The 132,581-nt window shown below is 40.1% G+C and overlaps 3 protein-coding genes and 1 long non-coding RNA gene across 8 annotated transcripts; 1 reads left to right on the forward strand and 3 right to left on the reverse strand.

The window, feature by feature from the left end:
• Positions 1 to 7,935: 7,935 nt before the first annotated feature.
• On the reverse strand, positions 7,936 to 29,309 carry LOC308395147 (multidrug and toxin extrusion protein 1-like). Of its 2 annotated transcripts, none has more exons than XM_080879845.1 (27): positions 28,964 to 29,309; positions 27,348 to 27,449; positions 27,164 to 27,232; positions 26,899 to 27,047; positions 26,520 to 26,562; positions 25,940 to 25,984; positions 25,753 to 25,850; positions 25,106 to 25,203; positions 24,821 to 25,002; positions 23,898 to 24,006; positions 23,641 to 23,716; positions 21,887 to 21,956; positions 14,930 to 15,031; positions 14,772 to 14,840; positions 14,401 to 14,549; positions 13,321 to 13,363; positions 12,384 to 12,428; positions 12,186 to 12,283; positions 11,817 to 11,914; positions 11,357 to 11,538; positions 11,174 to 11,282; positions 10,569 to 10,644; positions 10,110 to 10,179; positions 9,884 to 10,016; positions 9,308 to 9,402; positions 9,167 to 9,230; positions 7,936 to 9,094 (listed from the first exon to the last, which is right to left on the reverse strand). In XM_080879845.1, the coding sequence occupies exons 1-27, from the start codon at positions 29,132 to 29,134 to the stop codon at positions 8,850 to 8,852; spliced, it is 2,790 nt and encodes a 929-aa protein (XP_080735971.1). In that variant the 5' UTR covers positions 29,135 to 29,309; the 3' UTR covers positions 7,936 to 8,849. The 2 variants fall into 2 exon arrangements, with proteins under 2 accessions (XP_080735971.1, XP_080735972.1); XM_080879846.1 differs by lacking the exon at positions 28,964 to 29,309 and adding an exon at positions 28,192 to 28,953.
• A 4,046-nt stretch (positions 29,310 to 33,355) lies between these two features.
• On the reverse strand, positions 33,356 to 91,875 carry frmpd1a (FERM and PDZ domain containing 1a). Of its 4 annotated transcripts, XM_080879503.1 has the most exons (16): positions 91,567 to 91,874; positions 78,411 to 78,524; positions 60,000 to 60,122; positions 59,532 to 59,695; positions 54,378 to 54,480; positions 54,193 to 54,238; positions 50,881 to 50,985; positions 46,232 to 46,327; positions 45,660 to 45,785; positions 45,453 to 45,572; positions 44,807 to 44,943; positions 42,345 to 42,564; positions 42,058 to 42,240; positions 41,149 to 41,293; positions 39,796 to 41,067; positions 33,356 to 38,571 (listed from the first exon to the last, which is right to left on the reverse strand). In XM_080879503.1, the coding sequence occupies exons 3-16, from the start codon at positions 60,116 to 60,118 to the stop codon at positions 35,147 to 35,149; spliced, it is 6,261 nt and encodes a 2,086-aa protein (XP_080735629.1). In that variant the 5' UTR covers positions 60,119 to 60,122; positions 78,411 to 78,524; positions 91,567 to 91,874; the 3' UTR covers positions 33,356 to 35,146. The 4 variants fall into 4 exon arrangements, with proteins under 4 accessions (XP_080735629.1, XP_080735630.1, XP_080735631.1 ...); XM_080879504.1 differs by lacking the exon at positions 46,232 to 46,327 and having other exon boundaries at positions 91,567 to 91,875; XM_080879505.1 differs by lacking the exons at positions 45,660 to 45,785; positions 46,232 to 46,327; positions 50,881 to 50,985; ... (4 more) ...; positions 78,411 to 78,524; positions 91,567 to 91,874 and having other exon boundaries at positions 45,541 to 45,570.
• LOC308395262 (uncharacterized protein) lies at positions 66,541 to 68,356 on the forward strand. Its single transcript, XM_080880054.1, has 2 exons — positions 66,541 to 66,903; positions 67,790 to 68,356. The coding sequence occupies exons 1-2, from the start codon at positions 66,644 to 66,646 to the stop codon at positions 68,058 to 68,060; spliced, it is 531 nt and encodes a 176-aa protein (XP_080736180.1). The 5' UTR covers positions 66,541 to 66,643; the 3' UTR covers positions 68,061 to 68,356.
• On the reverse strand, positions 68,400 to 69,972 carry LOC308395263. Its single transcript, XR_013971358.1, has 2 exons — positions 69,503 to 69,972; positions 68,400 to 68,664 (listed from the first exon to the last, which is right to left on the reverse strand). It is a non-coding gene; the product is annotated as an uncharacterized lncRNA (long non-coding RNA).
• Positions 91,876 to 132,581: the final 40,706 nt, after the last annotated feature.

The raw sequence follows: 132,581 nt of genomic DNA on the forward strand, positions 1-132,581 counted from the left end.
AGTGAGGAAAAGATAACCAGAGAGCAAGGGAAGGATCTGCTGCAGGAAAGAGGGAGCTTTTATAGTTAAACTCACTGGGCTTAGCTGTACCTCAAGCAGCAAGCTTCTTTAATCAGCTCCTGCAGAACGAAGCACAGCACAAAAAACAAAACAGAGACACCCATCACCTGGGGTCATCAAAATATGCAGCGCTCAGATACCAGAATACATCTTTATTAAGTTTCACTGTGAAAAAATGACTCAAAATTTCATAAAAAAAGTCTGTTCCACTTGACAGAGTATTGCAGATATTCAAATATGATGCAGTGAAATGAAAACAAAGCTGAAAAATGGCTCTTCTTTTAAATGTCATGTAAATAAAAGCGCTGGATACTGACAACAATATAAATCTCTAAACAATATTTCCCACAAATATTTGAAGACTTTTATGCAACAGACCTCAAATGGCTTGAAAATGCAAATGATTAGAGGTAATTTGTCTGGCCCTGAATACGTAACAGTCTGCTCGTTGCATCACAAAACAGTTACTTTTTAACAGAGAAAAGAAACACTGTCATCCCAGACTTGAACTGAAGATGAGAAATAAATAAACAGCTGAAAACGACTGAACCAAGATGGGGCTGAGTGGGACAGAAGTCATTACCACAGGTAGCTCAGTGATGAGCTCTGTGCTTGTCTCTGAGATGAGACTGATGACTTACAGTGAGCTCTGAGTGACTTCAAAGAGACGACTTTTTGACGTTTGCTTCAATAAGATTCTTATTTATGTATTTATTTTACAGTGGAGCTGTTTAATCATACATAAATACACACATTCACACTTAAAGCTGCCCAGTATGACCAGAAGACAGTGATTCATAAATTATCAAGTGACTGCTTCAATGCTTTGCAGACTCTTTATTGTTACATTATTATGAATCAGGACAATACTTTTACACAGCAACTTCCTCAGAGGGTTTCAGTTACCTGGACATTTAAATTCAGTAGAATCACCAGCATAAAAATATAAAACCAAAATTTTTACATTTGATTCTGGAGAAGTGGAGACGAACAGGTGAGCATCAGGGAGCAGGGTCAGGTCATTGATGGGAAACTGAGTCAGTCTGAGGGTAAGTGTTACCATGGTAACAACCCCTTGTTGTGAGAATGTCACACACTAGAGGAGCAGTTTATTAGGAACACCTGTACACCCGTTTGATTGTGATTGTACAAAGACATGCAGATATGGTCTTATTTACCATAAATGATTGTCAAACGTAATTAGACAGACAGGGCAAAATTTAATTAAATCCTTAATCTTCTTTGGTACTTCTGATTTAGCTTTTAGGCAGACAAATCAGTTTCTATGCTTAATGCTACAACAAAAATACCCCACAGTTCACAAAAAAATCCTACTAGAGACATGATTTTATCAATTTCAGAATCCTCCCATATGGAACAGATATATAGATATACAGATATATACAGTGGTCGCCCCATGATCGGAAGGTCGGCGGTTCGAATCCACTTAACGGCTACCCTGAGGTACCCCTGAGCAAGGTACCGTCCCTACACACTGCTCCCCGGGCGCCTGCTTAGTGGGCTGCCCACTGCTTCACTGAGTGAATGGGTCAAATGCAGAGAAAAAACAAGTAATTTCCCCATGGGGATCAATAAAGTATCCATTATTATTATTATTATTATTATTATCATTATATAAATCTTATAAAGTTTGTATCTGTCTTGTGTGAAACTTGTATGAAAAGCATATAAGAGTGAAAACAGATATAAGATCCCTTGAAAAATTATATAATGAAACTTGTATGTTTTGGATACTTCCTAAAACAATGTATGAAAGTAATGAGAAAGTGGCCACTTTCATGAGTAATCACATATAAGTTTCTTGTTCTTGAGTCACAGCATTCATGACATTTTCAGAAAATGTTACCTCTGACCTTGAGATCAAAGTCACTGAAATTCAAACTCATCCAAGAATTTTAGTAGCTGCACCGAAGCTATCAATTTGAAAAACTTTAAACCAACCTGAGCCGCTGAGTTGTGGCATCATGTGACATCACAGTCATATTTTTATTCTGAAAATACAGACTGTAAAGAATGTTACCTTTGCATCAACAAATCTGTAAAGTCTTCAGTAACCCAACCTGAGCTGCTGAAATATGGCATCTTAAATATCACATTCCTTCCACCAAAACAGACCAAGTGCCCAATCTGGAACCAGTTGCACCTTACAATAACCACCAATGAGTCACAAATGTAGCCTGGGATTCTGTCCTTGATTTCTTTGCATTTTACCATAATTTTTTTTACTGTTATAGTCTGTTCTCAAACTGAAATGTGACCTGGATCTCATCAGACACCATGGTCCTGCACCAACACTGGAAAAAGCTCAAGAGAAAAAAGTTTTATAATGTATAAAGATGCACAGCGCCTTCTTTTTGCTTCAAGAGCAGGTCTAGTCCCAGTGAACAGAGTGTGCCTGAAGACATCTGCTTTCTCATACTTCTGTTTTGTATCTCCTTGTTTTCACTGTCTTTATACAGGATTGTTGATAAAATGTACATTAAGTTCTATGAGTCACAAAGATCAACTGTCATCAAACTGATTATCATTATCAAACAGTGGCCTCATTTTACACACATTTTCATTAAAGGCCTTAATAAAGCTGTCCTTTGTTTACTACATATTCCGCCTTTTTCATCTTATTGAATTCATCTCTGTGGCCGGACAGTGTAAGACGGGGCACAGACTGCACACAGCTGTTCCTCTGTTGAATCAACAGTGTAAGTAACTCTCCCACAAAAGAAGGTGCATTTTTATTACTTAGATAAACTTTGTGCTCCAACTCATGACTCTATTTAAGGGTGATTTTTGCTGTGAGGATTATTCATGTTAATTTAAAAAAAAAAAATCATTATTACAAGTAGCTGATGAGCCACAGCTTCCTTGGGGATTTTACAAATCAATGGCCTGTAATTCTTTAACACAGTGAAATTTAGGGAGTTTTTTTTAACAGGCTGTATTTAATTGATCTGGTATGCAACCTGATGAAAGTCATTGATTGATAGCAGAAGTTAGGTGAAGATGGAAGACTCACAATGAGAAATTTGGGAGTAATACTGGCCTTAAGGCAGGAAGTAGTATAGGAGATATGTAATGGAAAACTCGATAAAGCTCAGATACCAGATTAGCTGAGAATCTTGGACCGGTTGTCAGGATCCAGGTTTGCTGTGTGACCTAATAAAAGTGATCTTAACAGCAAAAAACCCCAAATTATGTATATATATAATTTTTTTTCAATCAGCAGAAGACACAGTAAGAAACCCAGACTAGATTAAGGTTATTTAAGATTAAGGTTAATTATTGAAGGTGTTAACAGGAAGCTTGGACTGTGCATATTATTGATAATCGAGTCAGAGAAGATGAATGTTCTGAGTTGCTTGAATGTATTGCCGCTTCATGTGAAGCTAGTTCAGCATTTTATCATTTTTATTCATAATTGTTGATTTAATTGGAGGGATTGAAACTGGAACAAATCTGGATTTTAAAGCTATGTTTTCTGAGAGCTAATATACTCAGCTCACAAGAAAAGTATTTATACTCTAAATTTACACATTTTTCTTTTGCACATGAAATTTTTTTTAGTTTTTGTTTTTTTGCCCAGTTGACCGTTAAAATGAAAGTTAAAAACTGATGCCTCAGTGCTAGAGTGGTTCATGTGCTTTCTTTTTTGGTTTTTTTTTAGCACACAGAGCTTAGATATTAAAATGTATCTGTATTAAGTTACATTGTGACAGCATGACTCCAAGCACCATATGTACATATGTTTATCCTTATCAGGGTTCCTGCTGGGAGGGCTGGATCCTAGCTCAGCTACCATATGGCGAGAGGCAGGGTTCACCCTGGACAGGTTGCCAATCTGATGTAGGGCTAACACACCGACAGGAAACCATTCACTGCTTAATCATCAATTGACCTAACCCCACTAACAGCATGTCTTTAGACTGTGGGAGGAAACTGGGCAGAACCTGCACCAACATGGGGAGAACATGTGAACTCCACACAGAAAACCTGTGGCCAGAGGGTGGAGCCAAACTCAGGACCTTCTTGTGAGGCAACAGTGCTAACCACCATTCCACCATGTGGCCCAAAAGATGACAACAGAGAATAAAAACTATTTGTACTGAAAGTGCTGAATACTGACAAAAAAATGTGCAGGTTTAAACAATATTTCCAATAAACGTTATGTTATGTTATGTAACAGGTGTCAAATGACTCAAAAAAGGAAATCTGGCCCTGAACACAGTCTGCTGGCGGTATCACAAAGAAGTTACTTTTTAACTGTGATCATGCAGAGAAAAGAAACAATGTCATCCTGGACTTGAACTGACACTCATAAATCACTAAACAGCTGAAAACATCTGAACCACGAGAGGGCTGAGTGGGACATCAGTCATTTCTACAAAATTCTCCCTGTTTGCAGAGGAGCTGTTTCATTACATATAAATACACACAGTCACACTTAACAGCTGCTGAGAATAAGCAGAAGTTTGTGATTGTTGGATCATCAAGGGAAAGAGGACCCACTTTCCACTGGGGACAAAGAGGGAACCTCGGTCCACTCCTGACCATGATGGAGTATTCTTCATCTCTGTTACTTCACCACTAGTTTTCTTTTTCTTTTTTTTTTGCCTGTCCCATTTGGTTCTTTAGCCGTCAGAATTGTTGTCTGAAGACCAACAAGGATACCCAATGGATTTATTTTGCCAAATGGATCAACGTGGCATTGCCGTATTGGTCCATTTGATCGACCTTTGTTTTTATTATTTAAACTTTATTATTTAAGCGCGCTTGTATTCAAATGGTTTCCACATGTAATGGTCTGCAAGAGGATGTAGAGAGCCATAGCCCCGTCCCCCAGGGCATGAAGGAGGCATGGAGGAGATCCAGGCCCCAGACATCCAGAGGCCCCAGAGTGCGAGAGCCCAAGGAGGACCACCGGAGGGGCATCCGTGCCACCTTCATGGGAAGGGCTGAGGATCCCCAGACAAGGCGTCACCCAGTAGCCACCGAGCAGAAGCTAGAGGGGGCTGCACCGGCATGCCCGCCGGCTCTGCCGGCAGCCAGCTGTGCCAGAGTGAACCAAGCCGCAGGCCCAGAGGCCAGAGGCCTGAGGGCCCCCCGCACCACTAGTTTTCTTGATCATGTCTATGGTCCAGCTTCATCAGATGCAGCGTGATACAGAGTATAAATCACACTATTCACGGATTTTGCTCCCAGTTCTTTCTCCTAGATTTCTCCCCTTTTGTGAATGAAAATAAAAAACACTTACAGTAAAAACTGCATTGTGCATTCAAACTCTGTCTCTTCTTCCGGACGGATGTGACCATGTTATCTTCTAATACAGTGGCTTGCAAAAGTATTCGCCCCCCTTGAACTTTCCCACATTTTGTCACATTACAGCCACAAACATGAATCAATTTTATTGGAATTCCACGTGAAAGACCAACACAAAGTGGTGCACACGTGAGAAGTGGAACGAAAATCATACATGATTCCAAACATTTTTTACAAATAAATAACTGAAAAGCGGGGTGTGCGTAATTATTTGCCCTAAAGGACTATTTAGCACCTCCTGGATGTCAGCTCACGAGGTTTGTGTGTTTTATTTTCTGTAATCAAGGATTTTTGATTGATTAACACTACTTACAAGAGCGCATTTTGATGTGTTTTGTTTTATTGTTTTGTCCGTGAGCAGTTCTCACGGGTTGCCAAGACCAGAATAAACCCTGTTCTATAACTACATCGTGCGTACGTCAATCCTTGAGGGTGCTACACTGTCCATAGGACAACTATTAGTCGTGCACTGCACAAAGTTGGCCTTTATGGAAGAGTGGCAAGAAGAAAGCCATTGGTAACAGAAAACCATAAGAAGTCCCGTTTGCAGTTTGCCACAAGCCAGGTGGGGGACACAGCAAACATGTGGAAGAAGGTGCTCTGGTCAGATGAGACCAAAATGGAACTTTTTGGCCAAAATGCAAAACGCCATGTGTGGCGGAAAACTAACACTGCACATCACTCTGAACACACCATCCCCACTGTCAAATATGGTGGTGGCAGCATCATGCTCTGGGGGTGCTTCTCTTCAGCAGGGACAGGAAGCTGGTCAGAGTTGATGGGAAGATGGATGGAGCCAAATACAGGGCAATCTTGGAAGAAAACCTCTTGGAGTCTGCAAAAGACTTGAGACTAGGGCGGGGTTCACCTTCCAGCAGGACAACGACCCTAAACATAAAGCCAGGGCAACAATGGAATGGTTTAAAACAAAACATATCCATGTGTTAGAATGGCCCAGTCAAAGTCCAGATCTAAATCCAATCCAGAATCTGTGGCAAGATCTGAAAACTGCTGTTCACAAACACTGCCCATCTAATCTGACTGAGCTGGAGCTGTTTTGCAAAGAAGAATGGGCAAAGATTTCAGTCTGTAGATGTGCAAAGCTGGTAGAGAGATACCCTAAAACAGCGGTCCCCAACCCCCGGGCCTCAGACCGGTACCGGTCCGTGAGTCGTTTGGTACCGGGCCGCGAGAGTTGAGGCTCAGGTGTGAAATGTATAGTTTTCAGGGTTTTTATCAGTTTTCAGCGTTATTTTGTTATCGTTTTTATCGTTTACTCGGTTTTCCTGGGTCTTTTCACGTGTGTTATGAATACATTTTCTTTTTTTCGGTACCGGTACTAGTTTTATTTTGTTGTATTTGTTGTACACCTTAAAGGCCGGTCCATGAAAATATTGTCGGGCATAAACCGGTCCGTGACGCAAAAAAGGTTGGAGACCGCTGCCCTAAAAGACTGGCAGCTGTAATTGCAGCAAAAGGTGGTTCTACAAAGTATTGACTCAGGGGGCTGAATAATTACGCAACTTCACGGTTTGTTGAAGACTGGCCAGTCAGTTGGCTTATCTGAACAGTCACCAGGAGGAACAATGCCACCATTTCTGTGATCTAACATCAAAGAGACCTGCTTTGGTGATAATTTATTTGAATTTCAGGAGTGAAACCACACCTCGATACACACCCTTCCAGCTCTATATATTCTCCCCCACTTCATTCACATCTTATTAGCAAATGGAGATCTACCCTTTTGCCCTTTGATTCCTTCCTCAAACCGCAACCGGCATTTCACAAAATTCAAAGTGTTTTTCAAGTGATGTCAACTCATTATAATGTTTGACAAAAATGCATAATTTTTTTCTTAAGTCAGGAATGCAGTTCCTCTTGGTGCCACTTGAGGCTGGCTGTGTCAGTCCTCAGAGAGACCCATGAACAGCTTAAGGCACTAAAAAGCATTTTCACAGCTTCTGGCATCACTGGATAGTTTCCACTCTGATAACAACTGCATGAACTTTTGAAACCCCATTCTCAGGGATACTCAAGTTAGAGGTATGGCTGCTTTGATTTGTCTGGACGCAGGTAGTTTGATCCGATTGATAACTACAAGGCCTAAAGTCCACTATTTTGAGTCAGTCTTTCAACGCCTCTCTCTGTTTCTCGCAAGAAAAGTTGACCCACACAACAAAGTAAAGCTATTTTTCAGCTACGAGCCGACAGGGACCCCGCCGTAGTAGTCAGAGCTCCCTTTACTACAGTTCGGAGCCGTGGACCTTCAGTAATAGTAATAAATCACACAGCAATAGTACATTCATGTAGTTGTAAAAAGCATGATAATATATTAAGTAATCCAAAGTATTCAGAATACGTTACTGTCATTGAGTAACGTAACGGAATACGTTACAGAATACATTTTGGGGCATGCATTCTGTAATGGAATACATTTTAAAAGTAACCTTCCCAACACTGTATATACAACAATAACCCCAAGGTTCATGCACGAACCCTCAACTAAAAAACAAACAAAACTGTCACTGGAGTTCTGTTTTGGTCAAGTAACTTCGACCTTTTATTGACAAAACGAGTACAGTTAAACAATATTTCTATAAATCATTACTGGAAGACGTCCCACTTTTCATACCACAGTCATAGTTTTATTCTGAAAATACAGACTGTAAAGAATGTTACTTTAGTATTAAAACATCAGTATCTTCCTTCCACCAAAACAGACCAAGTGCCCAATCTGGAACCAGTTCCACCCTACAATAAAAGTTTTTTGTTCTGTTATATTCTGTTCTCAAACTGAAATGTGGCCTGGATCTCACTGTCCTGCACCAACACTGGACAAAGGTCAGCAGAAAAAAGTTATATAGTGTGTAAAGATGCACAGTGCTTTCTTTTTGCCTACAAGAGCAGGCCTAGTCCCAGTGAAGAGAGCGTGCTTTTGTGTTTCCTTGTCTTAACCCTGCCTAAGATGTACATGAAGGAAAGAGGTGGACTGCTCCAACAGTTGCAAGCAAGGATACACAGGTTTATCAGTATGCAAACAATATCTTTAAAGTTGCTACATACTGCTACAGTGTGAATGGTATTACAGCAAAATATAAAATGAAATGAGAGGACTGGACGCTTCATAAAATGTGCATTAAATTATTTGCAGGTTCTGTATGTTACAAATTGACTGTAAAAATATCATCAAACTGATTATCATTATCAAACAGTGGCCTCATTTTACACACATTTTCATTAAAGGCCTTAATAAAGTTGTCCTTTGTTTACTACATATTCCGCCCTTTTCATCTTATTGAATTCATCTCTGTGGCCGGACACTGTAAGACGGGGCACAGACTGCACACAGCTGTTCCTCTGTTGAATCAACAGTGTAAGTAACCCTCCCACAAAAGAAGGTGCATTTGTATTACTTAGATAAACTTTGTGCTTTTTGTCCAACTGTCAACTTTGCATCATTTCAGCAGTGGAGTGAGGACGGTGTTGGTAATGACTCCAGCAGCGAGGATGAGGATCATGATGAGTATCGCCAGGCCGCGCCGTAACACCAGCTGTGACACTGACAGAACATCTCCCACTGTAGTGGTGTTGGTGGTTTGACTCTCTTCTGGTATTTGCATCTCCATCAATACGTGGTCCACCTCGGCGCTCTCACCACTGGATGCAATAGTACTGATTGGGGTCTGGATGAGATTAGAGTCTAGGGTTTGGAAAGAGAAGTATGAATAAGACACTGTAATAATGGGATGTTTCAGCCAGTTTGCCCACTCACCTCTATTTTCCATCTTGATCGTGTCTTTTTCTTCTTTGACGCGGACTCCCGCTCGCACTTCAGCCTGATCAGACACAACAGTCAATGACATGCTTTGATAAGTGAAAGTGTGATAAACTGTCAATAGATGCAGGTGTGCACCTCTTCAGCAGCCTTCTTCCAATTGAGTTTGCACAAAAATGTGATGAAAAAGATCGACTGCACGAACACGCAAACCGTAAGGCCTGCCCAAAATCCTACAGCAGAAAAAACAGAAGAAGAAGAGTTTTAATGGGTTGCCTGCTTGTCAGGCCGGAGGTACATTTAATTTCTGACTGCTGCACACATTTGTTCCCAATACAGCATAACCTGAAAGACTTAACATGCGGTGATTGTCGCTTTCGCATAGCGTCAGCAGTATATGCATCATTTTAATGAAAGACAATTTAAGGTAAGATTAGATAAAGAATACTGTCTAAAATGTTTCATTTAAAAGGTTAAAGATTTAATTTTTCCTATTAGTACTTTTTTTTCTTTACATCTAATGTATTTATTTTTCTATGTAATTGTAATTCTGAGCATTTTGTATTTCATGATTTTGTGTAAAACTGTAAATAATCACCGAAAGATGACAACAACAGCAAATAATATTTTCTCTTATCTTGAATATGTCACATTAATTTACTGTGAAGGAAAATAAAAGAACTTGGAATGACTTCACTGCTCTGCCACCCTCACCTACAACTCCCATTTCGGCTGCAAACATCAGGGACACGCCAGTGGGTAAGCCAATAAAGTAGTACCCGATCAGGTTACACAGAGCACCAACCGACTGCTTTCCTACACCTCTGACAACTCCTCCAGTCACGCCCTGTAAACACAAACACAGATTTCTCTGAATCACATTTTATATTTTTCAGTATTAGCCTAAAATGTTGATCACTGCTGTAAAATCATTTCTTACCGCAATTGCATCACCAAGATGCAAGAAACCAAACACCAACATGATGTCAGAAACCCTCTGCAAAATATCACTAAAAAAATATGTGCAGTTAAAATACAGTCAAACACCATGAAGCATACACAAACTTGAAAAACGACCTTCAATGCAATGAGCTCCATGTAACATGAAATTATTTGATTATTGTGTTCGTTTTTATCTAATCAACAATGTAAACCAGTCTTGTTTCAGTTAATGAAATGGACACTGGGACAAAGGGATGAATAACAAGCGTAACTGTTTTTTTTTAATTTGGCACCCGTATGTGTCTGTGAGTCAGCATGAAAGTTAAAGCCTTACTTAACATTCAACAGTTCAAGCAGCCACATAAAACAACCTGATGTGACCTATACAAGAATACCAAAATAAGTAACGGAGAAACTCGTCCTAGAGTAGAGGTTAAAGGTCAGAAATTATACTTACAGCTCTGAAGTAAAAATGTATCCAATTACATTTTTACAGGCACAGAAAATAGCGCTGACAAAGCACGCTATTATGACTGCAACGAGAAAAAGAAACCAGAATAAAATGCATTACACTCTTTTAAAATCATTCAATTTTAATATTGAAGGAAAAAGCGATGACAAGAACACAGAAAGCACTTTAAATACAGCAGCCAGGTTTATTAGATTACATTTTTATTGATTTACTCTGATGGGTCAAGAGGACACAGGCAGCCAGTGGATTTAAACCCATGACCGTTTTGCTGTGAAGTACCTTCCTGCATGGTTTATAGCTCGGTACAGCTTCCTTCCACAGTCCAAAGACATCCATGCTAGGTTAGCTAATGATGGGATAAGCTCCCATCAACAATATGGTATTGGATAAGCTGTTAAGGAGGTGGCAGGACGGATGGATTTATATTTTATTACATTTATGCTTCATATGCTTATTTAACAATATTTTATTCAAAATTTTCTATTCATGAGGCTCAATATGAAATGAAACTAGAGCTGCTACTGCTCAGTTATCAGTATTTTTAGTGCTTTCCATTTATGTAACACAGACAATAATACGTCGGTTCTTACATGCACAGATGATGGGGACTTTGCTTGACAGCTTGGCCTGCTCGATGTTTCCTGCACCAAGTGCATTCCCAACCCGTACGCTGGCAGCACTAGCAAACCCTAGTGGAATCTATGGAAAAAGTCCATGTGTAATTCCAAAATGTAACGCCAAGTCAACATGCAAGCAAAACTGAGTGGAGTTACCATGTATGCTAGAATGGACAGCTCGTAGGTTATTGACTGAGCTCCCAACTCGGCCTCACTGATCACACCGGCCAGGAATCCTCCCACTTCAAACATCCACCACTCCAGACAGAGCATGAGCATGCTGGGGACAGCCAGCTGGACAAAGGGTCCCCACTCCTGGAGACAGTCAAGGGACCAACCTGTGGGTCAGAGTGACTCTATATGTCATCTTTCAAACTATTGGTTTAAATTATAATTTTATGATAGGCCTAGGATCAACAATTACCAATGAAGGATTTACATATATTTGACCTTACCATGAAATGTTATTTAAATCCCACACGTTTTAACTATTACAGAGATGTCTTAAAGTTTATTGAAACCCTCCTGTTAAAGAATAGTAACTGTCACGAATGACACAGCAAAATAAAAACATTTCAGCAAGTTCAAGATTCCCTGTAGAAGTAAAATGACTGACCTGCCCATGTAGCCTTATGCAGACCTCTCAAGTACATGTAAATGAATAAGACTGCTGCCAGCAAATACTGAGAGATGGCATTGGCTGCTGCTGATCCACTTAAAGACAAAAACACCGTAAAAAATAAACATTTAATGCCACATATTTAAAGTGACAATCAAATGAAACGCTATCAACAGAGCTACCCAAACTAAAATTAGAAGGTAATGTAAGTTTTATTTGACTTTTTAGTCATTTAATCTATCGTGCAATCTGTGTTAAATTCACTGAATCATTAAATAAAGAATTTAAAACACATTAGTTTTCTTTGACTGAATTTAGAGTTACATTCAACCAATGATGTCACAGGAATGATGGAGGAAAACTTACGCAACACCCAAATCCAGCTGATGGATGAGGACGTAGTTGAATATTGCGTTAAAGACATTTCCAATTGCTCCAGTTATAACTTGAGGACATATAATTCCCTGTACACCAAAGCACAAAATACACATAACATTCATGTTAATGTTTTAAATGCACAGCCAACTATTAAGGTAATGTTGGGCCATATGCACGTTCAAGCACCTGATTTTGAAGATACCTCCCCTGCAGCTGGTACATGAAAGCAGCCTGAAGAAAGCAAACATTAAATGATAAGAGACTCATTGACAGAAGTGAAGAACAAATTTGAGCACATGATCGGATCTTAGGTTAATCAGCACGCTAACACTTTTTACTGAAGATAATAAACAGCCAAAGCTGAGAAACATGTCAAATGACAATAAGTTACAGTTACTACAGATTCATTGCATTTATATGCCTCCACTGAATGTCATTAACCCTTGTCTACTCTGTCCCAGAGTTTGTGGGATTGCTTTCTGATTTTCTGCAATATAAGTGCCTTAATGTGACTGTTGTGAATTGGAGCTGCTAAAAAAATGAACTGAGCTAAGAATTTGGACAGTTAGCTAAGGTCCTTTGAATCTAGGCAAGGCTTGTATGTTGTCCCTGTGCCTGTGGGTACTCTTTGGGAATTCCAGCTTCCTCCCACAGTCCAGAGACATGCATATTAGGTTAACTGGTGATTTTTAAATTGGCTGGAGATATAAATGTGTTCGTGAATGGTTCGTGTCTCTTCATTAGCCCTGCTATACACTGTGCAGGTTGTACCCTGCCTCTAGACCTGTGACAGCTGGGATAGGTTCCAGTGCCCCTGCAACCCTGATTTGAACAAGTGGAAGAAAATTTACGGATGGCTTGAACTGAATCCTCTGGGAATAATGAGTGTTTGATGTTAATACATTGTAATAACAACCTAAAACGTTAAGCTGCTTCTGGAGAAAAAGTCGTCATCAACCAAGATCAGCAGGCGTCAAACATGAAAGACCGCACAAACCTAACCATGTGTAAATCTATTAAACTGTTAAGAACTTTGCATCTGGAACAGAGATCTAACAGATCTTTTAGCTGTGCTGAAATTGGTTATTTAACACCTTTCAAAACTCTGTCAAATCAAACTCACCGGCAGAGCAGGCATGAAGATCTTCACATAGAGCTGGGAAAGGCTTCATGTGGAAATGAAAAGACAAAGTAAGCCTGCAACACTGTTGATGGTGACTGCACATAAATTATGGGCACATTGTATTTTTCTTGTTCTTTTACTTCATTCTGCACATTACTGTTTCCTACTTTGGTAAACAACAGTGACTTCATTGTGTTATGCTGTAAAATAAACCCTGTGTGACCAATGATGATGCTTCATTTTTGAACTTATCAGATCCAACTAATCCCAAATAGTTTAGACAAACTGAAAATGCATCTCAGGTCTCGTGATGTCAATTACGTTTTTTGCAACTTTACCCAAAAGTCGAGACATGTCACTGGCATGTTAACATAGCATGTAGTCTGAGACGCTGCTGGGCTGTAAACCAGTACACAAATCTAACCAGTTATTCCTCACAGGTTAGTAATGATGAACCCTAAACTCACTTGCATAGAAAGCTGAGTGACTTTAACAGCTGACATGCAAATTGCTGTTTTCCTGAGTTTAATTTTAAAGCCCTGCAAGTACAAAGTTAAATATTTCCATAATCTGTGTGAAGAGGTCATAATTTGTTCTCCTGAATGAAAAATTCATGCCTTTGCATTACTGAATTCACATATTTGTGTTATGTTTAGAAAAAAGTCAGTGAACAGTAAACAGTAAGAACCAGCACACTGACAGTTCAGATTAAAAACTGAACAACGGTGGTGAAGAAAGTGGAGGATTTAGCAGTTAAACAGACATTTCTAGTCTATGATACTTCAACAAATGAACAAAACTGGTTTAAAAATATTTTTACACAGCTGGTACCACAGTTCTTTTTCTTTTTGGCTTTAGCTAAAATCTTTGTTCAGGAAAACGTCTGAATTTTCCAGTGCTCAGTTAACTGTTCACTGCCACTGCAGGTATAATGTGCTTTTAGATTACTGCATTGTTTTGCACAAACTAACAGTGCTTGGCATTTTGCATAATTTGTGTTTCTTTAAGAGTGAGACAGACACATGCTCAGCAGTGTCACAACATCCACGCGTCTGTTATTGCTGGTTAATAACAGCTCACCTGGCGACCTCTGGACTCTGTTTGACAGCAAGTAGGAGAGGCTCAGTGTTGATGAGGATGGCCCAACAAGGGAAACAGGCCAGCAGCAGAATCAGAACTCCCCTCTGGAGAATCACACCCACACGCTTCAAGTTACCGCTCCCATACGTCTGCGTGAAACAGGTAGACAGACGCTCGGGTGAGAAAAGTTGGAAAACACAGAATCCCACCAAAGAACAAGGGTATGACTGATCATAGAAAAATAACTCCACACAAAAGCTCAGTGTTGAGATGTTTAAAAGGGCATTCCAGGAGAACCTGGGAACCCAGCTGTGCTGCTTGTGTTTGTCTTGGTTACACAAATAAAGTGAAAGCTCTGGTGAGGACCCTACCTGAGATATGAGGGTATCACAAGTTAATGACAAACCGGTGCCAATGGAAATACCAGTGACGTTAACTACCTGCAAACGAAACACAACATGCATAAAGTGGGGTAAAAAATGATGCATATTTACAGTTCAACAACAAAGGCACTGAAATGTCTGCTCACCGCAATTGATAATGCTACAGCTGCAAGTTCAGTTTTCCCCAGGTGACCACAGAACACCGTGCTGACAAAACCGATCATGAAAATCATGAACTGGGAAATGACCTGAAGTACAGAAGAGGAGATACTGACTCTGTGTTGTATTTAGAAATACATTTAAAGGAAAAATAAATAAGTAATGAATATGGTTAAAACATTTAGTAACTTAAGGATGTTAAACATTTAAGAAATATTGAAGCAAATGTATGTTGTTGAGCTTTAAGCAAAATCTGGACTAATTTGACATATAATCCAAATAAGCCATAAAAACACAATTAATGCATCTAAAATTAAATAAACATGATGCCAAACTGATAGGTTTGTAGCTTGAACCTATTCGCTGGAACGTTGAAGACAATATAATTACACAGCAAAGCAAGACACAAGGCACCAAAGTTCTCTGGTTTACTCATGCATGAGGGAGACCTGCCTAGAGCCAAGTGTCGTCCCACCACTTGACCTCCATCAGACTCTCAGCCAGGCTCCCCATAGCACTCCTTTTATTGTGGTTACATGAATATGCATAGGGTCATTAACATATAGCATCTTACATAGGTATACATGTGAACAAAGAATACTGTGTGTGTGTGTGTGTGTGGTACTGCTGATCAAAGGGTCATATACATGAAAGCACAAAGGCAAACATCCTTGACACGGGAAGAGGGTAGCTGATAGGTTTGCAGCTTGAACCCATCCGCTGGAACGTTGAAGGCAATATAATTACACTGCAAAGCAAGACACAAGTAGGCAAGCTTCTTCATGTTTCTCGTGCACGGGAGAGAACCGGACAGGCACCGTTCCTTCGCTTGACCCCAGTTGCTCTCGTCCGTTCTCCCGTACCACTGTTCTTTTATTGAGGTTACATGAATATGCATAAGTTCATTAACATATGACGTCTACATACACACAAAGAGTACCTTGCCTGTGTGTGTGTGTGTGTGTGTGTGTGTGTGTGTGTGTGTGTGTGTGTGTGTGTGTGACTACGTTAATCCTACCATAAAATAATAAGACACGGTATGACCTCTCATGCTCCCAAAGTGCTGTCTAATACACACAAAGTTTGCAGACTATCAAGGATCAAAACCTCTACCAATCTACAACTAATTACAAAACTCTAAGCATATATAAGTAAATATTTCTAAGCATAAATGACAATCAACAATACAAATCTAACAGTAGCCCCCCCCCTCACCCTAGATGGTTCACCCTAGATAACACGGTGAGGAACTCCTGCAGCTCATCTAAACAAAAAGCACTTAGACTAGAACAGACGTAGCTACGTTAATCCTACCATAAAACAATAAGAGAAGGTACGACCTCTCTCGTGCTCCCAGGATGTGGGTGTGCATTCTAGTGTGGAATACATACCAAGCCTCTGCAGCCTGTTAAAGATCACACAACCTATCACTACACAATTAATTATACACCTCTAAGCATACATGGTTAAATATTTCTAAGCATAAATGACAACCAACAATACAAAACCTAACACAAACCTGTCTAAGCAACTAAACAGATATAAACAGCTCGGTCCTACAGTCCCGGGTTTGTTTAGTTTAAACAAACGGGACGAGATATAACACAGTCTTAATAACGAGTCCCAAGTTTACTGACACATGGCACAACGTCTGTAGTAAATCAGCTCTTCCTGTCAGTAACATCACACAGAGAGCGACAAACAGGGATGCCAAATAATGTCCGAATAAAAACACCACTACAGTTAAATATAGCTATTCAGTTGTGTCCACACAGTCTTACCACTGGTCCCGCTAGTTTGAAAAGTTGCACAAGCTCATTGCGGTAAACTGTCGGAATGAATCCAGGGACACATTTCTGGCAACAGCCGCGGGAGCTCTGTGCCACTTCACCTTCCTTTAAATCCCCCCTCGCTGCCTCTGTGCATTTTCCTGCTGTTTTTACCGAAGCGTCCATAATTGAACAGATCCAGGTGTTCTCTGCAAACAGCCGGACTGCTTTCTGTCACTGCTTCGCTCTCAGCAGCTACTGTATCTAGTAGAGGCTGATGTTTTGATAACGGGATCACGATGAGGAGGGGCCAGACACGCGCTGTAAGTTGAGGAGTGTCCTCGTGCATGTGTATACTGCTGCTGGGAAGTTTGGGAGTGTTTACACTTGTAAATAGCGCGTGCCACAGCACGGCGACAGACCCGCTAAGTGTGTGTTTAACACTCTCTGTCTAATCTATGGGGAAGGAAGAGAAACCAAACAAACAATTTTTATTTTAGTTCAGTAATTGGAAAAAAGATAAAAAAAATCTAGGTGGACAATAATTTCATAACAGTAGAAGTATGGGTGCAAAAAAACAGAACAGTCTTCCTCACACTGACTTGCATAAAGTTCGGTCCTCAAACTAATATACATTAACATACTTTCATCAGAAAAAATTTTGAAAATTAATAGTTTTTGCAGGTCAGACTGTCTGCAGAGTCTGTTTGCGATGCTGGATTGTTTTGCATCTGGGCAACTTTGGTTCAGGTGGTTGAGCAGGTTGTCTTGCAGGATCCTTGGGTACTGACCCCCGAGTGTGTGTGTGTGTGTGTGTGTGTGTGTGTCTGACAGGCAGAAACAGATGGTGACCAAGAGGACAAGAGAAAGAAGGTAATCTGACCCTGGACCTCAGGGGGATTCAGACCCATGCGCTTTTCTAGGAGAAATAAATGTAGGATATAATACAGATATGCTTTTAATAGCAATAACTGTTGTTTAGTTACATTTCAGTGATTCTTTTCAGAGTCTGTATGTTACAGTATTTGATATCCCATCTTTGTACTTTAGGATGCATAAAGAAACCATATAGTTTTATTTCTTGAAAATTTGAAGTCATCAGGCTGCTGACCACATGATGATAACTTTTCTACCATTTCAGATCTGTGACAATGTTGGGTCACAGAATAACGCTTCAGACACACAAGCCTGGAGAAACTACTAAAAACCTCTGTGTAATGGTTTTTGTTGCCATTCACAGAGCATCTGTGAATATTTCACCATTTCTTCTGTAGGTGCAGGATGGCGCCATTATCTGTCCAACGCTATCAAAAATGGTATATCCAGTATTTTCCTGGGTGTGTGTGTGTGAAATTGTAAGAAAGTCCTTAGGTATAGATAAAAGCAATATATGAACGTGTGTGTTTGGGTCAGCTGAGTAGGAAGGTGCTACACATAGCAGCATGGCTGCTTTGTTTGACAGGCGCACAGACACAGATAGCTGTAGGTGGCCTGGTTTCTCCCTCTGACCTATCCTCACTCCTGTGTTTGTGTTGTTGGTGCCTTTTAAACAATTTTATCAGAATGGCGTGATAAATAATAATAATACAGTGTGTTGTTCGCCTGCCCAAGAGGCTGTGCATTATTTGTATATTACTTAGCACTTAGGAGGTATCTGTGGCTATAAGATGGTAATATCACAACATTCCTCTTTTATATACAATCTATGTTTTTAACTCTTGAAAATGACTCTGAACAAGGTTATGCAAGTGGTGCAGGACTTCCATAAATATTAACATAGAGAGAAAAGACTGGAAATATTGATAAATGATAACTAAATAATGGGTAAATAAACAAAAAAACTAACAGTATACTATATGTAGATTAATTGTAAAATATTGGTCAAATTAAAGGTTTTTTTTTTAAATTTATGTACAGATTTTTAATGTATTTATTTCGGCGTGAGTCATTTCGATCTTCTACGTCTCATGTTCACTACACCTGAATACGTCTTAGTCTAGGAATACAATTACAGGGTGTTTTATAATGTTGATAAAGATTATCTACCAGTAAGAGGTTTAGTTTAAGAAATTAATCTGGTTTAACTAGACTTATCATGGGAAAGTCACCTAAATTAGAGTGGCCCGCAGTAAGAGCTTTCCTTCATGATTAAAAAAGTACCTGCTGGACTGACACAGCATTTCCACAAGGATAGTCTTTACAGCTGGTGGTTAAAGTGAGCACCTTCAGTTAATGGAGCCGTTTCATCATGTAGCTGGTGCTACAGAAGTACAAAGTAAGCAAGGGGCAGCTAACTTCAAATGTAGTGTCTGAAACTGCTCAGCAAATTTCACCAAACACAAACTGTTACACATAAACCGCAGTTTGGCACACACTGTGTCTGCGAGCCACAGCTGTTCCAGCGGTCTACAGTCGCCGTAGTAAAGAACTGGCAATGAGTTATTCACGTCACTGTGGAGGAATTAAAATCAGCTTGCAAAAAAAAAAAAAAATGCAGTCAGTCACACTTAATTCATGATTTAGCAAAGGGGGAAAGTCGCTTTTTGACATAGGACCATGTATATTTGGAAAGTTGTTTTTCACCTTAATAAATAAGATCTTCTAAAAACTGTAGTTTGTACTTACTTGGATGAGCTTTGTCAATATTAAAATTTGTTTGATAATCCTAAACCTTTTACATATGCAAAAATTAAAAGAAAAAGATCTCAGGAAGGGGGAAATTTTTCACTGCATGGTATATGTTTAAATGACATTTCCAACAAATGGTCATAGTTATGAAACAGAGCTCAAAATGCAAATCATACATAATGTGTCTGGGCCTGACTACGTGACAGTCTGTGCAACAAGTTACTTTTTAACAGTGATTATGCAGAAAGGGAACACGGTCATTCATGACAGATGATCTGGAAACTGGCGAAAATGACTGAACCAAGAGGGGGGTTGAGTGGGACAGAAGTCATTTCCACGGGTGGCTGAGCTCATTGCTACTGATCAACAGGATCAGGTTTCTTTATTGTGAATTGATGAGACCTCTGTTTGTCCCAGAGATGAGACTGATGACCTACAGTCATTTCTAAATGGGTTTTATGGAGCTGCTGTTAATGTGGAATTTCCCTACATAAGCCAACTTTTTGAAGCTTGCTTCATGAAAAGCCTCTTTTTGTTCAGGAGTTATTTATTCATACACGCTCACACTTAAAAGCCACCCAGTATGGCTACAAGTTTGTGATTGTTTAATGCTTCACTATTAAACAGTAAACTCTTTATTTTCAGATTTCCAACAGAAGGAACTCAAAAAACATCAAAACAACAGAGGAAATAGAAAAGAATGGCAGATGACTCAAAAATGTATTTGTTCAGCAAAGTCTCAACACTGACTAAACAGACCTTCATCTATTCGTTTAAAGCCTAAACCGATCATGAAAATAAAGATCTCTCTGATACATCTATTTAAAAAAAAAAAAAGTCCATAGTATGGTCTTTTGAAGCAAAAGGAAGATATAAGAAGACATTGTGCAGTGAAATGTTTGTTCTCGTGAAAAATGCTGGCATAAAATGTTACTGGTGGACGTTTAAGTTCCTTGTTTCCACCCAGAAAATACACATTTTCCATTTGCTTACAATTAATAGTTAACTCACTCACTCACTCACTCAGCAGATTTCCTCATAGACTGCATACTAAAATTGGATGCTGGATGCCCCTTGTTGGATAGTAAACAAGTTACTCAGAGCTTCACATTTTAGCCTTTGCAATCTTCGTGTTTTGAAAACTGACAGAAGGACTGAGTGGTGACTCACTAAGAAACCAAGTGAGACTGTATACTCATACAGTGAAGTGCATAACTGCCTTTTTCCTTTGCGATGCTAATGGGACCATAATTTCCTAAGTGAACATGATGTTGTATTTAATAAGATGTAACACCTGTGACAGAGCCACAGGTGAGAAAATGTTTACTGGGGCAAGCAGAACAAGCAGAAGAATTGCTTGCTGCTGTCTGTTATAGAGAATGCACATGTAAGACACTTTAGGTATCACATTTCAGACCTGAAAGCATCATCCATCTTTTGTATACAGTCTTTGGGTTTTGATACCTGATACAAGAAATTCTAAATGTGAATTTGGCCTGACGTTAGCATCCGCTCTTTTGGTGTGCAGTAAAGAAAATATGAGAGGGCTGCAGACCAGGAAATCAAAGAGTTTCTGGAAGCTGCACAGAGCTGAAGACTGGAGTAGATTCTCAGTATGGTCAAGCTGATGAGCAGCCCTATGACACTCAAAAATCCATCATTTTAACAGCTTCATTAGAAAGTGACTGATGATTATTCCAGCAAGAAGGATGATGATCATGATTATTAATGCCAAACCACGCCATACAGCCAACTGTGGTACAGACAGAACATCTCCCACTGTGGTGGTGGTGAAGGCTCTACTGCCTGAACTGGCTACAGTTGGGTCTGTGTTTCCTCCCTCAGCACTCAAACACGCAGACTCAGCTCCACTGACCTGGGCCTGACTCTGATGTGAATCTAGAGGTTTGGGGCAGTTAGAAAGAGAGAGTATTTGAGATTAACCCAAAACGTTCATGCGAGCCTCAAAGCAAGACTGTTTCTTATTACCAGTTCTTACCTGAGTGTTCCAGCTCAGCTGTTGCATTTTCCTTTGTGATGTGAACCCCTGCTCTCACAAGAGCCTGATCACAGACATCAAAGACACTGATTGTACATTTTAGCTTCAAATAAGAAAGCTTTAAACTTAAAGCAACTGATGTAGCTACTCACATCTTCTGAAGCCTTTTTCCAATCAAGTTTGCACAAAAAAGTGACGTAAAATATCATCTGAAGTAAGAGGCAAATGACAAGTCCTGTCCAAAGTCCTGTCACCGATCAAAAAAAAAAAAGTTCCTGAAAGCTTCTAAACAAATCCTCTGAGACAGTAACACACACACACACACACACAGTTTGGTTTTACCTACAATCCCCATGTTTGCTGCGAACATCAGGGACACACCAATGGGGAAGCCAATGAAGTAGAATGCAACAAAATTACACAAAGCACCAATCAGCTGTTTCCCCACACCTCTAAGAACACCTGCAGCCACGCCCTGCAAGTATCAAACACTGGTCATGCGGATGTCTCACGTGCTTTGTGAATGGTTATTCTGCATGATTTCTCACCGCAATGGCATCACAGATGTGCATGAATCCAAATATAAGCATGACATCAGCAACCCTCTGAATGATGTCTCTATAAAGATATAGAAATAAGACCTTTAAAAGGGTTTTTAGAAACATACTTTAAATTGATATTCATGCTTTCAATGTAACATCTATCTCTAGTCAGCAAACCAATAAAAGGAACAAGTTCAACTGCAGCAGTCAAACTGCATTTGAACCTGACATTGTTATTCCTCACTGCGGAGTTTATTGAGCGTGCTTCAGCTGCTTGACTTAATTATTTAGTAAGACCATAACATTAAACATAATAAAAAAAGTGGCAATATAGTTTATTATTAAGTGTTAGTTTTCCTTCCTTGATTCCTTGAAATTGTCCAATCTTCGTCTAAGGTCCAGTTATTCATGGTTGAGCCCAGGTACTTAATGATAAAGGCAATTTGAAAAAACCAAAAATAGACAGTCTCGAGTGTTTATTGAATATACCGAGTAACCACTCACACTGCTCATAAAAGCAACTGATCTCTTTCATTTAGTAAATTGTTGAATCTCCCTTTGGAGCAAGAATCTCAAAACTAGTTACAGACATTTACTTGAACCACTTGTATGATTTCCACAATTGCAAGGATGGCTACTGTGTCAAGTCTCCCAGTTTATAAATAATTGTTATAATTAAACAGCCATTTTCGGGGAATGCCACAGGATTGGCTTCAGTTGGGTTAAAATCAGCACTGACTTGGATTTTCAAAAACCCCTATATGCTTTCAGTCATCATCTTGCCATCATCTTTACAATATTCAGCTCATGCTTCACCCCTGTCACATTCTCCTATAAATCTGCTTTTAATTAAGTTGGAATTGTTTAAAAGGCCTCTGGCCCCCGAGAGAACAAGCCTCGAAGCATAATAGCACCTCCACCGTGCTTCACACATTAGGAAGATTTAGTGTTTTGTGCCACCACACTTTTTGCTGGGCTCTTGGGATAATTTTGGTTGGCCGGCCACTCCTGGAAAGGTTCACCAATGTGCCATGTTTTTGCCATTTATGTATAAGGGCTCTCACTGTGGTTCTCTGGAGTCCCACAGCTTCAGAAATGGCTTCATAGCCTATTTCAGACTGAGAGATCTCAGTTGCTTTGTTTCTCATTTGTTCCTGAATTTCCTTAGATATCTGCCACTTTGTCAGGCAGGTCGTATTTAAGTGATCTCTTGATTGAGAGTAGGTGTGAGAGTAATCAGGCCTGGGTGTTGCTAGAGGAATTAAACCAAAGATGTGATACACCACAGTTAATTTATGCTATAACAGGAGAGGGCAATTAATTTTTCCACTTAGTGCCATGTAGGTTTGGATTTTTCCCCCTTAATAAACACCATCATTTAGAAACTGCATTTTGTGTTTGTGTTATCTTTGTCTACCACTTAAATTTGTTTGATGAGCTGAGATATTTAAGTGTGACAAATATACAAAAAGAATAGGAAATGAGGAAGGAGGCAAAAACGTTTTCACATCACTGTATTTGAAGTCTGGGTCTGGGTGCCTCACAGGATGAACACTAACTATAAACTGAAGGATTTGTTAAAGGGACCTACCTGCTAAACATTAAACAGTCACAGATCACCGTTGTGCATCAACATGAAGACGATGACCACAGATAATGTATAATAGTCTGAATGGACTTGTGTAACATCACAGACTCAGCTAGACATCCACGTGTCTGCAACAAAGTAAAACTGAGTGTGTGTCTGTGAGTGCACTCACTGCTCGGAGGTGAAAATGTAGCCAATGACGTTCTTGGTAGAGATGATGAAAGCCCCAACCAAACAGGCAACTGCCACTGTGGTGCACAAACAAAGTAAAATGCACAGCGTGAGAGAACAGCTCACATGTAGAAATTTCAAAGAGAGAAGGTGAAGACACGACCTGTGTTTTCAGGGACTGTTTGCATACGTGTTGATAACACATGTAACCAGCCGTTTGCTTTCAATTATTTCTTTTTAAGATTACTCGTTTCTTACATGCACAGATGATAGAGACTTTGCACGATAGCACGGCCTGCTTTGGATTTCCTGCACCAAGAGCATTTCCAACTCTCACACTGGCAGCAACAGAGAATCCCAGTGGGCTCTGTGAAAAGATATGTATTTACACAGTGATAATGTGAAGTATTGAATTTCATGAAAATAAATGATCTCATTAAAGTTAGTTTAAAGGGACATGGCACCACTACCACATTGGTATGATAAGTTCAAAAGTAGAGCTAGAAGCTCGTTATCTTAGCACAAAGATTAGAAACAGACGAAAACAACAAGAGATGCTAGAGCCAGTCTGATTTGTTGTAGTGTAAACTTGCACAAGCTCAAATAAAACTGCCATTAGGATGAAGACAACACAAACACACACACACATGAAGAAACACACAAAGAAACCAAAGCAACTACTGCCAACTTCATTAGAAGAACAGAAGGAAACTGCCAATAAGGCTGGTAGTTTTCCTGGGCTGCAGCGCTGCATTGCATATAATCCAACAATGTTCCCTTGGAGTGGTGAGCATTGATGAGCATGTGCAGTGTGCTGCACAAACTGGAAGTAAACCATGCAGCAGGTGAACAGTCACTGATTTTACAATCCCACATTCATTGTCCTTTATTCATCAGGAATACAGAGTTGTATGGTGGTCATGCTTAAAGGGATCAAAGTCCTTCTTCTCAAGTATAGATTATACAAAGATTTTTTTGTTATAATCTTTTTATAAAATATGTTCTTATGAAGGATTATTAAGATATTTTAAAGCATTTTTATAGCTAAGATTAATTTAAAAGGTTATTAATGGGGTTATTAAGGTTATTAATTTCACTGTTTCATGAAAACAATAGAAAATAAATGGATGGATGAAATAGTCTCTCCAAAAACAGGAAAGGTAAAAATGAAAAAAAGTTACCATATAAGCTACAATGCAGAGTTGGTATGCTATGGACTGAGCTCCCAGCTCAACCTCACTTATCACACCAGCCAGGAATCCTCCGATTTCAAATATCCACCAGGACAAGCAAATCATGAGCATACTGGGAATAGCCAGCTTGATGAAGAGACCCCACTCTTGCAGACAGTCAAGCGTCCAACCTGCAGCAGAAGTTTGAAGAAAAAAACAAAACAAACACCATTAAAAGACGGCCAGCTTTTTAAACATTCACTCGAAGATCACGCTGTGGTCAAGAAAACTGACCTCCCCATGTGGCTTTGTGTAGACCCTTCCAGCAGATGTAAGCACATAGGAACAAAGCCAGCAAATACTGTGACATGGCATTGGCTGCTGCAGATCCACTTCAGTAGTACCATGAGCAGAAGAAGTGACCAAAAATAGAAGTAGGCACTTATTAAGAAATATAACGACACAGTATGAATGGAAAATATCAAGATTAAAACATGTACAAAGCGTCCACAAAAGCAGTTAAATTAGACAGTCTTAAAATAACATTTCATAATTGCTTTGAGTTTTTTCTTCTCCTGCACATTTTTTTTTTTTTTATGATTTTATGGTTTTGCCAGATTAGATCAACTGGAAGGATTCTATACTGTAAGTATACCTGAGTAAAAGTCAGGGATCTATCAGAATCAATAGGTTTACAGTTTTGAGCACAGTTATACTTCACTGTCTTTGCTAATCTAAGAAATGTCCAGATGTGCCACTGGAACTATGTGATGGACTCTCAGGTTCAAAATCTAAATCACTAAATAATTGTTTTTTTGTTTTTGTTTTAAAGCTTTAACACACCATTCCCGTGAAACACTTAAAGACACATATCTGCACCCTTCTAACCACTTATCATTCAAAAGTGATTAAAACAAAAAACAAACAAAAAAAAAACTCACGCAACACCCAGCTCCAGGGGATAGAGGAAGACGTAGTTGATGACAACATTGAAGACATTTCCAATTGCTCCAGTTATAACCTGAGGCCACATAATTCCCTGTAACGAAGAGCAAAACGTTTTCCATTTAAACTTAACTTTGTTACATGTCATGAATGTCATACATGTCTTATGTTAGGATACTGGACCTGATTTTGTAGATACTTCCCAAGCAGTTGGTACATAAAAGCAGCCTGGAGATAGAAAACAGACAAAAAGTTTGAACATTTTTTTGTCTTTGAACACATCTGTTGATTCTTGTATGATTGCCGATTGTAACTATTGTTTCTAAGAACTTTGTATATTGTTACTTTGTAATGTGTTTAAAAACTTTAATTGGATAGCTATTAAAATTTTAAAACTGATACATACAATCAAGGAGGTGATATAAGATCAGTAAACTGCAACTTATGTCCTGTTTGACTAATATTGTTGACATATTTTATTTTACGTTTGTTTCATGTATGTCATGGGTTCAACAGTAAGGCAAATCTTGTGTGGATCGTTGAGACAGCTCATTTAAAAAAAATAGAGTTCCATTTTTGTGGTTCACCTCCCTAAGGCCCGGTTCATTTTGGATGATTTCGCAAGTGTCCCTTACGAAACAGGAAGTGCTCAGAGTGGGTGTTCTCCCTTTTAGACATTCTCTGATTTTACTGATAGCTTCCACCATTAGCTTGTGCGTTCACACACAGGATCATGAGGGAAAACTGAATGCATCAAACTCACCGGGAGAGCAGGCATGAAGATTTTCACATACATCTGGGCGAGACTTCAGGCCAGAGAGACAAACACAATGTGTGAAAAAACTACATATCTACAATGCAGGTGTGATTACAAGTGCTCTTTGCCTACAAAACTGATTTGATTCTTTATGGCCTAAATTCAAAAAGGTGCTTGAAACATTTCTCAGACATTTTGACATGCAAGACCTGCAGAGTTGCTGCAGATTTGTCAGCTGCACATTAATGTCGCAAATCTTTTGATCTACCACATCTGCTTTACTTCTACTGTAGTGCAGATTTTGACTTAAAGTATATATTGTGCATTTACAGATGATAATTATGAATTTGTCTAATTCTGCTCTAGCTGTTCCTGTTGAACTTACCTGGCGACCTCCGGACTCTGTTCCACTGCGAGTAAGAGGGGCTCAGTGTTGATGAGGACGGCCCAGCAGGGGAAACAGGCCAGCAGCAGAATCAGAACTCCCCTCTGGAGAATCACACCGACTCGCTTCAAGTTACCGCTCCCATACGTCTGCATGAAACATTCAGACAAAGACTTACTGATCACATGACAAAGTAACAGTTCAGGAAAACAAACTTGATACCACAATCTCCTTGTTAAGTTGTTTAAAAAACATAGGCCCCAACCTGAGATATCAGGGTATCACAAGTTGCTGATAAACCAGTGCCAACAGAAATACCACTGACGTTAACCACCTGCAAATAAATAGATACATTCATTTAAAAAAGCATGTGTTCAGAATCCAAATGAAGACTTACAGAAGGCAGCGACAGAAAAGAGCTGATGTACGCCTCACGTGCGTCTCCTTACCGCAGCTGCTAGTGACACTCCTGCAAGCTCAGTTCTCCCCATGTGACCACAGAACACCATACTGACTGTACTGATCATGTAGACCATCAGCTGAGAAATGAGCTGGGAAAACAAAATCAAACGCATCATTATTATCCAGCAGATCATAAATAAATAAATAAATAAGGAAGAACTGTTTCATTAGAATTTTCATTAGTCAGAAATAGCTCATGATATACTCGCTTCTAAACTTCTTGCCGTCTTTTTTAACATCATATATTTTTAAACGCACAGATCAGGCTTCTAGGAAGGCACCAGAAGTCAAATTCATCATTTAATACCGACGTAAGGACAAACCAAGATTATTTGAGCCAAGAATTTAATTTAGAACTGTTAAAATGTTGTGACATGAAATTTTCTTTCTGTGCTTCAATAAAGTACGCAAGTATGACTGTACAAGTGTGTTTGTTTATGGTTAGTGTTTAAATGACCAAGTGTGTGTTTTAAAACAGTGTTATACATTTTTACATATGAAAAATAACATGCTGATGCTGCTGGCCTGAAACTTGAAAAACTATCAATTTTCAGACTGATGTTTAATTTTTTTTTTTTTTTTTTTTTTTTTTTACTTTCCTAACTTGTTCACAACAGGTCACCAAAGAGGGCAGATTTGTGTCTCTTTAGCCTGTTAGGCTTTTAGCCTGTAATGTGTAAACCACTACAATAAATAAACTGCATAAAAAGCAAAGAAATGTGTTCAGTGGATCTTTTCTTTATTGTCGCAATGCTTCGCTATGACCGTTCTTATACCATTCCCCGTTATATTGGAGATGGTACTAGGGCTCACTCTAAATAATTCTGCAACCTGATTCTGCAGACCACCAGCTTGAATTTGCCCTTCAAGGCACAGGTCCTATCCAGATCAGTCAAACATGGCCGGCTTGGAGCAGACACCAACTGTCCCCTCACAGCTGCTGCCAATCAGGCTTCAATCAGGCACCCGATTGTCAGCATCTAGAGTACCAGAAACTCAAAACACGAGTCAATAGCAGAATAAGCTGTTAAGTTTTTGATGGGCACCACCCAGAAATGTGGCATCATTTAAGGGGAAATAAGCAGGCATGTGTATTTTTTTTTTTATATATATACCTTTTTGAATTTTATAATTTTCATCACTTTGTCTCTTATTGAGATATTTAACTTAATTTAAATTATTTTGTTAAAGTTTCTATTTTTAGTGTTTTATCTTCTGTCGTGCAGGATCCTGCCACTTTCTGATAAACAGATTTAACACATTCAATTAGTAAAACGTGCAACAGTCTAGTTATAATGCTGATTTTTAATACAGCTATGTGGAATCAAAGCATTAAACAGTATGCAGCATGTTGTAACTCAGGCCTGAATGTCAGAAGGCTATAAAAGATTTAACATTCAGTAAGCAAAAAAAATAAAAAATAAGACTTTATGTCCGAGTGTTGACTTTTCATTTCATAACCAGATTGGAAAGGTCTTATTTGCGAGACTGTTACAGGAGTTGCACTCAGGTCAGAACTAGCTTAAAATGAAGCAGGTTTTTAAAATTTCATCTTTACTGTTGGGAATAAATAATTTTTCAGTGCCTCAATAATGCGTCTTACCACCGGTCCTGCCAGTTTAACAAGCTGTAGCAGCTCATTCCAGTACACCGGCGGGATCAAACAACGGGTGCTCTTACGGCAAGGAGAGCATCCTTCACCGGAGCTCTGAAGTTCATTCAAGTGTCCGTTCACTTCCCTTAAATAATCGGTAACCGGTTCTAGACCTTCCATGACCAGGAAACGAAACGCTCTAAACCGACTTGGATCCCAGACACCATTTACGGCCTCGTCCCCTGCAGTCACGGACACATGTCAGGCACAGCAGATATCCCACAGCTTGATCCACGCGGAGAAATCCACTGAAATCCCCTCGTGCTTCCACTGAAACGTGACGCGATATGTGACGTAAATGTCTAGGAAACGCTGTTGACGATAAACATGAGTGTGTTTTATTACAAAAACAAACAAACAAAGCTAAAACAAAAACGTCTTCAAAACAACAGTGTGTGATTTATGTTTTGGAGTTTATTTTAAAAAAATACGGGCAGGCTTTTTGTGAGATTATTCCACATCGTCTTCCTCTGCTTTCATTGCAGCCACGTCACGCTCACGAGCAGAATCACGAGACCAATGCCGAATATGGTCCTGAAGAATGTAAAAAAAAAAAAGGCTTGTCATACTGTAAAGACAGCTGTTCCATTTTCATGGAGATATCTGCAGACATGTATGGAGACAAAAAACAAACAAACAACAACAACAAACAAACTGGGAAACTGCTGATTGACGTATGAAGGATTTTAATCGGAATACTATGAAAACAATTGTATCAAAGCTGATGGGAAAAGTGTGTGAATGTCATTTTAACAGCCTGCTGACTAAAGATCTCAGCTCTCTCTCACACACACACACACACACACACACACACACACACACACACACACACACACACACACACACACACACACACACACACACACACACACACCCATCAATGTCCTCTTGGCTTCCTTTTGATGTAATGCAGAAAGAACCCTGTATGTGTGTTGCACCCTGCACGTTTACTTCTCTATGCTGTGCCACAGCAAAGATTCAAATGAGATAATTTTGTTTAAAATACTTAAAGAAATACATAATCACGTTTTCATTGTTGCTTATATAGCACAGAATTTTAAGTGTCAAACATATCACTATAAACATCAGCAGAGATCCAAACACTTCAATTGGGCTATTATTGGATTTCACATCAGAGGCTATGCATTAGCAGACAGTAATCGCTTTGGGGTCCTTAGATACTAAGTAAAGCGCTATACAAACACAGGCCATTTACCATTTAGCAAATGATTTCAAAAGACACTGCTCTTGCAGCTGGTACATAAAGGTAGTCTGCACAGAAGTAAGACAGATATAAGTTGAATGGTACAGGATGAGCTACATACATTATTTGTTCTTCATGGTAGGAGCAACCAAACATCATCCAAAACTCTGTTCGAAGTTAAGTTTCCTCTGTATTAAGGATCCAGACCAAAGCCCAGTTCCAAAGACGCTGGAACTCTGTGTAAAATATAAACAATATTTCACTTTATTCATATTTTATTTACAGAAAACTGTTTGAAAATTGTTTAAACTGAGATGTTTTACCATTTCATGATATATATTGGCTCATTTTGGAATTGACAACATGTTTGAGACAAGAATAAGTCCCCCCGAAAAGTTGAGATGGCACGCAAAACGCTGGAAAAGTAAGTGATACTAAACAAGTTAACTGGCAACATGACTGAGTGCACAAAAAGCAGCTTAGCTTGCCGAAAATCAAATCAATAAATTAAGTAGTGTTTGGTTATTTTTTTGTCATTGTGATAAATAGGGTTAAGACCAGGGGCGATTCTAGGATCAGAGGCTTGGGGGTGCTGAGCACCCAGAGAGCTGCCCGTCCAGGCAAGGTAAACTTTACTCGTCACGATGAGACTTCTTCCCTGTCTCTGTCAGTCCCTGCATCCTTAAATGTCTCCAGTTGTCCCGAGTTCCCTCTGACTGTCTCCTTGGTGCATTTAAACCCCTGTTCCTCCCTGTCATCGTCTGTTGTCTTCATCTCCATTATCAGTCATCATAATTTTACCCTCTCTGTGCAAGTCTGCGAATTTCTTTATTAAATCATAAGATTCTTAAATTCATCAAGTCTCTCTGTGCCTGGGTCCTCGTCACAAAACATGACATCACTGTTTTGTACACTTTAACACAATTTAATCCCCACATTTGTGAAAGAAAAGCAAAACACTTTTTTGAAAAGTCTGTAACAAAACCATCAAATCTGATAAAGGTTATTTAAATGCTGCTAAAGACTACTACAGCAAAAGAAAAATGTATTGGAATTTAAAAAAAAATACATATCCTAACGTTAATTACTGCGGGAGAATAATGAATGATGCTCATAGTGAGTAAAAAGTAAACTGAGTGCATTTTTTGGACAGAGATTCACTTTTAAAGTGTATGTATAACATAATACAGATACATAAAAATACACTCCAAAAATAGAAGAGTCCTTGAAATGTACAAAATATTATTAAAAGATTAGAAAAATGGAGACACCGTGTCACCTTGAGGTTGGCAAATCTGTCTAACTGAAGGTTAAATGCAGTTAATATGTCCTGTTTTAAGCCAGGCACTTCCACCTCCGCTCAGCCACCATCGCTCTGGCAGCAAGGGCGCTGCTGAAGCACCCCCAAAAATAGGCTAAAATCGCCCCTGGTTAAGACAACATATGATCTGATGACTAAGGTGACTACAGCAGTAGATGTGGTCTTTTCAATCATGTCACATGATCTCTATCAGCAGGTTTGTAGAATTGTTAAACTTCTGTTTATTTGGGTTTAAAAAATCTCAGGGAAGTCTCAAGAAACGCAGCAGCTTGTTTAGTTTCTGCTCATGCCTTCGTGCCTGAGGCGCTGACACAGTATCAGGTGGCACTGCCGCCCTCTAGTGCTAAAACTATTTAATGCCACCAGCTGTGTCGCTGCTGACCGCAAAGCCTGAAAAATGTGATGTGACAGAGAAAACCGAAATGACAGAATTAAGCGTCTGCAGGGTGAAATCTCTCAGTACTTCCTTTTGGAAAACCTTTAGATTTTTAGTCACATGATTTTATTGTCTTTTGCCTTTCAAATATATTGTACACCTGTTTAAAAAAAGAGGTTAGGACAACATGTAATCATCACAGTATCCTATAACACAAAGTCAGTTAAACTTCAGTGATGTCAGTCAGACCACTGTGGATCCATTTTTACCTGCTGTGGTGAAAATTAAAGTCTTTTTTTCAGATTTGCTTTTTTTTAAAGTGTCTTTGTAGCTTGAGATGGTGTATTCAGCTAGCCCAGCACCCAGCACAGCGTCAGAGATAAGCCATCACATGTGTGTAGAGGGCATCAGTCCAGCAGCAGGCCCAGTATTTACTCCTCTGTTCAAGAAGGAAGAGGAAGATGATTACGAGGGTCCCACAGAATGACCTCCAGTGAGAACCCATGTGCATGTATTTGGTGGAAATGTTAGAAACAGAATCTGTGAGCATGGAATCAGAGCATGGGCGGGGAATTAATTTCCCCAAGAGGCTGTATGAGAAATCAGGACTCAACGTGGGGCCCTCCACAACAATCCCAGTTTCTCATGTGGACTCTTGGGAAATATAATTGCCATCCCTGCTTCAGAGGGACGTGCTCACAGCCCAGCACGGTACAGATCAACTGACATTCGCCAGAGAACATCAGAACTGGCAGGACTGCCACTGGCGCCTTGTTGTCGTCACAGATGAGAGCAGGTTCACTCTGAGCACATGTGACAGATCCCACAGCATCTCCAGTCTCTTTCATATGTGCACACTGAACTATGACGATTGATTTTTCCCTAATTTTATTATTTTCCCAGTTTAGTTCAACTTTCTGTTTTTCCCTCTTCTTTATTATCTTTGTTTGTGTTATGTTCAGCTGTTCCTCTTTTCTGATATAGAAACATGAATTAAGCAGCTGCATCTTAACAATATGGTCACACTATAATATACAAGATTCAACTTTGAAGTAATGCAGCCAAGAAAAAAAATGCAGAATAGTTATAACCGTTTTAATCTGTTGAGTGGTGAATGTAAATACTGTCCCTTGTTCTAACGTCACCTTTTTGATTAAGGATATAGAGAGTGGACCAAACCACTGTGACCCACAGGAGGGGGGAGTCCACTTTTTTCATCTTCAAAAGTTGGTTTTCTTACCACAAGAGCTGCCAGTGCTTATTACTAATATTTAGTATCATAAATGTATCCTTCTAATATTGCATTGAGGAGGACGAGAGAGAAAGCTGATCTGGACACCCTCGCCTTCTCAGAGTTTGCACCCCTGTTGCATTGTCTGTCTGACTCAGCAAAGATGATATTGGATGAACAATAAAAGGAATCATGAAAAGATCATAACATAGTTTTTAATGGTGGGAATTGAGCATTACAAAGCAAGCACAGACTTCATCTATCCGTCATTCACAGATAAAATCCCTGAAGAGATAACAATGCATTTTATGGATTATAACAGCATGCTTCGTGAGCACAGAGGACTTAAAAAACAAAAAGGTTTTCCATCATTACTTTTAGGGAAACGTCCACACGGAGATAATGGTAAAACTAAACCCATTCTTCTCTGCAAACTGGAAAAAATAATACAGGAAAATATCTTATTGGAACCTAATGAAACAAAACAGTAATGTGAATAAAAGCGTTTTGGCTGCTATCATAAAAAGAAACACCGTTTGCAGTTTACTGTATCCCCTGAACTGAAGTGGTGAAACGAGTTTTGATGGTTATTTCTGCAGTGAACATGCAGGTCTTGTGTGTCGAGCCTTTTAACTGTTAAACATTCCCAGTGAAAATGCTGCCATACAGCAGCTTATCCACAAATCAGCGTTTTACATAATTTTCGTGTCAAATTTTAAAGAAAACTAAGAAGAGGCTGTGAACCAATCACTGGGTCTGACCGGCCTACATAATGTGTCAAAGGCTGAAAAAGCTAACAATACTGCATTCTGTGGCCAAGTTATGTCACTGGTCAAGTAGTACTTGTAGTCATACTGGGAAATTCATAATAATGCACTTAGTATAAGGGACAGTCGTTTTTCTTCATCCTCAGAACTCAAGCAGAGGTGTGATGGTTTTTATAATCTTGAAAGCAATCAGAAACTCAAGAACTGTCACACACCATAAATACCTATTGATAAGTATCTTCTGTAGCCTGCGGACTGTTGTGGAATATACAAAAATAAATTAATATATGGAAATAAATGCAAGGAGCTGTAATGGTAACGTCACCATGCACTGGAAGGTTTCAGTCAAAGAGAAAATAAATGAAAGAAAATGTTGAGAATCTTTGACGTTTCCACAGATCCTATCAAATGTTGGTGTAAAAGGACAAAAAACTCAATGTGCCGTTTCATAAAATCCTGCAACGCGCATACATGAGCATTCCACTACTAGGTTTATAAAACAGCAAATGGCTTCAGGCTTGAAATCATCAAATCATGTCCCACACTAGTTTTTGGTTTTGTAAACATTAACATTCAGAAAAAGTCTTCACTGACGTCCTATTAAGATACAGTATATAAGAATCCGTAAACTGCAGTCAGATGATCAGAAGAGTTAAAATGGTCAGTCTGTTGAATAAAAGGCCAGTGTATGAATGGATGAGTCAGAGTTACTCTGAATCGATTACATGTGTGCTTGTGCATGTGTGAAAAAGGCCCACTACTTTGACACACCACTGCTCCTCTGTCTATGACTGTAAACATTTCCATATTTATTCCTTGACATTCCTTTCTTCCAAACTGCAGTATCTCATTAAATAAACCAATCAATAAATAAACAAACAGATAATAACATAGAATACATTCAAGTACATCAGCTTTGATATTGGAATGCAAGCTTGCAGCACTCTACAGTCTGGCTCTTGGCTATCCATCTGGTTTGTTTGGTACAGTACGTGCACAGCTAGTCAGTCACCACATGCGCCTCGGCGATCTCTGCCTTGATAACCAGAAAAAAAACTGTTAACCGGCCCCAGTTTTTTGAGCTTCCTAGGAACAGCACCGCAAGCCAAGAGTCCCAGGTCACACTTATCCACACCTACAGCAGCTGTGAGCTCACTGGTGACCTCACGGATGTGGAGTTGAACGCCACAGGTCGCAAGGCTGAAGGTAATTTCTTGAAGGGCTGTGGTCGCCTCAGAGTGCAGTTAGGGTGCGGAACAGCTGAGTGAGGCAGAAGACTGAGGCGGTGAGTGCTGTGCACTGTTTGGCTAGCAGCTTGGTGCTCAGGTCCTGGCAGCTGCGTTTGCTGCTGGCACGCTCCGCTGCCAGGCAGAAGTCCCTGAATGAGCGGGCCACATCTGCCAGACCTGCGACGGCCTCTGCGTTCCTCCGGTCGCACCTGTCGCACCCAGAAAACCAGAGGCACACGCCTGCCAGCTCCACCAGGGTCCGGAAACTGTTGGCCAGAGAGTGAAGCATCTCCTCTGGGCTCTGTCCGATCCCCACCACCTTTTGGCAGCCTGACATCAGCCGCCGTGCTTCCATCTGGAGCACCCTTTTGTTCTCTGTAAAGTGAGCAGGGCACGTTTCTCTTGGGTGACGAGCTCTGTGTCCTCCTACAGATCGGTCAGCATTGCTACTTTCTAGAATGGAAAGAAGCTGGTCTACATCTAAGCGGAGTACTTGGAAACCCGTGGGAGGTTCTGGGTAGCGCTGCTGACCCAGCCGACTCATGGTGTCCTTGTGCGTTTGAGAAGTGAAAGGGTCAGAGGTGTCGGAGAGAGGCGAGAGGAGAGGGCTGAGCTCAGAGGTAGAAGAGGAGAAAAGAATGGAACGAGGAAAAGAGGGGGAATGGGAGGACGTAGGGGAAAGAAAGGAGGGAACAGGGGAAGAGCTCATTAGAGGAAGACCTGCCCCAGAAGTCTGCGTTACTCCGCTGCTCTGTGTGCGGCAGGAGAACTCGTAGACCGTCAGCTCATCATCGAAGCTGTCCTCGCTGCCGAAGCAGTTTGTGTAAACAGCTGGGCAACCACAAGCATCCAGTGGCACCTGCACCCCCTCTACGATCGACTCGCATCCAGAAGATAGCACAGAACCACATCCAAACTCTGACTTCAGAGGTGGAGCAGACACCACCTCGGCCTGGGCCTTTGTCTCTGTTGGATCCTCACAGATAGTGAATACTCTGCAGCCTGAAGGAGGTGTTTTTGGTGAGCCTGAAACTTTCTCTGAAGGTCTACAAAGATCCATTAAAGGCCTGTCGCTACTTGTCCTTCTTATTTTCTGTGGCTGAAAAGGAAGCCTGGGCCCATTTAGATTCTCTGTGGTCACCACGATTGCAGGAGGGATGGAAGGTGATCGATTGGTTATTTTATAACCTGGTACGTCTGCATCTGGACTTGTGACTTTGGAGTTTGGTTCTGGAGAGTCTTTTATGGGACCAGGAGTGTCCATCTTTAAACCTGCGGCATCTCTTTGGAGTTGGCTCACTATGGAGGCTGGGGGCTCTGTTATTGGTCCTGGTGTGTCCTTATCAGATCCAGAGTACAACAAATTTCGATGTTGGGGCTTAGGCTCAGTCTGAACAGGCAGGTCAGAGCTGACCTCCTCCTTCACCTCTGTCCCTGAATTAAAACTCTTTGCTGATGTTAGCTCTACAAAAAACTCCCCGTCCACCTCTGATCCTGTGACCGTTGTATCCGAATCATCTGACTCTACAGACTCCGCAGTGTTGCCAACTTCTAAGTCAGCATTTTGTTTGACATCATTAACGTCTGTTACTTTAATGGTGACCTCTGCTTCTTCCTTGGTGTTGTCCTCAGCAGGACTCTGGGCCACGTTCCCAATCCCGGGTTGACTGAGAGACTCTTGAGATCGTGATAAATAAAGAGGCAGCTGTTGAATCTTCCCCCTAAGCGTTGATGCAGATAATCGGCCCATGATGGCAGGGGAACAGGTTTGGAAGAGGAAATGAGTCGGAGAAGTAGGTTGTTTAGCGAGATCGGTGATTGTAGCCATGCTAGTTTTTTCTAACTTAGAACTAACTAAACTTTCTTTATCTTCAGCACTTTGGGTTTCACTTCTGGGTTTATCCACGGTTTGATTTAAAGCACTGAGAAATGTGATCTCGCTTTTCAATCCAACACCTGAATTAAAAGTAGGAGACGTGGCGCTTGTTGCAGCTCCGAGCTTTGCTGTAATTGAGTTTATAGCACGAGTATAATCAGAATGAATTCTTGTGCGAGACTTGATTTGTGACTCGCTTTGACCTGCTGATTTAGCTCTACACTTTGTAGCTTTAGTCCTGTCATCTCTCCTGTCACTCAGTGAATTACTCACTTCATCATCATCATCATCATCAAAAACATTGTCAGAAGTGGTGCTGTCTGTAACTTCATCGCTTATGGTCAGAGCCCCGATGGCATCATCGTCGTTAACGCTTGTGACTTTTACGTGTGCCTGTTCTTTGTCATTGCTTGTCTTGGGATTGTGTTCCATATAATCTGAAGCTGTAATTTTGTTTTGGATTTCCATGTACTCGCTGCCCTCTTCCTCCTTCACTAGACAGCCACTCTGGGATTTGTGAAGGACTGGTACTGAGGGTAGAGGGGATGAAGGTGGGGGTGGTGGTGGTGAATATGAGGGGCCTTTAAGCATGTATTCCTCTGCATCTTTCACCTCTGGTGCAATCAAACTGGACACCAAAAGGCCGTTACTGCCCTTTTTATTCCCGTCTGGTAAACATGTAGACAGTATGTGGATTTCTGGTGGCGCCTGCACACCCACAAGTGGTCTCTTTAAGCTAGACGAGTATGCTCCCACTCCCTCTTTCTTCTCTTCCTCCTCTTTAATCTCCTGTTTAGTGATTTCTTGCAAAAACATATGACTAGTGAACGGTCCATTCCCTGTCAAAGCTGCTGACTCCGGCTTCCCTTCCTCTTTCCCTTCCCTATCCTGCTCCTGTCCCTCCCCTTCCTCCTTTCCGTCACCCCTCCGATCGGCACTCTCCTTTCCGTCTGGATCCACACGGCAGCGGACAACAGTGATGGTTGGAGACACTGATTTCACCAGATCGGTGACCGATTTGGACTCCATTGCGTCAGGTTCCATCTCCATTTCCTGTTTCCTGGTTTTGGGAGCAGGCTTTGGGTCTCTAGGCTGATCAAGAGAACCAAAACCTGGTGCACGCGAGCAGAGTGTTAACAGAATGGGCTTTGACTCAAGCTGAGCAGGTTCCCCTTCAGAGTGAGTAAGTGAGGAGACAGTGGGGCTAGGATTCTTGGTTTGCTCTGAAGGTTCAGGATCTGAACTGAGGATCTGGGCATCGCTGACTTCTCCCAAATGTTTTTTATGACATCGCTTGGAAGCCAGGGCCTGCTTTGACTCTGGATCTGGCTCTGGATACGACACCCTGGACGTGTAATCGGTTTCCATGAAGGAACGCCGCTTCTTCGATCTTTTCCTGAGCTGGAACAAAGTTTCTCTGCCTCCTCCTTCTTCCTCTCTCCATTTTCTATCATCTTCTGCTTCTCTAACTTTGTCTGTGTCCGGCACAGAGACTCTGATATCACTGAGGCTCAGTGTGCTGAGGAAGTCCAGCTTCATCTCTGTGCAAATGTCTGCAAGATAGCACAAAAATTTCAGCTTTTGTGTTTAAAGCAGAACAAATATCACAACAAAATTTATATTCTTCTGTGTGCAGTGCACAGACACACAAAATAGGCCATAAATGTACATTCAATGAAAATTACAGGTTTTGCATCACTTTTTCCTTTAAGGTTAGTTTTTCGTTTTGCACAGCAGTTGCCATTAAACTATTTGTCTGCAATTTTTTGTATTAGTTTTGCTCCAATGTTTGCTGTTAGTAGCTAATGTGGTGGTAGATGGACACTCTACTTAAAGGGGATATATTCAGCTCATTTCCAGTGTCATATTTTTATTGTACTCTACTAGAGTAGAGGGGGCCTTGAGTAGCCCATCAGCTCATCCTCTCTGAAATAAGCTTGCTTTTTATATCAAATCAAATTAAAACAAAAAATCCCGTAAATTGGAGCAGTTTAAGCTTTTTCCTTCATGGGAGTAGAGGTAAAACATAACATTACATGTCAAATGTAGAACAAAAACATTAAACAATGTAAAGGAAAAGTACATAAGCATTATTCATGAATTATATTTAAAATAGTTCTTCCATTGACATGTTTATATAGGTCCAAATTATGTATTAGATTAATAGATGAGTCAATAGAGTGAAATCTAACTTTTATAGCTAGTCAAAGCTGGATCATCCACCAAAAGATTATAAGATAAATAAGATGGTGTCTTCCGAATATTAATGGGGTGTGGAGAAAACATGCAGTTATAGAAGATTATATTCACTTTGGTACTTTTTTTCCAATAATAATCCCCTGTAATTCTTTGCCTTTGGAAAGTAATCGGTAAGAACATAACCCCTTAAATGTAGTAGAATGACGGTATGAAGTACTGTAGTGGACTTTGGAAATATTTATTTGAGGCATATCATAAAAGCCCTCAGATGCAGTTAGACTATACTTCTATCCCACCTGGACTGATGCAGTAAAGGAAATGGCAGTTTTTTTCTTGCATAAGAGTGTCATCAGGATCAGTAGACCACATCTACCATTATTGTTAGGTGTGGCAATTATGTAACATGTTCTGGCAATTATGTAACATTTTCAGTAATCCAGTAAATATTCTAACTCTTTTAGGGAGTAACCACTTCAGCCACTAGATGGCAACAAAGCAGAATTTACAACCTTTATTGCTGATCAGTATACAAGACTTGAAAATTCTTGAGATCAGCCTCACAGTGAAAAGTAAATCACCTCTTGGCACAGCCCCTGATGTTGGGTCTTCAGGTGAGGTGAAACGATCCCTGGCGTCAAAGAACTCCTCATCAGAGCTGCTGTCTCCAAAGCCAGGGGGCGGGTGCAGGATGGGTATTGGCTCCAGGTCTTCATCTTGAGTCTCCTCTCCCTCCTCCCTCTCTTCTCTCTGTTTATGAGAAAGGCTGCGTGCACTGTCGGGGGTGATGTTGGAGCAGATGTTGTAGTAGCAGCGTGCGTCGCTCTGGTCAAAGTTAAACACAAAGTCTGTGTTTGAAGACGGGGAAGGCGATGACGAATATTCTTTAAAACCACCTTCCTTGCTTACACTTCCTCCCTCTCTTCCCCCATCTGTTTCTTTTAACGCATTCCTCCTCCTCCTCAACTCTTCTTCGTCGTCGTCTTCCTCGCTGGCCTCTGGAGGGCTCGGCAGGAAGTCCACGAGGCGGGAGAGCTCCGCGAAACACAGGGAGCTGTCATCAGTGCAGAGGTTACCTGAAGATCTTTGGGCATCAGCAAGGCTCTGAGAAGAAGTGGAGACGGGTGAGGTGAGCTGGGGATCGGCTCCATCGCCTGATCTCCTGCAGGCCCCTCCTCCTCCTCTGTCAGGAGTTGTGAGGTGAATCAGGGGATGGGAGTGCGCAGGTGGTGGGGCAAGCAGGTGAGGCTGTACATGCCCATGAGAATAAGGGTGAAGGTGAAACGAAGAGTGGACACTGGTGTGACTTTGTGAAGCAGCACTGGGGTGGATAGAGGAAGAGGAGCATGACATCAAGTCATCTTCCTCCAGGCCATCGAGAGTGTCACTGGAGGCGCTGGTGAGGACATGAGAGTCCGTATGACATGAATCTGATACAGACGGTTCCTCCTCTGCTGCTCGCACATCCTCGTCACATCCCATCTCCCCTTCCTGTCTAGCGTGTCTCCCCGAATCATTGTCCGTTACGTGGATCTCTATTTGTCCACAATCCTGCACTCTCTTCACCTCCTTCCTGTGCTCTGAGCTTTCATTCTCGTCATTCTTATCGAGCTGAAACTTTTCTCTTTTAGTGTCAGAACCCTTTTCATCTTTTAGCCTTTTATCCTCGCCAGGTTTCTCTCCCTTTTCACTCTCATCTTTGTTTCTCCGACTGTCTTTTCTGTTCCGTCCATCTGGATCTGATGAAGATCTGATTCGAAGGCGGGGCTTCTTGTCAGACACCAGGTTGACCAGCGGTTCCATGTCTAAGTCTGAGGATTCATCGGAGTCACTGCCACACCGTGAAACATAACCTGTGAACATGAATCCAAATTAAAACGAGATAACATTTATTGATTGTTACAGGTGTGATGAACGCATTGTTGTCTTTGTACCTTCCTCAGCAGAGATTCTGTGCTTCTTGGAGTCATCTATCCAGGGAAAGACGTTGAGGTCAGGGTCAACAAACACTCGGCAGTACCCTGCTATTAAGCAGGACATATCCTTAGCCGCAGCTGACTCCAGTAGTAAAGTAATGGGCTTTATGAAAGAGAATGGAAAAAGAGAGGTTGTGGGGAAAGACAATTCAGCAGTGTAAAGGCACTTAGCATAAAGTTCAACCACTGTTTCTGCTGAGGTTTGTATATTGTATGCAAGGGGGTGCAGAGAATAATATAAAGAGGTTATGAAAAACAGAAATTGTTCATCTTAATTCATTAAAACACTGCAGTAAAGGTGGGTCGTGTTAAGATGAATGCTAATTAATATTGTGCTTAAGCAGTTAAGGAGGTCTGGAAGTCAGCAGCTTATTAAGAGAGCTTTTAAAGCTGATTAACAATCATCCAAACAGAACAAAACTCTGTTTCCAAACTGCAAAACTGATAAGGATCTGCACAATTACTCGTGTTCACCTAATGAAAAGGGGAAACATGCAGATCAAAACAACATGTGCTAAATACAAAATGCACCAATAAAGAGATGAAAAATAATACTAATTAGTTTCCAGCTTAAGCAGAAACCTCCAGAGCTGACAAAAATGGATAGACTGTGGATAGACATTGATATAAAATATCTAGCTAATGTGAGAAAGACATTATTTAATGAAGGGCTATCCTAAACGTCAAGCTGGGTGAGTGACAAACTGTGGGAGGTGGCTTCCTCATCCGGTGACATTTTGACTAACATTGATCATAGCTCACAAAACTAACAGGAAATGTCATCAGGAAAGTGTTTACAGTGTTGCAGATGAGGTATTCTGTTCCTCTTGCATATTAGGTTTGGGTGTGTATCCTTTTAGGTCTCACCTTGATGTCCTGCAGGTATATTTTGACCAGGCTGACCTTTTCCGATTCAGGCAGCAGCTCGATGCGTGTTATGCTGGTGAATTCTGTGAGTGTGGACAGGATGCTCAGCTTGTGGTTGACGATCTGACTCACCCCGTGCCGTGCTCCCACTAATAGGGTCACCATCGACTCCCTGTCCTGGAGCTGAACAACACAGAGGAGGTGGAGAAAGTGCAGAGAAAGAAGATGATTCAAATTATAATATACAACCAAATCTCAAGAACAAAAGTATACAGATCAAATCCTACCATCATGGTGGCACCAAAAGATTTCCCTCCAAATGATTTGAGTTCACTCAGCTCCTCCAGATAGTTGATCCGTGTCTGATCGACTGACAGGCCCTTTTGCTTGGGATCGTACAGGGATTGGCTCTTCTTTATGTGGTAGCCGATGGCCTTTCTCAGATCCTTTTCTCGCATGTTCCTCAGCAAGGTGGATGACACAAAGTTCTCTATGCCCCAAGTCTTTCTGAGGGAAACACACAAATGCAGATTGAAAGGGTTTGTTTTTGTTTAAAAGGATATTAAAACTTTTTCACACACAAAGCAACTAGCCTGTTAAACCTGCATGTTAAACAGGGAAAGGCACTCATTTAAGCAAAAAGAGATTTGTGGTCGTCTTCATTTTTGGACCGCTCGCTTTATGAGTCGCCACAGCAGATGATCTGCCTCCATCTCGATTGCATCTTCTTCCCTCACACCAACCGTCTACATGTTCTCCTTCACTACATCTTCTTTCTCTTCAACATATACTGTATATCCCACTATCTCTCCTCTGCACATGTCCAAATCATCTCAGCCTTGCATCTATGTGTCTCCCGATCGCTCAACATGAGCTGTCCCTCTGATGTACTTATTTCTAATACTCTCCCTTATGAACAAACCCAATGAAACCCTTAACACCTTAAAATCATAAATCGTGACAGGTGTCACTACCATCCTGTAAACTTCACCTTTCACTATTGCTGCTATCTGAGACACTCGTCTCCACCCACTCCAACCTGCCTGCACTTTCCTCTTCAACTCTCTTGTGCACTGTCTTCTGCTTTAAATGGTAGTGGCCAGCTGTTTAAACTAATCTCACCACAGATCACAATGTTGTCTGCAAACATCACAGTCCAAAGACACTCCTGCCTGTCAAACTATTCATCACCATTGCAAACAAAAAGAGGCTCAGAGGCTCCACAAGGTCCCAAACTAAGAGATGATTTTAGCTGCAGGCGATGCACTAATAGGGCTGGCTCAGGTTGTTAATTGTGATTTGTTTAGAAAAAAGAAGGTTTTTTAAGTCTTGTGTGTATCTGTGATCTACATCTCACGTACTGTCAACGTGCACGCAGCTGAATTTGTGTAGGCTCGAAATAAAAAACGTGTTAGAGCACAGCTCATGAGAAAGCTGTGTGCCCTGTCCATGGTCCTGAAATTAGAACAGTTAAATTTGAGCGCAATAAAACTTTATTAAGGAAAACGTATTTTAAAGCATATTAATGTAAATGTGCTGGTCAGAACAAACAAATTCCAAACATCAAATTGAAAAATGGGCTATTAAGACTTCCTGTGCCTGATGTCCATGCCATATTTTTTGCATTTGATATTAGTGGTGCAACGGATCAAAAATCTCACGGTTCGGATCGGATCAGGGTTTTAAGTCACGGATCGGATCAATTTTCGGATCAGCAAAAAAAGAAAAAAAGACAAAAATTTAACATTTACTTATTGAAGTATTTTTTGCCTGTTAAAAACATTCAACTGAAGACTCATTCCACGCAATTATTAAAAAAAATAATAATTATGGTACAATATAGGGCAGTATAGGTCTACCACTCAATTCAATTCAATTTTATTTATAAAGCGCCAAATCACAAAAACAGTCGGCTCTTTATATTGTAAGGTAGACTCTACAATAATACATACCGCTCATTATATCGCAATCCGCTGTGATATAATGAGCTGTCACGGTCATGTAGCTTTGAAAGTAGCTTGTCCTGGAGGTCCCTATGGGCTCAAATTGCGGTCATAAATATTTTGTACTTGTAAATCAGTTTTGCACTTGTAAATCAGGAGTTGTATGTGTAAAAAGAATTTGTTTGTGCATAAAAAAGATTTGTGTGTGCCAAAAAATACGTGTGAAACTGCACTCAAGTTTCAAGTTACAAGTACAAATTTTGACCCTATTTTTCTTCCTTTCATCTGATTGGTCAATGTCATGTCAATCACAAATTTAACAATCCAATCAGAGAACAGATGGGTTTGGCTATTGAAAGGGTGCTTTTTTGAACTGCAGGTCCTTGAAGGGTAGTTACCAAGCTTTCTTCGTTATGAATTAGCGATTCATGTTTTTATTGAACATTTGAAGATAAAAAAACAAATTTTTTGTTAATAAAGTTTTATTACACTCAAACTAAACTTATAACTTATAACTTCAGCACCATAGACAGCACACAACATTTCTCATGAGCTGTAGTGTAACATGTAACTATTAGTGGTGGACCTTCACAAATTCAGCTTCATGCCCTCTGACAATACATTAGTATGTTACTACAGTCGCAGACACAGGCAGCTGAGGGTTTTAACACAGACAACTGCATGTCTTCTTGCGACTACTGTCGGCCATTGCTGACCAAACAAAGAAAGCAGGTTTACAGCATTTCCACATTAGCTACGCCATCTTTTCTGTACAGTCCACATATAAAGGTGTGTCTATATCTCACGTGATCATCTTCAGGTTGGTTTTGGGTGACTGTCCACAGCTCGCTAGCCTCTCCATAATGTGTAGTGCAGCAAGTCGCAAGGCGGTGTTACACCTCATCTCTACTGCAAAGCGCTCCTGCAGTACATCGTTCACCCCCTAGCACAAACAGACAACATACATCAGAATTAATCATTGTGTAGCAACTGATTTGTCTTGTTTGCAGCAGTTTGTAGCTAATTGGAGAAAAACGTCCAAAATAGCAGGGTCAGCTTTGGTATTAAAACAAACACAAACTTCCTTCTTTTAAGAGAATCACGGTGCAGGTGGGATTTAATGAAAAACTGCACACTTACAAACAAGCTGACCTTTCAGTCTGATGATTTGCATCACGGTGAAATGAGCCAACTGCAGCAATAAGTGTACTTTTGGAAGTGTTACAACACTTTGCCTATTGATTTGATTCAGAGTTGAGAATCCTGTTTTTCTATTGATGCTTTAGGTCAGTTTGCAGTGACTCAATTAATCAGAATTGATATTAATAGCAGCCATTTCATATAAATAAAGTAACTATTAATATCCTTAAATAGAAAAACAATAATTATAACAGATAATAAAAGAGAGTAGTGATCTGACAAGCCCAGCAGTGTGCACATTCATCAGTCTACCTGCAGGTAGAGGTACTCAAAGGCAGCGGGATCCTGCTGCAGCAGCATCTGAAGGTTTTTGGGCATGAAACAAACACGAAATAAACACCTGTAGTCATGGGCCTCTTTCTTCTGGACCACCTGCAGAAACACGGATGCTTATATTATTTGGAATGCATTTTATACTTTTTTTTTGTTTAAATGTAATTTGTGTGTGTGTGTGCATACCTGCTGTATCCTCTCCTCATCATGTAGCAACAGCAATTTGCTGATGCTGTGCTGCTGCTCCAGCACTAGCGAGAAATGCTCAATGCGGCTCAGAGAAAGCTTTTCCTTCAGTGTCATCACAATGTCCTGATGTGCAAAGAAAATTACACCTTCAGAGATAATATTTTATAACATCAGGGAACACATTTGCTGAGGAGAGCTGAGTTAAGGTGTTAAGGTGTCAGAGTGGTAACAGAAAGTTTCAGAGTAGCTGTCAAATCCAGGAAACAAATGCATGCCTAATACTAATAACTGCTGAGGAAGTGAGTAAATCACTCAGCTGTATCTGGTAAATTCAATTCAACGTTATATGGTTACAGTTTAATGTGGAGCTTGCTGTCAGACTGATTGACATTCAGGAAGAAACGCACTCCTACAGGGTCTAGTTTAAAACTTTGATTTAGTTTTTGTCTCAGGAGGAAATCTGAGATTTTTTTCCTGCTTCACGAGCCTCAGCTTCAACTCTGAAACTCTGCTAGAGCTACTAGGTGTGTGTCATTATAATGCCACACTCCAGTATCGCTACAGAGTACCTTGACTGTGGTACTGGGCTCAAATTTGAAGGCCTTGGTCTGCCCGTTCTCGAGGTACACCTTCAGTACATTGGGCAGGAAGAGCAGGGAGTTCCCCTGTGAAGAAAATAAAAACAGTCTGAATTTAGTTGGTTTCAGGAGTAAAAGTCTGACAGGGAGCAGGGTGGCTCTTTCTGTGTGCAATAATGTGGGAAATCTTAAAGGTGTGTTGCAGTTTCTGGGTCTATGAGTCTGTTAGGGTCCACTTGGGAGCGAATGTCCGTGTGCCTGTTAATTTTTTATGACGGTACAGGGTTGTCCGCAGAGAGACTGTACTACAATGTACCAACGAGGCATGCTTCCTGCAGGCAGACTTCAGAGTATAACAGGATTGACTGCTGATCTGTGGCGCCTACAGCTGTTCATGTCTGAATCTGTAATTCCTGTCTTGCCATCATTGAGCTGTAGTCTGGAAGTTTCTTCTCCATAAAAAAAAACAAACCTTCTTACACTTATGTGTTTAATTTTATGTTGCATTACTTTTGACTTTAGCTGCTGATCTGTCTGATAATCATCTTTGGGTTTCAGTAGGTATATATTCATGGTGGGAAAGTTACATTAGTGGTACAGCACTATCACAGTCTATCACCAAAATAGTGTACCCTCAGAGACCCATCTTGAACCCCACCAAAAATGCACCACTCAATGCTGTTTCAATAGCATCTAACCCTAACCCTTTTCATCTAACATGCTTGTCTTTTAGGAAGAAACTCTTCAGAAAGTTTTAATTCCAGAACTTTCTTGCTGTGAGACGACTGCACTGTTCTCTGTACCGCCACATCGCTGGCATCCAAAACAGAATGAAACCTCCAACGATGTTTTATGAGTAAAATATATCAATTTTACAAAAATAAAAGCAAAAAACTCAAGGAACTGCCTTCCGCCAGCTTCACCCGGTCACCCTGATTTCTTCACAGCCTTTGAATTAAGCTCGTCTTGTCTGTCATCCAGTGGGGAAAGTGGGAAAAACGGAGCCTTTTAAAATGTGGGACACATCAAGTGGGAGTCCTGGTCATGAGACAGATTTGCTGAATTTTCCTGACGTATGTTTGTCGCTTGAACACAACCACTGTTATTTTTAAATGCTGGCAATCCAGACTGAGAATACTGAATATGTTTAGCACATTATAACAGACCATAAAGTGAGAAAGCAGTGTTATTTCATCTTCAGCTCTTCTCACAGAGCATTTTTCTTCGCATCATATCCTCTGGCCTGTTTCTGTCTACCCGGCTCGTTCTCCGCGGTGACTCATCTTTCCCGCTACATCCCTCTTCTCTTATGATTTAAGAAAGTGTTTTTCTGTATTGACACTGTGATACAATGCAACATTGATGTCTACATGTTTTGAAGTTGAAACAGAGGGCGTTCAAATTTTAGACAACCCCTCCCTTGCTAGCTTCCCATCCCCCGTTACATATTTTGTCTTCCTTTTAACGATGATAAAAACATCCCGCCCCCTCCCCTCCACCTCTCTTGGTCTCTTTACCATCTCCTTCTACCCTTTTTTTCTCCTTAATCTGATATTTATTGTCCTGTAATCACAGACATTAGGACCGGAGAATGGGGAGGATATTGATCTGTGTTTTCTCTGTGTTTAGTAATGGGCTCTCCGGCCTCAGTGGTTTTCCTCGTTCTGCTAATTTCACATCCGCTTGCAGGGTAGGAACCCTGAACAACCACAGGCAGATTTATAAAGGAACAAAGTGCATCGAGTTTGCAGTAAAGCTGAATCTAATGTTGGTTTTACTGACAAGCACTCATCGTCATAGTGCAAAGGAACATCTAGAAACCATAAATCACGTTTTAAAGCTTGTCTGCGGTTTCCACTATTTTCTTGTTCAGGACAATAAAATTCCAAATGAAAAATTTCTTTGGGTCTTCACAAATATGACACACCACTTCAAGTGGTGCTGTTAGCATTGTATGTTGTGTCGAAAATGTGTTCCTATAGCACAGAATACATGTTTATGATACTTAAGGCATTCTGTAAGTAAAAGAATCTGAGGAAAGATCCTGCTTACAGCCGATTTTAAAGAAAAAAATCTGAACTCTAACCGAGTTATGTGTTCATCATTAGTTACCATGGTGATCGAGCTAAATAAAAAAGAGAGAGCCACCTTTGGGTGACTGAAAACTCATCACAGAGGCCACTAACCATTAATATCCCTTTCTTCAATAGAACTCCGGTCTCTTTGCATAATTTTACTACCTGCCTTTATTAGTTCTTATCTGTGTTTGATTTGCTACAACTGTTCCCAATTAGCCAGTCAGACTTCCTTTTATACCCCTGGTGCAATACTTCCTGTTGCAAGCGTGCCATATTCACACCAGTCGAGCTTTTCCAACTACTGCCTACAGTTTCTTATTGTCCCTGTACTATTCTTTGTTTTCACAGTGAATGACACCTAGGACTGTTTCTGGATTTTGCCTGCCGCTCACTTTAATTGTCTGCTTCGCTGTCTGATCTACTGTTAATGACCCACAGCTGGCTGGATTAAAGCTTTTGATTTTGAACTGTGATACATGGCATCAACTAAACTTCGGTTCTGCAAACTAGTGCAAAAAATCTGAGAAAGTTTCAAAAAATCCTAAAAACCAACATTATGTCTTAAATGTAAGCAGTCAGAAATTTTCATGGTTCAAGCACTTAAAATCTCTTAAAGTACTTTTCTTCTAAATAAATGAGCTTTACATTCAGTCTTATTGAGAGAACGACACAGTGTGTATGACTGAGATCTAAGTACAGCTTTGAATGCCTTTTTTAAAAACACACATTATGATATATTTTTTTAAATGCAGCATTGATGAGAGCCATGTTTACTTGCTGTGTATTAAATCAACCTCCTACATGCCTGCATGTGCACACCACAGACTCTGAACCTGCTCACTAAATGGCATCTCTGTTGTGCTACCCCACATCAAATCAGGAAACCTGTCAGAATAAATTATCCATTAAGTGTCTCAGAACTGAAAAAATAGACTTTGTCTCAAAAGCTTTGAAAAATATATCAGAATACTATGAGCTTTTAGGTCCATTAATCTGGTATTTTAATGTAAATTCTGGTCATGTGTATATCTCGTTATTGACAGTGGAAGGCTGAGTGAAGATTATAAAGATAAAATTATTTTCTATTTTTGGACAATGTATTGGTCAGAGATGCTTATGCAGCACTCTGGTACTGCCTTATATGGATTTATTTTGTGTTGTGCCCGTGGCCTAAGCCCACTTGTATATGCAGTATATTCCAAATGTACATCAGGTTACAGCGAAAATATAAGAAGCACTCTTGAGACTGCAAACCTCCGCCAAGGCCCCTCACTCTCTGGGCAGTATTTACTTTTTAGGGAATAGCATTGTATTTTGTATACAAACATTATTTTGGAGTAGATAATGGATAATAGGTATTCATTTGTAGATAGCTGGACATGAATAACTTGAGGTTATTATGTATTATTGTACTACAACACTCTGGGCAGCTCATTCTCTTTGTGATGACAATACTTTATTTCTACAAATTTTGAGGCCAACCTGAAAAAAGGGCAGATGTGAAATGTAAAAGTGATATCACAGATAAAAACTGTGGTGTGACATTCAGATGCAGATTATAATGTGATATTTAAAATCCCCATATGTGAGCATGAATACCTAAACGATGCCAATGCAAACAAGTGCAGTAGAATTTTAAGTTTTAAAGACAAAAGACATGAAAGTTTGACCTTATCTGACTTCGAAGGTGAGGCCAAAGGTCAAATGTTACAGTGTTTTTTTAAATGTTGACAATACACATCGCATTTGTAAGAAATCTAGTTTCTAAGTTATAAGGCTTTTTTGTCAATATTCACCCAATAAATCATGATGCTGACCTTGAAGACCTTGGTAGATGTAGATCAAATTTTAATGAGTTGTTAACATGACCCCGCTCTACAGCCAAATGAAGTTTTATCAGAATTAACAGTCAACATTTTGACCTCTCTTGTTTACAGACAGATGCTATGAAAACCATAATCTCCTTGATGGAGATAATGAATTAAATACTGAAAGTGTCAACCTGGCCATAAGCAAGACAAACATGTAACGATATATCCTTTGGTTAAAACAGTCAGACCCTCATGTATATAGAGTCATGTTTAAATATTATCTGTGCAGTTTGACTCCATTCAGGAAAATAGGTGACTGAATACAATCAGTGAACTGAGTCGTGTAAAATGTGCTTCAGCAAGTCATAATCAAGACTGTAGTACACTGATGCTTCTCTATATTAAATCAGTCTATAATATTTGCATCCTGAACACAATGCAGAAAGAAATAACACGAAGAATTATTTATAACAGACGTAAATGCAAATAGCTGTCATCAGATTTGATCACCCAGACCGTGTAGAGCTGGTTTAGATGGGGTGTTAATGACTCCTGTGCACTGATGTAAATGTGGAGAGCTGAGCATGATCTATTACCATCACATGACATTTCTATAAAACTTCAAATGTGACATCATCTATCCACAATCACATAAGCTGTCTCAGAGACACAATGATACACTACAGAGGCAGCCAGAGGATTTAAAGTTGGCAGTGCTACGAATAGCTGCATAGTATATTTTCAAACTCACCTGTGTGTGTCCGTTAACTTCCACCTCCTCAGCAAAGTGGACTTTCACAGGGTTGGACCTGAGCTTGGCCCTCTTCTCCGGTGTGATAAATGATGACTTTGGGCCCTGTGAGAAATACGAGTCAATAAGCTGTGAAGCAGTTTCTCACAGGATACGTATGTTCTCTTTCTTTCTTACAATCTAATCAGGGCTGAATTTGGTGCAGTGCAGAGATGTATAAATACATGTAAGGACATTATAAGACACTCTCTGGCTTTTGTTTTTCCAAGCTGCAGTTTAAACAAGCACTTATAACATGGAGTTGAGTTTCATATATAAGACACACACACACACACACACACACACACACACACACACACACACACACACACACACACACACACACATATATATATATATATATCTCCCTATCTCTATCTATCTATATATATATATATATAACATTCAAGGTTATAAATGACCACTGTTTGCTACTGTTGTTCTTTATAACATGTAACAACACTAATATGTAAAAAATGTCTAAAAGGTTCATGAATGTGATGATTGTAATATTGGTCATCACATCACAGCATCATGATAAATCGGCTGAAGGACTTGTTTGGGATTACTGGTGTTGTTTTAAAATGGTTTATGTCGTATCTATCTCAGAGATCCTTTACTGTCTGTATGAATCATGTGTTGTCTGAAACATCAGTTCTGCCTTCTGGGGTACCTCAAGGATCTGTTTTAGGTCCTATTCTCTTTTTGCTGTATATACTCCCTTAAAGCCAAATTATCAGACGTTACAATAATATTTCTTATCATCTCTATGCTGATGACTTTCAGTTGTACTGTTCTTTCAAAGCTTCTGAGTTTTATAAATTGTCTTGCTTAAATAATTGTCTGTCAGAAATCAAACAATGGTTAATGACAACTTCCTTCAGTTAAATGCAGATAAAACAGAAACTTTGATTATTGCACCTGATCACACGCTCTCAGAAATTAAGCAGAATATCAGTTCTTTAGACCCTTCATTTCAGTCGAGTCTCAGAAACTTGGGTGTTATATTTGACAGTTCAATGTCTCTTGAGAAACACTCTAAACAACTTGTCCTGAACTTTTTTATCATTTAAGAAACATTTCTAAACTCAGACTACTGGTGTCAAAGGCAGAACTTGAGATGATTATTCATGCTTTTATCTCTTCTCGTTTGGATTATTGTAACGGTCTTTTTACTTGTCTCAACAAATCAGCTCTGGATCGCCTTCAGTCTGTACAGAATGCAGCGGCAAGACTTTTAACTGGTACAAACAAAAGGTCACACATTACTCCAGTTCTGGCTTCTCTTCATTGGTTGCCAGTAAATTTTAGGGTTCATTTTAAAATTTTAGTTGTAACTTTTAGAGCTCTGCACGGTGAAGCTTCCCAGTATATCTCTGACCTGTTGAAACCTCATGCTTCATCCCGAGCACTTAGGTGTTCAGGTCAGAGGCTACTGGTGGTCCCACGTACTAGGTTTAAAACACGTGGGGATCTACTGACTCCTTTAAAAAGCAGCTGAAGACATTTTTATACAAACAGGCTTTTAATTAATTTTAACTTGTATGTCTGATCTTATTGTGAAGCACTTTGTAATTTTTATCTGTGAAATGTGCTATATAAATAAATTTTACTTACTTACTTACACATAAGTTATCATATGCCTCCTATAAAAACTGCATGGAAGATGTTTGCTAATTTAGCTTTCACCACAGTTTATAAACCAGTATGGCTCTGGTGTCTTTATTTACAGTGGTGCAGAATCAAACAAATATCTGCATATGAATAAGCAAACTTTGCATGTACAGGAAATTTAGTATCTTTTTAGTATCAGAAGCTGGTTTTCATTTGAAGTCTTGCATTCTAAGTTATCTTGACCAGTAATGTTTGAGGAAGCTTTATGCATGGATTTAAAAAGCTAATGTGCAGAGGGGAGAATAAATTTTCCAAAATTAACCATCAACTTACATCTGGCAAGGATTTCTTGTTTGTTTGTTTTTTTGTTGGACCTTTTTTTTAAAAAGAAAAATGCATTCATAAACAGTGAACGATGCATGGGTCATGGCTCTTGAAACAGATAATCATATCGCAGCGATAATGAAAAATCTGTTTCAAATCAGCAAGCTAGTAAACAGATTCCCCACAATGAGTGATGTCTTCATCCTAAACTGCTACGACTTAACTACGAGTGATGGTCTTTAACTACAAATCTAAACAAACTAATGCATGACTCCAAAGAATGTGGACTCAAGTAAGAATATTGGTTTTGGCAATGACCTCCAAAATGCAGGGTTGTCCATTACAAATACATGGTGCTAATGCAATATATTATGGATTTGTGTTTAACATTTAAAAATGCTGCTTGTAAAAAATTCTCAAGCTCTTTGAGTGAATCTTGTGCTCATCGAATCATATACTGTATACAGTAGATGTTAAAACTGGAATATCCATACAAGTGGAAGCCTTTATATACAATTATTTTATCATAAATTTATACTGCAATATGAATCATGCTGTGTGGTAACAAAGATAAACACATTGTTGCCTTCATTGCTGCACAACAAGTGACAGTTGGCAGATTAAAGCACTTAAAGAAACTGCCAAGCAATTCTCTTATCTCACTGTCTAATTATAACAGAAAAGTCTCTTTTTATCGTGGTTCAAACTCTTGATTTGACAGAGACGAATATTTTCTAAGAAATGCTGCTAATTCCTTAGAGTTCAGTAATTATTTCTTGGGGGAGCTGTGAGCTATGAAACACACAGTAGAGGCGCTTCCATCACCAAAGTGCTGATGCAGCCATTTATTTACTGATCTATTTCACCTCAGTGCAAACACATACGTCAACTTCACCAATACAGGCTGAGGTCCACAACGTGTGCCCGCGCACACGCACAGTTTGACTGATGAAAGATGTGTGTGCAGAAGAAGAGCTGCCAGTTTGAATGTGTGTACTATGGTGTCACAGTTAATGGGGATATAGCGGTGAGACCCTGAGGACAGGACTGTTATAAGCAAGGATGCCTGATCCCAAGGTATCTGAATAAGTTTGCTGACAGGCTTCCATACATAAAAACACTGTATATGGACAGTATGTATTCACGTGTGCACACAGTAGACACATTGTGCGAGTGCGCTTTTACTACCTAATGAAAACAGGAAACAAGAAATACATTAAGTTCATCTAAAGTGCTGCTGGAAGAGGACCAGCCATTATCCACTTAACTGTAAGTCTGTTTGTGCTGTGTATGTCTTTGAAGTGTGTTTCTCTTTGATAGATAGGGCAGACTCACCAGCATTGTTCTGAGTACCGTCATAGTCAACGTATCTGGGCACTCCCTGAAAAAAAAAAAGTACAGAAAGGGAGGGTGTTAAGATGACACATGGTATGCATTGCTTAATTTTAAATAACTGCAGAGTATGTACCAATCATCAGGCATATGCATGTGTGTTTGTGAATGCAGCTGTCTGTGCAGACCTGATTATCTCAGTAGCTTGCTCTGGGGTCAGGTCATCGACAGAGACGTTATTGATCTTCACAAGCTGGTCGCCAGGGACGAGCCGACCATCTGCAGGCCCACCTGCACACATAAAATGTCCTTGTGTTGTCGTGCCCGAGGGTGTTCAATCAGCCTGCGCTCATACTGCAACTGGCGCTGCTGACAGGCTGTAGCTTGTATTCTAGTGATTTCCTTTCATCTCACTCAGTGCATAATTTTTCATACAGCTCTCCAAATCTAACTGTGGGACGACCAATCATTGTGCTTCCAATTTTGGGCACATATAACAACTGTGCTATCTCCACCTCATTTACTGTACTTCTCAGTACCGACATAATATTTTATTTATCATCTCTATAATCCAAAAACGATTGGCTGCTGTCGGCGCTACTGACGACATCTGTTATCTTTGTCCTTTCGGTGAATGAACATGTAAATGTGTTTCAGTGGCGATCAAAAGCTATAATTAGAAGCACAGATTATATTCAACTACTACACATTATTGCTGCTGCTGTGCCTTTGAACTCTGCATGTTAAACTATGCTCTGGTTGAACTGGTACAAGATGTGAAAGAAACTGTATTTTTGTGTTGCATACAGTTAGCTGATAAATTACTACATTTTACAACATCACACTTTTCACCATAGACTGCATATAATAGCTACTTCAGTTAGAGCTGTGCTACTTTAAGCTCAGTGTTTTCCCCACGGCAGATTTGGTGTTTTAAAGTCAGGCGTGACAAGCAAAGGGTGGATGTGAATGAGAAACCCAAAGATGCTGCACTCTCATAGGGTAGTGACTTGTCAATCACATCCCACAGCATGTCTTGCTTTATCATCGCTTTTAACTCTAACGGGAACAGCACGCACATTACATCATATTCCATAAAACTAGACACTAGCAAACAAGATTAAAAAAAATTATTTGAAATTTGTTTACTGTGTTTACAAATTATGGGAGTCAAGCCGTTTTCAGAAGCTCCGTCTGTGATTTCGGCTAAAAAATAAAACTGCAATCGATCTGACTTGCTAACAGGAAAGCAAAAGAACTGAGCCTCAGATCACAAATAGCATACGTGAATCTATTCTGAGGGACATCCATCATCTCTGTTACTTATTAATAAACCATATCATCCACCAACATGTGTTTATTCTGTACATCAGGTAACCATATAATTCAGAGAAAGCATTGAATACTAGTATGTTATCACAATTAAATAACTAAAATAAACATAGACAGATGTTGGGCGATATTGATGGGCCTGAAAAAGCCTATCGAATAATGGATTCATATTTCACAGTCAAGATGCTGCAACACGTGCTGCAGACAGACGGACAGGGAGAACGAATTGAGCCAAGACTCGGTGGGGCCACTGGAGACATGAGCAACAGCATCTTTATGCGTGCGTGTGTGTGTGTGTGTGTGTGTGTGTGTGTGTGTGTGTGTGTGTGTGTGTGTGTGTGTGTGTGTGTGTCTGACAGGCAGAAACAGATGGTGACCAAGAGGACAAGAGAAAGAAGGTAATCTGACCCTGGACCTCAGGGGGATTCAGACCCATGCGCTTTTCTAGGAGAAATAAATGTAGGATATAATACAGATATGCTTTTAATAGCAATAACTGTTGTTTAGTTACATTTCAGTGATTCTTTTCAGAGTCTGTATGTTACAGTATTTGATATCCCATCTTTGTACTTTAGGATGCATAAAGAAACCATATAGTTTTTATTTCTTGAAATTTTGAAGTCATCAGGCTGCTGACCACATGATGATAACTTTTCTACCATTTCAGATCTGTGACAATGTTGGGTCACAGAATAACGCTTCAGACACACAAGCCTGGAGAAACTACTAAAAACCTCTGTGTAATGGTTTTTGTTGCCATTCACAGAGCATCTGTGAATATTTCACCATTTCTTCTGTAGGTGCAGGATGGCGCCATTATCTGTCCAACGCTATCAAAAATGGTATATCCAGTATTTTCCTGGGTATCAGTATTGAGTATGAAACTCTATAGCTGTGTCCCAAAACATAGGCTGCATTCTTCGGAGGCCGCATTTGAAGGCCGATTACGTCACAGCCAGCCGACGAAGGCTGTCCCAATTCGTCGAGTCCTTCAAAAGCGGCCGACAAATGCGTCGTTCATTTCCCCGATTTTGAAGGATGGGTCGGGTGTATCCTTCGTGGCCCACCATATCCCAGAAACTTTTAACATATTTTCAGGCGAGAAAGTAGCTGTGTAAACTTCAAATATCTGCTTGGTTTATCAAGACATTGCATATATGCAAAAGTGCGCCGACGTTTTTGGAGACGTCTGTTACCCACCCGCTCAACAGCTAGCCGGGGGGTTCAATGGTCACTTGAGCCGGTGAGAGCTGCGGACTCATTGTTTCATCCAGTTTCATTGTTTTCGGACCCCCGCTGTCTTTCGCTACTGAGGTTAAACATGATACATAAGTCACTCGGATAACTTAAAAATGTAATTGTTTGGCTTTTTTCAGTGTTTTATTTGTTCCGGAGTCAATCGGTTTGGCTGAGAAAAAGTTATTAGATTATTAGATTAAATAAAACTTTATTAATCCATCAGGTGGGTTCCTCTGGGATTTTCACACAGCTGAATACAAGTCAAACAGAAAACTGATTAAACAGAAGTGTGAGACGGTCGAGAATTTATGGCAGTGTCCTGTTATATTTTAGATAGCAAGGAGCAGATGGCTGAGTTTATTAAACTCCACTGACACAGTGGTGACGCAAATCTGAAGGCTAGACCGTCCCATTTCACAGCCTCGCACTTCTGGCCTTCTTGGTCTTCGAAGGACCCGGCCCACGTAGACCGTGAAGGCCGAGTCCTCCGAAGGATGCAGCCGACGTTTTGGGACACAGCTTATGTTATGACAACCCTGTTTGTTCTCTTCAAGAACATGGCAGCACAATTTGCAATGTTGCAGCTGAACAAACAACAGACTTATGTCTTGTTTGACAGAGTCCAAATACGCTTGGCTGTAATTCACAGTGACAAGTTTGCTAAAAAACAAACAGTTAATCAGCACAAACACTTTACACCAACAGCCAGCACGGTGGTGGAGGGGTGACGATTTGGGCTTGTTTTGCAGTCACAGGATCTGAGCATTTTGAGGTCACTAAGTTAATCATGAACTCCTTTGAATAACAAAGTATTCTAGAGTCAAATATGAGGCCATCCGTCCGACAGCTAAAGCTCAGACAAAAGTGGGTCATCCAACAGGCCAATGATCCAAAGCACAAAAGCAAGTCTACAAGAGAATGGCTGAAAAAGAAGAAAGGTGTTCCAATAGCCCATTGATTGAAAAAAATGCAATACAGTGAAAATAAAGTTACAACCTAATGGCGCAAATTGAGAAAAACAAAACATGGTTGAGCCACTCTGATGTGGTGGGATCTTAAGAGAGCTGCAAATCTCAATTAATTTAAGAAATATTTTAAAGAGTGGACTAACTCCTCCACAATGATCTGAGAGACTGATAAAGTCATACAGACAACAACTACTTAAAAAGATTCCTGCTAATAGTGGTTCTACACGCTACTGAATCATGGAGTGTACTCGGTACTTCACAAAATTGTATAGATTCCATGATAAATCTCTTTCACAAATACTTCTTTTTTTAAAAATATGCAAAACAATTTTGAATGGTGTCATCAAACCGAAATCAAATCTGTTGTGCTGTTGAAATTAAAATTTTTTCATCCAGTTATATATTTATAATTTTCCTTTTTATTTTTTGTGATTAATAGTGTGGCGTAAAAAAATCCTGTATACATTTATTAAACGTCAGACTTCTAAAAAGGAACTGATTAAAGGAGAGATTTCACCTCTGCTTTAGAAGTGATTTATAGCAGGCTATTGCCAGAGGGAAAAAACGAGGTTCTGACTGAGGAAGCCTTTTGTGCAGCATGTGCTGGCAAATCCTTACATCTCTGTAAATTAATTTAGTTAAGAGGACTGATTTAAGGTTTCCAACCACACCCCCCAGCTGCATACACATTCCACCTCTTTGAAACCCGAACCATACTTCTAATCTTAGTCATATCCGTCTATTGCATATCAGGCATTTGCCTGGAAGTGATTCTTGGAGACAGTGCATCGTCCGAATGTATGTGCTCCCTGACAGCCTCAATCGAGGGCTAAAAACGCCATCTTCCTTGAATCCTTCCAAATGTGTTTTGGAACACACACACACAAACACATAAGCACCACAGTTCATTTCCTCTGTTAATATAATTTTGTGTGCATGTATGCAGTATCTGCAGCCTTGGAGGCTTCACTTTTGTCAGTTTGTGTTGCACAGTACACTGGCCAGAGGCCTGCAGGGGTCTGGCACAGCTCCACGCCTTCATTTGCTGAGGAGATTTACTTTATGCAAAATAAGGGCATGGTTCTAGAGACAACAGGGAGAATGAGCCAAACAATATTCTGTTCCTGAGTGAACTGTATATACAGTATTTTACCTCCTAACAATCACAGCCTCGTTGTCAGTAAAGCTTTTAGCTGAGTAAACATATCAGTCCTAAACATATTAGTAATAGCAGCTTATACAAGCATAAAGTAGAATAAAACCAGAGGTGCATTAAATGATGATTCTGTAGGTTTACATACCAAAATTCTTTAATTTATGCTGTGGCTGTGGAATTACTTGTTCTTTGCTACTCTCCACTCATGAGGTGTACAGTGGCTAACGCTGTCGTAAGTTTTCACCTACAGAAAGAATAATAAAGGTGTGATTTTAGGTGGGAGACATTGACAAAGTACTAGAGCTCTGCAGACTGTGGCAATAGAAATTGACTCTTGGCAGGTAGGATGAAGTCTCTGTGGGAGAAGAAGCCTAAGCTGGTGAAGAGGTTCCTATAGCAGGGCTCAGGTGAACATGCAGTGTCAGCTTTAAAACAAAAGGCCCTGATTCAAACTAATAATGCACTCCTTCTACTCCCAAGGTAGTGAAAAGTGCTGCAGTAGATTTAGGGACAAGAGGGCTACAGATCACCGCATAGAATAGCTATTTATAAACACAACAAGGTTTAGTATAGAGACCCATTTGATTTAAAGTTCAGAAATCTGTGTCACGGCTATTTCCTTAGAACGGTGCTGTTGCAAACGTTACCTGAGGTGACCTCCTCCACCAGAATCGGGTTCTGGGAGGAAAGCGTGAGGCCATGAGAGTTGAGGTTTGGGTCGCGCTGGATCTGAATATTGAAGCGGAAGGGATAATTCCTCTGGTCAGAGCTACTGGACTCTGCTGTCTTCCCTTCTGCTGCAGCCCGATCCCTGGAGGAGTAATTCAGGAGTGACATCTTACTGCAGTATCTGTATTTCTCACAGAGCAGTACTACTGTGAACAGCCTTATATTTGTGGGGATAACAAAAACAAGGAAATAATTGTGAAAAGCCACAGATTAAAGCATTAATTTATTTGTTACTGGATGAGAGAACCTGTTTTAGAAGGTTTTACAAATATGGGCTTCCTTTGATGATGACTGTAGACAGGTGCATCTCAAGGCAAAATATATCAAAGATAGTAAAAATGGTAAAATAATGGATTTATACAAAAAACAAAAAAAAGACATAATACCTGCTCAGAGAGTGAGATCTGCTGCCCAAGTCTCTGGACCGTCTCAGCCATCGTCCCACTACCTGCTCTACTCGGCTGGTCCTGCGAGACGGGGAGCGGCTCCTGTCCTGCACCTCCATTTACCTGGCAGGGGTTGTAGATCAAAGGAGCCATTTGTGTCGTAGATTTAGTTAAATGGCTCCACATTAAACAAATATGCAATGTACAATGTAAATGTTTCATAAAAGAATCTAAACAGGAGGCTGGAGAGCTTCCTGGTTGTTTTCCCTCTAGGTGAACGTGACAAACAAGCCTAAGACCACAAGCACCGTTCACAAAAGTGTGCAAACACAAGAGGCAATACCTGGCAAAGCTGCAGCACATGTTTGACTAGAATGAAATGTAAGAGTGTAAGCCCTTAATCACTCTCATGACAGGAGAGACAATCCCTCTTCAGCCAGAGCTCCAGGGAGCTGGTCAGAGTTACAGTTTTCAGCTTTTGTTGCTTCGTGTTAAAGAAAGCCCAGCTGCAACACTAAGACTACACTCCAGATGCAAACAATCCTGCACATGGCATTTGTGTGCTCATGCGTAAATCTGTGCTGTGATATGATGATGTTAGGGGTACAAATCAGACTCTATTACATTAGTGTATGCAGAATACAAATTCAATGAAAACACCCTGCAAAAAAATAAAGGAAAAACAGTAAGTGGAGACACAGTACCCACACGCACACAAGCACACACACACACTGGGTATTAGATATTTAATATTTCAACTGAGGCCAGCAATGATGTTACTTGTTGCATCATGCTACTTAAAAGGCTCTTAGCCCAAATTATGAACCAATCACTTACTGCATGGTGCCTCAATAAACATCAATATTGGTAGTTTATCATTCCAATAACAATGGTGTTTCCCTTAAATGTGTCCCTGTTGTGTTGCTGTGAGACAGGTGGTACTTATAAATGATTGTTGGTTGGTGAGAGAGATGTAATGGACATGGGACACCTCTGGCGTCTGCGGGGCTCGGTCAGACTAATGCACGGGCCTATGATGCAATACTAAGTTAATGGGCCTCTGTGGAGCCATACAGTATTTGAGGTAATACAATATCAGCTTACATGCATGTGTGAGCTCATTAAGACCTACAGACTTGGGGAAATCTCCACAATTTTGGACATTCTAGCTTTTGTTTTGTGTGAAAACCCGTGCGAAAGTTGAGTCAGTTCTAAGAAGAATGTTAAGCAGGCTGAAAAAAAAAGAGTAAGAAAGGCATTTTTCTTCCTGACAATTCCCTCTGCAACATGTCAGCAAAGAAAAGCAGCATGACATCACTTTGCTGACACAGAATATCAAGTTCTGCTGCTGATGCCTCGTAACAGTTGAATGAAAGTTAAAATACACGTCTCCTCAAAACAGGGGTTCTGGATTGTCTCCCTAATGGCTGCACCTTACAAAAGTGGTCACAAAACATTTACTCATGCTGCAGCCAGTCAATTTTGGTGTTCGTAAAGCAGATCTCCACCATATGCATCTCTTACATGCCGCTATAAAATCCAGTGCAGGCAGATGATAGTAGCAAAAGGAAATGTTGCATTCAGTGAAGCAACGGGGTGAGAAAAACAAGATCAGTCATCAGTAACTGTAGTGTTGACAGCAATTAAGTCAGGCACATCATGAACAGGAGGAGCTGAGGTAAAGGTGGGTTACAAAGTGGTCTGAAGAGGAGGCGAGCTACACAACTTAAATAGCTCAAACTACATGAGATTTGTAGTGGATGTGTAGGAAATATCATCTGAAACATTACAGATTACAGATCTGCTTTTATCGTGTAAATGGATCATGTGCCTACATAAAATAACAGTTCCATAGGTTGGGCTCCACTGATACAATTAAATGTAACACATTTAATTAAATTAATTAAATGTAACACACTTAATTGTGTGATGAAAGGTGTATCCATTGTCTTTTAAGAAAAGTAACAGGTTTTCAAAAAGCCTAAATGTAGCACCTGAAGATGCTAGGCAGAGCTTTGCAGATGCACATCTACATGCTGTAGCTGTTAGCTGTCACCCAGTGGCAGTGTTGATACTGTGTGGAATGTGGACCAGTATATTTGTGCTATATGTGCTCATGTTTGTGCCATTGTTGGTCCTTTGTTAGCCCCTGCCACAGAAAAGACAACAGTCACCATATTTGAAGAACTTCTTGCTGATAGAGTGCCATTTCATGGCTCTTCTTCTGTGGTTCCCTTTTGTTTCAATTTTCAACCAATCAGGATTCTACCTATGCACAACGCTCTGTTGGCTTTTTGGAGGAGTGCACACAAGTGAGTCTCCACTACCTCTGCACTGGCCGAATTCCCACAATCCCTCTCTCTGCACATGGAAACCAACATGGGACCATAAATCAGGCTTCCCTCACTCCCTAACCCCCCACACACACACACACACACACACACACACACACACACACACACACACACACACACACACACACACACACACACACACACACACACACACACACAACCTTCCTCCCAGATGACTGAAGCAGTCAGACAAAGACCTGGGCATTAGCTGATACCTTATACCCCCTTCACATCCTTACGGGCTGAACCTACTGACTATGACTGGGAAAGAGATTCTCTGACAGTAAGCATTCATGGAGAATCACCTTACTTACTATGAATGATACAGGGGTGAATGAAAAAGTGAACAAATGAATGAATGACTGATTTATTTTGGAAATGTATTAATGATAATGATTTCATATAGAATCAATGAGTAACTGGACAGGTTGATGAATGGATAAGGAGATGCTCTGAATGGAACAATGACGTAAAGCACAGTTAGCCCTGTGACAAGGTGATGAGCAGAAGGATGGATTAATTAATGAATAAAGTTTGGACTCAGAGATGTAATCAATGAGTGAATAATCTCACAAGGCCTTCCCAGTGAGCAGCTGCAGGAAGGAATTTCCCCCAGATGGGCGTAATGATGGACATAGAGGAAACAAAAGATTAGAGAGGAGAGGAGACGGGAGGAAATGTGTGACAAGTACAGGAAACTAAATGAAAGGGCAGAAGACAGGCAAGTGTGATAGAAGGTGAGACAGGAGGCGGGCTTAGTGATGAAAGTGGTGAGTGACATAAGCAGACAGCAGTGGCTCCTGGGGGATCTTGACTCATAAGTACATTATCCATCCATCTGTCTGTGAATAACTCTCTCCTCCTCTTGTTCCCTCTGTTCTCATCCTATCGGCACCTCACTTCTCGCTATTCCATATCACACTCTACCGATTTGCTTCATCTGCAGTATCTCACTTCTCAGGTTGCACAGACCCAAAACAGAAGTGTACTCAGCTTTGCTAGGGACTGACTAACCCAAGAACCGCAGCAGCACGAAGATCACACAAGTTAAATGGTTACATAAGAAAAGGTACAGACCCCGAGACACTGAAGTAATGGATTTACAGAGCAGTGACTTACTTCTAAAAGTAGATTAATCAGGGATGGATCGTAGCCAAATGTCTGTGCATTTTAAAATACAAACACTGGGACAAAGCATTCATCTACATCCAATCCCCTCTAATCCCATAAACATGGTTTCCTTCCTAAGTAGCTTTGATTGAGTATACTGATGAAGTACAAGCCCAGGGAATTAAATTCACTACAGTAAAACATAGGAAAAAATCTATTTTCCAATGGACATATTCAAGGCAGAAATCAAGGCAGCAAAGGAAACTGAGACTGTACTTTCCTCTCTCATCAATGATACAACATGTCAAATATCTCTTTCATAAATATTCTAGCTCCATTGTTAGTGTTTCAAAGCTCTAACTCCTGGTTTATCGTAATGAAAAGTTAAGAAAATAGGAATTTTATCCATTTTCAGTCGTGTGATTTGTATAGGATGGACTGTTATTGGAATATTTCAGGCTGAATTGTGAAACTACACCTCTAGATTGTTGTTCTTTAGATCTAGTTTGTTTTGCTCTACTTTACTACACAATACAGTAAACTATGTGAATTTATCATGTGCTCATCTTGGGAAATCAAATGCGTATGGTAATGTGAAAGAATGCACGGGACACTGGCATCTTGATACATCACAATTGTGCAGCAAACAGGAACAGAGTCGGAGGCTCTTGGTGTCGTAGTGGTACAAGTCACATGTCTGTCAGCTCGGGTTGTATCCTGTTTGGGAACTCTGTGTTTTGCACTTTTTACTTCTGCTTTCACTTGGTGGCACATTAAATCTATGATAATCTTATTAACATTGAGCTAAAAGATCAGCCCTGCACTTCAAAAAATTAGGCTTACCCAGTATATTTAAACACAATGAGGAGTGATCTTTTACAAGTTTCCATATGTGATGAGTTTTAAGGAGACTTCACTATACGTCAGTGTGATATTTGCTGCAGGTTGCTTATTTATTTTTATGACATGGTCACAAAGAGTCAACAAAGAAATAGATTAGCATGAGGATTATTAATATGCAAGTGCATATTAATAATGAGAACATAACATAACATTTAAAAAAGGGACTTCATTTTAAGCGTGGATTTAAACAGAAAAATATAAAACACAGCAGTTTTTCTTGAACCGTACTTTGACATAAATGCTGCTCTCATCACTGAGTTAAGTCTAAGTATTGTGTGACTTTTCTTCTAGAAATGTTTTAAATAATATGCATGTCTCATATGTGTGGTGAGTTTCCTGTGAGCTTTATGAGCAATGTGACTACTTGCTGCATGTCATGTGGCAAGTGTTTAGAGGATACTTCAGTGTGGTTTAGTCATGCACCGCCTTACAACCCAGGAAAAATATTATACCACTTTTATGTGATTTTTATACCACATTATCAGTATAAAAAAGGAAAACACATATTCATGATTTTTGTAATATCGTGATATTTTGTTGACATCTTACTTGTTTGCGTACACTACCGGTCACAAGTTTTAGAACAGCCCAATTTTTCCAGTTATTTATTGCAGTTGAAGTTGTTCAAGTCCAATGAATAGCTAGAAATGGTACAAAGGTAAGTAGTGACCTGCCAGAGGTTAAAAAAAAGGTAAGGTTACCTAAAACTCTAAAGTAATGTACATTTCAGAATTATACAAAAAGTCCTTTTTCAAGGTACACAAAATGGGTTAACAATTTAAAGCTGTTCTGCAGCAATGGAGGTTGATCAAGCCTTGAAAGCTGGTGCTACTGATTCCTACAGGTGTTCCAACCTTTCTGGATTACTTACAACCCTCTTGGTTAGAACACACTCCGGTACCATCATTTGAACAGTATTATACTGCAGAAAGTAGTGTGTTGTAACAGAAATGGCGAGAAAAAGGCAATTAACAATGGAAGACAGACAGACCATCACAACACTTAAAATGTAGGTCTTTCCTACAGAGGAATTGCAAAATCAAAAGTCAAGGTACAGTTTTCTTCACCATCAAAAGGCTCAGAAACAGAAGCCTCAACTGAATCAGAGGACAAGTTTCTGAGAGTTAACAGCTTGCGTGATAGGCGGCTCACAGGACAACAGCTTAATAGTGGTCGTAGTAAGTATAGTGGCTTGCAAAAGTATTCCCCTTGGACCTTTCCACATTTTGTCACATTACAGCCACAAATATGAATCAATTTTATTGGAATTCCACGTGAAACACCAACACAAAGTGGTGTACACGTGAGAAGTGGAACGAAAATCATGCATGATTCCAAACATTTTTTACAAATAAATAACTGAAAAGTGGGGTGTGCGTAATTATTCAGCCCCCTGAGTCAATACTTTGTAGAACCACCTTTTGCTGCAATTACAGCTGCCAGTCTTTTAGGGTCTGTCTCTACCAGCTTTGCAAATCTAGAGATTGAAATCCTTGCCCATTCTTCTTTGCAGAAAAGCTCCAGCTCAGTCAGATTAGATGGGCAGTGTTTGTGAACAGCAGTTTTCAGATCTTGCCACAGATTCTCGATTGGATTTAGATCTGGACTTTGACTGGGCCATTCTAACACATGGATATGTTTTGTTTTAAACCATTCCATTGTTGCCCTGGCTTTATGTTTAGGGTCGAGGTCCTGCTGGAAGGTGAACCTCCGCCCCAGTCTCAAGTCTTTTGCAGACTCCAAGAGGTTTTCTTCCAAGATTGCCCTGTATTTGGCTCCATCCATCTTCCCATCAACTCTGACCAGCTTCCCTGTCCCTGCTGAAGAGAAGCCCCCCCAGAGCATGATGCTGCCACCACCATATTTGATAGTGGGGATGGTGTGTTCAGAGTGATGTGCAGTGTTCGTTTTCCACACATAGCGTTTTGCATTTTGGCCAAAAAGTTCCATTTTAGTCTCATCTGACCAGAGCACCTTCTTCCACATGTTTGCTGTGTCCCCCACCTGGCTTGTGGCAAACTACAAACAGGACCTCTTACGGTGTGTTCACACCGAACGCGATGGACGCGAATAAAACGCCCCAAACGCCCCTAATTTGACGCGTGTACATTCGCGTCTCAACGCGTGTCCAAGAAAAATCCATCGCGCGTCAAAATGTATTTTGACGCGCGTGAACCGGAAATGTGGGAGGAATGTGGGAGGGAGTTGTGCCAGACCGGTATCTTTGCAAGATGGCAGCTATCGAGCTAGCACTTGAAGAGAGAGTCTCCCTTCTCTATGTACTGTGGAGAGCAGAGCAGCAGCGTAACAGACGTCCTCGCCGTACCTGGGTCCATCAGGTCCTCCAGAGGCATGAGCAGTTTGGTGAGTTTCACCACTTGCTCCAGGAGCTGCGCCTGGATGACGGCCGATTCCAGCGCTATCACCGTTGGCCAGTTTGAGGACCTGCTTTCCCTCGTCGGTCCCAGCATTGCCCGCCTAGACACCAACTACAGACGCTCAATCCCACCTGCAGAGCGCCTGTCCGTCTGCCTGAGGTTAGTAAAACTATTTAATACGGTAGTCCTTTATTGATACCTGTGCTAATATGCTAATCCATCCAGTTATACACTGCTAACATGGATGTGCTATGCTAACAGTGAATGCTGTCGGTGTTTACTGAAAGCAAACTGTGGTACAGAGACGACTCTTTATAATATTTCTAGTGATACTCAGAAGCTCTCATCAAGTCCCGATTTAATTCGATTTATGCTGTTATCAGTGTTTGAATGATAGCATGGCTGTGGTGTCACATCAATGTATGCGCTCGGTGTTTGCTGATATCAAACTGTAGCATTAGGACCACTGAGTTAACCTTTGTAGTGATACTCACTCCTTTTTATTTAGACCTGGTTTAATTCTGGGATAGTTGAATGTTTGTATATAATCCCTGCAGCTGTCAGACTCTATAGCAGGGGTCACAGCCTTTATTAAAACAGAGTTAGATAAAACTGTGAACAGTTTGATTCATCTCTAGTTACATGGTTCTATCTTGATAAGCTGTCTTATCACAGATTAATTTTTCAAAAATATTAATGATTTAAGCAAGGAAAGGGCTACATGTCAACATACAACTCTTTATTTCTATTAATGTCTTACTTCATTCCTACCTGATTGACATGTTTAGGAATTATGAGTGATTGGCTCACTGTAGTTGTGAAAGTTGCTACCAATCAAATTATGATATGTTAAAGTTAAAACAAAACAACTGTTTTAGATATTATCTAATATACATTTTGTAATTATCCTTATAATTACAAAATGTTTTATGTAAGATTTAAGTTTTGTGATTTATATCTGACATCACAAAAGTATTTTGGAATTTGAATAATGTATTTTGTAACTGCAGTACACATAATACTGATTTTGAACAATTTTGTCCAGGTTCCTTGTCACCGGGGACTCCTTCAGGACCATCGCGTTCAGTTTCAGAGTCGGTGTGTCCACGGTGAGCCAGATCACCCCCCAGGCAGCGACGTCCATCTGGGACTGTCTAGTGGACGACTTCATGGCTGTGCCTTCACCTGGAGACTGGCGCTCCATCACAGAGGGATTCCAGGAGCGCTGGAACTTTCCTCTGTGCTGTGCAGCTCTGGATGGGAAGCACATCCAGACAAAGGCACCCCATATATCATATAGGAGACACACACATTGATATACACTAAATATTCATTTCATTTCTTTTTTGTGGTGCCCAAATTGATGCACCTGCTTGATTTTGTTTAAACAATTATTGCACACTTTCTGTAAATCCAGTAAACTTCTTTTCACTTCTCAAATATCACTGTGTGTGTCTCCTGTATGATATTTAACTGACATTTTTTATTGTAACAACCAACAATTTATACAGGAAAATAATGTCTATTAACAAGGTTGCCCAAACTTCTGCATCCCACTGTATCAGTATATTTTGTCATTAGTATAATATGAAATAAATTCTACATGTGTCAAGTCATGTGCCAACATTTGCTGTGTAGTAGAACTGAGACATTAGTCATTATAAACATTTATTTGAAATAATATTAAAAGTCTCAAACAGAAAAACATTAAACATAAATATATAAAATATAAGAATTTACAGAGAGACAGGAATAAAAAGGACCAGCTGCTCTCCAGAGCAGGAACAAGGCTGAGGAGGAAATGCTCCATTGGAGACTGGTGTGGCCTCTTCAGGGACTCCAGGATGGCCAGCTCCACCGCCGATGGACCGTCCTGGGACCCGTCCCTCATCTGCCTCGGAGCCGTCCTCCTCTGTGGGCCTGTAAAACAGCACAAAACACAAAGAAATGAGAAGGCTGCTACTAGATTTTAATTTCAACATTGGAAAAAAAAAAAAAAAACAATAACAGGATATAATCAGATTGGTTGTAGATATTTAGTAAAGGTGATCACAAGGGAATCCCACCGACTAAAAAGGTATCAGTGCTTGCTGTACATATCTGTGGGTGCAGCAGCAGGAGCTCAGGGACTGGGGATGCTCTGCTGCAGAATCAGTTGGTTCTATCAATACAGTATTAAATGTTAACAGGTTCGATATAATAATCGTAGAGTAGACAGTGGTCCCTCATTTATTGCAGGGGTTCTCAGAATAACTAGCCCCTGGTCACAGTTCTCACAATTGATTCTCAAAGTGCAAACCTTTGTAGATTGCAAAACGTAAAAGTATTATTATGCCGCGGTTTGTCTTCATCTGCCCGCCACTTTCGTGCGCCTTTTTCCCTCACGGTGCAGGTGTCTATTTCCGAATGAGGCTCATAGTTATGGGTGTTTTTGTGCTGTTTTTTCTATTGGACGCGATGGTTATCAAAACCAAACGTGATAAATTTGGCAAGCGCAGGAGATTTGTCAATCAGGCTGCAGAATGCAATGCTGTACTGTGCAATAAAAAATCAGCGAAAAAGCAAAGCAGTGACGGATGAACAGCGGGACCACTGTGTGCTGTTTATTAATAAACAATAAAATATATTCCTAAATGACAACATGCATAAAAGCAGAACGGTATTTGTACGTCAGTGGGAAAATAGCGGTGGCTTGCTAGCTTTTGTGCGGCTTCCCCGGGTCAGTGAAAACTTTCAAAAGAGAAATGAATGAACTTACCAGGTTGCCCGATCTCTTCACATATCTTCCTCCAAGCTCAGTCCTTTTTATTCCTGTCTCGGTACTGAAAGCAGCTGGTGTTGTACAGCTCCGAGTTGTTTGCTACCGCATTGATTAGCCTTCCCCTCCATTGAAGTATGAAAGGCTTTGGCTGGATCTGCCCCTTTGACCTAGGTAACAGCCACGTCACCAGGCTCCTGATTGGTTGTCGCGGCGCGATTTGACGCTGGAGTTCAGATTTTTCCAACTCGAGCGGTAGACGCGAAACGCGCGTATGCACAAAATGCAACACAAAAACTCACGCGCGTGGTTTTATTCGCGAGTCAAACGCGCCAGACGCGCTACACTGACGCGCGTTTCACGCGTTTTGGCGTTTTCGCGACGCAAATCTGCTTCCGAATTTTCGCGAGACCCGCAATCGCGCGTCATCGCGCCTTTCCATTGACTTTACATGTAAACCTGACGCTCTATTCGCGTCCATCGCGTTCGGTGTGAACACACCGTTATGGTTTTCTGTTATCAATGGCTTTCTTCTTGCCACTCTTCCATAAAGGCCAACTTTGTGCAGTGCACGACTAATAGTTGTCCTATGGACAGATTCCCCCACCTGAGCTATAGATCTCTGCAGCTCGTCCAGAGTCACCATGGGCCTCTTGGTTGCATTTCTGATCAGCGCTCTCCTTGTTCGGCCTGTGAGTTTAGGTGGATGGCGTTGTCTTGGTAGGTTTACAGTTGTACCATACTCCTTCCATTTCTGAATGATCGCTTGAACAGTGCTCCGCGGGATGTTTAAGGCTTGGGAAATCTTTTTGTAGCCTAAGCCTGTTTTAAATTTCTCGATAACTTTATCCCTGACCTGTCTGGTGTGTTTTTTTTTGGACTTCATGGTGTTGTCGCTCCCAGTATTCTCTTAGACAACCTCTGAGGCCGTCACAGAGCAGCTGTATTTGTACTGACATTAGATTACACACAGGTGCACTCTATTTAGTCATTAACACTCATCAGGCAATGTCTATGGGCAACTGACTGCACTCAGACCAAAGGGGGCTGAATAATTACGCACACCCCACTTTTCAGTTATTTATTTGTAAAAAATGTTTGGAATCATGTATGATTTTCGTTCCACTTCTCACGTGTACACCACTTTGTGTTGGTCTTTAACGTGGAAATTAATAAAATTGATTCATGTTTGTGGCTGTAATGTGACAAAATGTGGGAAAGTTCAAGGGGAATACTTTTGCAAGCTACTGTAAGTCTCAGTTTCAACTGTGAAGAGAAGACTTTATGCTGCAGGTTTGACAGGACAAGTTGCAGCAAGAAGGCCATTACTAAGACATCAGAATAAGACAAAGATGCTTGCCTGGGCCATGCAACACTGCCAATGGACTACTGAAGACTGGATGAAGGTATAATGGACTGATGAATCAAAATTTGAAATCCTCAGTTTATCACGCAGGATCTTTGTACGCCATCGAGTCGGAAAGGATGGTTCCACAGTGTGTGGCATCAACTGTCAAACTTGGAGATCAAGGGTGATGGTCTGGACTGTTTTTAATGGATCCAGGGTCGGTGACTTGTGCAGAGTAGGAGGCAGCCTGAATCAAAATGGCTACCACAGCTTTCTACAGCGCCATGAAATACCATCTGGTATGCACCTAGTTGGTCAGGGGTTCATCTTACAGCAAGATAATGACACAAAACACAAGTTCAAGCTATTCCAAAACTACCGCAGGAAAGAAAAACAAGATGGTAAGCTTGAAAACATTTAATGGCCAGCACAGTCTCCAGACTTAAATCCAATCAAGCTGGTTTGGAATAAACTGGACAGAAGAATTAAATCAAAGCAATCTACAAGTGCTGCACATTTATGGGGACTTCTGCAACAGATATGGGAAGAGCTTTCTAAAGAATATTTGATTTCTGTTGTAGAAAGAATGGCACGGGTGTTCAGCTGTTATATCTGCCAAAGGTGGCTACTTTGATGAGCCAAAAGTTTAGAATACATTTTGGTCCATATATTCATTCTATGATTTCTTTTTCAACTCCAATTGCTTATTTGTACCATGCTTTCATTTCAGAGTGCAGTGAGAGATTAAACTGTATGATTTTCAATCAAATCTGGAAAAACTGGGGTGTTCTAAAACTTTTGACCAGTAGTGTAGTTGGAATCAGCCAGATACAATGAGCTCTACTTTACAGTAAAATATAAACATATATGTTTATATCATATATTTGTGTCCATCTATCCCATTTTTATTCCTGTCTGTCCATCACATGTTGCATTGTGAGGTTATTTGTACCTGAATCACTGTGCCTAATGATAGCCAGTAATAATGCTAAGATAATGGACCATGATCTAAAATTTGATAGTGTTAAAAAGTATAATTCCACCTCTCATCTAGTGACTTTATCTTTGATAGACTTTGCTGTTTTTGTTTTGATTCACGTAATAGCCTCTACTTAGGAAACATCATCTTAATACAAAAACCAGGAAGTACAACCAGAATCTGTGTTGGGTTTTTTGCATTACCAAAGCAATACTTTTAGATGATCCAGATAATGGAGAGTGTTGAGAAACCACAAAGACATTTTTGTCCATGATTTTAAGACTGGCCTTAGGAGATTTACAGGTAACAGGTGCTTAAGATGCAAAAGCGACTCTCAGAACCTGCTTTAACATGTTGTTTCATTCCCATCATCTTTTATGAATGGAACTTATGCACACAGTCAGGAACTGACCTTAGGACAATGAATAAAAAATGTTTTTACATTAATAAATAATGTATGTACAATGTAAATTTAAACAGAGTTTGGAATTTGAGCTGAAAAGACACTGTATAATTTTGTGGTTTGTCCACAACACAACAAATACTTCTACTGTACTGACAGCAACAGCATGCACTGCCAAGTATTAGCACTACCCAGTGACCTGCATGTCGTTTCTGGCAGAGTTCCAACGCAGGGCCAATCTGGCAACCCTGCTGCTGGGACAGGTGTTATGAGGTACTCGTCGTACAAAAAAATAACTTCAGGTCTACCGAATCACCTCTAAACTTGCCCACAATTAATTACATTATATTTATGACATCAATGTGAGTAAGCATGATAAACAAAATAACCAGGAACTAAGATGTGCTGTCCATGTAACTCTGTTCCTCCCTCCTTTTCACCCATGAATGTCTTGCAGCCATCCAACTACTGACCATGTCATCACTCAATCATGTGTCCCCTTCCATCTCGTTCTATTAGATTATTGCTCATGTGGGAGGAATCAGATTTCTCACATCTGTTTCTTGCTTTCTCTGTGTCTCAACGATACTGAAAAATGGAGCTGAAAGAAGAAACCAGAAAATTGTCTATTACACCTGATACAATTGCTTTGTTATGTTATTTTTGATAAGTACCATCCAGTCCAGTACAATTTTTAATTCATTTTGTGATACAATGATGCTCATCAGTGTGCTTACACACACACACACACACACACACACACACACACACACACACACACACACACACACACACACACACACACACACACTAGCAACAGCTCAAAGTGGAGCTTATTTTCTAATCCAATGCTAAAAATGTGTATGTATTTATAGAACATTATTTAGATTAACACTGCATGATGGTGTTATTTTCCTGTTGAATGACGTTTTTGCCTTTGTTATTTTGTCCGTTTCCACAGAGTTAGAAGAGCTCAAAAGCGATCCATAGGGTGTGGTCAAATTTGATGTCACATTAGAGTAAAAAATGCATTTTTAATGCATTTTTTCAATGACATGGAGGCTTCATCTTGTGTAATATGTACTTTAGTTCTGATAAAAGATGCGATTCAGAAACATTTACCTTTTGCACACGATATCACTTTTGTCAAATGTTTGACTGTGCAGTAATCTGACTCTTGCTTCCACTGGAAATTGGTTAGTGGGCTTTCATCCAGACAAAAAAGGTTAAAAAAGGTTGGCTCTGTGCCGTTGTTATTGATCAGGATCATTAGTGGCATTTTTTTTTATATCTGTCTGAAGAAAACCTTTGCGGTTAAATTTAGTTGAAAAGTCAAGTCATTTTTTAATGCCGTATGACTCCCTGAATGCATTTATGCCACAAAATGTCTACAGTTTGGTGTAGTAAAATGTGAGTTAAACATGGCCCTACAACAGACTTACCACTTGTTGAGTCCTGCCTCCTGCCATAAGACCATGAGCTAGCCGGTCAATGCTTAATTAGAAACTAAAATATGATTCAGGCTGTAAATGAGTAAAATGCCACTGCCGGTGTGCTGAGCTTTTCCTCACACATCCTCTGAAAACTATGAATAAATGTGCTGTTTGCATTTCCTAGTTTTTTAAAAATCTATTACAAGGTTGTTTTTTCCCCCAACACTGTGATATGCAATACACACTATAATCATTACAATATTAACACAGTAATCGAATTACATATATATTAGCTCAGGTTGTTTTTTTTTCAGATAGCTGTGTCTGCTATAAAATTAGAGAAGTAAACAAAAATCTCTGCCAGAATAGTTTTACCTAATGCTGAAGCTGGGCAGGGTAAGAAATGCTGCAGAGAAACACACACACACACACACACACACACACACACACACACACACACACACACACACACACACACAAGCTGACTAAAGGGGCTACAGCAGCACTTCTCCTTCCCCACACTTGTGTTTTCTCATGTACATTTATTCATTCACTTTGCCATGATAGCTATCTTTTGGTTGTTTCTTATTTACTTTGATTTGAGTTGATCTTCTCATTTAATTTTCTGGATTTTGTTTCCTGTTTTTCTAACGTCCTTCACCTGTGTTAATTACCTGCAGCTTAGTCTTTGCAGAGTTTGTATCTATAGTGATCTTTCCTCTGTGAAGAAGATGTTCCACATGTTTGTCATAGCTAGCAATTTAAACCTACTCTGTTTAGTTCTATTTTCTCATGTGTAATTTCGTTTATATTCTTAGTCTTTTTGTTTCCTGGTTTTGTTTTTTGGCCATTAAAAGCTTATTTTCATTAGATGCCTCGTTTAATTGTACACAATAGATGCTTATTAGAATTTCCCTCTATCATCTTCTTCTCCATGTGAACCATGTCAACCTCTCACACAAGTTAAACATTGAAGTCGTCTAAAGAATTTTTGACATCATAAAAACTAGCAGCTTAAAGCAGTGTGGTGTACAAATTTCAAGCCTCCACAAAAAAACAGTCAAATATGGTTAGGGTGAATGCTGGGAATCGTAGTATAGCCATGATGTGAAAGAGGGTTGTGACATTAATCTCTGGGGATGATGCTCAGTGGCAATTGCGCTTAAATCAATACTAGATGTAAGAATATCATGTATATCATGGTAAAAATGTATGTGTGTATATACTGTCCATGACAATAAAACTACATTCTTAGTTGTTATATAAAAATGTCCTATTAATCATCAATGGCATAGAAAAGCTCCGCATTTATGAGCAAAACAAAGAGATAAGCTAACACATGTCTGAGAGCAACATTTCCACAGCCTCCAATACGTCACAATACACCACAAAACTGGTTCTGGGAAAACTGGAAACAACAAAATTGTTTCACTGCTTGAGGTACAACCATAAAGGTGGAGACACTGGTAGCCAGTGATGTGCAACAAAAAAGTAAATAAATGACACCACCAAGCATCATCATAGCTCTGGGGCTGTGTTGAGAGCCAAAGCAAACTGTGCATGGATGCGGTTACATACTGATCGGTCTAGGATAGGATTCCAAACCAAATGGTCGTAAAAGTCCTAAAAGCAGTTAGCAAAAAAGGTCAACCCCAGATACAACATCCCAGGTAGAAAACATTTTATTCTGGACATTACTGTGAAGCTCCTGTATTGTTATAAGGTTAAATAAGTTTAATTATTGTTAAACTAAAGTGTTAACCAGTTTAGCAACTTCACACTCTGACCTCAGGATTATCAGAAAACAACATCTCAATCATCCAGGTCATCGTAAAGGACCAAGGTCATTCCTTCAAGGACACCAATGTTCACATTTTGGACAGAGAAGACAGATGGTTTGAAAGAGGAGTGAAAGAAGCCATCTATGTCCACTGTGAATGATCCTCATAAAACAGAGGCGGTGGTTTATGACACCAACTGTCTCCCATCTATAATCCAGTTTTGAGATCCCTTTCCAGACGCCTTAACGCCCACTCACATCCTGGGCCTTCTGACCTTAGGAAATCACATGATAGGGTGGGGCTAGGTTTCACGATGGCTGTATCCCAATTCAGGGTCTGCAGCCTTAAAGTACGCGTTTCAAGGCCGATTACGTCACAGCGGCGTGCCGAAGGCTGTCCCAATTCAAAGGTTGCTCGAAACGCGGCCCTGAAATGCGTCCTTCATTTCCCTGAATTTTAAGGCTGTGGCAGTGTAGACTTCGTGGCCCAACGTATGCCAGAATGCATAGCGCGGCGGTGGGTGTGGATAATTTTGCCGAAAAAAAACGGCGAATGAGGGGTGCCCGAAGAGTAAACTTTAAGTAAGTACTGAATATCATGTCACTTATTTATGTGCAAATGTTTAATAACGAAGAACATTAAAACATTACTGTTGGCCACATGTCGGCAAAGTTATGTGACATTAGTGACGTTTGTACTAACTTGGTTTTAAAGCCTCTACTTTAAAATATACGCCGTTCAATAGCTGAGCTTAATCCTACAGAGAATGATCAAAGCTCATGTAGAAAGAAACAAACAAATGAACAAAAGATTTTCTCCTTCATTTCTGTCCAAACAAAGCTGTATGACACGTTTCCAGCTGTTAGTATCATGGTTGCTAGGCAACCTGGGCAGTGCAACGGAGGCTAGACCGTCCCATTTCACAAGCCTTGCACTTCCGGCCTTAGCGGTCTTTAAGTACGCGGCCCTTGAGGATCGTTGAGGCTGCGTACTTTAAGGCTGCAGACCTTGAATTGGGATACAGCCGATGAGTTCACCTGAAACCTTGGCTGATTGTGACCTTTTCACACCTTGGCTTGTGCGATTAGGTAGAGGATCGTTAGGGGGTCCATTGTGCTCCTGGGAGGACACTCCCATAGGGCTTAAATATGGGACTCTCCACCATTTGATCTTAGAACTGAAGAAGCTTCTCGGATGAGAGATGAAACGTCTTCAAGCAACTTAAAGAAGACAGACACTTTTCTTTCTAAGCTCCTTAGACATCGGAAAACAACGCAAAAACTCATTGGAAAAGGATGGAAAATGTCTTTGATTATACTTGCACTATTAAATCCTGCTACCTTTAATCTGCACTCCCCAACTGTTGCGCAGTATTTTTTTTTTGTTATTTTGTTTGATGTTTTTTTTATCACTGAAAATGTATTTATTGCAAATTTACTGAAGCATTGCAATATCATTTTGAAGCTATATTACCCACCCCTACACGACAGTCTCTTGTCTCTCAAAAGACTGTGGCTGCTGTTGACAGGAAAGGCTGTGAGCAGAGACTGAACTCTCAAAATACAGTGGAAAATACAAATAATCCAAAATAAGTCACAAAATATACACAGGCGTCTGATAATATACTTGGGTGGCCTCGCCAACTAAAGTGTGGGAAACACTGTAATAACCACTAAACATTTTGTAGCTTTGACACAGCAAACATGTTAGCATTGGGAATAGACCGAGCACCTTGAAGCAACTGTTGTGTTCTGAATTGGTGCTACATTAATATAACTGAACTGAGCTAAAAAAAATAATTTGTCTGTAAAGTCAGATGGCACTTGTAGTCTTAAAGAAATATAATGACATAAATAATATTATCCAAAAACACAATTCACTCAAAATGTCCAGAGCAGGGGTGTCAAACATAAGGCCCAGGGACCAGAACTGGTCCGGGAAAACTCTAGCCCCTAAATTGCTTTAGAAAATGTTAAGTAGGGCTTAAATATTTTGACTTTTAAACCTATTTTAATACATTTTATAGGTTTTCCTACTGATAAAGACCTTCCCCACAGCTTTTCACACTATACCAAAGTAACTAAATAACTGAAAGGCTCCTGTTGTTTTACTTTGGGCTAAAGAAATTTCAAAAGGACATGTTCTGGGACTTTTAAAATTACAGGACACTGCCCAATGCGCTACTATTACTTTCTTCTTTAGTTTTACATATTTATTTATTACATTTTAAGCCCAAATAGTTGTGCTGACACATTTCTTTCCTTCACTTCTTTTTCCTTTAATAAAATATCTCAGGAATTAAATGTATAGTTAAACTTTACACTGACAGAAAGGGAAGTTTCGCCAGTCTGGCCCACCTATAATCAAAGTAACCTGTGTACAGGTTACTTGATTATAGGTGGGCCTACAGGTTACTGTGTACATAAAATGAGTTTAACATCCCTGGTCTAGAGAAAAGCTGCAAACTCAAGTCTTGGCACTCCACAGAACAATCCATCCGCCCATGCACCCTCCCTGTGACTTCTCTGTATTTTTGGAACGTTAACTAAATTAGCTATGCATACACGATGAGTATAGTAAATTCTGAAACATGCATTACTTACAACTTTTGCCTAACAATCTTACTGCACGCACAGAGACACACAGGTGCGCAGAGTAGGCAAATGGGATTACAGAGTGTGTCTGCAGGCTGTGACAGGGAGTTTGTGCGTCACTCCTGCTGAGCCAGATTAGACTGAGCTTCACCTTAGCCTTACAGGTCTGTTTGGAGTAACACACTGGCTAAACTAGACAGACACTAGTTTACTGCTCACTTACCTCTCCACTGTGCGTCTGTCTCACTGTGTTTATCCCACAGTCTTTAAATCCTCTAATATTGCCATCTTTTGTTGTGTGCACACACAAATCACATACACAAACACAATCTGTTTCATTTCAGTATTAGAGAGACAGACATTCACACACCTGCTCTCTGCCCTGGGTATCAGGGCTCCATGAAGGTGCCAGTTACAGTCCCGCTGCCCTCGCTGCTCGCCCATCACTCCACTGAAGAAGACCAGGGTGACGTGTCTTCATCTCCTGACGACAGGCATGAATCAGAATTAAGAGTTAGGGTTGTTGGAGCCTGAGTCTCTCAGCATTGTAATATTATTGACAATTTGAAACATGATTTTTATCTTCTCATCTGAAAAACTACGATTAGGGTGTGAATAATGGAGGAAAGCTTTCCTTTTAGATCGGTGAATCATGGGGAAAAACAAGCAAACTGGAGATGGAATGAGAGTGGGGGGCACTGAGGCGGAAGACAGAAAATGAGTCTAAGAAAAAGACAAAAACAGACAAGCAGAGAAAAAGAAGAAGAGTTTGACAGACAGTGCCACATGATGGCAGCGACAGGGGCTGGACAAAAGGGTTGAGGGCAGTAAACTGAATCAAGGGAGGAGGAGTACGGAGAGACAGATGAAGCAAAAAACCACACCGATCTCCATCACAGCAGGATGGGGCTGCCTGCATCGGCTGCATGTGCTGTTTGTGGAGTCCCACTTACCCCTGCTCTGATCCAAACACCATCCATATTTAATGAGGCCCTCACAAAGCCCTGGGAAAAGAGATGCTGGGAACTCTTCTGTCCCCTCCCTCCCTTATTCCCATCTCCAACTCCCTGCTACTCAAATTCTAATCCTTCTGTCTCTTCTCTTTCATAACTCTCACTTTCTATTCATGTCTTAACCTATTAGCCCAGCATGTGACTGTGAATTAATTTTAGTCTGAGAATGTCACAATTTCCTCATTTTTTCTTAAAACAGGGAATCAGCTGTTTTAAAAAAACGACAACATGTGTGCGCTGTCACTCACTTTTTCATTCAAAAGTGAGGCTACGTGTGCTCTTTGTGACTGTATGTGTGTGTGATTGTATAACTGTATGTAAGTTTTTGTTATGTGAGCGGTAAGCTGGATTTTGTGTGTGCGTGTGTGTGTGTGTGTGGTTGTGCATGTGTGTGTTAAAGTGCTGCAAGCATCAATAATGTATGTAGATAATGCAGCCACTTCACTCTACCAACAACTAACAGGCATACCGACGCACACAAAGGAAGACAGAATGAGGAGAGAGAGAAAACGCATGAGGCTGCAAAGAACAGAAAGATGAGAAAGAGAAATGTGAGCAATAAAAGGGATCAAGAGGGTTAGGGTTTGACGGGCATGGAGAACATCCGGTTTGCCTACTCTGTGCTCCAGTGATTATGTAATTGATACCTCAGAAACACAAAACACTTCATTTTGAATATTTCATTATGTTTTTCATAATTTCTAAATCTGGTTTTAGGTTCGCTTGTCAGGCGATCTTGATTGAAGAGAAGTTGTTTTACACCATTATGAAAGTCACAATTCTCAGGAAACACAGGTAAGAGGAAAGATGTTTCTGGAGAGGAACAGGGTGAAACAGTGCAACGTTCTGCAAGAGGCAGGAAAACCATATGTATGTTTCATCTCGGTCCTTCATAACCAAAGCTGACTTGCAGCAGGCTCATTTCTGTGATGAAGACTAAATTTCATATTGTTTTATTCATTGATGAATGCTGTGTACACTAATTGGTCCAGATGGATATGGCTGGGGAAGGCTGTTGAATGGGAGCCACATTTAAGCAAAACTGCAAACATCAGCAAGAATGTGGCAGAATGATGATCTAGCTTTTAATATGGGAAGTGAGATGGTAGGTCTTTGCAGAATTCCTGAGGGTGTCACTGTCACTTTGTTCTGATATGTGAAGCTCCATCCGAAAACCCTATTAAAATTATTTTTATATGGTGTAGGCAAGTACACCACCTCATGCTTCAGAAAACAATCCTGTCTTTAGTTGCAATGGGAATAATCACAAGGAGGGCTCTCTCTAACCCTACTGAGAAAATGTAGAGTGTTTTTAAAAAGAACCTTCATGTGGGTGGGCAACAGTGCAGCTTTAGATAATACTTTTAAATCCTTAAACAAAGGTGTGATATTTTTCTGACTGCTTGGGAAAAACAAACAAAAATGGCATCTTCATGATAATTATAACCATGATGTCACACATGGGCTCAAGCCCTCTGAGAAAGGGTGGGTGGGGTTTATGCAAGAAGCGTCCAAGTGTTCCTTTCCTTTGCCTGGCTGCTCAGGCATATAGACAGTTACAGTTTGACTTTTACTTTTTGTCTCACCACAGTAAAACTGTAGAATTGGCTCACAGAGGCTGCAAAAACAAACTCGCTCAAGTTTAGAGATCTCTAATTAATAGCATTTACATTTGACGGTCAGTGTACAACCTACGTTAAAACACAAAATATTTTCTTATAGACGGTAGGTGTACTGGCCTCTTTATGCTTTAATACTTTAGGGTGCTTTTTAGCCTTTACTGGGATAGGATGGTGGAGCAAATATGGAAAGCTGAGTAAAAAGAGCCTTGGCATGACACACAGAAAACGACCTTAGGGTGGACACAAACGTGGGCCTCTGCATTAGCTTTACAGCATATGGGAGGCCTGTTAGACCCAGGGAGCTGGTGCCCTGTTTATGTTTTCTCATTAATTTTGTTTCTTTCCTTTCTCCTCTTGACATTAATGAATTATGTTCACAGCTTGAAGGGTAGCAGTGGGGACAGAATGCAATTAGGAGTTCACACACTTACCAGGATTGTGTGGAACCCCACGATTGTTAAGTGACACTTTGGGTGACTGTGTAGCATTGTGCATTAGAGGTGGGAATCACAATTTTATTTTTTTATTTAGGACAGTGCATGTTAATGAACATAAAAAATAAAAAAAAATAAAAAATTATATATATATATATATATATATATATATATATATATATATATATATGAATGTAAACATGCCAGATTATAGCCAAAGGCTAATTTCCATCTGTTGTCCTTAAACATAAAAAAGTAGACATAATAATTCATAAAAATTCATCATTCATTCATAATAAAAACTCCATCACCAAACTTACACATACACACCATTCTGTTCCCAAATAAAACATTAACCATACAACTCACGATACGATATTATCACAATACTTAACGCACGATACGATATTATTGCAATTTATTGCAAAAATATTTTGCGATATTCAAATTCTGTACATAAAGGTAAACTTTATCAATATTCATTTTATCTAATATCAAAGTCTCACACTCAGTCTTTCTCTCATTTCAGTCAGTTTTATTGCTGACAAACTGAACGGTTTGTATTACAGTCTAGTCTAGGGCTGAACGATATATCGCATTTGCGATAATATCGCGACATGATCAAGTGCAATTTTCTAACCGCAAAGGCTGCGATTATACTCTGGACATGTCCAAATTCATGGGCTGCATCCTCCTGAGGCCGCATTTGTAGACCGATTACGTCACAGTGACGCACCGAAGGCTGTCCAAATTACTACCATATCCCAGAATTCATAGCGCGGCCCAGCCAAACTCCAGTTTCCAGCAATGGCGGCCGCTACTAAGTTTTAAAATTACTCATACTAATCTTTCTGGGTCACAAAATAAACTTTTAACATATTTTCAGGCGAGAAAGTAGTTGTGTAAACATCAAATATCTGCTCGGTTTATCAAGATATCCCATATTTGCAAAAGTGCTTCGACGTTTTCAGAGGCGTCTGCTACCCACCAGCTCGACAGCTAGCCGGGAGCTCGAGGGTTACTGATGCGGCCGAGAACGGCACAACTCCCGGCACATCATTTTCAGATCACCGCGGAGTTTCGCTGCTCGGGTTAAACGTAATATATAAGTCACTTAGACAACCTAAAAATGTTATTGTTGGGCTTTTTTCAGTGTTTTGTTTGTTCGTGAGTAAATCGGTTTGGCTGAGATTAAAGTTATTAGATTAGATAAAATAAAACTTTATTAATCCCCCGGGTGGGTTCCTCCTTGGTTTTCACACAGCTGACTAAACGTCAAACAGAAAACTTATTAAACTGTATGAGACAGTCGAGAATTTACACCAGTGTCTGGTTATATTTTAGATAGCAAGAAGCAGACGGCCGAGTTTATTAAACTCCACCGAGACAGCGGTGACGCTAATCAGAACAATCAGAAGGCTAGACCGTCCAATTTCACGCCTTTAAACTTTAAAGGCGTGTTTGTGTGTGTGTTTATACAATTGCTATTATGTTTGCACTTTATGTGTAATGTTACTGACTGCAGAGATCAGTAAGATGTGTGTATTTTTTATTTATTAGTTTTATTTATTTAATATTATTTTTTAATTGAATGACTGTCTAGTAGTTCACAGATGTCGAAAAACTGAGTGTGGTAAAGCCACTGATTTTTTTTATGTATATTTCTGCAATCTGCACATTGTACTGACTTTCATTTTAATGTTTACACCAGGGTTCCTTGCCAGCACTTTATGCTCAGATGTTTGTAAGCTAAAAATAAACTATTGTGTATGTTCAAATATACTGTTGTGATTGAAGAAGTTAAATAAAAATGTCAGTCATCAATTCATGCATCACCTCATGTCATCATAACAGAGGTCTGTCTTCCAGGAAAGAACAGTTTAAAATTAATGTAATATAGTATTGGCCATACTATATGATGTATTGCTTGTCTTTGTTTAATAATACAGAAGACAAAGACCTTAAAAAATAATCGCATATCGCATCGCAATCGCAATATTGGGGCAAAAAAAATCGCAATTAGATTATTTTCCATAATCGTTCAGCCCTAGTCTAGTCCAACTTAACTGAATGCAACCATCTGGTACAATTATAGCTATTCTGAACTATGCAATTTATGAAAACTATGCAGCCCATTCAGCAACTGAAGAATTTGAAAGTAAATTAAAACAAAATATAATTTTACATTAATTAAAAAAGTTTTAAACTTAATTAAAATAAAACATGTCTTAAATTAAAATAAGTAAACTGTCATGTTTATTGCTGCCAAAAAAAAAGTTAAACACATTTGGACAGTGAAGGAATGTCAGGATTCTTGCTCAGAAAAGGGAGCTGATCAACATGCTCTGAAGTAGGGCTGCTCAATTAATCGAATTTTAATCACGATTACGATCTGGGCTTTCAACGATCATTAAAAATGACTGAGCCGATTATTAGCCCCTCCCTCATTTATCCGCGACACCTTAAAGGCCGGTCCGTCAAAATATTGTCGGGCATAAACCGTCCGTGGCGCAAAAAAGGGTGGAGACCGCTGATTAAGAGGACCCGAGGGAAGCTCAGAAAGCTAAGCAGAAGTTATTTGGAGAGTGACTGCCGTTGGTTGAAAAGAGTTAAAAAAAAAACAAAAAACTTCAGTGGTGTTGCACACTATTTTATATTATTTTTTAAAGTCATTGTTAACCCTTTAAAGCCGGTCAGAGCAGCACGCTCCGTTTTGCGTAACTATTTTTAAATCCCTGTAGAACCTGAACTGTGTAAGCTAGCGCAATAATTTGTTTTGCATATGAAACCGGAGGAGTTGTACTTACATCTGATGCCATCAGCTTGTCCTCGGTCACGGTTTCGTTCCACATATAGCTTTGCAAAAATTGCATAAAAAGCGCTTGCAGGAACAAAAGCATAATATTCCAGAAACACGCTTTGCCGATCCATCAGCTGTTCGTAACACTTCCCACAGTGAAATGATGCACATGCTGTTTTCTTTGCAAATTTGCATCATAGGATTGTTTTTTGTTTTTCCTGCAGTATATAAAAATTGCTGTATCTCCAAAATAAAACTATGAAGACACTCAAAATAAATTTCCTGTGGTGGGAAACTATGTTTTGCAACTTTATTGTATTTAAAGTTTTGAGGGATAAACCTCTTAAATTTCTCCAAGTAGAAATATATGTAAACAAAACAAAAGCGATTTTCAATTTTTTTTTGTAGTTTATTGCACTTTTTTGCAATTTATGTAATTACTATGCACTTAATGCAGACATATTATTAAAATATGGGCTATAACAGTTGTATTGATGTATAGCAACTTGAAATGCTCCCACAAATGGCACTACAGCATGTAAAAAAAATAAATAAAAATAATATAAGCTCTGGTGGACTTGGTTCTATGGTAGGTCTTAAAGGGTTAAATAAATATCGTCAAATAATCGTGATCTCAATTTCAGTGAAAATAATCGTGATTATCATTTTTGCCATAATCGAGCAGCCCTACTCTGAAGTCAGAGCATTTTGAAGTCAAAATATCGATTTCTGCTGTCCCTGTATCGATACATTATTAGCAAACAATTGTGTGTCTGTATGTGGTGTGAAAATCTGGAACAGTCTGAGTTTACAATTGAAACAATGCAAAAATATTCATAGATTTAAATTCCTCTACAAACATTTGGTCTGGTCACAGTATACTCAATGATGTTTTTTAGTGTGCTCTGTAATGTCTGTCCTCTTACCATTGCTGGTATGGATTCCAAGAGAGAAAAAAATAAAAAAATAAAAAAAAAAAAATAAAGAAGAGTGTGCGTATGTATGTATATATACGTGCATGTGTGTGTAGATATGTATGTATATATGTATGTATATGTATGTGTGTTTGTTACTTGTAATTATTACTGCCTGTTACCTGTGGTAATGCAATTTATAATTTATATATTCTGTATTCAGTTATGAAGGCTCTAATTGTTGTTTGCGAGCTGCCGTTGAGATGCTTGTATGTGCCCGGGGCTGTTGATGGGTCTGTATGCAATGATGGGCGTAGCTGCGGGAAGTTTATTGTTTTTTTTGTTGATGAGTGAGTATAGGGGTGGGATTTAATAAGTTTTCTTCGTCCCACTCCTTTTTCAGGCAATTTTTGTTTTTTGTTTTGTGCATTTTATGTTCAATATAGGTATTTGTTGTGCCTGAAAATGAACAAATGAATGAATGAATGAATGAATGAACAAAATATCACGATACTAGACAGTATCGATTTTTCCCCCCACCCCTATTGTGCATGCAGGTGTGGTTGTGTGTCTCATACGCTGCATGAGAAAACGTTCCAACCATCTGTCCTTGTTCTGCTTTTCATCCAGAGTAGATACAGCACTAATCTAAGAAACATCGGTTCCCAGATCTCCCTGTCATACACCACCGCTTCTAACTCTTCCTGGAAAGATGAACTCCAGCTTATGGGTCTGCTTCGGGTCTCCTTCCAGCTGGGTATGCCTAGTGCATCCAAGTGAGATGTTCAAATCACATCAGCAGAGAGTCTACCCTGCACCCCTCTGAAATGGCAGATCTCCTCATATCTACCCAGAAACCTAACTCCTGATCAATTTTAATATTGCCACCAACTGCTAATGCCCAGGGTTAAAAGTAGGAACACAGATCGAAGACTAAAGCAACAGCTGCTCCTTTGGGCTCAGCTCTTCCTTCGCTACAGCTGCCTGCAGTAATGCGGATGCTTTGCTAATCTGTCTGTCAATTTCCAGTCTTCCTCCCTCAAAGGAAATTCTCCAAGGTACTTAAAACTCTGCCACTTGGGCAATCCTTCCTTTTCCAGCTGAGATACAAAGCCTTGTGCTTACAGGTGCTAATTCTTATTCCCAGTTGCTGTGCACTTTGTTGCAAACCACATTTTCCTCACAATAATAAACAAGACATGCAGTTTAAAATAAATGTCTGTTCTACATTCAGGTTGGTGCACATGCACACAACATGGTGACTAAGTAGTTAGCACAGTTTGCTCAAAGCAAGAAAGGCTGAACCTGAGTTCAAACCCAAGTGGGGCCATTGGATGTAGAGTTCGCATGTCCACTTGTGCTTGTGTGGATTTTCTCCAGGAATGCTGGTTTATGCTATCTACATCTGGGCAGTCTGACAAAAGAGAATTTTAATCTTAAGACTTCCTTCTTCTGGTTAAATGAAGGTTTTTTTTAAAAAAAGTTACCATAGAAGGCTACCTAGGGTAATGCATCTTTACCATCACTGCAGGGTTTGAGCCATTCTTTTTTCCATACAAAAATACAACTGCTAAAATAACTAATGTGTCTTATTACCTACTGTTGTCATAAAATTAGGTCAAAAAATTTGAAATAATTAAGAACCAGGATAATGTTATACTATCAATGAACCTGTTCAGCTGATGTTGTTTCACTTATGTATCTGAATTAGGATTTCTAGTAAGTTAAATTCTCTCTTAAGGACATCGTCTCTTGCTGGTACAGAGTGTAAAGTGTTAAATAAGCTTCTTTGTCACCTATTGTGTGTGCAGAGATGTACCTGGGGCAACACAGCTCTGCTGTTCTGCCTCAGAGCTGGTGTACTAGCAGGTTGACAGCCTCGAAGCTGCCAGTGCTAACAAGCTATCTGATGGCTTATACACAAAGCCAGTATCTATGCTCCCCATCTATTTAATGCACTAGTATTATTTGCTGAGCTAGCCTTACATAAAAGTAAATAGAGCGAACGCCAGTGTGCGACAGCCAATATGTGCAGCAGAACATGTTGACCTTTGCTGTGATATTTAAATAAATGCATTGTTTCTGCTGCACTTCTTGAAAGATAACTGGCCAGATGACCAGCCGTTCTTTTAGAGGAATTTTAGAGATATTTCTGAGGAAGACAAACACACCAAACTGAGAGGAATTATCTGTGAGAAAGAGACAAATAGTGACATCACTTCCTGTTCCTGACATCACTTTATGTTGATTATCCACTTAAGCAGGCTGCATTGGGTAACTTAAGTCCTTTAATGAGGATGATGCTTTTTAAAATGGCTCACCTGATCTTGTCAGTATTTACTTTTGTTGGTTGGGTCCATCCATTTGAAACAAATATTTACTCTTTACAGTTGCTGTGCCGACCCCTGTAGACAGCTCAGATGTATAAAAACACTCCACTTTGAATAATATTTTGTTTTTAATGAGTCTATTCCCATAATTATGTAATGTTGTGATTGTGTTGGACTGTGAAGCCTATCTCAAAAGAGCATTTGCTTATGCTCACCAGCCACAACACCACTACCACGAGGCAACAACAGACCTTGAAGGCGCCTACATGGTAGTCTAGCCAAGGAAGGGAGTAGGCGGTAATACACTTCTACAGCACACTATTAAGACTGAACTGCAGGAGAGACCCTCAAAGATCTGGTAGATGAATATTGTGCAACATCAGCTACCACTGATGAGCCACTGCTGATCAATCCATGTAAAAGTTCTCACTTTTCCTCCTTCAAGAAACGTCTTGATGATATAAGGCTCTTTTCCAGTCATCTTGGGGACAGTTGAAGCAAAAACTGAGCAAGTTTCAGTTTTTCGGAGGGGTGAAAGCACACAGCTGTACAGAAAATAGAGTCAAAACGATAAAAAAAAAAACTCAAGTGTTGCACAATCATCTTTTTTTCTTTATTCCTTTATTGCTGGAAGCCAAATAACAGAAAACTGAATTAATTACCCAGGGCTAACTAACAACTAAGTTAATTTTAAAAGCACAGGCTGTGCAAATCAGGCTTCAAGTTACCAGATTATTATTACGCTTTACTGGATAAGAGTGACATCACATCACACTTCTAGCTCATAGGTTCCAGATTTTATGTGAATAAAGAAAAGCCTGTGTTGTGCTGACAAGCTCAAAAGTGTCAAACTGCAGATCTTATTTTGCGTAGTCAACTTGCAAGAGAAGTAATGTTTAAGAAACTCATTTCTGGGGAGAATGTGACTTTAAGTCGGCAGCTGCAACCTTCAAGTCATTCATACATAGAATTGCATAGTATGCGTAGTGTTTAAATGTAGTTTCATTACAAAAAAATACCCATGCCATATTATGTATTTTTTTATATATAATTAGTAATTAGAATTGCATGACTGAGGATTAGTTGATAACATTTTCTTTACATCTTTAAAATATGGTGTCCTGCGCCGCACATTTTTGCAGAAATGGAGGACTATTTAGGAGTAACTACTGCTGTCACGGTTCCTCAGTTTTTTCTTGTGTTCTGACTTTCTGTGTTCTTTATCCAAGTCTGAGTTATTATTATGAGTGTATTCTAGTTTCTCATTGTTTCGTCATCTAGTTCAGTATTTCCAGTGTTTCCTAGTTTCGTTTTTCATGTTTCTAGTTACTCTCGTATCTTAGTTATCTCTTGTTCATCTGAGTCTTGTGTGTCCTTCCTGGCATCCCATGTATGTAGTAGCTCATGTCTCCATGTTTGCTTACATTTTGTGTATGTCAAGTTTGTGTGTCTAAGTCTGTATCTGTGTTTAAACTTTGTTTTATTTTGGTTAGCTTGTGTTCCTTGTGTGCTATTTTAAGTTTTGCTTCCATGACCTGCATACCCCACAGATCTTGATAGTTGTTGCTTATAACCAACAGGGTTTTTTTGTACTGCCACAAAGCAAGGAACTCGACAAAAAATGTCAGACATACTATTCATGAGTAAACAAAAGTACAACAATAATAAAAAAAATTATCTTCACTAAAAATGTTTTGAGAGGTTTAAACAAAACTATTATCTATAGAACGTCCCTCTTTTTCTGGTATGAGATATAGTAATTTAGTAATCCAAAGTATTCCAATTACTTAAAAAAAACAATCAATTGCATCACTAATGTCAAAAGTTAATTTGTCCTAATCGACTGGTTGCATTTCAAACTGCTCTGACCCAACTCTCGTCCTATCTGTTAGATGTTTGGTGGCTTTTCAGTGCGTCACAGTATGCGTGTGAGACATGGTGAGTGTCAATATACTGGACAAAACTGTGACATTCAGCCAAAAGTTGAGTGACCTTATGTCTCTAAGCTCAAACATGCAAACATATGCGTGTCTGTCAGCTTGCTCTGCCTGTGCTGTAAACTGTCACAAAGTGCTGAAATGTAAATTTTCTACAGCTGTATGACGGCTCCAGGCAACAAGACAATGGAGTGGGTCCTAAGAAAAAGCTTAAAATACTCTTTATGATTAATAATGTCATGTCATATTTAATTGTACTACTGCAGGAAAATACATTTTTCCATACATGGGTTCTAAAACATCATCAGATCTTCTTCTAAAAGAACTAAAAAAAACAAATTAAACAAAGAAATCATAAATATTAGATTTGGTTATTTATTTATAGAAGAAAATCCAATATTAAATATCTGTCAGAGGCAAATGTATGCAAATCTCAAGGACTAATGACTAAAGGTGATAATGTTTTTTGTTCATACACCAGCTGGAGGTACATAAACACAGGTATAATAGACAATGAGACATATATTTTATGTTCATGTGCTTTAAAATGAATGGCATGTTACGCTCTGTATATCTTTTGTTTTGCAGCAGTAATAATATACTCAAGTGTAATCCCACAACTGAAACACCACATCCCATTATGCTAAACTGACCAGAATCCCACCAACACTCAAATGAAGATCAGATCTGAAGTAAGAAAAATTTCTACTAACTCAGCAGACAGACAGCTGTCAGCATGTGATCCTCCCTATCCAGTATGAAATGATGGAAAGCCTCTGATACAGTAAAAGCGCTTAGAGAACTACTTCTGCTGTTGCTGGAAAACTCTTTAATCAGGTGTTTCACACTGAAGCCAACGTGTCTAAAAGGGCCGTCTTTATGGCAGAGGAGATTAGGGTTGACCTAAAACCTTTTAGACCTCATTAGAGCAGCCATCCCGAGGTTGAGATTCACCTCTCTGCAGTAAGAAGCTGGGGAGTTTTTCGCTTTCTTTGCTTCTAATTTTCCAACGCCTTCATATTCTCAGATGTTTGGAGAAGCCTTTTGAAAGGATTTATCTCTTTCAACGTTTCAAGTAGCTTAACTACAGCACAATGTGAAGTCAGAAAGACAGCTGAGTTTTGGGAATGAGGGTTCAAAAAGTCCCATCTCGGGCTGAAAATCCATCTCATATTTTTTAGCTGGTTGTAAAGATTTAAGGCTCTGACTGTGAAGGAGGAGCTGAGGGAGATTACATTTGGAGCTAAAGTTGAAGAGTGTGCTTCTTCTCAGTATAGGTGAGAAATGTCATTTTAAGCACTTTTTAATGGTTTGAACAGTACTACACACCAAACCTCAATGACAGAACAAAAGTGCCGAAAGGCCTTTGAAGTATCCCCACACACCATTTTTGCCTGATCAAGTTTAGGCACGTGTGCACACAGAGAGGTTGACGGACACACCCGAGTTTTCACTCGCTATTAAACTTGACAAATAGGCAGCATCAAAAATGTAGTCAAGCCTAAAAATAACATCATAAATTAGTAAAGCCCGGGAGAGCCATCACAACGCAGTCGGCCCCACAGTCTTCTTCAGTTTCAATCCTGAGCATCAGGGCACGCTTTGTATTAGTGTGTCTGCACGAAACGAATCGATTTTGGGACTCACAGTCCAGCAGCAGCAGCAGACTGTGCCACCTATAAGCCAAACACAGTGGCATCAGCCCAGTCTCTGTGAAGGCTGAAGCATGATGCAGCAAAATATCTGGAGACACATCTTACTGTAAAATGCATGTAGCTGTGTGTGTGTGTGTGTTTCTGGTTGCAGTGATGCATTAGTAAAACACATTTTCATTTCACACAGACTATGCACTATTAGTTTATTCATCAATTCTTTAGCAGCAGTTGAACACAGAAACTGAGCGACTCCCAGTGCTTTAAAAGCAGCCTGGGAATGTCTCTTTAATGAATGGAGTGGAACTTGTGGAACATTAGGGACGCCTTCCAGCCCTTTCTACACAGTCTACGTCTCAGATTGTTGCTGAAGCTTTAAAAAAAATCCCTCATCCACCTGCCTCCGCCCCTCCATTAATCTGACTGAGATGGATTTAAACAGGTGAAGCTGTGAATGGGTGCCATCTTTCACCTGCACTCTTTAAGCTGCGTGTGTTTTAAGGGGAAAGATCGGAGGAAGTTAATGAGACTTCTAAATGTGGCAGATTAACTTTTTTAATTAAGAACATGAATTGAAAATTAAACCTTTACTTTTCTTTGCACTGTGAAACTAGCAGGCTAACAATAAGCAAGTTTTTTTTCTTATTTGATTTTTAAAACAAATGTCCAGCCAACTGAGCCAAAGCACCGTCTAATTTGCTTCGAGAGCTTGCGCTCATGCACGTAAGGGAAATAAAGGTAATATCGGTGCACAGAAAATGTTTCTAGCACCTCTATGTGTGCTCAGTGTTCATCCTGGTTGGTTGTAGGTGTAAAGACCTTACCGAGTAGCGGGTTTCCGCTCTCTAATCCCCTCCTGAGCGCAGGGCGGGCCGTCCCGACCGTCCTGTACGTGGAACAACTTCGAAAAGCGCCGCAAAAAACCCCGCCGCACCTCGAAGAAGTGCAGTTAATCCATATCACCTGGGTGTGGGCAACGAGAGGCTCGAAATCCCCCACAGAAAGGAAAAGTTGCGTTTGACGAAAGTCCCCGCGCAGGTAAGCGCGTGTGATGCGGATGGGGTGAGGCGCGCACAGCTTAGGCGACGGTAATCCTCTCTATCTGTCTCTCTTCCCCCCCACCTCACGCACCCCAGTCTCTCTCTCTCTCTCTCTCTGAAACACTCACAGGAACTTTCAGCAGTGATGTCAGACTCCGACATTAACGAGAAAACAAACAGCAAAGAAACGTACGGCGCGAGCTCCCTCTTGTTTGCACACCTGCATCTCTTTGTATCTTTTGTCCGCTTGCGCGCATCCAGTGCTGCCATACAAATATGCCGAATACTGATATACAAACAGGGCGGGGGGACTGGGTTCAAACAAAAAACCTTCCTGTGCTTTATTTAAACTGGGAAGCCACACACGACACACGACCAGCTGGCTTAAAATAAGAAAGAAGTAGTGGAGATAACTAAATTGTCCCCTTTCGCCCTCTACTGGCGTTTGTGTTGCACGTTTGTGTTTCACCTCCTGAAATATCCAAGGCTAGGTTTGCATGTTGTACTTAATCTTTTCATTTCCACCTGTTTTGTTAAGTATCCCCAAACAGCAGTAGCTCTATTGCTATAAAACCACAAAAATAAACAGCCTATGTGGGTCACGTGTCCAAATTACAGTATTACAAATTACAGTATTCGCAGCTGGACAACCTAGAGGGACTTTAAGTAAAAATATCAATATGTTATAAAAAATATTAATATGTTATGGTGCATTTTAATGTAGTAGGCAAGTCTGGTAACAGATACACTAGTAAGACGAATGTATAGCTGTGTATAGATTCTTGAAGACTCCATACCTCTACAGTGGGGATAATTGTGTGTTTTGATGGTTCCCATGGAGTGTACAGGTTAAAAAAAAATCCATCTAAATTCTCCCGTTTGTTGAATCTGAAAGCCATAGAATTGTAATTATTTGTTTTCATCAAACCAGTCACTCGGCACATTATGGATAAAGGAATAGAAATATTTCATCACAGGATAATGGCAATGACTCAGAACCACTTTGTGCTAATTTAAATGCTATTTGATGGAAACTTGAGCGCATAAGGGTCCCAACAATTAGCAATGACTGTTGTCATCTGCAATTAAATGTGCATCAAGTATGCGTTCAGTTTTTGTTCTTCACTCATAATGAATCCAGCATTTTGAACTCAAACATACAAACACCTTTATGGAGTGAAAGATGATGCACATAGTGATGCTGAGCAGCATCGCTACAACAACAACAATCAACTTATGGTACTTTATTCTGTAAGGTAGAGACCCTACAATCAGACAATCCCCTATGAGCAAGTACATCGAAGTGATGAGAAAAGAGATTTTCCTTTAATAGTAAGTTAGGGGTAACCTCAGCATGGGGCTGAGGGATAAAAAAAGAAGCATAGTAAGATAATAAACAGGAGAAAAAACAGACTACAGACTACACAAGATTATGCAAAGATCCATGATGTGTAAGCATCATCAAGGAAAACAATTCAGGAACATGGAAGATCTCCCAGCAGCCCAAGCTTTTTGTACTTTTCTCACAGATTTCCTTTTTTCAAACTTTATTTTTTTCACATATGAAAATATGGGCTCATTAAAAAAAATTGTTATCCACTACATCCAGGTTCATGGATGTAGTGGACAAAGATATGCAGAGGACGTATATGACAGAGGATCTAAGGATCGGATGCAGTGGAGCAAGCTGTTCCACTGTGGCGACCCTTAAAGGGAGCAGCCTGAGGAAGAAGAAGATCCTGTAGTGGTGCAAATATGCAAACAGGGATTAACAATATCATCATCAGGAGTGGAGCAATGTTGAAACAGAGTGGAGAGGTGCTTCAAGACATTACAGAAAATGTAAAATTCAAATGCAGAACCAAGATTTGTGCCTCATTTAAAATGCAGGTTAGGCCAACTTGGGGTTAGAATCTTGCCTAAGAATATCTGGCATGCAGATTGGAGCAGATTGAACCACCAACCTTCTGATTAGTAGGTTACCCGCTCAATGTATGGGCTACGGCCATCCATACAATAACCGTCGTGTAGTTATATTTCTCAGGGGTGCACGTTCGGTTACGCGAAGGGTTAACATGTATGTCATGAGCATAGATTCCCCACAGGAGTCTAAATCACACATTAGTATGACAGTAAGCATAAATTATGTACAAAAGGTAATAATAGCTTCAATATTATCTAATGTTGTAAAGATAAAAACATTTCCAAATCAAGATGTTTCCGTGTTGAATTAAAATAGATGAATTGATTTCCTATCAGCTGGTACTAAACACAAGCAGAGAACCCGCTATTTTAAATTACAGTAAGAACAGAAAGAAAAAGCTGTTTTAGAAGTCCAGCGCACCAGCATGACTGAATCAAAGGCGCCATCGAGTGCAAGATCAGACAAAGTAAGAAGGAGAAAAGGGCAAGTAGATTTTGGATAGCATGTGGACAGTTAGTGGTGGGAATTGAACCATATGTAAACTTAATGGTTCAGCGTTTTTCCCCCTCCTCCACATGGTTCCTTGCATCTTCATCAGGAAGCTCCTGAAACTCTGCTGCTGATGGTGGATAAAGCCCAGCAGGCCTGATTTGGTTTGAACTCATCTTTTATTGATTCCATCTCTCCCAGCACCCACACCTCCACCATCTCTTGGCAGGTCTAAATCTCGCTCCCTAATCGGCTGCAGATGTGTGGCTTTGCCTTGCTATGCTGATCTTACACCCAGTGTTGCCAACTCCTCAGTAAGGAAAATCGCTATTGGTTGTCCTAAAAGTCGCTAGAAGTCGCTAAATGACGTCATCGCCTAATTTGCATAATTGGTCATGCTAATCTAATTGTAACCTATGTTGTTGGAGAGAGAAATAACATCGTGGAAGAGACTTAAAGTGAGTAAAAACGTCCTAAATGCATTTAGAGTTTATTTAGAACTACAAATTAAATTTCTTTTAGCAATTATTGTTTTTTTTTTAATGTCACAATTCCAACCCTGCTCCTTTACCCGGGCTTGGACCGGCAAAAGTGACCCGAAATAGGCACTCTGGTGGAGTTACTTTGTGTGTGTGTGTTTATAAGTAGTTTTAAATCTTGTGATCCACAAAACAGCATAAGAGTAAAAGAGTAAAAGAAGAACTGACTGCGTTACAGCACCCGCTGCTTGTTGAGAGTAAAAGCGATATGCACTTTCACGTCTTTTTTTCTGAAAACTCGCTAAATATAGCGACAAAGTCGCTAAGTTGGCAACACTGCTTACACCGACCCGTGGCACCACCTTGTGATTTAAAGTGGTATTACATGAGAGTGCAGCACAGCCCTATTTCAGAGTCAGTTGATATCTCTGCAGCACAACATACAAATGTCTTGAACATAAGATAACAGCAGTTATTTTTTTCACATTCTGTTTGTAGTTTTAATAATTTTTACAAGGTGTTTATAACTTTTTAAATAACCTTGCTTGATTTTTTTGCTATAAGTAAAATGTAGAAGTTGTCATTATAACATAATCTTTGTGAATTCTGTTAACTTTTAGGGGGTAATGTAGATAAAAAATGTAACAAATGTAATAACTATCACATGAAACAGTTATCTTACAATCAATTTACACATCTGGCCACAAGATGTCAGTGTTACACAACTGCACTGCTGCTTCCACACCGTCTATTTTTTTCCTCCCCTCTCTCCCTCTCACTTTGCCCCACTAACACACACAGTCTCACATGCAGATTTAGCACTTGTACAGCCTCCATGCTGCTTTTATTAATAATATCATAACCACACAGTCCACTTCCAGTCACCGCTCAATCCCCTTCATCCTCTGCAGGAAGCCCACACTGCCACGCACGTCTATTCTAATTTAACAGAGATTAGGAGAGGAAGCTCTTTTGTTGCTCTTGCACCGACCCCCCCACTCCCTGCTTTGTGGTCTGTTTGATCTCTGTCCTTGGCCATCAGCTGGTGGACAGAACTATTTTGGGTGGGTGCAAGGGGATTTTTAGCCTGTTCATTGTCTGAGTCACAGAAAATTTCAACTAGAAAAGAAACGTGGAGGATGCAGTAAGGGTTGAAGCATATTCTGCCATTAAATTTAGATAAATTATTGTATTTTATCTACATGGAGTAAGAGCAGTATGGTTTTCTTGCATATACAATACAATACATTTCTCCCCTTGACCAAATGCTCCATAGTTTCAAAGCAAAGTCCAACAAACTTTGACTACAGAACTAAGCGTATACATATTCTCATTGCTTCCTTTCCCCTTTTCTCTCCATAAGAAGATGAAAAGATCTTTCATGTTGTTTCCTCTTGTTGCATTATTTATTGCTGTGTGGTGCTTTATTAGCCGGTTTCATCTCAGATTTTGCAGGCTGTTTTTGGGGGAAGCCTTTGAAATGTGTTTCTGACTCCAAACAATCCTTTTCCCGTTTTCTCTCAATTGCTCCAGTCGCCTTCTCTCTCATGATAACAAAAAAAGAAAACCCTAGATTTTCAAAGCGAATTGAGCTACCCTCTGAAGCCAAAATCCATTCAATACTGTCCTAAGGAAGGGAGATGTTGTTCGTGGCTGACATGAAAGAAGAACAGAGGAGCCTCTTTGTCATTAGCCTTATTAGCATCATTAGTGGAGTATGGATGAACTTCAAATGATTGGCTCGGAGTTATTTGTGTTACCACAGAAGCAACATGAGTACTATTTTATGTACCATGCTGGAGACTGTATATGAAGTGGGTGCATGTTTGAGAAAGCTGATATGTTTCTGTTCCAGCCACTAGATGGTGGAGCTACTCCTGATACAAAAAAAAGAGACTAACTGGAAGAAAGAAAAGAAGTGAGTTACTGGAACACATTAGAGAACTGGGGATTTTTTTTTTTAACCACATAATAACAAATTAAAACTGGCCAGTTTCATTCCGGTATTAACCAACACTACCAGGGTAAACACACCTCACAAAGTCTTTGTAGATTTACTCATCACATATTTAAAGTACCAGCCAGTAAAAGTTCAAGCATTCTTAAATCGAAAGACGGAAGGATAACGTAGCCAAAAGTACCCAATTCAACACTGGATAAAAATGTGTTTGTCTGGCCTGGCATTTAGTTATTAGCTTAGGTGGCCCATACAGAACATTTCATTGGTTTTTGGATGAAACCTGAGCTCTTTATTATAAAAAATAAGTTGTTTAAAAGTGTCTAAAGTTGCCTCTGTGCCCCCTCTCTATTTTAAACTTGCCATGTTGATAGTGCTAAACAATATCTATTAAAAATCCATTAAAGATGGCAATGATTTTATACAGCAAAACATTATTTATAAGCACGTTGTCATTATGAGTAAAGATAAAAAGATTTCCAAATGAAGATGTTTCTGTGCTGAATTAAAAATGGATGACATGGTTTCCTCTCAACAGGGAGTAAATACAGGCAGCAAAGTTCCTACTGTAAGTTACAGTAAGGACCAAAAAAAATCTCCCTTTAAAAGCTTAGCGCCAGCATGACTGAATCAAAGGGGCCATCGCATCGGGTGGGAGCTGAGATGAAGGGAAAAGAAGAAAAGGGCGAATAGATTTTGGATAGCATGTGGACAGTTGGTGGTGGGAGCCGAAACCTATGTAAACTTAATGGTTCAGCGTTTTTCCCCCTCCTCCACATGGTTCCTTGCATCTTTATCAGGAAGCTTCAACCACTCTGCTGCTGATGGTGGATAAAGCCCAGCAGGCCTGATTTGGTTTGAACTCGTCTTTTATTCATTCCATCTCTCCCAGTACCCACACCTCCACCATGGCCCGGTTTCTCCTGGCAGGCCTTAATCTCTCTCCCTAATCGGCTGCAGACGTGAGGCTTTGCCATTCCCCACAGGGCTCTGCATGGGATATGGCCAAGTTTTCAGAGTGAGTGCCGAGGTGCTCTGCGCAACAACGGCAGAGACATTTGTCACTTTCAGGTAGTGAGAACTCAGCACGCCCACTTGCAGTCTTAGTGGCAGAAAAGAAGAAGGAGAGCACGAGTGGTGCTGTACCGAGGCTGAGGTCATGCCACATCATGCCTAAATGCCAGCTGAATTAATGAACTCACAGTAACAGCTGATGCTGGCATTTGAGACCAATTGTATCCTGCATCAAACGCTCACCCGTACTTTGATTCTCTGGGGGAGTCTTCCTCAAGGTTCCTATTGTGGACGCAAGTCATAATAAACACACATAAACAGCTCTGGCTTTCATGTCGGCTTTTTAAAAGAGGAATAAATAAGTACAATCCACTTCAGTGAGGCCTTTGTGGAGAGGAAGCAGCTGGAGATGGCACTGGGCCCTGGTATTGTTTGCCAGCAGCTCCCTGATCAGACCACGGTGCCTTGCAGGCGTCTCCTGGAGAAACAGGCAAGACACATCACCAACATGAGTGGGACAGTCGTGAGTCTGAAAGTGCAGCGATGCTCAGCATAGGTCACCTCAGAGCATGTCCGCAGTGGATGTTCCTCCTCGATACTTCTGGACCTTTTAGAAATTACTGTAGTGTCATCATGGAACCAAAAGTGATCCAGTTACCTTTGATAATTTCTTCAGAAAAACAGACATCAAAAACATTTTCATGTTAAGTGAGGATGGAAATTGTGCATGGCTCAAAGGTTTACTTTGGACTAACCCCTAATGAAAATTCATTTGTCGGTCTTCCATAACCTCCTGAATGGGACTTGCTTTAAAGGATTTCTGGGCCGAAATTGAACAATATTGCATTTTTCCTTCTTTCTTCTTTTCTTTGCCCCGAGTTGGTGTTTTCTTGCTAATTCTGCCTCTCTCTTAGATGTGGTTCGAGCTATTTACAAATCCAACTTTTGGAAAGAGTGTCCAACTCCCTTTCGTCTGGGATTAGATAGAAAGAGAGAGGGATGAGGGCTACGGAGGGAGGGAGTAAGAGACAGATCATTGCACATAGAGTGCTGCTGAGGACAAACTTGAAAGGATTAGCAGGAGAAATACGAAATATCTAGCAAGTAATAAAAGTGCATGTTATTTGTTGTCGGCTAAAAAGTGAGATCAGTGGAGCTTCAAAGGACATCTGATTAATGCTGTAAAGTCACCAAGAACTGACAAAAATGTGTGACCAAAGAGCTATATGGGATATTTAGTGATACACGGAGCATGGCTTGGATTTCTAGCCAGCTGGCAGCAGATACTGAGAAACAGACAGGGAAAGTGTAAAGGAGGCCAGCAACGATGATCCAGCTAAAAGAAAGGGAGAGGTGTGTTTTAAGTTAAAGCCTCGAAATGCTCAGAGGGAAATAAGGTGCTCATTAGTGTTGAGGAAACATTTGTAAAGTTCTTATTTGTCACCCGGCTGTTTGGTCAAAAGCTAAATCTATCACTTAATCATCGTCATAAATAATATGCAGTTTGTTTTGTTTCCTTGAGAACAGGGTCAATGAAGTTGCCACTACAGCTTGACTATGTTTAGTTTTTTGCTAAAGAAGAGAGCATGTTTGGAATGAATCAGTTTGTACAATCTATTATCCAACCACATCTGAGTCTGACAAGCCATTTGTTTGAAGTGCGTTGGCTCACTTTACTGTCGTTTCATACCAAGTGCACAAATGCAGTGTTGCCCAGAGTGAGCCCATTATTTTCAATGGAGAGTGGGTCTGCCAAGCTACAATTGAGCCGTAACAGTACGCACAACTTTGATTTTCCTTCCAGATTGTGTAGCAAAAGTGCAGCTAAATTGAACTCGCACCCCCAAATATTCAGACTCACACAAGCATGTCCGCTGGCACTCGAGCGCTGACAGGAGGCCAAAGGTGTGATGGTGCTAATTTTGCTGAAAGAGAAGAGAGTGAATAGAGAAGCTAATTTTGTTTGACAAACATTTATGCAGTTGTACGCCCACCCTATGAGACAAGAGTGGCGTAATATCATGATTCTGCACATTACAGTTGTAGCAGTCTTGCTGGATGGGTAATACACTGCAATGTGATATTACTGTATTGGAGTTGGTCCAGCAACTTCATTGCAGTTGACCAGTGATGTTGTTGTGATGTCATTGCTTGCAGCTCAAGGAAACCGAGCACACAGCACAGATTTGATTTCAGGATTTTCAGCCAAACCTCCACAATAAACAGATCAAGTATTATTGTTGCATAAACCTAACAAACTTGTAACTAGAAACCAAAAACAAGAGAATAAAAAGGCAGCGTAGTTTAATTAAGTCAAGATAACTTTTTTAATGACTATGACTGGGCACTGCAGGCATTCTGGTTACTGCTTGAAGTCCACGTTCTATTGATTAGACATGATTTGGGTCCATGTATCTAAATAATGAATTCAGAAAAATAAATCAGCCATATGTATCTTAAATGCATCTGCATTCATAAACGATTACCAGCCGACAAAAACAGAAGCCGCGAACTGGATGTGCTGGCTGCATATCTAACGATGGCAACAATGAATGGTTGAACTGTGGCAGTAGTGCTTAATGTACAGCCAAATCACTATTATAAATTAAGATGAAAAGACTTCCACATGAAGATGTTACAGTGCCAAAGTGTTTTCTCTCATCAGGGAATGAATATTTGAAAGAATATTCTGTGAGGATAGAACACCAGCACTTAAAGCGCCAGCATGACTGAATCAAAGGGTTGGTGGTGGGAACTGAAGCCTATGTAAACTTAATGGTTAAGAGCATTTCCTCCACCCACTCCTGTCTTCTCCTCCTCAGCACAGTTCCTTGCATCTTTATGAGGAGGATATCTAGATATGTGCATACAGAATCTACAGAGACAAGATCTTTGGTAATGCATTTAATGTATTATGCTTCATACAATATACAGTAAGCTAGCTATGCACAGCGGCTGTGAAGATACTTGTACTTCCTCTCAGTACACCAGAAGTGAATTAGTATGTTACTGAAGTAGTGAGTGGCATTATCAGACTGATGATGTGGCTGTTGTGCACGCTTGCGAGGCTCGAGTTGGAAACAAAGCAGTCTGTAGATCAACAGCGCGCCAACACATGCTGGCCTTATGTTTCAGAGACTGTCTGTCTTCAGTGCACATTGTTAGACCTTTTCTCTCACACACGCAGGGAAAAAAAGAGAGGCAGACAAAGAGAGAAAAACCTCCATTCTCTCTTTCCATCTGGTCCAGATCTAGCTGGTATGCAGATGGTTATGGAAAACCAGAGACTTTGAAAAACAATGTTTCTTTACATTAAACAGCCTTTGGCGAAGGTAAAGAAAAAAAAGAGCATTCGTTTAACTGAGGTTTTTAAATCAGCGAATGATAAACATTTGCCATTTTGTGGATGATTTCACTCAAAGTACCTTGCAGGTTCACAAAGGCAGCATGGGTGGCCTCAGTAAGAAACGAACTCCTTTACTGTGGAAAACTTTGTCGGCTTTTATTAAAACTTCAAAATGTGGAGAAGAAGATCATGTTACAAAAGATCCTTTTCATCAAAGATGTGATTGTTGTTTGTTCCTATCTGATTTATTAAGCAGCTGAGCTGAATACCGCAAATGTGTTTAACTGCTGTTTGGTTGAAACAAGTGCCATGAGAATATATTAGTCATCAACAGGAAGCTGATACTAATAGCTCCCAAGTTGTGGTTTGGAAGGACACATGTCGTGACAATTAACCAGGGGCTGGAGGAAGTGGGTTACTGGCAACACAATGCCCCAGAGCGGGCTGATATATGCCTGTCTGATAAACACTTTGGTCAGAGGAAAAACCAAGTGTCAGCCGGATATGCTTTTGAAGTCTGCTTGTATTGTTTTTTTCAGATAAAAGAGACAGGTGCCTTTGTTGTTGCAGGGTTGAAGGAATGTGAGAAAAGAAGCTGCCATTTTGTGTCATTATATCCTCTTTCATATTGGTTCCCACTGAAAAAGGCACGGACAGTATTTACAGGAAAGGCAAAGCTCCATTACCTGTGAGTTTTATGTTACCTTGAGGTAGTGGAGGTTAAAAAGACTAATGGCCTTTGATGAAATGGAGCAACACTTAAGCCCAAGAAACCAAGGGTCTTTGATCACTTAACCTGATCTTCTTATATTTAACAGCAAGACCCAAGGAACAAGCATGGGAACGGGCTGTACCTCCTTTGATGGTCTGCAGGTTCACATGCACACCTCCAGCAGAGGAAACATAACAATGTACTAATGGTGTAAATCATACAGCTGACACAGGACTAAGGGGACACTCACACCGAAACACACACCTCAAATTTTAGAACCAGCCAACCTTCCATAATCATGCATGATTTAATTATTATGTTTTTCATTAAAGTGAATTCAAGAAGGTAGACCATTAAATGAAACCAATAAGATGGTAAAAATTACACCAACAAATTACTCCAAAGTTACAGTTGTGGTGTACTCGCCACTGAGAGCGACACATTGATCCCGTCATCCAACTCTAAAAACTAAAAGCAGCTCTAATTATTATTTAACTGGTAAAGTGGTTCAAATGTAATGTGAAAGATGGAGCTTGTACTGACAAATTCACTGAGAGTTATCACCAGAATCTACACAGCTTTTAAAGCTCCACCTTTTAATCCATACTATAGACAGATAGTTGGTTTATGGACTCGAGTTTTGAAGTCTTGACTTTGGCCATCTGGTAGTCACCATCTTTTTTTTTTTTTTAGAAAAACTAAACCTTACAAGTGTGGGTTGAGAATGCTGCACGTACATAACTTCTCAGTCTCAGGACAAAGCTACATCCTAAAGTATAGCCTGCTTTAATGTATATTAGACTGAAATTGGGACATAATTAACAAAATGAACACAGTTCTGTAGCGAAACAGACTTTAAACTAACTACTGGGACCACACATTTATCAGAAAATCTCAAAGACCTCTGTTATTTTGCAACCAGAGGATTTGCCTCCTGTTGGCCATTAGAAAGAACACACCTACACCTTAACTTAATTCTTACATTTTCTTTAAATGAATAGTTTATGTTCTCAGCTCATTTGCTTTGGTTATGTTCTGATTTCCTCTCAGTTGATGTACTAATCTAGTGCTAGTGTTCATCTGTGGGTATTTCATGTAAATAAACAATAACATTTGCTTCCCAAAGTAGGGAAATATGTTTCAAGTTGTCACAGAGTTACTGGATTTAGAGTTTAGAGTTTTCTCCTATAGTTTTAACAGTTTTTTTTAAGACACATATAACTCTGTCACCCTTCACTATCAGGTTCATTACATTAAGAGACAGCTGATTCCAAAACCAAGTTTATACATGAAGCTCAGCCTGCCAATAAACCCTCTAGATTGATTGACTCTTATCTTAGTTGTGAAGCAACCACGATTCAAAATCGATCAAAATTGGTTTTTTGTTCCACGATGGTGAGAACAGCAGAAAGACTGTCACAGAACAGAGCAGATATCAGTGTCAACGGATGTGACACTGATGAGCAGGTGGGTCTGCAAAGCGGCTTGCAGATGCAATAGCAACTGTAAACATGCTGAAGCAGCCTAATAGCACATACCATATTAGGTTTTCCAACAGTGGGCAGCTGAGCCTCAGCTAATGTGAGTGGACACTGAGACCAGCTGATCTGCTGTGATTGCTGGGTGAGTTTGCCATGCTCTATTGCTCTATTTGAAAAGTTCTGACTTTCTTACTTGACAGGCCTTATTGTGAGCAGTTTAGTGCAGGAAATGTTTTCTTTATTTTTCTTTATTGTCTACATTAACCAACTAAAAGAAGCATGTACCTGTAAGAGCATCCTGCCACAAGGATGAGCCTCGTGTGTAGATTGATGCTTTTTCTGTACAGCGATATGAGGTTTCCCTTAAATAAAAATAAAATTACTTTGTAATTTGTCTGATTTCACAGTCAAATGATATAAAGGTCCACTCTGAAATGCCCTGACATATTCACGCTGGTACAAATATCATCATTAAACCATATCTGTAAGTAATGGCTAAAAAGTGGACTCTCTCTTCAGACTTGTGCCAAATTTGCCAGATGGCCAGTCTGGGTCTGGCTTTTGCTCTGCCTTTTTTTTTCTTCCTCTCCCTAATGTATGCTACATCTGATTCACTGACACTGACCTACATGGCAGTGGGAGAAATGAAGGATAAATAAACCTTTTTGTCTCGATCCAAAGGAGAGAAAAAAAATCCGTGGCCAAGTTTAACGATGATGATAGTTTGTCTTTTATTTGAGCAGAAAAAAAGACCACTGTTTAAAGTGGGCTTTGATGTAAGCCAGCCTTTCTGACTTGTACCATTAAATTTAACACTGAGTTAAACTCTTTTTTTCTCTCTCTCTTTCCCATTGGTGCTGTGCTGTGCTCAGTTTGATAAACTTCCATCAAAGTGCATATGCTGATCCATCAGACATCTTATATAACCTACGCTGTTCATCATTACTGTAATTTACTTCTACTGGAGAGATCAGCTTCTGCTCACGGTCATTATTATTCCATTGCAGTTAAATGGACTCCTAAGTGTCATGAGTTGCTGTTTGGGTAGGATGAAAAGGTTTGCCTTGAGCAACGAGAGGCAGACCGAGTCAGCGAGAGAGTGGCTGATCATTGTATGAAACAGGCTTCCTCCCTTCGTACAGTTTTTGTCTTTTCTTTCTTCTTTTAGCACAGAGCTGACTTCTAAAGAGTGCACTACTGAAATTTTAACCCACATTTTAGCCTCCATAAGCTAAAATAAATCTCATAACATATTAGCTTACTGTTAATGTTGTTAAAAGAGGTCAAACATACAAAAAAAAGGTGCATGTGCAATCATGGTGAATGATTTTATATTTGGAGCAGATCAAAAATATTATGCCAGAGGATTCTTGTCTGTTAAAGTTCATGCTACCTTTCACACAGACAAAGTTAGTGATTGGCAAGCGGACATAATGGAGCATTATGCGCTGTAAGAGACCAATCTTTCTCCCAGGAGCAGTGTTGGGAAGTAACTAGTTACAGTAATGTGTTCTTCTCTGTCTTTCTGCTGAACCCGTTGTGGGTAACCACAGCACCACAGCAGATCATCTGTTTCCATCTCTTCCGGCACTCTGCGTATTCCTCTGTCATGTTGGCCACCTGCATGTCCACCCTCACCATATCCACAGTCCTCTTTGGCCTTCCGCTTGCCTGGCAGCTTCATTTTCAACATCCTTTCCAGTACACTCACTATTTCTGTCAGTGGTCAAGTAAGTGGGAAATGGACTGGTTCTTATATATCTTATCCATCCTAAGCACTCAAAGTGCTTTATAAGACATGCCTCATTCACTCATGTGAAGTGTTTTCAATCTAACATTCACACATCCATCGCAGAGCAACTTGGCATGTTGATTGCAGTAGCCAGGGATCAAACCATCAACCTTCTGATTAGTAGATGATTTGTGCTGCCTCCTAAGATAGAGGCGACAACCTGGAGAGGTCACCAGTCCATAACAGACCACATTTATTAACCATAATTATTTAAAATGAATATTCTTCTTTTTTTCTCCTTATTTTAGTGACGTATGTAAGGTAATGTAATTTAATTACTTTTATAAAATAATGCATGATGGAAGTATTTTAATTATCTCATTATATTTACCCAAAGCAACAGGTAATATTTGGCTTACATTCCCAACAGTGCTAAGGTGAGGTGAGAACCCTTTGGCTACGTCTCTGAAAACAGTACAGGAGGTCCGGTATAGTCAGAGGATATCAGTTCTGCACACGCTAATGAAACTCTAAATCTTCCTTAAACCATATTGAGCAGTTTCAGAAAAGTATTTTGGCAAATATATAGGATCTTCCCTCTGTAGCGGTCCCCAGGTACTGTTTACCTGCATGCTCAAATCTGGTCTGCTAGTACCAATCACAATACACAAAATTTTGTAAACAGAATTCTTGCTACATATTCCTTAAATTGATATGAAGATATCTGCCTAGAGAGATTGCTACTGACTAAAGTAGAGATTGGGTACTTTAGCTTATTTCCCACGCGGTTGCCACAGTGGATGGATCTGCATGTTTGATTTGGCACAGATTTTAAACCGGATGCCCTTCCCGATGCAACCCTCCCTTTTATCTGGGCTTGGGACTGGCACTAGTACAATAACTTATGACCTCTCGAGGCAGGGTGTGTGTCTCCTCCCAGTCTTCAACCCGTGTGCTGTGTAAGCTAAATGTATCCAATTTTTAGACCTTCATGAGTGCAAATCTATTGTAGGTTTAAATATTTAAAATCTGTATTTAAACACAGCATGACTTAAGTTGAATATTTCTTACAATTTTGATATGCGATGTGAAAAACTACAAAATCCATGCTCATTTGTGCAACAGATAATTTTCTTGTCATTTGCAGGAACAGTTTCAACAAGGTATAATTTCCCACTGAGGTTAATTTCGAGAATAAAACACATAAGAAATTGGGAAATGCACTTTGAAGTTTAAGGCGAGTCACAGCTCAGTGTGACGCGGTTTTGCAAGTTAAGCTGGGCACCCTTACAAAGTACCATTGAGGGATCTTTAAAGATTTGCCCACCATTAAAGGGGGCTAGTGGTAGCAGGTGGTGTGCTGGAGGAAGAGGATCTCCCTGTGGTCTCATTCAGGCCTGACAGAGAGGACTGAGACAGGTGGTCAAGCCCTTTAATGTTTGTAGGCTTTTAATCTGTGCATGTGGCTCTAAACCAGGGCACACTGTACACTGACCGAGAACTCTTTACTGGCAGTGCTACGATATAGTTTCTGCTTCTGCTGCTGGCTGTTTCATGTGGCTCGAAAGACTTTGTACATGGCAAGGCTACTTAATCCCCTAGTGACAAATGCATTGCTTTTGGTGTTCTTGACACGTAATGTTGTTCAAGCATTTAGAAACTTTGTCACCTGTCAATGACAACTGGCAGCTGACGTATAACAATTTAATTACTCTCGTTTGTTCTTGGGTTATTCTTGGATGTTGGAAAATGTTGTTGGTAAAGATGAGAAGCGCTGCTCATGTAATCCTGGGTATCAGAAGCCATTTCAACAAACATAAAAGTAGCAATCTGATAGTTAAGATGTTTCCAGAGTTTAAACGTGTTTGAGTTTCTGATTTATGCGAAACTTCCTGTCCACTTAAGTTTGGCTCCAGACGATTTGGAAACCAGTAAATGAGTGTTTAAAGGAAATGGCTCACAAATGGGAGTTTCGTCTGTGTTGTGGAAACAAGCAGGTGCTTTCTGAGGCCCTTAAAGCGCACTAGTATCACTTTGCATAGGGGCTGCCCCTTGTTGCCGTTTCTGCTTGATGGATTGCATCATTATCCTGACATTGTTTGTCTGTGTGTGCTAACAGGATGAACTGCCAATACGACCGTTTTGGGTTTCATGTTCCCAGGATCCCAAAGTGCCAAAAAAAAGAAAGAAAAATTTTTGTTTTGGTCGAAAGTTGTTGAGGCTCCTTTGTAGTTGGTCTGCTGGTTTCTTTGATCTTGGCAAGGTCTCTGTTAGTGATGACTTTGACAATGGTGGCAGGTTCCCAAAAGCAAATGAATCACTTCTGTTCAAATGCCTAAGAGTACCGAGCGGCAGCCTTCAGGGCTGAAAAAAAGATGAAGCCAAAAATTGCACTTCCTGTTGTGGCCACTTGAGGCAGGTTTTTAAAGTTAGTCAGTCCCCACAGACTCCCATGTCAAAATGTCCAGTATTAAAAAGCATGTTTACAGCCTGGCACAAAAATCATTTTGGCTTGTAAGGATGGTTTGCCTTTCATCTATAAGGGGAGAATCTTTTCTTATTCCTTCATGTGGACTCTGGCGTGAACGGTGTGGCTGCTTTGATTGGCACGTGTCCCGATGCAGGTAGCTGTGATAAATATCTGTGTGACTGAGCTTGGCCAAGAAGGTTGGGTTTAAGCTCTGATGAGTGAAACTGTAATATTTCATTAGTCTGGTGCTTTTAGTAACGTGACGCTTAAATATCGTTTTCACACCTTGAAGATCAGTATACGTTCTTAAACATACAGACACATAAAAGGATATAATCAACCATACGGTCAGACATTCATTCCAAAATACACAAACACACACACGCAAATGGTTGAAAACTATACGACTGAGTTAAAGGGAATGCTAACCCATAAAAGTGAGTTTTTAGTATATGTTTAAAACAAATAATAGAGTCAGACGACCTGACTCACCTCAAAAGCACAATCACTTCTAGTTTTAAAATCAGATCGAGGGACAGATCGAGACCCTGGTTAGAGAAAGAGAGAGTCTGGCTGCTGTGATAAGGTCTCACAAATCTGCTTTATACACAGAAGCCTGTCCATGTAGATCTTTTTGTGTTCGTTACAGAATTTTAAAGGTAATTCAGAATTTCACTGGAAGCCAGTGAAGGAATACAAAAATAAGTGTGATATGTGACCAACCGTCAGTTCTTGTTAGCAGCCATTCTGCTGCCTTCTGCACGGAGGACTGAGTGATGCACGTGAAAAGTGAATTGCAATAATCAAGCCGGGTGAATATTAAGTTGTGAACTAGAAGCTCCAGATGATTGAATAATAGTAAATGTTTAATTTTTGCAACATTTTTACAACAGAGATGTCTTCCTTTTACTGAGTATGATGGAATTAGACAGCACTCACTTTCGCTCTAAAAGTAAGTGCCATCTAACACAGAAATCATTGCAGAATCACTCTAAGAAATCCAAAGACCCCACTATAAGCAGTTTCATGTAGGATATATTTTCTTTCTACCAAACTACATGGGCTAAACTGCATTTACCCTTGATGGCAAGGGTAAATGGCACAATGTAAATGGCACCTGCCGTCAGCTGAGCTCTCATGTTAACTACTTTACACTTCTTTCGGCTGGCAGATGTGGAGAGTAGAAAGAAAAAAACCTTCAGACAGAAGTTTCTGTAAGCAGTTGGGCTGTGATTGCTGCTGAGTTTTACAAATCTGTCTCTGGCACTTTGAGGACCACAAAGCGAGGGCCATTTAGTTCTATTATATTTGAGAAAAGGCAGCATTTCCACAACTTAAAACTCCAACACTGGGCAGCTCACACTATATAAATGTGTATGGAAGAAAAGAACTAAAGGTCACTGGAAAAGAAAAAGTGTCAGTTTCAAATTTAAGGTACTCATATATTAGGGGCGACCGTGGCTCAGGGGGTTGGGAAGCGTATCTGTAACCGGAAGGTCGCCGGTTCGATCCCCAGGCTCTCTGTCCTGGTCGTTGTGTCCTTGGGCAAGACACTTTACCCTACTGGTATTGGCCAGAGGGGCCGATGGGGTGATATGGCAGCCTCGCTTCTGTCAGTCTGCCCCAGGGCAGCTGTGGCTACAACCGTAGCTTGCCTCCACCAGTGTGTGAGAGTGAATGAATAGTGGCATTGTAAAGTGCTTTGGGTGCCTTGAAAAGCGCTATATAAATCCAATCCATTAATATTCCATCAAAACTGTATTTTTTTCTCCACTACATTTATCTGACAGATTCAGTTTCAAGTTTCATAGATTTTTATTAACAAAATTAGAACATATATTTAAAAACAATAATACTCTGTCAACAGGGGAAGTCTTCCAAGATTTATAAGAACATTAACCCGATGAACACATCCATGCATCTATAATTAAATAGGTCTTACTGTATAACGAGTATCATTCATTTCAGTAATTTAACTTTTTAAGGTAATATTTTTAGCAAAATGCGCTGTAAACTGTGATGCTTGCAACACACCTGAGTTTTATATGTAAGAAGTATTTCTGGAGTATTAATCTAGTATCACTAGATGTGATGTCAGATTTCATCTCTGTTGAACCAGATTTTAGGTGGGCACAGAGAACAAATTATTTTGTATAGTAAAGATATCTAGTGGAACTAAGACTCATTTCTAAGTCTTCTTCTCCTTCTTTCAGCAACTCCCTTTAAGGATATCTGCCTCTATTTCACCTTATCCCTAGCATCCTCTTCTGTCACACCAATCCTCTGAAGGTCCCAGCCATACATCTACGAATCCCCTCTGCGGCCTTCCTCTTTTTCTCCTTCTTGGCAGCTCCATCTTCAACATCCTTTATCTAGTATATGTGTTATTCCCCCTCTGTACATGTGAAAACCATTTCAACCTTATATGTACTTTCTAATCTAATCAAATCCCCCCTCCCCGAACAAAAACTGGAAGAGGCTTGAAAATTTTCTAGAAAAATAACATTAAGAAAACACCCACATGCACCACAGCTTCTAATTTTATCTTATCCTGTGAACAACAGGCTGAATTAAGGGGCACTCCACTGATTCATCACTGTAATTCTGGGGCTTTCCAAAAGATAACTTGGAAAAAGAATTAGACCAGATGCGGTCAAACTCTCCAGACGTCCTTTAATGAATTGTTAGTCTTCAAACTCACACTGTAACAACCCAGATGAGATCATTATGAGATCATTAGGGTTATTTTCTTAGAAGCTCCTAAAAACCACAGGAGATGTGCAAATGTTTACACATCTCAAGCAAACTGTAAAACTAGTGACATACTCCTTAAAGTGGGGGAAAAAAGAACCAAAATCTAGCTCAAATATTTCCCAGGAGGACATTAGTTTCAAAAAACCAAACAAACGACTTTCTAACTTCTCAGGTCAGTAAAAGAAAAGCACACAAGTCAAACTGTAATCTGTGACTGTAGCTGGATTCCAACTTTCCCCTTGTTTTCGGTATCCTTCTCACAAGGAAAGTGCTCGGCCTCTTTTCATTAGTGCCTGTTTGTTCATCCTTGGTAATGATCTCATAAGGGGCTTTTTAGTAGAACACGGTGCTCTGTGATTGAATGGTTTTATGTGGAGTCAAAGCACTCAGGTTTGCACAGCGGGGTGCCACTTCAGATCACTCAACGAAAATCCCTGTGGAGCTCTGGGGGAAAAACCATCGATTGCTGCTCAGCCTCCCCAATTTTTGTCCCTCTTGCAAAATAATCCACTTTAACCGTCCCACTCCTCTCTCCCTTCCCCTGGAACTAGCGATTAAGCGCTTAACCAGTTTACATGAGAGAGAGAGACGTGTTTGAAATGCAAACAAACAAACACCTGGGATTCTCAAGGTCGAGTATATTGTTACGTGAGTCGCTGTGGCAGTGTTTAGTTCCAATTTACTTCATCAGTATGTAAATGTAGACGGTTGCAGGCAGCGATAAGCACTGTAGCAGTATTTTAGCTAACAATTTAATGATGTTCTATGTAACATCAATTAAGACTTTAAAAAATTAGAATGATTATTGTTGGTAATTTTTCAGGTAACATTTAAGTGTGACAGTGTTACCTGAAGGACAAATTAAGGTGTGGTACTGCTTTGTATTTCTACAACCAAAAATGTAATCATCTAAGAAAAACTGATTGTTGACAGTTGTCTATTACCAGACTGATATAGCTTTGTAAAATAAAATCCTCCAAATTAGGAATGATGTGGCCCAGATATAAACACGTTGTCTAGCAACCACCTACCAGCAAGCTAAAATGACCTATTTGTAAAGTTTATCCAGTTACTGCGAGCATGTACTGTTGAAGGTAATATGGCTTAAATGCTTGTCGGGCATGCAGCAATGTTCATATAGAGTTGTGCGTTTGGTCACCTGATGAAGGTGAATATGATATTTATTCTCTTTTTGGCTCTGTTTTTGGTCTCATGATAACCTTCAACCTATCTGGTTCCTTTTAATCTTTTCTAAAGATGACATCTGACTCTGTTTCATCCTATCACTAGCAGCCCTCTCCATGTCCTCCTTCACTACATCCAGGAATCTTCTTTGTGGTCTTCCTCTTTTCCTTCTGCCTGGCAGATCCATCTTCAGCATCCTTAGTCCAAAATATCCTTATCCCTCCTCCGAAAAGTCTCTGCCTTGCTTCCCTAACTTTGTCTCCACACCACTTGACCTGAGCTGTCCCTCTGGTGTACTAATATCTAATCTCGTCTCTGCTGGACACTCATCTTCAGCTCGGCCTCCTGTCTTTTTAACAGTGCCAACATATCTTGTAAAACCATCTCTTTCACTGTCGCTGCTATCCATCTGTCACAAAGAAATCTTATTAACAATCTGCATGTTTGATTTTGGGAGAGATTTTATACCAGAGGCCGTTCTTGATGCAACCTTGGGACTGGTGCTGTACACCGTGGCTGGGTTAAGGTCATGTTTGGCTCCATAGCTGCTATATTGAACAGCCAGTCTGAAATTCATAGCTGACCAGAAATATGATTTGATGCATGGATGTTATTTCCACAGTCCATCACCATTTTTTCCCTTTATTTATTTGTGTTTTCTTTCTATAGTTTTGTTTTGTTTTAGAACTTGAGTATACAGTGGTACCGGCCCCCACTGTAGTATGGTTGATAATAAGCACTGCATTTTTATAGCCTGACAAAAGTATCAGCTTAAGAAAATATACCAGAGCCGTTACTGATTTTTCAGTGGCACCATAAGTTGCATGCAGCAAGTTATGTACAGCGATAATTTCAGAGCATATGTTACTGTAGCCAATATTCTTAATCTGATGATCTCATCAACCCCCATTGGTTTACATTTTTTCCCTGGAAAACCTGAACATACAGTCCCGATCAAACGTTTAAGAAAAAATGGCAAAAAAATCATATTTTGTATTGTTGGATCTTAACAAGATTACGGGTAGAGCTTAAACATGCAAAAAGAAGAAATGGGGGTAAGACAAAACATTTTTTGAGGATGCAATTTATTGAAAACAACACTTAATCTCAAACAGGCTGTTTTACAGCTGATCAAAAGTTTAGGACTACGCCTCAAAAAAACCTGTAAACTTCCCCAAAACAGAAATCAGAGTTCCAAACATGAACTCAGTAATGAGTAGCTCCACTGTTATTGTTGATCACTTCAAAAATTTGTTGGCATTCTTGATACAAGTGTTTCCATGAGGTGAGTGGTGAAGACGGCCGCACGAAGGGGCCAGACAAGTTGTTGTCTGGAACTGTTGTCCATTTTTGTAAACTTCCTTTGCCATCAATCCCCAAAGGTTCTCAACTGAATTTAGATCAGGGGAACATGCAGGAGGGTCCAAAAGAGTGATGTTATTCTCCTGGAAGAAGACCCTTGTCCTCTGGGCATTGTGTACTGTAGCATTTTCCTGTTGAAAAACCCAGTCGTAACCACACAAACGAGGGCCCTCAGTCATGAGAGACGCTCTCTGTAACATCTACACATAGCCAGCGGCCGTTTGACGCCCCTGCATCTCTTGAAGCTCCATTGTTCCACTGAAGGAAAAAGCACCCCAGACCATTATGGCGCCCCCTCCACTGTGGCGCGTAGAAAACATCTCAGGTGGGATCTGCTTGTCATGCTGGTAACACTGGAAACCATCAGGACCATCCAGGGTAAATTTTTTCTCATCAGAGAATAAAACCTTCTGCCACCTTTCAATGTCCCATGTTTGGTGCTCTCTTGCAAAGTCCAAACGGTCAGTTCTGTTAAAGGAGACGAGGCCTTTGAAGACATTTTTTGTTTTTGAACGCCTTCAGTCTCAGATGCCGTCTGATGCAGTCGGCACCAATCACGGCCTTAATTTGGATTGAGGATCGTCCAGTGTCTTGACGGACGGCCAATTGGATCCTCTGGCTCAGTGCTGGTGAAATGTTTTTGGGTCTTCCACTTGACGTTTTTGTTGTAAGAAATTCCAAATCACTGTCTTACTGGGTCTCAGCAACGATGACGCGCTACAAGAGACCCTGCTTATGCAGTTCACCAACCTGACTACGTTCAAAAGGGGAAAGTTATTTTGACTTTTTTTATTTTGCCTTTTAAAAGCATGTGGTCCTAAACTTTTGATCCGCTGTAAAACAGCCTGTTTCAGTTTAAGCATTGTTTTCAATAAATTGCATGCTCAAAAAAATGTTTTGTCTCACTCCAGTTTCTTCTTGTTGCATGTTGAAGCTCTACTAACATTGTTTTTTTTGGGGTTTTTTTTTGCCTGTCCCGTTTGGTTCTTTTGCCATCGGAATTATTGTCTAAAGGCGAGGAAAGATGCCCAACGGATTTACTTTACCAAATTGACCATCCCAGCCTTGCCATAATGGTCTATTTGATTCATCTTTTATTGTTTATTTTATTTATTTATTTATTTTATTTTCACTTGCTGGATACGGGACAGACCTGAATGAGGAAAAGAAAAGGGAGAAAGGAAGAGGGGGGAAAAACAGTGGAGAAGAGGGACGGGGATAAAGGGCAAAAAACCCCCACTAACATTGTCTACTAACATTGTTAAGATCCAACAATGCAAAATATGATTTTCTGCCATTTTTCAACTGGTCTTAAACTATTGCTCAGGACTTAAAATTCACAGGAAATGTATTATGAAAACTTTACACTGAGAGCAGCTTCCCACTGCGTCTGAACGCAGAACTGATGAAACCAATATGAACAAAAACAGCAGATCTGTGGGTCAAAACATGAGCTGTAGATTCGCGAGATAAGCGACAGATTGCAAAGAGCCCTTGAGTCATAGTTAATATAGAAATAATAATGAGAGCAGCTTTTGAGGGCACAAATCCACTTCCAACATTGCTAACAACAGCTAATCGCTTATCTAAAAGTCAAAGAAGAAAGGATGGAAAAGTCTTCTTAGCAGCCTGGTGTTTTGGAAACAAACCAACTGATCTGTCCATCTGTTGACATGTCTCATTACCCCCAACTCCCACACACACATACACACACTCACAAGATTTAGATAGCATCTTCCTTAGTGTATCAGAGTGCCATCTGCAGGGCTCAGCCTGAGCCTGTGACATCAGTTCCTCTCACAGATGCAGGCACTGGTGGGAAATTGTACCAGCATGACATAATGTAATGGTTCCAACATGTGGTGAGACGAGTCGTATCCAACTGACAGTGGATATTTTCAAGTATGCTAAACTTTATAAGAAAGTCATCTCCTCTGTCCACTTTAACCGCCGTGGCCTCAGCCAGATTTAAATATCATGTTATGAGCAGATCTGGTCTTTTTTACCTTTTCCAGCCTGCTTAAGGGACCACTTGTTGCAAACAGCTTAGACTCAATTTCCACCTTAACTTTTAAGGTGTGACTGCACATTAATCTCCATTTTTAGTGATGTCACTGTGACCTCTCCTCTCACTTTGCTATTATTATCAAATTTCTCAAAGTGTTATTCCAATAACTCAATATGACTCCTCTAACTCTTTCATCCTGCCCAAGGATCTTCACACATCTTGTATCCATCATCTGTCCCTCCCACACATAATACACTCCTCCACTGTTCTCACGTTAATCTACCCGTTCCTCCCTCACTCATTTCCACTCTCCTCCAGCCGTTTGCTCATGTGAGAGCTCTCGCTCTACTTTCTCCGACATGGTACATCAGGAACCATTGAGAAGAGTCAGTTGTGTGCACTAGCTACGTTTGTTTTGGCACCGGCTCAGGGTTCTAATATTGCCACTTCAGATTAAGTGTACTAGATTACTTCTCGTGAGGCTGCAGTAAAAGATCAGAGGATGTGGGAGGAGATGCCCACTAATCCAACTACTTATGATTCTTGCACTTTGGTTCCACTAACTTAAACCAACAGTGATGGAAAAGAACTTGTGAAAGCATTTTACTGTAGCCTGCAGGACAATTGTTTTCCTTTTTTTTGTTGAATTTGTGGGTAAAATATTCTCATGCAGTCAACTCGCTCTATCAATCTGGAAATAAGACAAAAAATAATGATAACGCAGAAACTGTTCCAAAAGTTTATAGTTGAACTCTCCCCTCTTGTAGTTCAAACACACACACACACACACACACACACACACACACACACACACACATGCACTGTCAGCGAGGGTAATAGTTCTGCCACTCGTAATGAACTTCAGAGAAAGCAACCCCAAATATGTAAGCCGATGTTTGTGTATGTGTGGGTGTGTGTAAGCTGCTGTGCAAATGGGGTGGCCTTTGATGTAGCGCTGCTCGGATCCTCTAGTAGTTAGCCGTTCCCAGGCTGTCTGAGCCTGTCCTTTTCTCTTTCAAGGGCAGGACACAGAGAGATAGAAAACCTGCCTTTCGTTCTCATTCCCCTGCCTCTTGGTTTTTAACGTCTTTAGCTGATTCTGTGAAAACAAACTAAAAAGCCATTTTTCCCCTGAAATACTTTTATAATTGTTTTAATGTGTGAGCAAGCATGTTTGTGTTGTGAAAAAAATAAATGTGTGATAAAATGTGATGGTGCATTTTTAGGCACATGTGTAAATTATTTACATATAAAAAGATGGGCGTCACCCACTAATCTGAGAAGTCCGGTTTTTGAGCCTTGATTTTAAACATTTTGGCCGCGTTGTTCTAGTGCAGCCACAAGTGGCCATATTTGGATGAAGGAGAGGAATGCTAAGTGATCCTGGAGTGATCAGCTAAAGCTAGCAAGCTTGTTCAGCAAGCATAGAGAATACAGGTACAGTGCACAAACACAGATACCAGCTATTTATTAGTACTATGTGTTTATTCATTTTCAATCACTAATAAGAAGAAAAAGCAGATTTTTGGGGCGGGTTGCACCTTACTGGATTAAAAAACACCAGTTCAGAAAATCTACTGAACTACCTGAAGTGAAACTTAACATAGCGTTAACAATTACAGTTAACGCTAACATCGGATGAGTCATACTCCAACCTTAAATCATTTTGAATCCGAATGGTTGACCTTTAAAGAGTTTCACCCCATGTACAGTTGAAGTGGAAAATCATAGAGGCTGTTATCATGTTTATTTCTGCTTTAAATTTTGGGATTGTAATAAGAGCATCTATGAAATTTGGAGCCAGAGGTCGCAGCTTGTTAAATCCCACTTAATGGGAATGCAAGCAGTCAAATATTTGTGAAAGCAGCATGCACTCGCAGTTAAGATTACAAGATGTTTCCAGTGTTCCAGCAGCATTTTCATTTAGTACCTTTCATTTTAAATGCTGTGGAAGTTTCAGAAACTATTATTCAATATAAAATCTAATATAGTTGTAGTCATGTTAATGTTTATAATATTGAATTGAGTGACAAAACAAAACAATGGCAGAAATAGTAAAATGAAGAAAGCTAGGCAGATCAGACCACTCCACCATCCTGACACCATCCTAAACATGTTCCTCACTGTAAACCTCTACAGTGAAATGAAGTGCCTTCTTGGAGGTAGCATCTAGTGATCAATAGAGGAACTGCAGCTTCAGAAATTTTCTTTAATCACAAAATAATGACTTTTGTTCCCTCTGAGGAAATGCTGATTCTTCTGATTCAAACATGTTTTATCCTGGTACATTGTTGATTTTAATAGGATGAAACTCAAGACCATCCTTTAGGTTTCTGTTAGAAATGTTTAAATATGGATTTAATCAGCTCTTTATCACCATTACCACAACATTTAATTTTTAAAAACAGTAATCATCTTTGACCACAGACTGCATGTGAAAATAGACATACCCATCATGACATCACTGTTTTGTAATGGGTACCGCACTTTACAAAATGACCATTACTTGAAACTAGTGACTGAGACTCGGTGTTAACAGAGTTATGGTCATTTCTCCTATATAACCAGAGGAACTAACTCCTATGTTTTTTGTGTGGTTTACATGTATAGTTGGGATATTTTCCAGAGTTTTCTTTTTTCACGTGTAGCCCACTTCAGGAAATAGTCCACTTCAGATGCGTTTGTACTTCTGGGAACACTCAGAAGTTTTGGCAAAGGTGCTGTCAGGGTAGAGTGCACAGGAAGCAGCACACATAACATCTAGTGGTAAATGAACCAGACTGTTAACTTTGCTAGTCACACATCTGTGTAATCTGACATCACCCCGTCTTTGTAGCTGGCAGGTTAAAGACGGGTTAACGTCTGACTGCATCAGACATTTTTGTTCTCACATGTCCCTGTGTGGCAGAAAGAAAAATGACAGGGTGCAGTGCATGCAAAGGCTTATGATTGATGAGCTGAGAGCAGTGGAATCACAGTGATCCCCATTCACTGCAATAAAATATGTTTGCTGGATGAATTCACTGAAGAATGTTTACTCTTCCAGGTTTTTTCATATGTCAAAGATGTAAATAAAAATAATGAAATGGTAATTTTTTGAAAGCAAGTTTTTAATACCAACAGTCAGTAATTTACGCATGAAAAAATATTTTTGGGTCTGTGGAAGCCTCTCAGTCTGCTTTTTCTTCATTTTATTATTTTCTTTTTTTTTAAAACTGCGGCCACAACTCCAAAATCACAGCCTAGCACTGATCCTGGGGGCTTGCTTTATAGTCCTGTATAAATCACTTCCTTTGAGGTCAAAGGCCACATATTTTTTCCTCCTCACACCTTTCCTGTAGTCTCTCTAAAATAGTGCCTTTGGAAACATCCAAACTGCTCCTCCTGTGTCTGGGATGTGCTTTTAACACACCAGATAGAGTCTGTGAGTGTGTGTGTGTGTGTGTCTGTGTGTTTGTGGATGTGTGTGATTGAAGCAACCTGCAGGTGGAGGAACATCCAGTAACCTACAGTGTCTCCAGCCTTCAAAAAGCTCCTTTATGTTCAACCGCCAGATGTGGAGAGAAGCAGCAAGAAACTGTGGCACGGCGCCAGAAGGAATTGTGTCAGAAAGCTGTTTTAGCAGGTCACCGTTCTTTCTTTTTGTCTGTTTCACATTATTGTTTTAGTGTTGCTGAAATGTTCAGAATCATCAGTACACTCTTTTTTTTTATGCAAGGAGACTGACTGATCGCACAATAGCCACTTCAACCAAACCACTTAGTTGCCAAACATCTCTCCTCTTTGTTCAGGAGCAAATAAGCACATGTCAGCATTTGTTGCTTCCCCCCCCCCCACAGTTAACACTTAACACAGCTCATTCCCAACCGGCAATCTCACATTCTGTGACCCAGTACACATCCTCAAACAGACAGGCTCTCTCACTGAATTCGCCCTCTAGGGGTGGAGAGGTGAAATGCAGGCATCTCCACAACATTGGAGATCACAGAGGTTTTCTTTTTTTTCATTTTTGGTTTGGGATTTGGTCAAAGTCATCTCAGATCTCATCTTATCTCCAAGGCAACACATATCTCAGATAAAAAGGAACATTTATACAGCGGATGGGCAGAGATGCGTGCTCACACTCCGGCATCTAGTCAACGACATGACAGATAAATGCAGACTTGCGAGGGCAGCACATTATGGCCAAACGAAAGTGTTAGTTCAGCGTGAAAGTTGCTATCTGTGAGTCGTTCACTTTTCAAAGATGTAAATTTAGATGTATATGAAAGGTTTTCTCTAAAGCTTTTCAGCCTGAAAGATGAAGCTATCAAGAAGAAGGTTCCCCTCAGGGAGACTCTGTATCTGTTATCTCACATATACCACAGAGCACATTGTCAAACATTACTTATGTTGATGCACACACCTACAGCTCACTTCTCACATCTTTGTATAGAACATCTGCTAAACCGCAATCTTTACCCCTCCACCTGAAAATGAGATATTTTCCGTCTATTGATTCCCTATTAGGGCTGCACAACTTTCCCCGGGAACAGATGTTAGGCAAGCATCAGAGAAATTGATGTTTTTAATAAAAATGCAATAATGAGAAAAAAAAGTGGAGGAGGAAGAGGTGGAAGAACACTCTTCTCATGGAGGAGAAACCTGGAGGTAGGTGTCTTAGTGCGTGTGTGTGTGTGTGTCTTACTTGGCAGCTCTTTGCACAAGTTTCGCCTCTACTGATGTGGTTGGCGAGAAACTTTTTTTAAAAGCGCATTTGAAGAATCTCAGATGTTACAAGACGAAACGCCCACATGTGTTTGTGTGTGCGTGCGTGCCAGTGAGCGAGCTCAGATTGACTTGACTCTTTCACTTCAATCGCATCTTTGTAGGTCTGCTTGTGGATCCTATAAGCAAAGCGCAGGGGGAGAGGTTGCATAGCACAGCTTCAATGGTTTCTTTGGCTGAGCCATAAGGGATCTATAGCACCAGCAACCTGACTGGCAGGCAGATGGGTGAGGATGAAATGAGAAAATATCAGATAAGAAGCTGTCAAAATTCAAAAATGCACCAGTCAATAATCAATGTTTTTACCCAAATACCTGAAGAAGAACCCCAATGTTTGAGAGAGAGAGACGCAACTCACGCAGACACAAAACAAAAAGAGACATCAGCAGAAAGTGAGGAGATGCACTGACTCAGTAGAACAGCAGACAGACATGTACTTAAAGGGACATAAAAATGGAAACTCTTCTCTTTCTAAAAGCTTATAAATCCAATATCGCGAGAGGGGCACACGATGGTGAAAACCCCAGTTCTACAAAATGATCACAAACATTGTCTTCACAAACCCAACTCTCATCTCCTCCTCCTTTGCCGATGTATTTACTCGGCTGACAAATACATGTGTCGGCCATCGATGAAGTGGGAAAGATGAGCACATGAATAATAAATCTATAGCAGCTGTACATTTTTAATTGATTCTTCCCAAGTACAAACAGCATGGAGATAGGGATGCTTCACACGCTCCCTCTGGGAACTGGTTTGATTGTCTTTCATCCACTAATGTATTTGTTACTATTGAAGACCGAATGAAACGGGAATAAAAAGGGATGTGATGAATATTTGACGAGAGTTTGTGACGTGACGTTTTTTCACTGAGGTTTTCTGACAGTCAGTTTTATCCTGCTGTTTCACTGATCCTTTGAGGAGTCTTTGTGTGACCTCTGCCTTGTTAAAAAATTGGATTTGCATTTATGTTTTATGATGGCTGGTCACTTGAGAGGGTCCATCAAGCAGACAGATAATCTTTGATAGCTACAGAATCACAATATCACAATCACCATCAGTCATTGTTCTTCTGTCTTTTAGATCAACCTAAAATCACTCACACAGCACTACCCTCTCATACAAAGCAACCCCACAGGTTGTATATAGCTGTAGCAAGAAGTCTGCAGCAAGCAACAGAAATCTTGACCCAGTTATTCAATGAAAAAAAAATCTCATCATTCTGGTTTCCAGATGCTAGAGCCACTTTTTTCCTTCCTTCAAGGAAGTCGGTGTACACTGTGAGGCCAGGATGAAGCAGAAGACAAAGTTAGCACCTAGCTGCTAATCACAGTAGAGCATGAGTTAGTCAGGACTGGAAATTAACTGAAAATTTGGACTTATTTAGATATAAAAATGGCCCCATCTGAAGGATAGTGGTGGAGTTGACGGGAAGAATGCCATAAACTTAAAAACATCACCCTGAGTTTGAGGAGCATCGCTGTAAATAACGCAATGAAGAGCAGTAAGGCTGCGATGTCCTGCTCTTTTTTCCCAAAATGAAATTCGAGTTGAGTGGATACAGTAGTGGAAATCCAGGGAGATCTCCAAAACTAATCAAAACGAGCTCTTCCCATTAATGAAGCAGGAGTGTTTGAAGCAGTGTAGCGCTGCACAAAGGCTGATTTCATTTTGAAGTCACATTCAAGTCACTTAAAGTTTTGATGGCTTAAGATTTGAGTAAAAGTAAAATAATCTCCCCATAACCAAAGTAAATAATCTGATAAAATACAAAGAAAGATAAACATGGTGCAATAAACATATTACGTTACAGCCTCAGTGCAAGTTTGCAGTAAGTTGGTTATGATTGTGAGCTCAAGCAGTTCAACCAGGACATTTGATAGATTGATATATTGTGTTTATACCTCTGTCACTGAGACTTGAGACATATGCATCAAAAGTTTTTGTTGGATGAGAGAAGTTCAAACAGGCTGTGGCATGCTGGTGCATTTCCTGAGGCAGTTTGCGCTGTAAATGACCTGCAGGCTGGTTGCTACACCCTGACAATCGTCTGCACTGAGTCAACTCAGTGTAGAACTCCAGAGATAATACAAACATTATCACGTGTCTCAGTGATAACCTTTTTTCAGCATTCTTAGGAAAAAACAACCACTGCTGTGGTGTTAACTGAAGGTTGGTACATGCTCCACCTGATTCCTGCTGATGAAGGCTGGAGTATAATCCTTGTTCAGTGTAGCTTCTGATGCCGATGATGAGTTTTACCCAGAATTGAGGGACAGGTTGTCCACTGAGCTCCCAGGATTTTACACCTCCGCTCTGTAGGCAGATTAATCATTGCTGGAAATCAGCCCAATTACTGTTGTGTCATCTGCACATTATATAATGTTATTACACACAGTTGTGAGTAACAGTATCACAGTATCTCCTGTATTATCCCAGAAGGCCTATGGCATATATATGTGATGGGTTTCTGCAGCGATTCAAAGTCATTACGAGCAATGAAAGATTTCTCCAGTAGAAGTTGGAGTATTTAACACTTCTAAAAGCTCATGAATGATTGAAAACAACATAACTATTTCTTCAGGGGGAATGATTTTTCATTCAAAAGCAGTCTGCACAACACACAGAGGCCTGACCATGATGCAACAAAAACAGCAGGGAGAATTTTGTATGTAATTTGTATAGTATATTTTTTTTCTCTAATTTCTTTTCTAAATGTACTTGTATATTGTTCACATGTTGAAATAAATTACCAATCAATCAATCAATCAATCAATCAATTTTCATATTTGCATATTCATACAAATAAGAGGGGTCATGAGGTTAGATCATTTTCAAACATATATTAATGCGCTTCAGTTTTTCCAGTCAGACTAGTAATCACTCTATCTAATATTAATGCCTATAGATTTTCCCACTGTGTGTTTATCAGTTTCAATTATGTGCAGTTAATTATCTCCATATTGTGGAACAGATGGTGCCCTCACTTTAGTAATTTTCTTTTGGGAGTCCATGGTATTTTCAGCCATCTCGATCTGTTTGTCTTCACACGGTGACGCGTCGGACCGATAACACTGACGAGGTCAGACTTCACCTGCCTCCAGTGAGTTCAAGCGTCTCCCCCCTGACCTCAGCACTCTGCAGATGTGGCTGTTTGCTTTCTTCTACAGCAGGATGACAAAAGCTGTAACAGTTCTGTGCTTTTTAAAATCACTTTCATTTGTGGCACTAATGATGTGTTTTGTCGGCTGCTTGTGGCATTAAACAGATGTAGCTGGCGCAAAGCAGAAAAGTGGATTTTGTGCTCTCAGAGAAAGGTTACTCTCAATAAATAAATACATAAATTAAAAACACCCGAACGGAGGAAAAGGGTGCCAAAAGGGGTATTTTTGAGATACTGCATCCTCATATCCTAAACGTGAACTCCATGAAAAATCTCCACACTTGAATAATTCAGTTTGCAAAAGGGAATATTTGATTAGGAGTTGAAAAATCTACTGTGAAAATTGTAACATATGTTTGCCGTTTGGCCATTTAATTAAATAACTGAAGTGGAAACAACGTATACAGTATCTTATTAGTTTACTGCATTAAAGAGTAAAATAAAACATAGAGGCAACATACTTCCTGTAATAATGCAAGCTACAATTTCTCCCATAAATGAAAAATTCATGCTAAATTATTCTCCGGTATAATGTATTAGGCAGTGGTCAGCTCACATTATTTAAGAGCTATAAGCATTTATAGAGTGCCTTTTTTCCCTTGCTGCTTAAAATATAAGAGTTATACATTTTAAGCAACTTATACAGTGCATCTGTTCTGTTTCTGTTCAGTCTTACAACTGAAATTTAGTTCTAGTTCTAGTTTAGTTCTCCAACTCTTCTCATGTAATTCTACACAAATTCCATGCGATATGTCAGTGCAGCTTTTGTCTTATCAATGTCTTCATAAGACAAAAGTCTGTAACTGGAACTAATCAAACCATCTCACATGTCTCTCAGTAAATCAGGAGCCTTCAGTCCCGCATGGAGATCTAAGAACACGACGATAAGAGTTTGGACTAAGAATAGTGTTTCCTAGACAACATGTGTATTTGCTCCTTTATAGCAGGGGTGTCGGAACTCCAGGCCCAAAGGGCCGGTGTCCTGCAGGTTTTAGATGTGTCCTTGATCCATCACAGCTGATTCAAATTGCTAAATGACTTCCTCATGTCCGCTGATATCTAAAACCTGCAGGACACTGACATCCCTCCTTTATAGTATAGTGAGTTTGTGCACAAGTGTGTTCATACTTTGATGATAAAATTCAGACTTGGCTCTAACCCAGTAATCACCATCATATTTCTTCTTTATGTTTCTGGTATGTTTCCCCCTTCTTTGCTTTACTTAACAATTTTTGTTGTCATGTCTGATTTATTAGTGTGTTTTTGTGTGTGTTTTGCTAAATTTTACTTCCTCTCTTTGGCTTGTTCCTATCTCTGTGATTCCCTGATTGTTTCCACTTGTTCCTAATTACCTTGATGTATTAAGCATTGTGTTTTTGTTCTTTGTTAGTTAGCTAGCTTGTTCGTTGGTGTGCTAATTCCACGTGTCTCCACATAGCAAGTCTTGGTTTTTCCTTCAGATTGATCTGGCTGTAGTTTCTTATGTTGTTTTATCTTTTGGTGGATTAAACTCGCTGTGCCTGTTGTTATTTATTCTCTCGTTACACTTCATAAATTGGTCCTCAATGCTCTTCCTTATTTTCTGTCATATGTACTATTAGACTGCAGCAGTGATGGATGCTCAAATTAAACATGCCCAAAGTTTCAAATAATAAGGTCACCATATGTGCAGTAAGTAAGCCAAAGCATCAGGATTCAGACTGCTCTAAATGCTTGTTTTGAATATGGCTTCTACTCCTGTGTCTAGTTAATGTTAATGAGAGGGGATTGGTCACGCAGAGAACTAAAATTGCTTGTTTCAGATGATGACTGAAGTGAAAGGCTGTAAGCTGCAGAGAATAGAAGAGAATTAAGGGTTATCTATAACTGCAACATGCAAACTCCTCTCATAGAGTTCAGGAATAAAAAATTTAAAGTCTAAAATAGCAATAATCTGTACCTTTTTTTTTTTAATGGTTCGCTTAATCACCTGTCTTAGTGTTGATCTACACAGAAAGTTTGGGCAGAAATAGTTTATATTTTTGCAATTTTAACTTCCACAATGTCAACACTGAAGTATTTTCTTTAGAACAATAAAAAAGTAATGATTACTGCGAGCAGTGGGGACAATATCAGCAGGAAGGATGGGCCCTGGACTTCACTGATAAGAACAGGTGATCAATATTATAGAATTTAACAATCCTGTTTTACTTTGTCTGGTAATGTTATCGTCATTCACAGACTATACAGGAAAATGACATCAAAGAATGACATTTGGTTCTGGACACCTTTCCTCCCTCCGAGTTTAGATAGATAGACAAAGTCACTGTGAAAGACGTTTTTAACATTTCCACATCGATGATGAACCGACAGTCACGGCATTAATGGGTTTTCTGCCGCTGCTGGGTAAAAGCCTGAAGTGTGTAACTGCAATACAAACCGCTAAAAGCTAATTTTCTGCTGTTGGGACCATGTATATTGACCTTGCTCTAACAAAACTATACAATCTGTCTCGCCTCACCCATTTTTATACGGATAGCTTTCTCTAGTTTATTTCCAAGCAGAGAAATATAAAGCTTTCCTTCTGGTCAGCCTGTTTCTGGTAGTTTGTTTATGATATAGGCTTCTTATCATGATTTCATTTCTATAGTAAACATCCAAGACCTTGCTCTAAAGCCTCCTCTGCCCCTTGAGCTGATAGCAAATAAAATCCTGCACCCCGCCTCCATGTTTCCCTGGGATCCTAAACTCCAGACATGTATGTGTGCTCCAGCAGGAGCAGCAGTTCTTCAGGTCCTCAACAGTCTATGTATTGTCAGTAAGCCAGTTACGAAACACCTCGGTCTCACAGTCAGATTGTTCCACAGATGTGGAGCTGAGTGGCTTCCAGCTCCTTTGATGTGACGCTGGAGTTTCTAGATTCTACTTCTGTCTATCTTTGTTGCCTGACGACAGCGGCTGCTGAGGGTTAGATCTTATTTGTGGAGCTCAGCGTAAACAAGCCATCATGGCGAGCCAAGTCAACCTGACATCCAAATAACAGACGTGCAAGCAGCATTGGGAGATGGAGCCCAGGCTTTCTGTTAGTCATTTTAATCAGTGACACTCAGATGGAATTGATGCAGATGTGAGATGGAGGTCTTACACCAAAGGTTAGGGGAAAGTCGTATCTAATCTCACCACTCTGTTCTTATTTGTAGCATTGGATAAACAGTGGATGTCTCGGGAGGTGGGGTCTTGCCTCAGTATCAGGCGGCACAAGTTCAAAGGCAACACAAGGGCCATGGGATGGAAAAGGCAGGAGGCAGGAGGGGATTTGGTTGGGACAGGGCTCCTGTTGTCCCCAGCTGTCCTGTCCATGTGCCCCCTGACCAAGGGGCAGCCCCAGGTCAGAAGGCCACCAAGAAGAAAGGAAAGAGGGGGTTCAAATGAAGGCTACCGACCCCAGCAGTCGGGAGGAGGAGTGAAATCTCTGTATGCGAGTGTGTATGGGCTTGTTTGGCGACAGCACACAATGTCATCCACTCCCATCCCCTGTTCTCACACACAGGGACAGCAGGACCAGACGTCCCTTTGGCCTCTGATATATTTATATGCTCGGAGCACTCTCTGCTCAGAGAGGGAGACTCGTGAGACGCACCTGAGCAAATATTAACATCCTCCATACGGAGCTTTTGATGTGCGGAGGCCAGATCCCGGGGTCGGCACAACTCAGCAGGCTCAGCTCAGAACGCAAGCGCCGCAGAGTCGGTAGAGGAGTGGGAAGCTATTGAAGAGCAGACAGGTCAGACTGACAGTCGGGCATGAAGCTTTGCGACACATTCTGGGGTCAGGAAACCTGCATTCACATTATGAGGATTATTTATTTAGAGGTCTGAACCAGAAAGAACAAACACATGCGGTGACCTATCAAATAAACCCAAAAGCCAAAGTAGTTTGCATGAAATGCAGTGTTTTTGATTCAGCTGCAGAACTTCTGATGACAGTTGTACAGGAATGCTCAAGAAGTTTTTCTTTTTAATGTTAGGCCACAGTTAACACATCAAATTCTGTCATTCAGCCCTCCCCAAACTATTGTCGAAAGTTCATAAAACTCAACAGCGCACAAAAAAAATCCACAACTTACTTGAAAGAGGAAAAAAGATTAAATTCCACAGACTTAAGTGTCTTTGCTGCTAAATCCCTTTTCAAACGTTGGGAAGAGACTTGAGGGAAATAAATATATAAAGTCATCCAAGAACGAAGCTAAGTGGTTTATCTCCTTTCATCTTGCCACCGCTATATGAGGATTAATCCTGCCTTGTGTCTTCAGTGCGAATGTTGGGCCCTTCTGAACTACATTAAATAGAATAGATTAGCTCCTCCAAAAAGTCACAAGGTGGCATTTTCGAATCTGCCTTGTTTTTAGGTGCCGCAGACAGAGGACGGCACGAGTCGGTATCTGTGCTCGGCTTTGTCTTTGAGCGTGTAGCCGACATCTGAACTCTCACCAGAGTGAAGGGACTGCTGATGATAAGGCGACATTGATTGGCTTTTGGTAACCAGGTTTATCTGAAGTTTTAAAGCATCTGTGCATCGACCACTTTCTGTGTGCTTATTTTGACGGGTGAGAGAGTAAAGGAAAGAACCTGACACTTTGAGTGTGGGGATCCAGTGCCTCTGTTATGGTGTGAGGTGCATTTTACTGGCATGGTGCTCTTAAAGGGTAAGGCTCATTGATGTATACAAAAGTAGACCTAGATGAATTTTTCCAGAGTGATACTGCCCGTAATCACAGGGCATGAGGGGTCACTGAATGATGAGTTTGACAATGCTGTAAATAAACAGTAAAGCTGGTCTTAGTTTAAATAGCATTAGCTAACTTTTGGCTAACGCTAACTGACTGTTCAGGCAATATTACTGATCAGCTGCAATCAGATTGTGCCTGGTAAAATGGTAACCACATGCACATTTCTGCTTTTATGCACAAATACAGTTTCAGCCATGAATCTATAGTTTAATGCATCTGGCTCCAGAATGGTGTTGGACAGCGCTCCACCACCACCACCATCATCAGCAGCATACCAAATGAAAGAACTGTATTTATCCATCCAGTCAAGTTCATCGGCTTGACATCGGAGAATCACTGCCAAGCTGATGAAAGACGCTTTTCTGCCAAGATGTTTTGGCTTGTTTCGCTTTTTCCTGGAATTTGTCATCAGTCTGTATGTATTCAGGTGGATGTTTGTGGCTGTGTGTGAACAGAGAGCTGAGAGCTAAGAGAAAGCCATATGAACTATTCAACAAACTGTCATCTGCAGGAGCATTGTTATGCAGCTATTCATCAAAATGTCCAATCCTACAGACAAACAGGACAGCTTACCAAAGGAAGTGCAGTGTGGGTGTGTAATGCAATTAAATGACTCCTTCGTCTTGTTTGATCTGCTTCATTTCATTTGGTCTTACTAATTTGGAAGAAAGATCAGATAAGGTGATGCCATCATGTGTTTTCACATCAAAAGTGATGGATGACAATGTTTCCACTATGTTTCCTCTTCATCTCCTCTCTCAGACTTCAGAGGGCAGTGGTGATTAGATCATCTCCAGCTCTCCACACAATGAGCTATTGTGGGGAAAAGCAGTCATAAATTGGACTTGTCAAGGCTATCTAGTTAAGGCTGGATCAAAGGCTTTAGTGAATACTACTACCTCTCATCCCAAGAAGACTTATTTATATTCACTAATTTCTATTTTTTTCTTAGTGGAGGAGTAGAAGTGCAAGTTTATAGACAGGAGATGTTCTAAAAAATCTGACAGTTTATCTAAGGACAAATGTGGAAATCAGTGAGCTTGTTCAAACTATGTTGTGTACCTGCTTCTTATTCTATATTTTATGTGCGCCATATTGAGGGGGCTGTCTGATGCAGCTAACTAGGTGTGTAGGACAATCTCCAGATACACTGAGTTAGGAGAAATATTAATAAATCTGCAGCTATGCCAGATATGCCCAAAACAATCAAAGCTAAAAAGATGCAGGCCTCACACTAGTAACCAAAGGGAGAAAGGAAAGGTGGAGGCAAGGTTTCCTGTGATCTGGCGTCAGACTGAGGCCATCAGCTCAGATTTTAGCATTTAAAGAATGCTTTGACCAGGTTTGCAAAATCTTGAGGTTTCAATTTGTCAAGTGATGGGCTGGGTTATTGTTTCCCATGTCTGGATTTGGAAGGAGCATACTACATATGTCATACTATAAACTGTAGGCAGTTTGACATAATTTATGCAACCTCATAAAGTGTGCTCTTGCTTCATCTCTGCATGCCTATGGCGCAGTGCAGCACAAGCTTCCAGTTAACAATATAAACCTTAGGATACAGTCCCACACACCAAAACAAATGAGGACACAATGCTTTTAGGGTGCATGTTTGACCACAAAACTGACAACACAAAGCGAAGTACTAATCGGCCTAAAGAGGCTTCAAAGTAAACACCATGCACAGTGAATCTACTTTAGAGAAATATAATGTGATTACAGTAAAGTGTAACTTTGCAGCATGTTACATCCAACACACTGAGTACAAGCCTATTGTATCACACTTATGGTCATGGCACGACATTTAAATCACAAAAAGATTAAGTCAATAACCTCCTTTATTAATCATCTTTTAGAAAGTTATGTTCCTGCCCCAAAATGGTTGAGGTCTGACAGCCAAAAGATCCATGGGCTTACAAGGAGGATGGGCAGTTTCCACATCAAACAGAGGCTCAATCAGGGCTTGACTTACAAACCAGGAAACATGGAAAACAACATTTTTGTCATGAAAAAAAAGCAAATGCATGTGTTTTTTGTTTGATACTGAACAGACGGCCAGGTGTTGCAGACAGCAGCTCAACTTTTTTAGTTTTTCAGCCATTTGAAAAGCTTCATTTGACAGCTTCGAAGTTCATTCAACAAAATATTTAAAAATGTTTGGTGGGCTCGCCATAAAGCAATCCTTTGATTACGCTTTGACACGACCAGTGTTGGTCAAGTTACCTGAAAAAAGTAATCAGTAACTAATTACTGATTACTTCACAAAAAAGTAATCCCCTTACTTTACTGATTACTTATTTTCAAAAGTAATTAGTTACTTAGTTACTTTTAAAACATGATTTATCCCCTAAATAGGTTATAAAGCAATAGATCTTTCAGCCCAATTCTACTTTTTCTGCATAATAGACCCTGTGCACGAGAAAATGCTAACTTCCTGGTTTGAGAGAAAATCTAATGATCAATTTTGACCTTTAAAGAGTTTAGATCGATCAGTTGTTTACATCACTCAACACAAGCAGAACTGCATTACAAAAATCAGAAGACACATCGTCCACATTCAGAAGCACATCTCTGTATAGTGACAGTTATTATGAATTAAACAGTCAAATGTTCAGCATTCAAACTACAGGTGAAGTCAAACCAGATGTTTCCCCTGTTATGTCGATATCAGCTAGTCAAGTACACACCTACACAGCATGTTAACAAACCGTGAAAAAAAGCCACACAAAAAATGAACGATTGCTGGTAACGGTTTCTATACATTAGTATTTACGAAGGGTATGTTGTGACTTACCTTCAAAATTACAGTGGTCCCTCGCTATAACGCGGTTTACCTTTCACCTCGCTGTTTCGCAGATTTTTTAGTGCAAGTTTGCATGCTTTTTTTACATCACATTGTGTCCTGCGTCCTGATCGCTGCAGACGATCTCCTCCGTGACGTCTCTCCTGTACAGTACAGAATCGCTGCATCGATCGCTGGCAGTGTGACTCTGTAGTGCAGTACTGTATGTCCACGATGTCCACGAAATGTTTTGCACCGTCAAAAAATAAAATTGGCTACTTGATTTCACCTATTGCTGGTTATTTTTAGAACATAACGCCCGCGATAAACGAGGGACAGCTGAGAAATATAACATTTGAATCCCTTTTCTCTTTTGCTCTTAGGGGCGGGGAAAAAATATCGACAAGTCGATGAACAAGACATCTATAGAAATGTAAATCGCCGCTTGATTCATTCATTTGCCTAACTTGTTTTGGACCAGAAAACAGGACACCGGAAACAAAGCTCCCCACAGGAGTTTCCGCACCGGAAGTAGCATATGCTAACGTGCACATAGTCTATCCATCATATAAAATGTAATCAAATGAAAAAGTCTCTTTTTAAAACTTGTTTTATTAGTTTTAATCTTTTAACTTTATGCATCAAGCAAACATTAAATTATATGCAACATTCTCTGACTGGAAGAAAAATGTTTAACATTTAAACCTATTTTCTGCACATTCCAGCACATAAAATAAAATATTTTTTGTGTTTACACTCACTCTTTCAAATAGATGCAAGAAAAACACAGCAGAAAATAAATAAAATCAAAGACTCAGCAGTCCTGTTGCTCTACTTTAACCTGTATAGCAGGAGTGGGGCAGGCGGAGGTTTGCCTGGTGCAGGTGTGCCGCAGCGGTCAGTGGAAGGATACAGCAGTTTCTCTGTGAATTTCACATTCCAGCGGCAGCGTACTCTGTGCTTGCTCGGACGTTTAGGGGTTTTTTCGCTGTAAAAAGAAGTTTTCTTCCCACGCAGAGAGCAGTGGACGCTAATGTTTTTGTCACTTTTTGCAGAATCAAACTCAAAGTAGGGTCAGTACTTCCACGCTTTAAACGCTGCACGCTCATACTCTCTCCCGCACTCGATATATTATCCATTTTTGATCTGCACACAGCTGTTGCCACGAAGAAAAAAAAAATCGCAAAAAAAGCAACGCAGCATGCTTATGGGAAAGTAACAGTAATCTAATTACCTTTTTTGCAATAGTAATCCCTTCCTTTACTCGTTACTCGAAAAAAGTAATCGGATTACAGTAACGCTACTGCCCATCTCTGGACACGACACAACCCATGTGCAAACTTGTATTCTGAAAAAGAGTCAGTAAGCGTAAAAAGTACGATAGATCGCTGCAGAGTGGAGTCGACATATGAAATAACATTGATTAATATTCAATTAACTACACAAAAAGTGCTCAGTTACTTACCACCACAGAACATCAAGGATGCTAGAATAAAGAGCTATAACTGGCTACAGTAACCACTATGGAAAAGTATATGCTACATGTGGCAATACAGCAAAAGACCACACACTTCTTGTAGTCTTAAATAATCCTTTAATACCTCTCAGATTTCCCCATATGTGCAAAAGCAAACAAATAAATCCACATAGAGAACATATTGTTCCTTAAGTATATCTTTGCATAAGGTTGAAATCGGACTCTGAAAACTTCTCCCAAGCAGCTGTAATACCATCAAAGCTAACGTCATGCTTTATAGCACAGCAATGGGAGTTGCCTGCTGTTCTAGTATTTTAGTATGTGTAAACAGGGACCAGTAGTGGACCTCTATCTGTCAGCAGAAACACATTTGCAAGGACATCAAATGAGGGCCAGAGCTGAAGAGCAGGCCACCTTATTTAATAATTAATCAAGGTGCAGTTCAAGGCACACACTCTGATGAAAGCACCGTCTGTCAGGCAAAATTAAGCTCTTCTATCATTCCATTATTGTTGTTAGTTTAGGCTGATCTCTCTTTCATTCCTTTCTCTCATTCCCTCCCTTCCACCATCTTTCTGCTCCCCACTCCTTTCTTCTCATCATAGGTCTGAAGTTGTCAATGTGTCAATTCAAGCGAGGCGCAGCACGCTGTTTCATCGCATAGGACGTTTGATGTCTTGATAAAAAAAAGTGCTTTGAAATCTGTTTATTTTGCCTTTGCATTACTCTTTCTTTAGCACTCTTCCTCTCGCTGGCTGGTATGCTGTGGGTTCCTCTCATCTTTTGTGACTGTGAATTAAGGCCGGCAAAAAAAAAAAAAAAAGCAACAAAAGGTATGCAAGCGTGCTGACGACATCAAATGCAGATGATGATGATGATGCCTTGAGTAAGAAAGCTCCTCAAGGGCACGTAGACAAAGAGGCCAACGT

Source organism: Rhamphochromis sp. 'chilingali' (assembly GCF_963969265.1).
Source record: "Rhamphochromis sp. 'chilingali' genome assembly, chromosome: 4".
NCBI lineage: Eukaryota > Metazoa > Chordata > Actinopteri > Cichliformes > Cichlidae > Rhamphochromis > Rhamphochromis sp. 'chilingali'.

Coding starts and splice junctions, on each gene's coding strand:
- LOC308395147 (XM_080879845.1), bottom strand. CDS start 29,134: ATGGAAGGTCTAGAACCGGTTACCGATTATTTAAGGGAAGTGAACGGA. Junction 27,450..28,963: donor TTAAACTGGCAGGACCGGTG/GTAAGACGCATT, acceptor TTGTTTTCCCAG/CTCATTTCTCAGCTGATGGT. Junction 26,563..26,898: donor CAGAGTCCGGAGGTCGCCAG/GTAAGTTCAACA, acceptor TCTGGCCTGAAG/TCTCGCCCAGATGTATGTGA.
- frmpd1a (XM_080879503.1), bottom strand. CDS start 60,118: ATGGAGGTGCAGGACAGGAGCCGCTCCCCGTCTCGCAGGACCAGCCGA. Junction 42,565..44,806: donor ACCAACCTGAAGATGATCAC/GTGAGATATAGA, acceptor TGTTTCCCTCAG/AAAGACTTGGGGCATAGAGA. Junction 38,572..39,795: donor ATCAGGGGCTGTGCCAAGAG/GTGATTTACTTT, acceptor GCTATCTTGCAG/ACATTTGCACAGAGATGAAG.
- LOC308395262 (XM_080880054.1), top strand. CDS start 66,644: ATGTACTGTGGAGAGCAGAGCAGCAGCGTAACAGACGTCCTCGCCGTA. Junction 66,904..67,789: donor CGCCTGTCCGTCTGCCTGAG/GTTAGTAAAACT, acceptor AATTTTGTCCAG/GTTCCTTGTCACCGGGGACT.